General features: G+C 42.5%; 6 protein-coding genes across 12 annotated transcripts; 3 read left to right on the forward strand and 3 right to left on the reverse strand.

Annotated features, from left to right (window-relative positions):
* Positions 1-1,227: 1,227 nt before the first annotated feature.
* On the forward strand, positions 1,228-45,185 carry NMT2 (N-myristoyltransferase 2). 2 transcript variants are annotated; one of them, XM_075211867.1, is made up of 12 exons: positions 1,228-1,392; positions 22,825-22,960; positions 27,761-27,863; positions 32,000-32,118; positions 32,936-33,027; positions 34,840-34,956; positions 35,070-35,240; positions 36,339-36,447; positions 37,619-37,789; positions 39,048-39,215; positions 40,052-40,189; positions 41,688-45,185. In XM_075211867.1, exons 1-12 carry the CDS (start codon positions 1,283-1,285, stop codon positions 41,706-41,708), a joined length of 1,455 nt encoding a protein of 484 aa, XP_075067968.1. In that variant the 5' UTR covers positions 1,228-1,282; the 3' UTR covers positions 41,709-45,185. The 2 variants fall into 2 exon arrangements, with proteins under 2 accessions (XP_075067968.1, XP_075067967.1); XM_075211866.1 differs by having other exon boundaries at positions 1,230-1,392; positions 27,761-27,905.
* Positions 45,186-54,112: 8,927 nt separating this feature from the next.
* RPP38 (ribonuclease P/MRP subunit p38) lies at positions 54,113-67,188 on the reverse strand. Of its 2 annotated transcripts, XM_075211218.1 has the most exons (3): positions 67,080-67,184; positions 55,593-55,679; positions 54,113-55,060 (listed from the first exon to the last, which is right to left on the reverse strand). In XM_075211218.1, the coding sequence occupies exon 3, from the start codon at positions 55,022-55,024 to the stop codon at positions 54,167-54,169; it is 858 nt and encodes a 285-aa protein (XP_075067319.1). In that variant the 5' UTR covers positions 55,025-55,060; positions 55,593-55,679; positions 67,080-67,184; the 3' UTR covers positions 54,113-54,166. The 2 variants fall into 2 exon arrangements, with proteins under 2 accessions (XP_075067319.1, XP_075067318.1); XM_075211217.1 differs by lacking the exon at positions 55,593-55,679 and having other exon boundaries at positions 67,080-67,188.
* A 4,675-nt stretch (positions 67,189-71,863) lies between these two features.
* ACBD7 (acyl-CoA binding domain containing 7) lies at positions 71,864-80,786 on the forward strand. The gene is made up of 4 exons (XM_075211868.1): positions 71,864-71,989; positions 77,434-77,551; positions 79,537-79,599; positions 80,505-80,786. The coding sequence occupies exons 1-4, from the start codon at positions 71,978-71,980 to the stop codon at positions 80,576-80,578; spliced, it is 267 nt and encodes an 88-aa protein (XP_075067969.1). The 5' UTR covers positions 71,864-71,977; the 3' UTR covers positions 80,579-80,786.
* A 6,016-nt stretch (positions 80,787-86,802) lies between these two features.
* On the reverse strand, positions 86,803-99,205 carry OLAH (oleoyl-ACP hydrolase). Its single transcript, XM_075211870.1, has 7 exons — positions 99,003-99,205; positions 97,057-97,187; positions 90,947-91,085; positions 89,901-90,000; positions 89,333-89,502; positions 87,985-88,067; positions 86,803-87,046 (listed from the first exon to the last, which is right to left on the reverse strand). Exons 2-7 carry the CDS (start codon positions 97,184-97,186, stop codon positions 86,904-86,906), a joined length of 765 nt encoding a protein of 254 aa, XP_075067971.1. The 5' UTR covers position 97,187; positions 99,003-99,205; the 3' UTR covers positions 86,803-86,903.
* A 137-nt stretch (positions 99,206-99,342) lies between these two features.
* Positions 99,343-135,096, forward strand: CROT (carnitine O-octanoyltransferase). Of its 3 annotated transcripts, XM_075211872.1 has the most exons (18): positions 99,343-99,487; positions 104,679-104,813; positions 106,479-106,603; positions 114,940-115,121; positions 117,014-117,138; positions 118,416-118,524; positions 119,014-119,107; positions 119,191-119,316; positions 122,355-122,456; positions 124,079-124,162; positions 124,248-124,355; positions 124,917-125,047; positions 126,807-126,930; positions 127,130-127,208; positions 129,107-129,200; positions 130,461-130,580; positions 131,224-131,354; positions 134,855-135,096. In XM_075211872.1, exons 2-17 carry the CDS (start codon positions 104,699-104,701, stop codon positions 131,342-131,344), a joined length of 1,839 nt encoding a protein of 612 aa, XP_075067973.1. In that variant the 5' UTR covers positions 99,343-99,487; positions 104,679-104,698; the 3' UTR covers positions 131,345-131,354; positions 134,855-135,096. The 3 variants fall into 3 exon arrangements, with proteins under 3 accessions (XP_075067973.1, XP_075067972.1, XP_075067974.1); XM_075211871.1 differs by lacking the exon at positions 134,855-135,096 and having other exon boundaries at positions 131,224-134,046; XM_075211873.1 differs by lacking the exons at positions 124,079-124,162; positions 134,855-135,096 and having other exon boundaries at positions 131,224-134,046.
* LOC142158173 (phosphatidylcholine translocator ABCB4-like) lies at positions 133,953-140,848 on the reverse strand. Of its 3 annotated transcripts, XR_012692733.1 has the most exons (5): positions 140,495-140,848; positions 137,234-137,334; positions 136,717-136,857; positions 135,735-135,891; positions 133,953-134,364 (listed from the first exon to the last, which is right to left on the reverse strand). XR_012692733.1 is itself a non-coding variant. In XM_075211874.1 (4 exons), the coding sequence occupies exons 1-4, from the start codon at positions 140,737-140,739 to the stop codon at positions 134,281-134,283; spliced, it is 627 nt and encodes a 208-aa protein (XP_075067975.1). In that variant the 5' UTR covers positions 140,740-140,847; the 3' UTR covers positions 133,953-134,280. The 3 variants fall into 3 exon arrangements, 1 of the variants encoding a protein (XP_075067975.1); XR_012692732.1 differs by lacking the exon at positions 137,234-137,334 and having other exon boundaries at positions 140,329-140,848; XM_075211874.1 differs by lacking the exon at positions 137,234-137,334 and having other exon boundaries at positions 140,495-140,847.
* Positions 140,849-143,437: the final 2,589 nt, after the last annotated feature.

The raw sequence follows: 143,437 nt of genomic DNA on the forward strand, positions 1-143,437 counted from the left end.
TTCTTTGAGATTATTAAAGTATATATACTGTTACCATTTACTAGTAATTTTAATGAGATCTGGCCCTGCTAAGAGGAGTATATGAATATAGAAATGGACATCGCAATTTTGGATGAGTCATTAGCTTAGGTCAGAAGTAGGCAGTTTGTGGAACTACAGGTCTAAGCATGCACTATCTGCCAGAGGTTACGCTGTTATTTCCTTTCTATAGGTTGGTTTTCAGGAACCTATCTTGCCCTTCTGATTGGACGGTCCTAGAGTAATAAGACATTCCAGGTTAATAGGAAGGATTCTAGAGAAATGATAAGAGACATATTGTATAAAATCCAGCTAGAGTACATAAACTTAATCTTGGCCCATTTCCCTAATACTTTTGGGGTTGTCATCAGGTGCGGTGTAGCTGTACCTGCCTTATACTGTCAACATCTTGGAGACATATAGAAATTCATAGAAGCACAAAACTGAAACACCACATTATTCTTACCCTATGCTCTGCTATCCTGGATCACAAAATAAATGTATAAATAAATATAAGAAATTCATTATTCACATTTTATCTGTAGTGAAAGTGAGAATAGTGTTCAATGGGCAAAAACCCATCCTTCAAATCAATCAAACGCTATCCAAAGTGAATGGTTAATGAGGGACTCTTGATTATACAACATATAATGTTGAGCTTATCCTCTCTGTATGTATACTTCACCGTTACCTGATCAGCTGGTTTGCACACCAGTTAGTAGTGGTTTGAGACTTCCTACATGAAAAGAGCACAGTGTCAAAGACAGTGCTAATTCCTATGCTTTATTTTATTTATTGCTTTATTTATTGCTTTATTTATGGTTTGTGCAACATTTAGTTTATGAACATTTTATTTTATTTTTTTGCAATATAATGACTAAATAAATAGTTGCAGATCATCAGCATCATCATCATTTATTTATATAGCGCCACTAATTTCGCAGCGCTGTACATAGAACTCACATCAGATAAAATATTGTATTAATTTTGTACTAATTTAAAATGGTTTTAAACATTTAATTCATTATTAACAGTCATTGTTTTACAAATTGTAATAGTGAAAAGTCCCCTTCCCACCCCACAGTTAATTGTTGATGGCTGCTGGATGAGAGCGCCCTCTTCTGGTGGTAAAGAGCAGAACAACTAACGTCCGCTGGTGAGGGAGATGTCGTGTGCAGTTCTCTCCTGGCCGCCAGGGGGCGCTGCGCCAGTTTCCGCGCTGGCTTGTAGCCCGGCTCAGCCTTCTCTCGGTGTCTCTCTCGTGATGGCGGAGGACAGTGAGTCCGCGGCCAGCCAGCAGAGCCTGGAGCTGGACGATCAGGACACCTGCGGCATAGACGGCGACAACGAGGACGAAGCCGAGCATGCTAAGGGGTGAGGCAGAGCTGGAAGCGGGCGGGGGAGGGGGCTCGTTGCTGGAGGAGGATGGTGCATGCATTGTGTCATGGTGCAGTGTCTGTGCAGCATGCTGGCCACACACGTCACCCAGTGCAGGATAGAGCTGCTTGCTTCATCACAGCAGTCACCCGTGGTGGGCCCCAGAGCTGGCACTCACCCTGCCCAGAGCAGACAGCCATCCTGATGCTTCCTACAAGAGGCACTTGTCCATATGTCCCCCATTCCCCATCAGGAGGGATGTGTCCTGATGCCCCTGCTCCCTTGGTGGTGGATGGCACATGCCCAGATGCCCCCTGCTATGTTGGTCATTGGCACCTGCTCTGATGCCTCTTTCCCTGGGGATGGTTGCCACTTACCCTGCTGCACTCCTTCCCTGGTGGCACTCACTCAACCTAATGCACCCACTACCTGGCGGTGGATGGCACTTGCTCTGTTTCCCCTCACTACATGGTGGTAGATGGCACTTGCCCTGATGCCCCCACTACCTGGCTGTGGTTGGCATTTGCCCTGATGCCCTGCATTTTGAAGGTGGGTGGCATTCACCCTAATGTCATCCTCCCTGATGGCAGATGGCACTCTTCCTGCTGTTTCTCATTCTCTGGGGAAGGTACGTGCCCTGTATAACCCTCACCCATGCAGGAGGCACTCTACCTGTTGTTACACCCCCAGCAGGAGGCACTCTACCTGTTGTTACACCCCCAGCAGGAGGCACTCTACCTGTTGTTTCACACTCCCCCCTCCCTAGTGGAGTCACTCTCCCTGCTTTAAACACCTCACTTGATATACCCTCGCTCTCTGGTTAACCTACCCTTTGCTCTAGTTTGTTTCTGGGAAATGCAGTAACTGTCTACTGATTATATATGTGCAATAACAGTCTGAGATGACAGTTGTGCAGTGAGTGTACACAGTACTATTACTGCTGCAGCCATTGTGTTTCAGTATTTTCTAACACGTCATTAAATGTAAAAGTATATGTGTTAGGCTTTTAATGATAAAGTTGGACATATGTACCTCACTCCATACTTGTAAACATGTATTTTATTGTAGTCGTCACCTGCTACCTAGAATATAAACTGGTAACACATAAAAATTGCCTGGATGGGCTTCGGTCGAGATTTGTACTGTATCGAAAGGTGCACAGACTTATGTGTGCATCCAGCTTTTATTTACTGTATTATGTCCTTTTCAGCACACTCCATGATGAAAGAACGACCAGGCTTATCATGCACAATGTGCAGCTACACACACACACACACACACTGCCCACACACTTTCCTGTACCGAGGTGTCATTTATTGCTTCTATTCTTGCTGTGACAGATGGATTCATGCATCATTATAAAATGCTTTCAGTTATTTTCCATTCAAGAAAAGACAATTGGGGAAAGTTACTGGTTTATGCTGGAATGGTGTAGTTTGTCAAAATCAAGAAATGCCTATTGTGCTCATCAACTCTAGGGGGAATTAAATTAGCCTTGAGGTGTCTCCAGAACAGCCCGTGGGGCACATCACCTCAGTGTTTTGTTTTTTCATATTTCCGTCCCATAGAGATGCAAGGAGAAAAGGAGCCGGAGATTCTGTACCACATTGGCCGACAATGTGCGCAGCCGGACATGGAGACTATGTCCAGTGACCCGTTCGGCTTATTCAATTCCCCCCTTCTGTCCGTCCATATGTACCTAACAGGCCCCTCCCACTAACGTTACATCAGCTTCAGTGTGTTATTTAGTGGAACGTACAACGTAAGTCAAGAACACAATAATAAAACAATTTTGTTTTACTCTCAGTACATCTAGTGTCCCATACATAGATTTTCCTAGAATATTGTCATAAATCCTCCTGCAACATATACACAAATACATTTTTTTTTTCTATTTTCCTTCTCTGCATTGCAGCTATATCTTTATATCATCAGGCACAGTTTATTGTTCTTGCTCTGACATACTGCAGACTACTCTCTGGATATAATGCAGAGGGCACAACATAGCTGTATCCAATCCCAGCACAGTGTAAAGACAACAGCTCTGACTGATAATATAAATGGCTGAAATGCATAAAAGAAAGCAGAAAGGTAAAGCAATGTTATGTGTAAAAGTTTCAGGAAGTCACATATTGGCCAATAAATTAAACTTCTTTGAAAGGAGAAAACCCCTTTGAACGGAGTTAGTGGTACATATCTGTATTGTTGTATTACTGCATTTGGAATCCTGTGAGTAAACATGGGGGGGATTTTAAAGTTTGTTGTAGGGTAACACAAATATATTTATCAACTATAGTCAGACTCTTATATGTAAGAATGCATTTTGTGCCTGGTGATCTCTATTAAACTCATCTGCTTCCTGCATCCTCTCTCCTGCTCCCCCTTTCTCTGCGTATTAGGGGGATCCACTGCAGTTGTGAGAGACGTCATTCACAATTGTGGTCACGGTGCTCAGCACTGATGTGTGGGCTGGTGCATACATACAGCATCTTTCTGTCTGAACATGGGCCTTGCGCGCTGCTTCCCCCAACATCAGCCAGCCTTGTGCTAAATGACAGCATTAGCCCCGGAGCCTGGCTAATGATTCTTTGTGTTTCACTGAGGTGGATGAAGGATAGATCCACTTCTCTCCCATCAAATGCTTTTTAGCTTAGAGATGCCCCCTCCCCAATGAAAGTTTCTAAGAATGCATAAAATAAATTCATATGCATGCAGCAAGTGTAACATTCATTATTTTCTCTACATTAATTGACATGGGAACGTGAGGCGTGCGCACCAGAGATGCTTGTGCTGTTAATGGTTTGTATTTAGGTGTCTCTATTAACCCCATCTCTGCTGCAAGTTTATAGCATGATGATGATGGTCTCCACCATGATACCTGTTAGGACAAATGTTGCTTTAGTGCAGCACTCAAATTACCCCATACTGGAAGAGCTTATATATCATAGGCCTGAATCACCTCCATGCTAGGGCTGGAGGAAGGGGTGACTACCTCTTGAGGTTAAGCTCATAGCTACACTGACATTGTTTCCCAACTCCCAGCCGCTATCCGGAAGGAATGTCCGTCTTCCACACTGGTCCTCGGTAACTCCAGAGTTTGGTGGTTATCGACCATCCACATGGACGTTTCAGATTGGATTTTTCCCTCTAAGTTACCGAAAGATAGAAATGAAGTACATACAAAAATGGATTGTTAAAATATCTTTTTGCAATTTTATTTCCCCCCTTTTAAGGAAAATTAATAGGATAATGTTTAGTGTTGAGCAAAAAATTAATTTCCTATAGGAGAATGCTTAGATTTGATTATATCTGACTTAATATGGATAGCGGCCCCTACAATCTAAAAGATACAGCTGCTCCTGAGACACATCATGGCAGGATGTTCAGTTGTTGGTCCAAGGCTCTTTATACATGGATACGACTTGTGACAGGTATCCAAAATCTTTGGTATTTGTTTTCTTGTTAAATTTGTAGATATAATTTTTTGGGTGGCCTCACAGTTCTGCCAGGCTTAAGTTTTGGTCTCCCAAATTATTTTTATTTTCCATTGAGTGCTTCTCCCCTATAAATGAGGCCTACTGTACATATACATTATTTATTACATTGTAATGACAGACATTGCAAAATGTGGGCAGCATGGTGGCTTAGTGGTTACGACTTCTGCCTCACAGCACTGAGGTCATGAGTTCAATTCCCGACCATGACCTTATCTGTGAGGAGTTTGTATGTTCTTGTGTTTGCGTGGGTTTCCTCCGGGTGCTCCGGTTTCTTTCCACACTCCAAAAACATACTGGTAGGTTAATTGGCTGCTATCAAATTGACCTTAGTCTCTGTCTGTCTATGTGTGTGTGTTTGGGAATTTAGACTGTAAGCTCCAATGGGGCAGGACTGATGTGAGTGAGTTCTCTGTACAGCGCTGCGGAATTAGTGGCGCTATATAAATAGATGATTATGAAATGTGTGGTATAAAGGGGCTTACAACAATAGAAAGACCAATGTTCACGTGTTTTTGATGTCTTAGAAATCACACATTGCAAAAAGGTTTTTGCTCTTTGTAGTTCAAACCCAGAATACGTGTAATCTGACCAGAAGGAACTGGTTAACATGACATTTAATGATGGATACTTAGAGTAAAAAATTATAGGGACAAATGCATGGTAAAGAAGATCAGCACTGGTAAAGACATGTAATTATTGGTGACCAGCCGGTCGTGGATTTACATGTAGTGATGTCCTTAGACTAGTTCTGTAATTTGTGATGTGTAACTTGTTCTCTGATCACCTGTCAGCCACATACGAAGCCCTGAAAGATGCTTCTCCCCCTGATGTACATGGATGGAACTTTTATATAGGATTGTTATCGTGCTGATCAGTTTCCTGATCTGTTCAGATCTACTCTGTCGTACAGTTATTGGAAGCCGGTTCATGAAAGCCATAGAATATCTTGTCTCTCACAACCAATTTGAACTTAAAGCAGGCCAGAATTTGCTAATTGTTGGGGTACATAATGAGCTGTGAAGTTCAAAAGGCCGAGTGAACCATAACTCTTTCCCTCTTTCTCTTTTCTTTGTTTTTCTGACAGTGGTAGTAGCTGCATTTTGCTTTTTCTTTAAAAAAAAGTGGACAACCCTTTATTTAGTTAGGGCCCCCTGTCACATGTAGCACTTTGGTGGCACAGTGTTTTGGACAGAGCCATGATCACACCTCATTTGACAGCGGAAAGGAGTGGTGTCAATATGGTGGACAGGAGTTGGGTGATTGGAACTGGCTGGGCTGGAGGTGTTTTGTGAATGTGGCTTCTGATTGGCTGCATTTACTGTCCTATCAGATGCCTTTTCCATACACCTCTCAGGATATTGGGCTGAATCCAATAATCCCTCTTCTCTGTATGCTGCCTTCTGGGGTGATGGGTACAGCGGGAAGATCTCCACTTGAGTGTAAAGTGACTAATTAAAGAGGCGACCTTTAGACAAGGCGTCTAAGTGTTATGGAAAGTCCATTGTTTGATAAATTTCTGTAATGTTAATAGATATTGGAGATGAAAGTTGGAGTGTTTCTGAAATAAATGTGATACTTTCGCGGCAGGAAGATATATTGTAAGACGCGTCTAAATGCCGCTCACGGTATTGTGTAAAATAACAGGAGTAGTAAAGATCACACTTAGTATTTTTTTTCTCTCTCAGATTTCACTTCTCTGAAAGGCAGTTTCTTGTTATTATTGCTTTTTCTATAATACAGCGGCTGCTTACTATTTCTGGCATGTGGTCTGCACTGTTTCCAGCAAGAGAAGAATATTAAACTTTTTTTTTTTTTAGAGACTTCTGCAAAAATATGAAGTGCTTCTTTCACCACGGGAAACTGTTCTGGCCAGAATACGTCCTGTCCTCCGCAATTATTTTACGTTTTCACAAATAAATAAAAGCTCTGCTTTTCAAGATGAAATTCCACACGTTTATTCATATAAAACTGCAAACTGATGGCAGAGACGTTTCTGGTGGTAAAATAAGCAAATATTAAAGTTGTTGGTAAATATTGATCACACATGGGCCGATCCCGGTACTCCTAGTGAGTGCCGGGCAACAGGATCGGTGTCCAGATTCACCGCACATGTAGTGAGCAGGTTGGAGCTGAGCAGACGGATAACTTCTGACGTGCCTGGAGCCTGTTAATGTACTTAGATGATTGTGCATAAAGGCCAGTGCAGTCACTTTCCAATATGCCCAATATAGTGGTCCAGTTTTACAATATTGGCTGCAACATTGCAGTGTGTGTGATCAGCACAACCTGGAGATTTTAGTTGACTATTTTCTTCAAAGTGAAAAGAGCTCTTACATCCCTTAGACTCCGCATTGACTGTTGCAAATCCTTCCTTACTGGTCCTCCCCCCAATTCAGACTCTCATCCCTACGATCTATTTAACACGCAGCAGCTAGATTATTTTCCTTGCAAATATCCACCTTTGTTCTGCACAAGATCAGCGTCTCTCTTCCACTCTCCTTACTTGCTCTCATTCCCGGTTACAGGACTTTTTACAGGCTGCGCCCACTCTACGGAATTCCCTCCTTTGCACAATAATACTTTACTCTGGTCTACAAACCTTCAAGTGTTCTCTGAAAACCCACCACTTCAGGCAAGTTTATAATATTCCTCAACCACCCTCTTAACCTCCCTAGGTTACCTTATTACCACCGTATCCACAATTCACACAAGACAACAACCCTCTGACCCAAGACCAACATTGATGTGTGACTGCATCATATAGCCCACTAGGCACTCTATAATACTGCATTTTGGCTGGACCAATGTGGAATGTGTGGAACTTGACCTCATATATCAGACTCCCATTGTCCAATAGATTTTAAGCCCTCTTACCTCTCTGTCTGTATGTATTACCACAGTATTATTTTATTACTGTGTTCGTTGCCAATTTTAAAGCGCTACGGAATTTGCTGGCGCTATATATTTAAATAAAGAGGATTCCCTTTCTACCACGATAGAGCTTAACAGGCAGCCACGGCTACTATGAGGGCTTATTCACACAGTCTGTTTTTTTAGAATGTGTATTACAAGTGCTGCTGTCAGGAAATGCTGACCACATGTCTGCAGCTAGTAGCGTGCAGAGTAACTCATTGAGTCCTATGGTCAGCACGGTGGATCAGTGGTTAGCACTTCTTCCTCGCAGCACTGAGGTCATAAGTTCAATTCCCGACCATGGCCTTATCTGTGTGGAGTTTGTATGTTCTCCCCGTGTTTGCGTGGGTTTCCTCTGGGTGCTCCGGTTTCCTCCCACACTCCAAAAACATACTAGCAGATTAATTGGCTGCTATCAATTGTGTATGTTAGGGAATTTAGACTGTGAGCTCCAATGGGGCAGGGACTGATGTGAGTGAGTTCTCTGTACAGCGCTGCGGAATTAGTGGCGCTATATAAATAAATGGTGGTGATGATGATGATATGGTCACTGCGCCATCCCCCATACATCTAGATTAAACCATAAAACCTGACTCCTCTGACCTGGCAGCCTGGTGTCGCTGCGGTTAGTGTTGCTGTCTTACAACGCTGGGATCATAAATTTGTTTCCGACCAGGGGGCCCTATTCGTGTGATGTTTGTCAGATACAAAGATATAAATAAAATAAAAAAAAGGATACTTCCGGTTTAGTCATAATCCAGCAAGTGTGGTTAGTGTACATAGCGCTATAAACGTACTATTTGTCTACATACAATGGTGGTGGCCGTTCTGTGGGCTGCACTGGTAACATTGTATAGAAGTGTAAGGCTGCATATTTATCAAACAGTGACATCAATGCGGTACTTTGTGTATTGTGCTTTAGTTCCTATTGAATTGTTTTCCTATGGTAATTGGCTCAAGACGCAAAATTGCTGCCCACACTGTATAGGGTATCCCAAAATACCCTGAGCTGAAGTTATTAAAATGATACAAGTCGACTTTAAAGGTGCCTGCGCCCTTGTGATGTACACATACAGTATTATCTCACACAAATTGACCATAAATTAAAATTGTTTAGGAAAAATTAACATCAGATATAATCTAAAAAGCTGGACACAAAAAATGATTTAAGCAGATGTGTGTCATTAAGGATAAGCTGTTTACTATGTGCTAGTTTATTGGTGTATTTCGCAGTAGAAAATAAACATATTGTAAAGAGAGGTGTCCGCAGGCTACAGATTAGAAAGCACAGTCGTGTGACAAACAGACCCTTTGTGCACATGCATGTACTGGGAGAATGGATAAACACATGGAAACTGAAGTGAGCTGTAGTCGTGCCTTTATCATGTGTGTGTTTTATTTAAACACATTTTCCAGGTGTTGCACTTTTTCAAATACAAATGATTGCACTGATAGTGTTGTGAAGTGTTAAAAGTTTCTAATGCAGTGATGTGAACAGCACCATTGACTTAATTGCTGTATTTTAACGCACTTTTCATACATTTAAGCTGGGTACACATTACAGAAATTCCAACCAACTTTTTATGCCGATCGATTTTACATGCGATCGATGTTCTGAGCGCTCGGTCCATGGACTGCATACACACTAGCCTTGTTTAGGACGATAAAGGGAAGAGCGGACGTCCCTTTAGCGACTTTTTACAGCCATGTTGTCGTGAGCAATGACTGTAATTTCGTACTCACTGTTGTGGATCGGTCGGCAGTTTATACACACTACACAGCGGAAACGAGATTGGAACGAAAATATTAAACGGTACGACCAACCAAATGAGGCGACAATCGTCCAATTGGGCAGACTTTCGACCATCGTGTCACTGCACACACTGACCCGACTTTTGAACGAGCGGCCGTATGTCGGCTGATTGAGCCGATTATTGGACGAAAACAGTGTAGTGTGTACTCAGCTTAAGTAACATGTGAAGAGCGCATTAGAAGCTCCTAGGTGTGAATGTGAAATTAACATTAGTTTAGATCTGGCGTGTAGCGTATAGGACAGGAAGCTGACTATCTACACTTATTTCACATGCTTTTCAATGTGGTTGTTACATGTGTAAAATCCCCTCTTTCCAAATTGTTATTTGGCGAATCCTCATGAAGGGGTACCCCACCTCCCCCACATGACGCCCATTACCTGTCTCACGGCACAGTATGTAACCTCGCCCCTCCGTGTGGGCCCAGAGTTAAGTACTTGTTGTACATAGCCAGCATTTAGCAAGGAATGTTCTATACACCTATCATCTCCCATCAGTAGAAGTACTATTATGTGTGTCTGTCTTGCTAAGCTATGTGTAAACCTGCGTAATTGTTATATATTTAGATTGCTAGATGTGTGGCAGACATCTAATTCATTTTAAATATATTAAATATATTGGTGTCTTCAAGAAGGAGCTCAACACAAAAGCATCCGAAAAATGAAAAAAATGTATTTAATCAAAAGTTGTTCTAAACAGGTAGAAAATTGAAGTCTGATGTGAATTTTATACATTTGCACCGTGATATTCACCTTCCTGTAAACCTATGTGCACTGGTTTTCAGAGGATATCCTGAGTGCTGGGGGGGAGGGGGAGGGGGGGGGTATATTTACTGAATTGTGGGTTTGAAAAGTGGAGATGTTGCCTATAGCAACCAATCGGATTCTGGTTATTTCTTTAGTACATTCTACAAAATGACAGCTAGAATCTGATTGGTCTGTAAATATACCCCCCAGGAGTGCATCCTTGGGTAGACCACACAAGTCCTCTGGTGGAAAACCTAAGCGATTTGCTGTACACTAATTAAATTAGGTCCAAGAAGTGCAAACTAAGGTCTCTCCGATGTTCTATAAATGGCAACTACTCCTCGGCAGCGATCTTTACTGTGTAGAACGATGTAAGTGAAGCGCGATGGTGAAAATCAGATGTCTATATATTATTTGAAAATATTTTGCTGAGTACAACTACATCACTTTAAATGATTATTAGCACCATAAAAACACCGAAGAGCACAAAGTAGAAACTCTTCATATTTCACAGTTTTAACTCCTGCTGGAAACGTAAAATGTGTCTGAAACGATTATCAGCGTATTGAGCGGAACGTTCCCCCTTTGAGGATGTTGTGTCTCATACACAAAAGTCTGGTCTATAAATGTAATATATCACCTCCTGGAAGGGCCACAAGTAGTAAGACCTGTACAATCTGTGCTGTTGCTGATCAATGCTGTAAGTGATTTACAGGGCAGAGATTGCTGTAGTTCGCCTGTATATCTTTTATTTTTCCACCATCATTACTTTTCATGACAGGGACATACAGTAATACATAATGCTGCATATGGCGAGAATAACGTACACAACGTACAACGGAACTCGCGCCCGCGGGCCAGAGACGCCCGCGGGCCAGAGACGCCCGCGGGCCAGAGACGCCCGCGGGCCAGAGACGCCCGCGGGCCAGAGACGCCCGCGGGCCAGAGACGCCCGCGGGCCAGAGACGCCCGCGGGGAGTACGTATCCCTGAAAGCTTTTTTCTAGTAGAAAATCCTTACATTACCAATAGATTTACTGTAAGTCTAGTTTCTCAACAGAGCCTCTAGTTTTACTGATTTGAGCTGAACGGAGGCGATGGTAGCAGCGTTAGGGTAGGTTGTCTGTTGCACAGGCAGTATTCCATAGGCTGTCAGTAGAGGTACAATCAGATGGAGGTGAGCATGAAACACTTTCTATGGAGCAGTAATGCTGTTAACTATAATTCTTGTAATTCGCAGAACTCGCAGATCTGGGGCACGGGGTTCTGCAGTAATTCAATATTTGTAATTATGTTATTTACAGAGCTGTGTTTGTACTTTCAGCACAATGCAGAGTATTGTAGCGAAAACGTAATTTAGTGTCCACATTTTGGAATAACTTCACCCAGGAATTTTTGCAGTGGACTTTGGATCAGTGTGAAGGGTACATTGCCCGAATGAGACACAGCTAAGCTACAGGTCTTCATGATGTAAAAAGGCACAAACTACATATGTTGCTGCTAAGATTGAAAAGAGTAAAAATTCCTTTATAAAGAAGAGTTCTACCGGCATAAAAGTAATTTCCTTATGTTTGTTGCTTAATTATCCGCCACCGTGAACATGTCTCTCCCCTGGTTTTGTGTGTGTGTGGGGGGGGGGGGGGGGGATGTCTCCCCCCCTGGTTGTGTGTGGGGGGGATGTCTCCCCCCCCTGGTTGTGTGTGGGGGGGATGTCTCCCCCCCCCTGGTTGTGTGTGGGGGGGATGTCTCCCCCCCCCTGGTTGTGTGTGGGGGGGATGTCTCCCCCCCCCTGGTTGTGTGTGGGGGGGATGTCTCCCCCCCCCCCTGGTTGTGTGTGGGGGGGATGTCTCCCCCCCCCTGGTTGTGTGTGGGGGGGATGTCTCCCCCCCTGGTTGTGTGTGGGGGGGATGTCTCCCCCCCCCTGGTTGTGTGTGGGGGGGATGTCTCCCCCCCTGGTTGTGTGCGGGGGGGATGTCTCCCCCCCCTGGTTGTGTGTGAGGGGAAGTCTCCTCCCCCCCCTGGTTGTGTGTGGGGGGGATGTCTCCTCCCCCCCCCTGGTTGTGTGTGTGTGGGGGGGATGTCTCCTCCCCCCCCTGGTTGTGTGTGTGTGGGGGGGATGTCTCCCCCCCCCCCCCTGGTTGTGTGTGTGGGGGGGATGTCTCCCCCCCTGGTTGTGTGTGTGGGGGGGGGATGTCTCCCCCCCCTGGTTGTGTGTGTGGGGGGGGATGTCTCCCCCCCCTGGTTGTGTGTGTGGGGGGGGATGTCTCCCCCCCCTGGTTGTGTGTGTGGGGGGGGATGTCTTCCCCCCCTGGTTGTGTGTGTGGGGGGGGATGTCTTCCCCCCCTGGTTGTGTGTGTGGGGGGGGGATGTCTTCCCCCCCTGGTTGTGTGTGTGTGGGGGGGGGGATGTCTTCCCCCCCCTGGTTGTGTGTGTGAGGGGGGGATGTCTTCCCCCCCCTGGTTGTGTGTGTGAGGGGGGGATGTCTCCCCCCCTGGTTGTGTGTGTAGGGGGGGGGATGTCTCCCCCCCCCTGGTTGTGTGTGTGGGGGGGGGATGTCTCCCCCCCCTGGTTGTGTGTGTGGGGGGGGATGTCTCCCCCCCCCCCTGGTTGTGTGTGTGTGGGGGGGGATGTCTCCCCCCCCCCTGGTTGTGTGTGGGGGGGGGATGTCTCCCCCCCTGGTTGTGTGTGGGGGGGGATGTCTCCCCCCCTGGTTGTGTGTGGGGGGGATGTCTCCCCCCCCCTGGTTGTGTGTGGGGGGGATGTCTCCCCCCCCCTGGTTGTGTGTGGGGGGGATGTCTCCCCCCCCCTGGTTGTGTGTGGGGGGGATGTCTCCCCCCCTGGTTGTGTGCGGGGGGGATGTCTCCCCCCTGGTTGTGTGTGAGGGGAAGTCTCCTCCCCCCCCTGGTTGTGTGTGGGGGGGATGTCTCCCCCCCCCCCCTGGTTGTGTGTGTGTGGGGGGGATGTCTCCCCCCCCTGGTTGTGTGTGTGTGGGGGGGATGTCTCCCCCCCCTGGTTGTGTGTGTGGGGGGGATGTCTCCCCCCCCTGGTTGTGTGTGTGTGGGGGGGGGATGTCTTCCCCCCCTGGTTGTGTGGGGGGGGGATGTCTTCCCCCCCTGGTTGTGTGGGGGGGGGATGTCTTCCCCCCCCTGGTTGTGTGTGTGGGGGGGGGATGTCTTCCCCCCCTGGTTGTGTGTGGGGGGGGGGGGGATGTCTCCCCCCCTGGTTGTGTGTGTGGGGGGGATGTCTCCCCCCCCCCTGGTTGTGTGGGGGGGATGTCTCCCCCCCTGGTTGTGTGTGGGGGGGATGTCTCCCCCCCCCTGGTTGTGTGTGGGGGGGATGTCTCCCCCCCCCTGGTTGTGTGTGGGGGGGATGTCTCCCCCCCCCTGGTTGTGTGTGGGGGGGATGTCTCCCCCCCCCTGGTTGTGTGTGGGGGGGATGTCTCCCCCCCTGGTTGTGTGCGGGGGGGATGTCTCCCCCCCTGGTTGTGTGTGAGGGGAAGTCTCCTCCCCCCCCTGGTTGTGTGTGGGGGGGATGTCTCCTCCCCCCCCTGGTTGTGTGTGTGTGGGGGGGATGTCTCCTCCCCCCCCTGGTTGTGTGTGTGTGGGGGGGATGTCTCCCCCCCCCCCCCCTGGTTGTGTGTGTGGGGGGGATGTCTCCCCCCCTGGTTGTGTGTGTGGGGGGGGATGTCTCCCCCCCCTGGTTGTGTGTGTGGGGGGGGATGTCTCCCCCCCCTGGTTGTGTGTGTGGGGGGGGATGTCTCCCCCCCTGGTTGTGTGTGTGGGGGGGGATGTCTCCCCCCCCTGGTTGTGTGTGTGGGGGGGGATGTCTCCCCCCCCTGGTTGTGTGTGTGGGGGGGGATGTCTCCCCCCCCTGGTTGTGTGTGTGGGGGGGGATGTCTTCCCCCCCTGGTTGTGTGTGTGGGGGGGGATGTCTTCCCCCCCTGGTTGTGTGTGAGGGGAAGTCTCCTCCCCCCCCTGGTTGTGTGTGGGGGGGATGTCTCCTCCCCCCCCCTGGTTGTGTGTGTGTGGGGGGGATGTCTCCTCCCCCCCCTGGTTGTGTGTGTGTGGGGGGGATGTCTCCCCCCCCCCCCCTGGTTGTGTGTGTGGGGGGGATGTCTCCCCCCCTGGTTGTGTGTGTGGGGGGGGATGTCTCCCCCCCCTGGTTGTGTGTGTGGGGGGGGATGTCTCCCCCCCCTGGTTGTGTGTGTGGGGGGGGATGTCTCCCCCCCCTGGTTGTGTGTGTGGGGGGGGATGTCTCCCCCCCCTGGTTGTGTGTGTGGGGGGGGATGTCTTCCCCCCCTGGTTGTGTGTGTGGGGGGGGATGTCTTCCCCCCCTGGTTGTGTGTGTGGGGGGGGGGGATGTCTTCCCCCCCTGGTTGTGTGTGTGTGGGGGGGGGGATGTCTTCCCCCCCCTGGTTGTGTGTGTGAGGGGGGATGTCTTCCCCCCCTGGTTGTGTGTGTGAGGGGGGGATGTCTTCCCCCCCTGGTTGTGTGTGTGAGGGGGGATGTCTTCCCCCCCTGGTTGTGTGTGTGAGGGGGGGATGTCTCCCCCCCTGGTTGTGTGTGTAGGGGGGGGATGTCTCCCCCCCCCCCCCCTGGTTGTGTGTGTAGGGGGGGGATGTCTCCCCCCCCCCCCTGGTTGTGTGTGTGGGGGGGGATGTCTCCCCCCCCTGGTTGTGTGTGTGGGGGGGATGTCTCCCCCCCCTGGTTGTGTGTGTGGGGGGGGATGTCTCCCCCCCCTGGTTGTGTGTGTGGGGGGGGATGTCTCCCCCCCCTGGTTGTGTGTGTGGGGGGGATGTCTTCCCCCCCTGGTTGTGTGTGTGGGGGGGGGGATGTCTTCCCCCCCTGGTTGTGTGTGTGTGGGGGGGGGGATGTCTTCCCCCCCCTGGTTGTGTGTGTGGGGGGGGGGATGTCTTCCCCCCCCTGGTTGTGTGTGTGAGGGGGGGATGTCTTCCCCCCCCTGGTTGTGTGTGTGAGGGGGGGATGTCTCCCCCCCTGGTTGTGTGTGTAGGGGGGGGATGTCTCCCCCCCCCTGGTTGTGTGGGGGGGATGTCTCCCCCCCCTGGTTGTGTGTGTGTGGGGGGGGATGTCTCCCCCCCCCTGGTTGTGTGTGTGGGGGGATGTCTCCCCCCCCTGGTTGTGTGTGTGTGGGGGGGGATGTCTCCCCCCCCCTGGTTGTGTGTGTGGGGGGGGATGTCTCCCCCCCCCCTGGTTGTGTGTGTGGGGGGGGATGTCTCCCCCCCCTGGTTGTGTGTGTGGGGGGGGATGTCTCCCCCCCCCTGGTTGTGTGTGTGGGGGGGGATGTCTCCCCCCCCCCTGGTTGTGTGTGTGGGGGGGGATGTCTCCCCCCCCCTGGTTGTGTGTGTGGGGGGGGATGTCTCCCCCCCCCTGGTTGTGTGTGTGGGGGGGATGTCTCCCCCCCCCCTGGTTGTGTGTGTGGGGGGGATGTCTCCCCCCCCCCCCTGGTTGTGTGTGTGGGGGGGGGATGTCTCCCCCCCCCTGGTTGTGTGTGTGGGGGGGGATGTCTCCCCCCCCCCTGGTTGTGTGTGTGGGGGGGGGATGTCTCCCCCCCCTGGTTGTGTGTGTGTGGGGGGGATGTCTCCCCCCCCTGGTTGTGTGTGTGGGGGGGGATGTCTCCCCCCCCTGGTTGTGTGTGTGTGGGGGGGGGATGTCTTCCCCCCCTGGTTGTGTGGGGGGGGGATGTCTTCCCCCCCTGGTTGTGTGTGTGGGGGGGGATGTCTCCCCCCCCTGGTTGTGTGTGTGGGGGGGGATGTCTCCCCCCCCTGGTTGTGTGTGTGGGGGGGGATGTCTCCCCCCCCTGGTTGTGTGTGTGGGGGGGGGATGTCTTCCCCCCCTGGTTGTGTGTGTGGGGGGGATGTCTTCCCCCCCTGGTTGTGTGTGTGGGGGGGGGGATGTCTTCCCCCCCTGGTTGTGTGTGTGTGGGGGGGGGGGATGTCTTCCCCCCCCTGGTTGTGTGTGTGGGGGGGGGGATGTCTTCCCCCCCCTGGTTGTGTGTGTGAGGGGGGGATGTCTTCCCCCCCCTGGTTGTGTGTGTGAGGGGGGGATGTCTCCCCCCCTGGTTGTGTGTGTAGGGGGGGGATGTCTCCCCCCCCCTGGTTGTGTGGGGGGGATGTCTCCCCCCCCTGGTTGTGTGTGTGGGGGGGGATGTCTCCCCCCCCCCTGGTTGTGTGTGTGGGGGGATGTCTCCCCCCCCTGGTTGTGTGTGTGTGGGGGGGGATGTCTCCCCCCCCCTGGTTGTGTGTGTGGGGGGGGATGTCTCCCCCCCCCCCTGGTTGTGTGTGTGGGGGGGGATGTCTCCCCCCCCTGGTTGTGTGTGTGGGGGGGGATGTCTCCCCCCCCCTGGTTGTGTGTGTGGGGGGGGATGTCTCCCCCCCCCTGGTTGTGTGTGTGGGGGGGGATGTCTCCCCCCCCCTGGTTGTGTGTGTGGGGGGGGATGTCTCCCCCCCCCTGGTTGTGTGTGTGGGGGGGGATGTCTCCCCCCCCTGGTTGTGTGTGTGGGGGGGATGTCTCCCCCCCCCCTGGTTGTGTGTGTGGGGGGGATGTCTCCCCCCCCCCCCTGGTTGTGTGTGTGGGGGGGGATGTCTCCCCCCCCCCTGGTTGTGTGTGTGGGGGGGGGATGTCTCCCCCCCCCCCCTGGTTGTGTGTGTGGGGGGGGATGTCTCCCCCCCCCCCTGGTTGTGTGTGTGGGGGGGGGATGTCTCCCCCCCCTGGTTGTGTGTGTGTGGGGGGGATGTCTCCCCCCCCTGGTTGTGTGTGTGGGGGGGGATGTCTCCCCCCCCTGGTTGTGTGTGTGTGGGGGGGGGATGTCTTCCCCCCCTGGTTGTGTGGGGGGGGGATGTCTTCCCCCCCTGGTTGTGTGTGTGGGGGGGGGGATGTCTTCCCCCCCCTGGTTGTGTGTGTGGGGGGGGGATGTCTTCCCCCCCTGGTTGTGTGTGTGGGGGGGGGGATGTCTCCCCCCCTGGTTGTGTGTGTGGGGGGGGGATGTCTCCCCCCCCCCCCTGGTGGTCCGGGGAACTTCCAGATTCATTCTGTGAATGTAGGAACCACAAGCTGGCTTCTGGAAGTAGATCTTAGGTGATAAGTGCTGCGCACTGCAGGGGTAAGAGGTCTGTTCAGATATGTGGGTAATTTTGTTTGGAAAGCATTTGAAGGATAGACAGACAAAATTAATTCTGTGTAGACTCTAGGGACAACCAGCCTAGATCTCATAACAAATCATTGGAGGGTTTTAGTTCTATAGCTAAATAACAGATTAAGTTGTAGAGTGTATCAAGCTTGTTGATGTGAATTTAGGTTATAGGTCATGTACCATGAGCTATACCCTCATCTTATAAAAGGCATAAGTATATGTTTCTCAATTAGCTTTCTGGCCATGGAAGTTAGGAGTGATTTGTTTCGATAGAGCAAGCACAGCTTAAAATTTTGATTGAGGGTATCTATATGCAAACTAAGCGAAATGCTAGGATTGAGCATTAAAGCCAAATATTTATATTTGGCACTTTTGTCATAATTGCCTAATTTCCTGCCCCAGTGGAGCATATAGTCTAATTTCCCTACCACAGGCACACACCAGGGCTGATTTAGGGTGACGTCTGTTAACCTACCACTATGGCTTTTGGACTGTGGGAGGAAAACAGAGGACCTGCACTTTGTCAGGAGATACTTAAAGAGCTGAAGAACATGTGCAGCTTGGAGATAGGACCAAGGTTATTTGATAGAAACATTCAAATATATTACACGTGTTAATAGAGTGCAGGAAGGTGATATTTTTAAAAAAATGTTTTCTAGAACAAATTGACACACTTTGATATTGGAGGGAAGGAGACTGAGAGGTAACTTCAGGAAGGACTATTTGCAGAAATGGTTCTATGGATCTGTCTCCTAGCAGTTGTGGTGAGCACTCATATGGTAAAAAGATTCAAGAATGCATGGGACAAATATGTGGCTCGGTCTCAAATATTTTACAAAAACACTCACCAACAAGCACTCACATAAAGTACAGTGTAGATGGGCCTTTCTGCTATGAACTTCAGTATTCCTACTGAAGAAACCCACGCATGGGAAGCTCCATGTAGATAGCACCCTGGTCTGATTTAAACCTGAAATAGCAATTGTATCCACTTTTTCACTTTGTTGCACAATATTTATTTATATTTACATGCAAACTTAAGGCCGGTGGTGTACAGACAGTTTGGAGGGTAGCGCTAGATTTCATAGCGCTCAAATCTCTCTTTGTGGACACATTGAAGTGAATAAAGTTCTTCCCCTGTCATTGAGGAGTTATTACGCTCCTAAATCATTGCATATAGCATCTGCAGAGCTTAATGAGACTCATGTGAAGGGATGAGCATTCCCCCATTAACACCAGCTTGTCGGCACAGGCAATCTGAGCACTATGAACTCCGCTTAGTGCATCTAAAGCATTGCTCTATACTTAAAAACCACAATCCCTGTCGCCATAGCAGATAACTCTCCCATTCACTAAAACCCTATAAGATATGTGAACTCAGACAGGAAGAATTGGCATGAAGGGGGTAAGCCAGAAATACATTTCGGGGACCCCCAGAAAGGCGGTCGGCTCAGATGAAACCTCTGTGGATGAGGTAGGTTTGATGTGTAATGGTGTTTGCAGGTGTTGGGGAATTTGAGAACGGGCTCTGCCTCATATTTTGCATTGGGGCTCAAGGACCCTTATCATGCTACTTACTCCCACTCTCTTTCCACTGGCAGTGAAAGCACTTGTGATGGAGACACTTAGGAGATTCAGCAGTGGTAGAAAGATGAGTCCCCCATTATTACAGATTTAGGGTGTTTGTTATTCAACAGATCACAATGGTACATAATGCTATACAGCAGTACAATTTACCACTGTAATTTATAATACCAGGTTTGCTCTGGGAGCCCTGAAGACAGATCGAAACAGTATTAAAATTTTATGTTCTGTCCAATGGGGCTGGAGTCAGAGGTAACAGATTTTTACGACCCTCCGCTTCAGAACTCAACCTTTTAATTGATAGGATCTACAGATTCCCTAAGCCTAAATCAGCTTTAGAGGAGGCCCCCAAGGGAGTCTTGCTTAGGTGCCACATTTTCTTAAATGAAGGAGCAAATCCATAGAGGGTCAAGAACTGCTTCTTTGGCTGAGGGCCCTCTCAGATCTATAGCTATTTGCAGACCTGTCAAGAGCCACATTCTCCTGGTGCGGAGATTCTAGAGATTCCATATTGATGGGGATATCGGACCAGATTGGTGATTTCTCGGAGTGGTCACACACCCGATCTTGTGTGTTCAAAGCCTCCATCTACTATTAGAGATGGAATCTCCCATCTACACTGGAGATATCACCTCCTGCTTCAGCATCATAGATGTGGAAGGCTGGATGCCCATCTACTCTCTATTTTGACCCTGTTGTATAAGTACTGATCTCTTATCTGCTCATGGTACAAGCTCTAGGTCTACTACTTTAGAGCCCTCTTTTAAAGGGTCTTTCCAGTCCTCTTGGTATCTGGACTGAGAAGTGTAATTGGGTTCTGGGCTTATAAATGCCTTTTTTCTATCTATGCTACGTTATCTCTAACCCTGTATTCTCCAAGATTGTTATGTTTATAGATGTTTAATGGCTTTTCTATTTTGTTTGCTAGACAAGTGTCTTGGCTATAACTGTTTGCTCAATAACATTTAACCCCCCGTATATATGGCCAATAGATCACTAATGTGACTTTACCCTATTTCCACTGTTCTTAATCTTGGCCCATTTTACCTACTTTCCTAAAAAGGCACTAATTCTAGCCAGACTTCAATTTAGCTAAAAAAATTGAGATAATGTCCCACAACCCCCCAGGCTCCACCCTAAGGTCTCTTTGTGGGAGTCTGCACTGGGTGATACAAATCTGGTCTTAGACTCTAATGTAAGTGTCAATGTCATTGTTAATGTCATTAAGTAACTCTGTTGATGATATTTTAAACATTTGGTGTCTCCACTTCCCTTCTTCACTTCTGTACCCTCTCAATAACCATCCAATATTGCAATGAGAATATTCAATGATCATCACATTATTGGGAGTAAATGGCTACATGGAGAGCGGAGGGTACACACCATGACCCTTTTAAATGTATTCTCTGCATATACAGATCATGTGAGTATTCTATTCCTTCTCTCCCGGAGCTCAAAACTGCCCCATAATTATGGATGTTAACGGACAATCTCATCATTTGTTTTCCTTTCTGTGCTGTGAACTTGAATCGGCATCTTACTGTAATGCAATTTTATGAATTAGATTTCAAACATGCCTTTGGAGCTGTATGTTTCTATGACTAAGGAGGTCTGTATGCGTCTTCCACAAGCTGCTTTGCAGGAATTCTCATGGTATGGTTTAGGAAAACATTCTTGTTTGCTAAATCCACTCTGTGCAGTTACTTTCGGGATGGGGATTATGTATATTCCTTAGTCGGTAAACGATCCAGTATACTTACAGCATGCAGTATGTCAGGGTGATGCTGTGCTCAATGATATCGCTTCCTGCTACCTGGTATAGAACGTCCCCTTTATTAGATCAGAAAATATTATGAAATAAAATACAATGTAACTTTACATCAGTGGTATGTTTGTGCACACTGTTTCTTTGTGGCTGTATCAATGGTAACATTCAAATTTCTGTATCTGCCATTCAAGAAGTAAAAACACCAGAGAAATTCCTGGTAAACACTATGCAGAAAAAATGTTTTGGGATTATATATGTAGGTATAGCCCTAGAATTATTTAGCCTTTTTATTTGTCTAATATGAATGTATACAAATAATTTTGTTTATAGTTTATCTAGTTGCTACTATCGTAAGTCTGCTAAGAGTTCAGTAGAGAGGCCATTGTTTCTCTTCCCTGCCCTAGTTATGTGCTCCCAGAGTACACCTGTCAATTTTTACTAGGTGAAAGAATACTTTCACAATACTTTTGGGGGTGTGGCCTAGTGGCAAGAGGTATGATGTCATTTAGGGTGTGGCCTAGTCAAACATGTCTCACGTTACTGCATATTGACTGGTTGTGGATATTCTCAGTATCACCTTCCACTTCATCCCACAAAGGGTTGTTTGGATGGAGAATTAGTGCGGCTAATAAATTCATTGTTACAGTTCTTTCGTAGCCTTGAAACCTGCAGCGTTATCTTGCTGTAAAGGCCCCTAAAGTAACTAAAATGGGAGTTTGGTGGTCCTTGATAGAGGGATGTAAGATGTTTTCCTGGAATAATCTTCAGAGGCACACTTGTGATCACTAAGAGCCTTTACTTGACCAATAAGGCATTTGCTGAATAGAAGAACAGGGCTCGATGACTATTCATTTCTTGTTTCAAAGTCTAAAGTTTACAAGTAAATATAGAAAACTTTTAACCAATCTCCACAATAGGATGCAACTGTAAGTTCTGCTTCACTGTGTGTTAGTGCAACGAGAAGTACAAGCCCTTAGATGTGGGCAGTGTACATAGTCCCTGTGGTCGGCCGGGACTGTCCCTTACAGTGATCTGGTTCCTGTGCACTGGCTGTGAACCATCGCTCCGGCACAGCAATGTACATAGAATAACGTACATACAGTAATACTTGGCCCTACTACCTCATTTGTAAACCTAAGTGACAACAGAGAGGATCTTCACACACTGTCCCAGGGTTTTTTCATGCTCTAACATGAGCTTAGATGTCATTGGCAATAAAATTGAAGCTGTAGTTATTTTTCACATGCAAATAAGCTGCACAGATTGATTGTCACTATGTATTGTGCATATTTTTAAGTTAATCTTATGATTTAAATTACATTTGTGGGAGTCATCATTTTTTTTTTTTTTTTTTTTTTTGTAAAACTATCAACACCTCATTTCATTTGCATAGAGTGCCTCTGGCACTAGGAAGGGGTTTCCAGAAAATTAGGAAATGTCAAAAATCAATTCTGTAGTGATCTTCATATTCTTTGATATTTTACTTGCATTGAATCATTGATTCTATCATACACCTCACTTACTCCTAATCATTTTGACTTCTTTTGCCCCCACCCCTTTCATCAGTTTCTTGTAGCTCACTGTACTTATCAATACTGTGTCCGTGTCTCCGTTGTGGGCCAACAAAAGGCTGAATTGTAATAACATCCTTTTCTTCTCCCACAAGGGTGAATACAAAAATGCTGTTTTGGGTAATTTTGTTTCTTAAACATCCCCAAGCAAAGTGACATAAATAATTGCATATGTTTTGATGATCGCTACGTTTCCATATCCGCTCCGAGACTTGTCAGTTTAGAAAACCGAGGAGCGCAAGTTACACACTGGCTGACTGACCTCGTGGAGCCTTTATAGCTTTAATCAGCAAAAGAAATAGAATAAAAATAAGATTTGACTTTCTGTGCACTGTGTCTTTATTACTTGTGTATGTTCACAAAGACTTATTTTCTGTTCTTTCCCCATCAGAAGCCCATGCGGAGATCTCGGAGCTAAAAAGAAAAAGAAGAAACAGAAGCGGAAAAAAGAAAAGCCAAATTCTGGGGGCGCCAAGTCGGATTCGGCGTCTGATTCTCAAGAGATTAGAACACAACACCCTTCAAAAGTACGTTGTTGTTTTTTGTTTTGTTGTTTTAGAGATCTTCTCTACCTTCCAGTTGGACCTAATGTCCCTGAGTGGATAAGGTTCATTTACAGACCACCTGCTTTATAGTCTGCCAAGTGCTTTTCAAGGTGTGCACCCACCTCCCAGTTTTTTTAAAAAAAACACCCCAATTAATAGGATGTGCCTGTTAGGAACCCCTCCAGCCGGTACAACACAACCCGTAGTCTGCTGGTGTTCACTGGAGCCCCTGGTGGTGGGGACAGACTTGGCCACAGACTAACAGAGGGTCGTGAAGTGCGCACCGGCTGGGGAGAACCCAGGAAAGCGGAGTGAAGTCCAGGCAAGGGTCGAGGGCCGGCAACAGACAGCGAATCCAATAGACAAGCCGAGGTCACAGGCACGGTAGCAAGGTCTAAGACACAGGAAAGAAAGGTCAGGGTCACGAGCAAACAGCCAGGGTCCAAAATCCAGGCAAGGGGTCATACACAGGCAATCCAATCCGAATATCCACAGGACAGAACAAGGAGCAGAGCAGGTCAGCAGAACAGGTAACTGAAAGCTATAACCGGCAGGGAGGCTAAGCCCTCCCTGCCTTATATAGTGACATGGGCAAATCATGGGCCTTGACAACGGCCGGGCCCAAGTAACAGGAAATGACGTCCCGGCCTTCTCCATGACGACCAGGACGCTCGTCGGGCCAGGAAATGAGTCACAGCGGTGCCCACGGCCGCCGCGGCTCCTAATAGTGCCCACATTTGCATAATGAAAATTTCACTGCAAAACCCAGCCAATTTAGCTTCATTTATGTCTTCAATTAATTACGAGAGCGAGAGGACACATGCACAGCAAATCACTTATGTTTTCCACTAGTGAACCTGTCCGGTCTACCCAAGGATGCACTCCTGGGGGTATATTTACTAAATTGCGGGTTTGAAATAGTGGAAATGTTGCCTATATAGCATTTATTTAGTACATTCTACAAAATGACAGCTATTTCCTGATTGGTTGCTATAGGCAACATCTCCACATATTCAAACCTGCAGCTTAGTAAATATACCCCCTGGACTCTTACTTGTCACGTTTGAGTATTTGAATGTTTTTATTACATTGGTGGACACATGCCTAGAAATCTGCTTTTCTTCTGACACCAGGTTTATGCCAACTTTAGGCAGGAGGACAGGTCAGTTCCTCTTACCGGAAGAGGAACGCTGTGCGCCCACCAATAACACTGGACCATGCCTCCGGTAGTGCACCAGCTCGTTTCACTAATCCTGTCCTGCAAAACGAGAACTTTTTCCACTTTATTTATCCGCACTTAACAAGGGACGCCTCAATCCACTCAACTCCTTCAATCGGCAAACTTTTGATCCTGCGACAGATGCCGTCATTTGGGTCTGGATATCTTATGGGATTAAAACGGGGTCGGCTGCGCAAAAGTAACCTGTGTCCTCATGAAACGGCATTTGCAAAGTGAATTTGCGCTTTTTCATTCTTGTAAATTAAGCCTTTGTGTCTATAAACCGTGACGTAAGTATGTGTTTAGACAAGACTAGGCAACTCATGGATCTCTAGCTGTTGTGTTATACACAGCAGTGCAAGAAATACACTGGACAGTGGGACTATTCACTATTATGCAGGGACTACTGGGAGGACAAAGCATTCCGTGGTCCCATTCATTTATTACCCAGGTCCCCAGAGGGGGTTCTCAAGGAGCCCCAGCGTGTTTCAGAGTAGAACAGGTAACCTCTAATAGTCCTCTCAGTCCTGTGCTGACCAGCCTGGGAGATTATTATATAATCTAATAAGGCTCCTGATACAGTGATAAGAAGCCCAGGCTGGCTATCTCTGGGATTGGTTATACAGTAATTTATAGGGGTGTCTATGCTGTACCAAAACGATTTATTGTTTTTATCAGCTCCTCCACCCTTAACCTATAATTGGTACTGTCTGTACTGCGCTATAGTGATGATCAGCTCATGACGAAGACCCCACCTTTATTATAACCAGCTCATAGATTAGTTAGCGAATGGCTGGTGGCTCTGTTAGTGATGACTAGTTCTGTTCTGAACAGGACTGGGGCCCTTCAGACCGCCAAGACAGTGGGGCCCTGGGCAACAAATGAATGAGACCCCCCAGAATGGCTTCTTTTTTTCCCGGCACTTTTGTTCTTGCGTAATGTATAATAAGCCTAGAACACCTCTGTCCATTATACTAAAAGGTAAGTTAGTAATGAACAAACACCTTCAATAAATATGTTTTCATTGAATAAATTACACATACCTCTGGCTTTCAAAAAATCTTTATTAGAAGAAATAATTCAACGTAATCCAGCAACGAATTTGCTTTCAACCCACCCAATTCCAAGGAATAAAATCACAAGCTATCCCCTCCCCCCAAACAAAAGTTGATTAAAGCATCCAAGAAGCATTGTATACAACAGAGACAACTTGGGACTTGCATGTTATTGTGAAACTGCACTTTCCAGTATACTTAATGTGCTGGGACTTGTAGTTCTTCAACAAATGGACAGCCACCGTTTGCCCCCTTTTGATGTAGACAATACTGTTTAGACAAAGAAAAGTATTCAGTTTCTAAACTCCTGTTTTCACTTCCTATTTATCAGCGTATTGTTTCCCACTGACCGTTATCATCTAACATAAACAAGGTGGTGTGATGCTAATTGTTGTACCGCATCTGGCTCCATGTGGACGGGGAGATAAGCAGCCGTAAAAAATGAGTATATCAAAGACAGTTGTATTATTAAAGCAGCCTGCAGCTATAGAAAAACAATAGTTAGTGTTGTGTTAAAGACAAAGTGTTTTTACTTATCTTGACAAGTGTCCCTTTAAACACAGGGGACCTGATTCATGTTTGGACATCCGTCCGTCTGCATAGCGCATGTCCAGTGACTAACATTACGCCAATGAATGCAATTCATGTAAAAACGCAAATGACACTACTGCCTAGGACATACAGGGCAGAACGGGGAAGGGCTGGGTAACATAGACTATGTACAGTAAGGACAACGCAGATGGGGCCAGCTCAGGTTCTGTGTTGTACGAACGCTTGTTTTCAGACGTATATTTTGCACCCACTACAGGTCAGGTGTAAGTGCCGACTGATAGTGATGATTGACACGGCATAGTCTTTAAAATGCATTGTATGTACAGTATACTTTGAAATCTTCTTTATGTAATTAATAGAAAATATATAAACAATTATATATGTTCATATAAAGATTATATTTTGATCAAATAAAAGATTTGTGTGTTCTGAAGTGAGCTGTTGTTGTACTTGCGCATGCTGCAGTCTACGTACAGTAAGTACTGCTTGGGCAGAGAATACTTCCAGCCAGAGTCACATCTTCCGATATACTTGGCTATGGTTACGGCCGGAGCTGCGCTCAAGTTTCTTGCTTTATTTAAACGCACACCTGATGTTCGGACATGAATCGGGCCCAGTTACTATAAATAGGTTCAGTTCTAATAAACTCCTGGAACCGTTACACATATAACGTGACTGTAGCCACTAACTCTTTTATAGAACATAACTTCTATTCTAGGTTTCCCTTTACACAACCGCTCTCTATGGTGCAGAATGTGTTTAGTGATAGAAAAGTGTTTCGTACCTTTGCTCTTCCAGCAGTTCCCAGCAGCTGGTTTAGATAGGGCCACTGGGGACAAGATCAGCAAACAATTTATTTGTAAAGAGACCACTGCCCTGGGAAGGGAATGGAGGCCCCTGGGCTAAGGGGGCCTCCATTCCCCCGTGAGGCCCCCCCGTAACCCCCCCCCTGGGATCCGAGCTGCTCTTCCCAAGCCCCCCCCCCCTTCCCCCCTGGTGATCCGAGCCACCCCAAAGGCACTTACCTCCTTCTAATGCTGCTGAGCACTTTCAAGGGCCCCATGGATGCCTGAGGCCCCTGGGCTGTAGCCCAGTTAGCCCTAGGGTTAATCCGGCCCTGATTGTGTGTGTAAAATATCTGTACATTTACAAGGTCAGTGATTTTATTATGCTATATACACATAGTTACATATATACATACATTTACCTTGAGTAAAAAAAAAATCAGCATAAGAATATAATAACTTGGACAACCTTAATATCAGTCCTTAAAAGATGTACCAGTAAGGAGTTGCTTATTAAAATATGTATATGTGTATATATGTATTGTTCTTCTAACCTATGTCTTTATTCTCTAACCTTCCCCCCCCCCCCCCCCCCCCATGGATTCATCTGCTCTGCTCTCCGCTGTCTGTCTGCTCTCCGCTGTCTGTCTGCTCTCCGCTGTCTGTCTGCTCTCCGCTGTCTGTCTGCTCTCCTTCTCTTAACCCCTCCCACTCTAAGGGAAGGAAACAAGAATACCCAAAATATTAGGTAAACGGCTGCATTTACGTAACCTCTATTCAGAAATCTAATGATGGTCTGCAGTGACCCACCTCCCCTCCAGTAATAGTACACACGTTTCACTGAGCTTGGCTCGTGGGTGATCTCTGAAATTACACATGGCGAACCAAGATTCAGTAGAATGCAGCCTATCAACTCGCTAGGAATTGGACATCACTGAGTCACCGCTTTTCCAAATATTTAAGCGATTGTGATTCCTAGTGAACTGGTAGGCTACTTTCTCACAAGTATTGTTTCAGCACATGATGGTTGTCTCGATTGACCGTCAAAAACAGGTGCACTGAAAAACTTTTTTTTTTTTTTTTTTTTTCAGCTGATGATTGATTGAATTTTTCATGCAAAAATGTAAATCGTTAAATCATGTCTTAATTTTGACTACTGTTGTGTCTGCAGAACCCTGCCATTCCGATTCAAAAACTCCAGGATATTCAGAGAGCTATGGAGCTGCTTTCCGCCTGCCAGGGACCAGCGAAGAACCTTGACGAGGCAAGCAAACGTAAATACCAGTTTTGGGATACACAGCCTGTACCGAAACTTAGTAAGTTGGCATTAGGGAACTCCCTGTCTAACCTCTGCTTGTGTTTACCAAGGAGTTTGTCTTTACACCTTTACATAAGTTGAGGACCAAAACTGACACATATGAGCCATATCTCTATAACACATTTTTAGTCTTATCCTAACTTTCCACTGCAGCTCTGTTAAACAGTAAAATATTACCAGGTCAGAGCATTGAGAATGCAGTCATTTGAGCTGTTATGGCATTACTGGCTCTGCCCCATGAATCGACCAATCCACACACTGCATTTCTACAAAACAAGCCTGCCAAACTGTCAGTCACTCTCTGTCTGTTCTGTTAGAGGAGCCTAACGTGTGTAATCTGCTGCAGAGGAGTGAGTGAAAACTCTCCCAGTTATTTTGTGTGTCCTATTTAGTTAAGTAACAAACAGAGATAGATGGAGATATATATATATATATATATCTATCTGTATCCATCTATATCCATCTATGTGCCATATAGTGGCTTCACTTTTGTTGAAGAAATCTAGAGAAAATAATAATTAATATTGGTATCCATCGTTGGCTACTGTAATTATCCAGGGCTCCGAGTTCCTCTGTCATTGCTGTGTGTTGTGGTGCATGAAAGCGTTTTTCTCGACAGCCTTAATGCTATATTTAGATCCTTTCGAGGTTCTTTAAAAGGAAGGAAAATCGTTTTATCCTCTATTTTTCACCTCTCCATTGGGACCCTGTAAGAGCAAATTGCATGCTAATCAAGTGTTTGTTACGTTAAGGGAGTACAAGGTCACTGACAAGGTCAGACAGAAGATGGAACAGGAGATTTCTGACAACACATCGAGATGCTGTAACATGCAGGATCTTGGGGAAATCAAATATGTTATCTTCTAGTTCTATATAACACTATTTTGCATATAGTTTTTATACATTGTGACTTCAGTTTGCTGAACATAAATACAGGCAGAATATACCATGTTTACATGTAGGGTTTGCTGTATTTAAATGTGCGTAGAAAATATTACTTTGTTTTCATGCATCAGTATTGATATTAACTGCCCCATAAATCTGGTTCATGTTTTTGGCTTAGTCCACCTTCTGTCAAATTATCTTCCAGAAAGATGTGTTGAACCTTGGATACAGCCAGCAATAACCCTTTAGTTGTATATGCTAAGAGAGCCACACTCCAGTATATTCCTGTACAGCCTGTGACTGACATACAGTAGGAGGCTAATTTGTTGTGCGCTCTGAACGCCACGTAATTAATATTGACAAACCTCACCTTTTATTTTAGGTTCCAAAGTTGTTGATCAGTACTTTGTAAAAGTTGCTTTAAATACCTTGAAAAGTTGCCTAGCTATGACTTGGAGACCAGATGGTTTGCGTGGAGTTCATTAGCAAAGAGGTCACTTCCAATCTCAGAACACCAGGCAAATACATGTATTCAGTATAGATGCAGAAGGTGGTGATCTTCATGCTAAGCTGGTTCTTTTAACTAGAGAATAATTTAGTAGAGTCACGTTAGGATGTTAAGTCTTGTAAGTGCATCCATACACAATTAGAGATCTCTGACAATTGGTGTTCAGGAAAAAGGTGTTATCATTAGCAACCAATCAATGTTAACTTTCATTTTCCAGATTCCACAAATGTGATTGGTTGCTATAGATAACACATCCTTTGTCCCCCCATAAATGTCACTACTGCATCTTTTTACTGTAGTGAGTACTTTAAGGCATTAGCCCATTTAAGGAAACGATTGCCTGGTTTTCATGTGCTAGTCTAAACTCCTTGTAAACGTTGTAATAAATGTTCCAGCCTTTTACATAGATTCCAGTCTTCTATCCGTGAAGTATTTTACGGTTTGCTAAGAAACTCATTTTGTTCCCTTTAGCTCTTGTTATTTCTAAGAATCGTGTTTGTGTTCTTAATTATTAGAAGATTGTTGAATATTGTGCCTCGGCTGACACTCCCTTTATTCAGTGGTTCTGGATCATATAAAACACATTTGTTATATTTATAATCATCATTTTTCATTTCAACAGCCCAACTTAATTGGCAAGAACAGCTATAGGGACATCTTAAAGACTGATCATCGGTCCTCATTGTCAACAGCAAAGTGCCCCACAAAACTGGCATAATACAGCCTTCATTTTAGCATTTTATTTATTTGAATACTGTACCCATGGTTTTATATACAAGACCCACTAACAACATTCCCACATATATATGTACAAGTTTCATGAGCTTATCAGAACTGAACATAATATTGATAAATATGTTCTTGTTATATATGGGTCTTCCAAGGTCCTGATGCAGGTATTACAACTGTTGTTGTGGCGAAAATTGTACAATTGCCTTGTTAAACACAGTTGTAGTTGCAGTTCACCCAAAGAAAGCTATGGTCTTTGTAGGCACTCCACCAACGTCTCGGTGGCCCAGTGACCAACTGTCCACCTATCTCCACACCACCTAGATGACATCCTTGACTTTGCCCTCGCTACTCACATCCAGTCAGTCTCAGAATCTTGAGGCCTCCACATCTGAAACATCACCAGAATCTGGCACTTTCTTACTGAAAACACAATAAACTCAGATTCACTCCCTCGTTATCTCCTGCCTCGACTGTTGTAACGTCCTCCTAGTTGTCATTATCCTTGTCTATCTGTCCACACTTCAATCCATCCTAAATACTGCTGCAAAACTGATCTTCTTTACTCACCGATCCACATTGGCTGAACCACTTTGCAAATCCCTTCCCTGGCTCCTGATACCCACCACAATTCAACATCCTTACCTTCACCTAGAGAGGCTCGGGTAATGCTGCCTGTCATTCATCTGAACCCTAATCTCGAAATAATCTCACCTCTCTAATCTTACACCTGTCCTACTCTCTCAGCATGACGTCCCATCTACAGCACTTCTCCCTTTACACTACCTACTCATGGAACTACCTCCTTTGACTTATCAAGTTATCTCTCAGCCTCCAAAGCTTTAAACACTACTTGAACACTCACCTGTTCTACTCAACAACCACCTGACATACCCCTGCCCTCACTGCGTTGGGTACAAACACCCTGCTGCTAAGTAAATCAACCGAAGGAGGATGCAGTGTAATGTTCTGAGCCTTCACCTACACCTCCGGGATCTTGTGACAACACTGAGGCATAAAGCACAAGTGAGAAGTCGTCCAATATCTTATTTTTTCTGTCCCAATACCAGTCATGTAATGGGGACTTTTAAATATGTGTTCTAACTGTTATGTATAGTTTAATTTTGGGTCAATTTATTGGCCCTTTCAATAAAAAATGACAAGTAACAGTTTTATAATCTGGCCTTTTAATACTGATTTTGTATTACCTGCTCAACCACCCAGGCTATCCGCAGACAGAGATCTATGTAATCTGCACTATTATATATTATTATACTATATTATATACATTATTTAGGTCCGTGTAGCTTCCACAATTTGTGGCGAACGCACCAGTGCAGAATAGACCTCATACAAGAGGTGACTATCAACAACGCTGAGAAGATCCAGCTGGCATCTAGGTTGTCGGGCTTCTAAATTATCCATAATTTGTCCATCAGCAGAAATGTTCTTCAGACTAAGCTAAAATAGCAGCTACCCACATTGAGGAGCTAAAGGCGGCCCCCCGAGCCTCCAACTGCGGCCCCCCACTCCTTCCTGCTTTGTCAGATTTTTTTTTATAGCTTGTTGATGTTATTGCATATAGGTCTCTTTCTTTGATCAAATGTATTGTTTTAACTTATTACTGAGAATAAGGGTAACGTGCGGTCGTTTTGATGGTTAGATGCTGCCCATGTGGCCCCTGAAGTCTATCAAGTGGCCCATCACTGCTCTAGGCCATGCTGGTGGAATAATACTGTGTGTGTGTGTGTGCATGTGTGCGTGTGTTCATAACACATCCCGTGGTCCTTGGTGCAGGGTAAATTGTTTGAGTTATTCATGTGAAACAATAGAGGAAGTTAGAAATATATCTGGGGATGAAGAGAGTGAAGAATACAGGGTTGGGAGATAAGAGGGTAGAAGCTTTTTCCATTATCAAAATGTCTCTGCATTGTAAACGCATCTATTAATTTCAATACTTTTAATTTTAGACGAAATTATAACCTGCCACGGTCCCATCGAACCCGACAAGGACAACATACGTCAGGAGCCGTATTCTCTGCCTCAGGGCTTCATGTGGGACACTCTAGATCTGAGCAATGCTGAGGTGGTAAGTCGGCCAGCTCTTATTGTACTGTAAATTATACTTAACTTGTAATTATGTATAGGAACAGACCACTTTTATTTATCTGATGGTAATAAAACACACGCCACAGTTGTATATATCACATTAACTTATCCTGCTGGAGAATCCAGCTAACGTTTTACCTTCCCCTCCCCCATAGCTCTGATTTATTCCCTGTAGATCTCGGCAGGCATCCAACACTGGTGTCCGCCCACTGATACATTATTAAAGCCATTCACCAATGGCCACAGAAAGGAGGTGCACTCCTGAGGACCAATCGGGTGCTGTAACGACCGTGATTGTGGCTTCTCATTGGTCCTTTCCAGTCACGCTCCCTTCCATAGCGAGTTCCAGCCAGGGCTATGAGATTAATCAATCTAGGGAGAGGGAAGAGCTATAATGCTCTGCTTTCTCCTCGGGTAGCAGTGCAGCTTGTAACCATTATACAAACATAATGACTACTCTACCCAAATGTGGGAGGTACAGTATTATGATGAAAATGTTTTACCCTAAATGCTGCAGTCTGCATCAACACTGTGGCCGTGGTTCAGTGGGGCTTGGTCATGGCACAAGGGATGGCGTGTCTAGTGCGTTTTTCATTAGTGTCTAGAGACTAGACAGCCTATATCCTCATGAATTTTGGTTCAGCCCACAAAAATGGCCGCCTCCACTGTTTGTATGTGACAATGACACTTTTATTTTACAATACAACTAGTTGGTTGTTCTCTCTCCTATTTACTGCATCTTGTGATATTAATTATTACAGTCATCTGATCTTTCCATTTCTATGTCTAATACCCAGCTAAAAGAACTATATACTTTGCTGAATGAGAATTATGTGGAAGATGACGATAACATGTTCAGATTTGACTATTCCCCAGAGTTCTTACAGTGGTGAGTATCACAGTTCCTTCATCTCAATGGAAAATTTTGGTTTCAAGTATACACACAATATTTTACTATTTGTAAGTCCATTTGAGCCTCTGGGGAGGTATCGTATACATTTTCTTATAGGTAATGTGTTTTCCCTTTAATTAACATACATAAACATAAGTCATAACTTAATCAAGGCTAAGATGTAGACAACACTTCTACATATAAAACTTTATACAATATTTCAAATAGAGGTATACTGTACTTACATTAAATAATATTCAACAGCAAAAAATAAAATCCCAAACAACTCAAATAGTGGCGTGAGGCTGGGGGAAGGGGGTCTGTCAATCTGCACATGTGATAAATGGGTGTCCTTGCACTAATTCCAGGAGAACTCTGGACAAGCCAATTAGACATGGTTGACAGGGTTGACTTACTTTCCTTGGCCAAGGTTTGCTTATCTAGGGCATGGATGGCTCTAGAAGGTTATAATTATTATAGTTGGGTAGGTCTGATTAATGGAACAGTCAGCCATGGAAGCTTTGTTTATAATAGAAGAAGTGCTGAATCTACGTTTCCGGGAATCTGATCCGAGTGGACTCGGCCCTCATATATAATTACTAATAGTGGGGGGAATAATGATTGTTACTCCTTTTGCTTTTACCCTTTTGTACTCTACCTGCTAAGTAACTTGAATATTCTGATATCATTTGCCTGTGGCAGAGATACATTGCTATTTACCCTATTTACATTTTGTAGCTGTTTCCTTTCTTTTGATCGACCGAGGTGAATTTTAAATGCTGTACTGTACAATGCAACCATCACTTTTGATCGCTTAATTAAGTCATGTGAACTTCAAGCAATTAATCACATCTATTAACTATAATGAGAGAAGAAATTAATTTATTCATGCAGTAGTTTTGCTATTGTTTTCTTCGGGACAGTAAATGCTACTTTCACCTGTGAGAATATTTGTCATTTACATCAGTCCCTGTCCCTTTGGAGTCTACAATCTGAATTTCCTAACACAGACTTAGGGTTAATTTTATCAGCAGGTAATTAACCTACTAGTATGTATTTGGGGTGTGAGAGGAAAGCAGAGCACCCGGAGGAAACCCACGCAAACACGGGAAGAACATACAAACTCCACACAGATAAGGCCATGGTCGGGAATCGAACTCATGACCCCAGTGCTGTAAGGCAGAAGTGCTAACCACTAGGCCACCGATCTCATGACTTCTAATACCGGAGACTAATAATTGCCTGTGTAGTTTAGGCCTACAACCATCTGTTGGTGTATTTAGTTTATAAAATATAAAGCAACATGCTCAGGCATTCAGATGTTCACAAATGAAAGAATCAATTCATGTTCCACGTTCCCACCATAAACTTTTGATTGTAACACACAACTAGAGCGTATGTGGAAAATCTGATACACATCCCACTTTATGAATATATTTTGTTTTCATGTCTAAATTTTACAGACGCTATGTGTTGTATTCATAACTTTTGTCTAAAGTTCCCAAAACCTTATTTACAATAAACCCACCTTGTACGTACACGCATGACCCCGTTCAATAACGCTAAGAACACCCGTCTGAGGAACGGTTTTCCCCATAACAGACCTGTTCTTCTTGCTGTCCAAAAAAAGGAATAATTAATACATAAAAATACAATATTGTGATTTTACTCTTTTGGGCAATTTATCTGACAATGACATTTTTTTTAAATCTATAACTTGTACAGTACATAAATAATCTTGGCTATAATGACATTCCTGAGTGATAGGAAGGTGGAAGATAATTTAATGCTGCTGTTTATGTATTACAGGGCGCTGCGTCCCCCTGGCTGGTTATCTCAGTGGCACTGCGGTGTCCGGGTGTCTTCCAACAAGAAGTTAGTGGGCTTTATAAGTGCTGTTCCTGCAACTATCCGTATTTATGACAGGTACTGCACTGTGTAATAACAATATATTATTAATGTGCGTCTGGTATCCAGACAGTCGGTGGCATCATTCAGACAGGGCCGCTACTCATAAATTGTCTGTCTGCTTCTTCCAGTGTAAAGAAGATGGTAGAAATCAATTTCCTTTGCGTGCACAAAAAGCTGCGATCGAAACGCGTGGCTCCAGTGCTCATCCGGGAGATCACCCGGAGAGTGAACCTGGAGGGCATATTCCAGGCTGTTTACACAGCAGGGGTTGTTCTACCAAAGCCTGTCTCTACCTGCAGGTACAGTATATATATATATATATATATCTGTTTAGTGACTTCCTGCACTGTCTCCTGGTATAAAGTGCGGTCTCGGTTTCATTTTCCACTGTAAGCAAAAATATAAACTGTTCTGGCAGTGGCAGTATGAGCTCTATTTGGTGGGCATGAGTCTGAAATCCAGGGCTAGGTATGGTGGTCATAGGACTTGAGGGTTTCAAGCTTTAAATCTGGCTATGTGATGGGCTTGGAACTGGTGGCCCCAATGTATATGGTGTCATTAAGGCTGGGCATCAGTGTTTTGCTGGGAAAAGGGGTAATGGCATGACACTGTGGCAGGAATGATCTGGGCATGAGTAATGGTCAAGAAATTGATGGACATAAGGAGTGTTTGCCAGGCATAAGGCTCTAATGGTGGGCATTGGACAGTGCTTGGCTTGAGGTTGTTAATTGACACAGTTAATTGGGCAGTATGTGGTGGGCATGAAGCTCCATGAACCCTATCATCTATTTACATAGCGCCACTAATTCCGCAGTGCTGTACAGAGAACTCGCTCACATCAGTCCCTGATCTATTGGAGCTTACAGTCTAAATTCCCCAACACACACACACACACACACACACACACACACACACACACTCACACACACGGCTATTGGTCACATTCAGATTGGGAAACGACATAACATTTGATTAAGAAAATGTGAAAAAAATACAGATATTTACATAGTATTATATTGTTTGCCAGCAAATAATCTGAACCACAGAATAGACGTTTATCAACTGTTTTGCTTCAGTCTTTTCAGCTTTTTATTCCTTATAAAGTGCAGTTCTTCAGTCGTCTTCCTTCTGTAATAGACTTTGGTTCACAAATAAACAGGCCTTGGCTCGGCATAAAGCTGCTATGTGCTAAAGAAAAGAGTCGAGGTTTGGCTGTGAATATGTTTCTAAAAGTAGATGTCAAACAAGAGGGGTACTTGGTATGCGAGAGCCACAGTGTGTTTTTCACCGTCGCCCCGGCAGTGTCCGCTCTCCGCTCCTCAACGTTTAACCTCATCGCTGCCGGAAATGTGTGCGCTGAGCGGTGGTAACGCTGAACCTGTTTCCTCCCCCCTCAGGTACTGGCATCGGTCCTTGAATCCTAGAAAACTGGTAGAGGTGAAGTTCTCTCATCTAAGTAGAAATATGACTTTACAAAGGACAATGAAACTATACAGACTGCCTGATGTAAGTAACCAGGAACATTGCTCTGGCCCTGATAACGGGGTTTCTGATACTATAATTTCTTTCCTAAACATGTGAGGAGATTAAAATATTACTCTGCCAGCAAGTTTATAAATTAGTTTAAATGTGTGGCTGCCTTCGCACACAGTGGGGGCAGCCATTTTTCTGGGCTGAAATGACTCCGTGATGTCACTCGTTCTTAGTGCATTGATAGGCTGCTTTCTCTTGATTTATGTATCGATATGCGCCCTCCTACAACCTCTACTATAGACATAGTGTATCCTTCTAGACACTTTCTGTCCTTCTCAGCCCTGTGTTTATAGTTTATATCTTCCAGCAGCGTTGTTTCTTGTCTGTCTGTGTGTGATACACTTGTACCTGGAGATCAGCTTTTGTACAATATCAGAAATGGGCGGAATTTTCAGAGCTGTTCAGAGTAATATTCTCCTGCGGCCTTGACATTTTTTAACGTTTTACTTGTGCAATTAAGTCTACCCCATCCACATCGCACAGCTGAATGAGTTCACAGCCATCGTCTATTCATAGATTATAAATTGTGTGAAATGTGAGTTTACAAAGACACTTCCACTTATGACATTCCACAAAGATTGTATCCACAGAACCTCGCACCTCTGGGAAACAGACGCTTTTCTTGTAGAAAGTTTTCCCACAGTTTCATTATCTATCCAACTTATTTAGTAAAAGTTACAGGAGGGTAATTAACGCCACCTGAAGGGGGAATATCTCACTAATCAGTACATGTGGCTCTTATAATAAAGTTGTAGCCCAAAATGCAAACACAAGCAGGTCCTGTGAGGTCAAAGCACTGACGGTTCTTGGTACAGGTACAAGGTAAACATGATGATTTATTGCAAGAGCCTTTTGATGGCTGATGAAAGCAATTTACTAACAGAGCCACAGTCTATCCAGTACTGTCTGCTGCTCTAATTATAGTATCCTCTAGAGCAGGCTTGTCCAACCTGCGGCTCTCCAGGTGTTGTGAAACTACAAGTCCCAGCATGCCCTTCCAGCTATATCAACTGGTTGTCTACTGGCAAAGCATGCTGGGGCTTGTAGTTTCACAACACCTGGAGGGCCGCAGGTTGGACAGGCCTGCTCTAGAGCTCATAGTGGTATTAATGTGCCATAACTTGCTCCTTTCATCCTTAATAAGGCCACAAAGACTGCCGGGCTAAGGCCAATGGAACGGAAAGACGCTCCCATGGTCCAGCATTTGTTAAATGACTACTTGAGTCAGTTTACCCTGGCTCCGGTCATGGATGAAGAGGAGGTCCTCCATTGGTTCTTACCTCAGGATTGCATCATTGACACCTTTGTCGTAGAGGTAAGTCCGGGTGCACTGGGATGTGGGCTGGAGGGTTGTGAGAGTGCAGACGGGTAGCTCAGTAATGCAGGTGATAGATCATATTACCATTCATATCATAACAGTGTTATGATTCCTTTACTTTGTTCTGTATTTACAAAGATAGGATATTTTCCTGTAATGAAACAGAACCAATGTGGTATTTCTCTCTGTTGTACTGATTGAAATCAATGTGTGGCCGGATTCTCTACAAGAGCCGTATACAGCAGCCAAGTCTCACTCAGTTCTCCCTCACTTATCCTGGCTCAGGCTGTAGACAATGGCATTACTTATTATAGACAGCAGAGTGACATGCTCTGGCAAACTGAGGGAGAGAGGGGACAGCAATGGTTGTACGGCTACTTATAGGACCTCCCCCCCCCCCCCCCCCCACAAAGATGGTTCCCTCAATCTACCACGTAAATCTATGTATAAATTATACATTGTTTATGATTTTGCCCCTTATAAACCCACCATGTTGTTTGATAGCCTGTCCACCAGACTAATACAACTGTTACTGTTAGCAATTGACACCACTTCAGTTGTTGTCATAGGCAGGAGAATGGTCAGGCTGACGCTTTAGCTGTTGTGGGACCACCCAAGCTTAGGGTGGGCATAGCGCTGGAGCCTGGCTGTTATGACCGCAGGAGTCTCTGGGGGAAGTCTGAGGTTGTGCTGTATTGTTGGTACAAATGTTTTGCATGTCATAGTTAATGAGGTTTCTGGAGCGGAGATGGAAACGCAACACAACCCGAGAAAATGGCAGAAGAAATAGTGTGGCTTAGAGATGCGTTGACTTCAATGCTGCATCTCCTGTTGTCCAGGTGGACAGAGGAGATAAGTACAGATGATTTGTTTTTCTTGGCGGCCTTTCAGTTGTGTATAAAACCGCTGTCCACTTAGACATCAGATACGCTACTGCGGTTCATCCATAGTTATACAGCGTTATTTGTGTTCCACTTGGATCCCGTCTACTAGTGTGAACAAATCCTTACACAACGAAGGTTGCTGCTAGCAACAAACTACAATGGAACTTTGCTGCATAGCTGCGTGTACACACGTTTGGTATATATACACGGTACGGCCTAAGGAGTTCTCAGTCCCCCTTTAATGTTGTTTTTGATTGGTATATAAATGAAAGTCTGGACTGCATCAATAAAGGAAGTTTTTAATTTTTAACGTATGTCTATTGCCTGATGAGCATGTTTGCGTTAACATCTGTGTGTCTGTTTTCTCCCAGAGTTCTAATGGTGTATTAACAGACTTCCTCAGTTTTTACACGTTACCCTCCACTGTCATGCACCATCCGGCACATAAAACTCTCAAAGCGGCTTATTCATTCTACAACATCCACACAGAGACTCCGCTGCTGGACCTAATGAACGACGCACTAATTATCGCCAAATTAGTAGGTTACTTTCTCTCCGTTTACAAATAATGAAGATATATTTTGCTTAAAATTCAGTGGAAGGTGAAAATGTTACTGATCCGTAATATAAAACATTAACTCGTATAAATGGGAGAAACCAGAAAAGTTAATGGTACATATATAGTTCTTTAACCTCACATATTGTACCATTATTTTTTTTTTACGATATCACTTGTCTTTTTGCTAAATAAATTACATTTGCCGGAAAAAAACTCCATTTGCTGATCTTTAAATGTACAAATGTAAAAGTATATGAAAGTGATCACCTAATTTCTCCGACCTGCTTCCATCACTTCCTACAGTCTTTGCTGTTTGTTGCTGAAATTATTTCTCCAAAACTGGGTGCAATTTCATATTAGAGGCAATGTTTTACTGCAGTTGGTTCTAAAGCAGGATATGCCTAAGCTACTTCTAGTAGTTTTAAGAACGCAGTCATCAGGGTGGTCTTAGGGAGTGAACATTGAAGGTTTAAGATAGTGGATTTGGGTTCACATATAATCAAATCAACATTAAGATCCCAATTAATTGTTGTGAATTTGTTGTAACTTAAATGACTGCCCTAGAGTGATCCTGGGCACAAACCCTAACATTTTTGGGTATGTTATTTAGTTCATATGTGTAATACATTTTATAAATAAACAGCCGCCTATAGCATCAATCTTAGCTTCCAAGTGACCGATAGACTGATCTTACAGAGGGGATTCAGGAAAGTTCTTTGCTGGATCCTTGATGTCCTCTGTGATCTGTTGAAGCCTTGTTGTGACGAGTTCCCAGCGTTGATCACATTATTCTCTCTTTATTCTGTATCATGGTAGAAAGGATTTGACGTGTTTAATGCTCTCGATCTGATGGAAAACAAAACTTTCTTGGAAAAACTGAAATTTGGCATAGGAGATGGCAACTTGCAATATTACTTGTTCAATTGGAGATGCCCAGCCATGGATTCTGAAAAGGTGAGTGGACCTCGCTGGCACAATAATATCTTTATCTATGGAGCAAACCCTTCCTCATTGGGATCTACAGGTTGTCAACATCTCACCATCTGTTGGTTCAGTATTTTCGGTCTTTTTCTATACCACTGATCCTTCTACTATATCATTCTAGCTTATTGAGGGTTTTTTTTTTGACTAGACATCTAGAACTTTTATAGCCTCCAATCCTGTGTAGATGTCCCCAGTTTTGAACAACCTATAGCCAATCAAACCAACAGAATGTTCAGATTATTTCAGCAGTTGAGGGTTCTGATCCAACTTGCTACTTGTTGGTGTTTGTAAATAAGCGAAGGGCGGCTCATCCTGGTTTCCAAATAAATACGGGCTTCTGACATTGTGCTTGGTCAGAGTTTGCCATCTTCTGTGCACAGTCTGGGAAGTTGGAATGGACCAGGCATTTTATATACAGAAATAAAAGAAAGCACAGTCCAGCGCTCTGAAACAAACAATCTATAAATCACTATGTCAGTATATACATAAGTTGGAGACTTTGTGCACAATACAGCTATATTGGGATAAGCTCACCTGCCTATGTCAAGGCACCTCCTGTAGGAGAGTCCCTAGCAGGTGTAACTCAGGATGTCGCAATTAAAACCTTCTAAACCCTTTATATGTAGAGCCTTATGTATCTGTGATTATGGGCAGCTCGGTACATGCATTAATACACCAAATAGCGGTTTGCTTAGTTGATTGTATTAGACTTAGAGATCCTGGTATATTTATATTCCAAAATCAGTGTTACCAATGTTGTTTCATCGTCATCGTCATCATCATCATCATCATTTATTTATATAGCGCCACTAATTCCACAGCGCTGTACAGAGAACACATTCACATCAGTCCCTGCCCCATTGGAGCTTACAGTCTAAATTCCCTAATATAGACACACACTCACACACAGACACAGACAGACAAAGAGGGAGAGACTAGGGTCAATTTTGATAGCAGCCAATTAACCTACCAGTATGTTTTTGGAGTGTGGGAGGAAACCGGAGCACCAGGAGGAAACCCACGCAAACACAGGGAGAACATACAAACTCCACACAGATAAGGCCATTGTCGGGAATTGAACTCATGTGCTGGGAGGCAGAAGTGCTAACCACTACGCCGCTGTGCTGCAGTTTTCTCTTTATTATTTTTTTTTATGTATTCTTTACTTATAAGTTTCATAATAACCAACAATAATCAATGATAACAGTTCTCAAAGAACCAACAAATCAAATCAGCAACATACGAAACTTTTCCTTGTACATAAGAACATGACACTGGGGGGGAAGGGGGGTGGTGGCAGGACAGATAGGTGCCAAAGAAGGTGATGAGGAATAGAACAGAATGCTTTAGGATGTGCGATTCCAGGGTGACATCTTGGGATAAACGTTACGAGGATAATAATCTTGTACGGTAGTCGGTCGGCTCTTTAAATTCCTCTTTTTATTTAATTTTTTCCTGTACTTTCCAGGTGGGTCTGGTGTTACAGTAATCTCCTCCATACTCGACTGCCAGTCATTCGACACACGCAACGGGAGCTGCTCTTCAGGAACGACAAGCACAAAGTGACGGAAGACAAGGGAACCGGGAGATGTGAAGCAGAGGGTGTATGGAGCAGACTTTACCACCATACAGCGCTGTTGTCGTTTCCCCATGACGCACATGCATTATTTATGGGAATAAAACAAGAAAACCAACAAAACAAAACAAAAAAAAACACAGGAGTAAAGAAAAATAAACTAAAGCACACATTCCTTTTCATCTGGAAAACAATGACCTTTACAAGGACACGATCAATTTATTTGGTCTTTACGTTCCAACCATTTTTTATACAGAGTGAACTGCGGAATGCATGTAAAATAAACTTTGGTATAGCACCGTTGAAAGAGGCGTCAACTACGTGGTTATCAGAAGGGCCAAAAATAAATTACTTTATTGTTACTACTATTGTTGGCCAAATTCCCCAGGTGCCTGCAAGGGGAACATTAGACCTTTCCCTGTTTTTTTCTTTTTTGCTGTAACGTTGGTTTTTCTCACAGGAACAGGCAATGTCATAGTGTCTGGTTCGTAACTGGCAACATGAAAATGTGATATGTGTGACTGAACAATGAATAGAGGCGTGAGCAAACTTGTGTTTTGGTTTATAGAAAGTGTACTGAGAAGGGTGCAGCTGCCTTAACCGTCTGGGATATGCAATTCATAGTGAAATACATGAGGCAGGAAGTGGTGGTAACCGCCAACAGGAAGCTACCACTCGGGGCCTGGCTATTGGCTACCATCCGCTCATGACTCACGCAGGAGTGATAAAACATGCTCAGATCTTTTAATAAAATGTGTCCGTAATTATAAAAAGTGAGAATATTTATCTAATCTGCCTCTGTTATTTAAAGGACTAGTATCCCTACATTTCCAACATGGTGATGATGAAGTGTAACCTTCACAGTGGAGGCAGCCATTTTGTCAGTGTAGCCAGTTCCTTGGGAACAGATCTTGAGGCACAAAGTGAGAGGTGCTCTAGAGTTACCCTTATACCTGGTTAATCCAAAAGAAAGCTCCAATTCTGATTATAAAAGTATTGGTTGCCCCCACACGGTGGAAGCAGCCATTTTGATGACTGACCCAATGGTCGTGAGAATGCATCCTTATCAATTTACTGTGAGCCAGTGACATCACTGAGGTGCTCTATGACTAATATTTATTGACTCTGACTAATATTTGTGAGGCAGTGTCTCCTAGTGAATTGTATAGGACAGGAGCTTTTTAAAGTTGTAATCCAACATCATCTTTTTCTTTTTTTTCTTTTCATTAGTAATATTGTTTATTACTAAGCAGCACGTTTTGTACATTTTATCTTTTTTGTTCGAAAAGTTCTCCTAGCACTCAGTATTTTCTTTTGGGAGAACGGTCTTACAATTAATAGCACTAGCTTTCTGCTGCAACTGTGTAACCTAACCTCTGAGCAAATGCCAGTCGGTCACAGTCTCTTGAGTAGTCACATGAGGGAAGAGGAGGAGTGGTTTGAAAACCTCTCACTACATCAAGAGTCAAATGACTGTGGTTGTCATGGTAATCGCATGACACAGCAATCAAAACTTAAATATAAAATGAACAAAGTGAACTCTCTTCTTACAAGTAACTAGAGTGAATTGTGTTAAAGAAATACCACATTATTAGGGTCTATTGCAGCTTTAATATATTTATTATTTTTAAATCCATCCACTAAACAATCATGCATTGCAAGGTCTACAGTAAACCTGTGGATTAGAAAAGTAGAAAAATGTTACTGTCATTGTACTTAATTTAAAAGTTTTAAGCTGGAGTGTTGCATTACAGATAGAAGTGCAATTTACTTCACAAAATGTTATCTCTATCTGAAAATTCTCCGTTAAAGCTTTGATCCCACAAATGTGTTTATAGTGGTCCTTCAGTGTCAGGCTGTCCAGACAGTTGCTGTTACATCCCAGTATTATGGATTATTGCTGCTCATTTCCAATGCAGTAAAATTGTACGTATTGACCAACATACATTTTAAAGTTCCTCAATGCAGTGTACAATCCCAAATATTAATGATTATATGATAATGGCACAGTCACGTGGCTTCTTTGTATGTCTGTCTACATAGCTACTCAATGAGCTTTTGGACATTTGCGTTTTGTGCAGCCATCTGAAGTATTAATGGTATTAATAATGCCAAACTTTTTAGTGACCGCTAGGTGTGCTGAATTACTGCTTTTACTTTCATCATTCCTTGCTGTAAAACGCTGTAGATTTTTGTTTGTTTGTTTTAGTTTGAAAACTATTTGTATCATCCTCCAAATCTTATAAGCACTAGGAACACATATATACTGTGATGATAAGGAACAACTGCGGCTTAAATATGAGCAACGTTTCCAAGTTTCCAGGAGCATTGATCTTTTCACCAGACAGATCCAACATTTTTTTGGCCAAATGGAACTGAGCTGTTAAAAGGAAAACCAAACCAGTGTTTCAGAGTAAAGACTGGCAAAGTGTCAGAGGGTCTCCAGCCTAAATGGTTTATTTTCTAATGCAAGACTAGTGGGGTGTTTTTGTTATTTATTTTTTAAAGTAATTTGCCGTCCTATGTAACTATTTGTATTTTCTTTGCTCCTTGATCTCCGGCCGTGACTGAGAGTTGATGGAGTTGGTCCACATTACAACCCGGCATTAACATAGAAAGTGCTTTGGGTGTGTCCTCTGTTTATCACCTGGCTATTGATTAAGCTCTGGCCATAGTAGCTATCTGATGCCGGAGCAAATGGAATAGCATGGTGTCCTTACATCAAAGATTGGGTGCCAGGAGGTGACTATCTGCCATTAGGATAGGTAAACCGTTGAATGATAACTTTATTTTTTATGTGTGTTTGACTACGGCTATGGCACTTTTTACGTTACATTTTTTTTTTTATTATTATTTTCTTTTTATCTCCTTGTGTCCTCAGTTTCTAAATGAGCATTGATTAGAATAACATGTAGCCAATCAGATCATGAGAATGCTCACAGCAGCACAGCACATTTCAGGAGATGCGGGTGTTGATCTTGAAAAAAGCCGTGACCTGTCCATACATGTGATCGTGTGAGAACAGGGGGTGGGATGAGGGAATGGAGGTCGAGTGGAAAGAGCAGGGTCTCCCAACAGCACCAAGTACAACTTTTTTTTTTTTTGTTCAATTTTTTTCCCCACAGTTCCATTAGAAAGTAAAATGTTTAGGGTGGAAAACCCTTTGACGTCGTATAATCTCAACTGGGAAACCTACTGTCTGTCCTCCGTGATGAGGTCCCAGGTTGTGTAATAAAAGCTGTTATTGCATATTGTATGATGTCTTTCTTACCACAGTCCTTACGGACATCCTCTAACTTATTTATATTCATGTACAATTTAGAGGAGAACCACCAAAGTATCGTTTTTTTTTCTTTTCTGTTATTAAATTATCTTTGTGAGTTATTTCAAGTTTTAATGATGTTTATTATATTTCTCATTGGGTAGCAGCTTATGATGGAGAGAACCATTCCTCTTCCCTATAATGTATTGTCAATATGATCTCTCCAAGTAGTGACGGGAGGTGTTGTAACAAAGACATAAATGGAAGTGAATCTTGCATGGCCTAGTTCTAGATAATTTTACATCTTAAATCTAGTTTGATAGCTCTGCTTTAACACTTGTCTACATACAGTTTACTAGCAAAATAAGGAAAATATTTAAATAAACAAGACATACAAAGTAGGTGATCTTCTAACTACATTGATTTTCCACTTTTTGAGTAGTGTGGAAATAACACAATTATAATCATCGCGCCCCCCAAGACTTTCCTGTGGTGGACACGGCTCTGGATCCCCCACAAGTTGCATGGATTAGCTGTGATCGGACCTGCTCTGTATTACACATAAGATGAGAGTACTAGGTCAAGGGGAAAAGTATGTACATGGGTAGAGAACTGATTGAAAGAGAAGACAAAGGATAGTTGCAAACTGAACACATTCAGACGGTGATGAAGTTATTATCTATATACCACAGAGATCACTATTAGGCTTCTGCCCCTTTAAATCTATTTATTAATAACCCTGTTGACAGCTTAAATAAAGTGTCTGTATGTGTGGATACTAATCCATGTAGGGTTAGTAACAGAGCAGTATAGTAACTTGCTACAGGAAGAGTTAGGCAAAATGGCAAATTAAATTTAATATAGATAAATGTAGGGTTATTAAACTATGCCATGGTAATAATGATACTTACATATGTGGCCATTTAACATCCTAATAACATTACATAGAGTGGAAACAGGAACATCAAGGTGTCTGGAGAATGATTTGTAGCCTTGAGAGTGTCCATACTTGGCTACAATATGTCTGACATCCTCAGACAGTTATCTGACTTTCTGTTCTCCATGCTCATTGCCGTACACACAGTGACACAGAACTGGAGAATGGGTCTCCATTCAAGTGTGTGTATGTGTATAGGCACCTGTTACTCAGCACAGGCAAGTTACGATCCAAATGGAAGGAGAATCACTTGCTTGAAATCTAATTTCCTACTCCTACTAAAGATACAAATAATTGTGTCCGGCCTACTTCGGAATTGCTGTGTGGAATAAGCTACAACTTGGAACTTTTTTTCTGATTTTATATGGATGCCAAAATATTTTTTTTAATTTCAACAATTTTCTGGCATAAATGGTGCATTGGGAAAAAGCTCAAGATTGTATTCCACAGTTATGGTAATATTGACAGATTGGCATTTTTTTAAAAAAAAACACTACGGATTGCAAAATTTGTGTACATCACAATGTTATTAAATAACATTACACTACACTTCAAGAACTAGTAATGTCATCACTAACAACTGTGTGAGCAGCTTCCTTACACACTAAGTACACATGAAACTAGAATGCATTGGAATTTAGTGTTTATTTGCTGTTTTATTTATTGTCAGGCTGATCTGAACTTACATTTATAATTATAGGTGACAAGTAAATTACATTTGCCCAAATTAGGATAATGGTTCCTGACAGTGCAATTAGCATCCTCACAATATTGAGATGTACCACCAAATTTATCATTAAAGAAAACAATTTTGTTCATGCACATATTGTATATTGTTGTGTATTTATACCACTTTTAATAATTGTATAACACTGTATGGCAGTGGTTCCCAAACTTTTGCAGTTCGCGGCACCCTTAGAGTCTCCATAATTTTTTTAAGGCACCCCTCCAAAATAATTACAGAGCAGTCCTGTTTTAGAAGTAGTTGGGTCAAAAAATTGTAATAAGTATTTAGGTCAGGACAGAAATGCTTATTTAGTTGTATGCAAAAATGCCCCCCACTGCATCCAGACACTCTGCCCTCTCTCACGCTGTACCCCCTCCTCTGCCCTCTGTCACACTGTCTCCCTCCTGTCACGCTGTCCTCCTCCTCTGCCCACTGTACCCCTCCTCTGCCCACTGTACCCCTCCTCTGCCCTCTGTCACGCTGTCCCCCTCCTCTGCCCTCTGTCACGCTGTCCCAGCTCTTCTGCCCTCTGTCACGCTGTCCCAGCTCTTCTGCCCTCTGTCCCTCTCATGCTGTCCCCCTCCTCTGCCCTCTGTCCCCCTCCTCTGCCACGCTGTCCCAGCTCCTCTACCCTCTGCCACGCTGTCCCAGCTCCTCTGTCACGCTGTCCCCCCTCCTCTGCCCTCTGTCAAGCTGTCCCCCCTCCTCTGCCACCTGTCACGCTGTCCCAGCTCCTCTGCCATGCTGTCCCTCTCCTCTGTCCCCCTCCTGTCACTGTCACACTGTTCCTCTCCTGCGTCCCTCTCCTGCGTCCCTCTCCTGTCACACTGTCCCTCTCCTGCCAGGCTGTCATTCTCCTCTGCCCTCTCACACTTTGCCCCCTCTGCCGCACGCCAACCATAAAAAGAACAAACAGAAACACTTACCAATCCGCGCGGTGCCAGGACCCAGCATCCTCCTCTCTCACGCAGCAGCTGTCACTGATATGACAGCTGCATGAGAGAGGAGAATGCTGGGTCCCAGCGCCGCACGGATTGGTAAGTGTTTCTGTTTATTTTTTTATGGCTGGCCCGCGGCACCCCTGGGAGCCGCAGCGCACAGTTTGGTAACCGCCGCTATATGGGATATCTGGTTAAACAACCAGGAAATATGAGGACATTTGTGATACCAATTACAAATGACCAAACCTTTATCTGTGGATCCAGGTTAATTTTATTTCGCACTGAACTGCCTATGACAGTTTATAAAAGATTATAATGTGATATCTTATTTACGCTATTAGATATAAAGTACAAATACAGTGATGATATAAATGTCTACGTAGCAGCATCACAGCTCTCCAGCTCCACCTGCTGGTCTGTGCCAGGTAGTTAATCAAAAGCCAACACACAAAATGTGTTACTCCTTAAGCCTGGAGCAGCAGGTTTGTTGCTATGTCTCAATATGTTTAATTTCTCATCCAGTAACAGTGGTAGGTAACTATGGCCACATCTTGTGTGCTTGCTCTGCGCATGTTCAAAACAGACATTATGCTGATAGAAGCAACTGCCTGCAATTCATGTTTCAACACAAATGACAACTTCCTATGACTTAAAGGGCGAAACGGGGGGAAAGGAGGCGGATAAATGTAGGTAATATACAGTAAGAGCATGTCGGCACAGATGCGGCTGAGTTCAGTTCTGGGCGCTTCTCTTAAGAACGTGGGGATTTTTAGCCGTATCATTTGCCCCAACTACAGGGAAGGTGTAAGACCCGACTGACAGTGATGATTGGCACGGCATAGTCTTTGTATTAAAAACTACAGGAATGTGTGGCACTGACTAGCAGAAAACGTGTATACAAGATAGTCTATAATAGGCATTGTATGTACAGTACGCATTAAGAAAATCTTGATTTATGTATTTGATTTTATTAAAAAAAAAAAAAAAAATCATTGTATGTACAGTACAAAAACCTTGATTTATGTATTTATTTTTTAAAAAAACTTTATTACAAATATTTTTATTAATGGTTCCAGTATTTAGAGATCATTTTATAAAATGATTTTTGCATGCTTTCTTGACTTTATTTTGCACCTATACATGTGCGTATCCTGCACTGTTCTGGCTGGTTAGGGGCAGCATACTTACACCCAGATTCAAAAGGAAACATATTGAGATCCGCTTGTATTTGAAAACGGTTGGAACTACCCTCAAGTTCCGTAATCATTGTTTAAACGTAATTTACGCTCATGTTACGTCCGAAAATTAGTCGTCCTGTATAATTCTAATATTGCTGCTAAGCTTCCCCCCAGTACTGCCTACTGGTATACGCTGTCTCGTATCTCCACTATGCTGTACATATAACACTGCATCATCCTTTAATGCAAAGCTTTGTTCTCTAGACCGAGCATTAGTTTATAGCCTTCATTGGATCTTCCCAATTTTATCACTGTCCTTTTGAATATGTGGTCTCCAAAAGTAAACATATTACTTTAACACTGTATAGTGAAACTAGAAGTCTTCTGCTTCTATACAAGTTGCGCAGCTTTGTGTGCGCAACGTGCCAAACACGATATTTTACCTTAACGGTAAAAATAAATTGGATTTACACCCCTGCATCACAACATGCGACAACTTCTGAAGTGTCCGGTAAATATACATGAATGAATGTTAGAAAGCCCCTTTTTTGTTTAGCTTTTAGGCGGCATGTAAATGTCCATCCCCTGAATAAATCACATAGGGGCAAATTCAATTTGGCCGTGTTATTCTAAGAATAACGCGGGCTGTGTATTATTACCGTTACTACGCTAATAGTGCGCAGTATTACCGTTACTACGCTAATAGTGCCCAGTATTACCGTTACTACGCTAATAGTGCCCAGTATTACCGTTACTACGCTAATAGTGCCCAGTATTACCGTTACTACGCTAATAGTGCCCAGTATTACCGTTACTACGCTAATAGTGCCCAGTATTACCGTTACTACGCTAATAGTGCCCAGTATTACCGTTACTACGCTAATAGTGCCCAGTATTACCGTTACTACGCTAATAGTGCCCAGTATTACAGTCGGTGCAGTAATTTTAACACAGATTTTTGCTCACAGCCCTCAGGGCCGCAAGCAAAAATCAGGGTTAAAATTACAGTATTAACGGTAATACTATTAGCGCCATGTTATTCCTAGAATAACGTGGCCAAATTGAATCGGCCCCATCATCATCATCATTTATTTATATAGCGCCAACATATTCCGTAGCGCTTTACAATTGGGGACAAACGTAATAAACTAATAAACAAACTGGGTAAAACAGACAAAGAGGTGAGAAGGCCCTGCTCGCAAGCTTACAATCTATGGGACAATGGGAGATTGACACATGAGGTTAAGTATACATTTTGCATCTTGGCCCAGCCAGACTGCAAAGGTAGGGTGACTCATAAGCTAAATGATCCTGTCACACAACAATGTTGGTCCGGGGGTAGTTGTCTTGTGTGAAATTGTGTAACAGGCTAAAGGTAGTGAGGTTAAGATGGTGGTTGAGGAATATTATAAGCTTGTCTGAATAGGTAGGTTTTCAGAGAACGCTTGAAAGTTTGTAGAACAGAGGAGAGTCTTATTGTGCGAGGGAGAGAGTTCCATAGAGTGGGTGCAGCCCGAAAAAAGTCCTGTAACCGGGAATGGGAGGATGTAATGAGGGTGGATGAGAGACGCAGATCTTTTGCAGAACGGAGTTGCTGAGTTGGGAGATATTTTGAGACAAGAGAGGAGATGTATGTTGGTGCAGCTTTGTTGATGGCCTTGTAGGTTAGTAAAAGTATTTTATATTGGATTCGGTAGAAGACAGGCAGCCAGTGTAGAGACATACAGAGTGATTCAACAGAGGAATAGCTATTTGCAAGGAAAATCAGTCTTGCCGAAGCATGCAAAATAGATTTTAGGGGTTTGAGTCTGTTTTTGGGAAGACCAGTAAGGAGGGAATTGCAATAGTCAATGCGGGAGATGATTAGTGCATGAATTAAGGTTTTAGCAGTGTCTTGTGTGAGATATGTGCGGATTCTGGAAATGTTCTTTAGATGTATGTAACATGATTTAGATATAGAGTCAATGTGGGGAACAAGGGATAGGCGTGAATCAAGGATTACACCTAGGCAGCGAGCTTGTGGGGTGGGATTTATGGTCATGTTATCAACAGAGATAGAAATGTCAGGTATGCTCTTGTTGGCGGGTGGGAATATTATTAACTCTGTTTTAGAAAGATTAAGTTTGAGTTGACGAGAGGACATCCAAGATGAAATGGCAGAAAGACAGTCAGTTACACGGGACAACACAGATGTCGAGATATCAGGAGAGGATAGATAGATTTGGGTATCATCCGCATAGAGATGATACTGAAAGCCAAAGGAACTTATTAGATTTCCAAGAGAAGCGGTATAGATAGAGAACAGCAGAGGACCTAGCACCGAGCCTTGTGGTACTCCAACTGATAGGGGAAGCGGAGCAGATGTGGCTCCAGAGAAATTAACAGTGAAAGAGCGATTAGAGAGGTAAGATGAGAACCAGGATAGAACTGTGTCTTGAAGACCTAGGGATTGCAGCGTTTGTATGAGAAGAGAGTGGTCAACGGTGTCAAATGCAGCCGAGAGATCAAGGAGAATTAGGAGAGAGTAATGGCGTTCAGTCTTAGCAGTGATCAGATCATTAACAACCTTGGTCAGCGCAGTCTCTGTGGAGTGTTGAGAACGAAAGCCAGACTGAAGAGGATCCAACAGGTTGTTTGCGGAAAGAAAGCGTGTGAGGCGAGTGTAGGCAAGTCTCTCTAGAAGCTTGGAGGGGCAAGGGAGCTGAGAGATGGGACGGTAATTTGAGAGAGAGTTTGGGTCGGAGTTTTGTTTTTTTAGAATAGGAGTAATCACTGCATGCTTGTATAGTGATGGAAAGATGCCAGTAGAGAGTGAGAGATTACAGATTTGAGTTAGAGGTGAAATGAGCACAGAAGACAGGGATCTACCAATTTGCGAGGGAATAGGATCAAGAGGACAGGAGGTAGAGTAGGAAGATAAGAAGAGCGTAGAAATTTCCTCTTCATTTGTGGGGTCAAATGAAGAAAGGGTGTCAGAGGGTAGTGGGAAGGAAATGAGCTGATGGCTTGTTGAGGAGGAGGATACCATTTCTAGTCTGATCTTGTCAATCTTGTCCTTGAAGTAGGAAGCAAGATCCTGAGCACTGATAGTAGATGGAGGGTTCGGGGTGGGAGGATTGAGAAGATGATTAAATGTATTGAAAAGGCGTTTGGGGTTAGAAGCCTGAGCATAGATAAGAGATTGAAAGTATGTTTGTTTTGCAGTGTCCAGAGCATTTCGATAGGAGTGGTAGACAGAAGTATATGTGAAGAAGTCATTAGAGCTTCGAGATTTACGCCAGTGACGTTCTGCTTTACGGGACAGTTTTTGAAGATTTCGTGTTGCTTTGGTGTGCCACGGTTGACATCGAAGTCGACGTGTAGTATGAAGTGTCGCTGGAGCCACTTGATCAAGGGCCGTTGCTAAGGTTAGGTGAAAATGAGGTACTGCCATCTCAGGGGATGAGAATGTAGAGATAGGGGAGAGAAGGTGTTGGAGAGAGGTGGAAAATTGTTGAAGATTAATAGAATTAAGATTTCTACGAGTATGAGGAGGCTTGGTAGAGTTAGACAGTAGAGAGGTTAGAGCAGTGGGGGTGAGAGTGTAGCTGATAAGGTGATGATCCGAGAGGGGGAAGGGTGTATTAATAAAATTAGAAACTGAGCATAGTCTAGAGAAAACAAGATCAAGGCAGTGGCCATCCTTATGAGTAGAGGATACAATCCACTGGGAGAGGTCAAGTGAGGATGTTAGAGAGAGTAGTTTGGAAGCAGCTTTGGAAGGTGGGTTATCAATGGGGATGTTGAAGTCACCCATGATGATGGTGGGGATGTCTGAAGATAAGAAGTGAGGGAGCCATGCAGAGAAATCCTCAATAAATTGTTGGTGTGCTCCAGGGGGACGATAGATCACCGCAACACGTAGGGAGAATGGATTAAAAATGCGAATAGCATGTACTTCAAAAGATGTGAACGTGAGTGATGGGACATTTGGTAGAACTGTGTATGTGCACTGTGGGGAGAGAAGTAGTCCAACCCCACCTCCTTGTCTGCCTTCAGGTCTGGAGGTGTGGGTGAGATGGAGGCCACCATGTGAAAGTGCTGCAGGTGAGGCAGTGTCTGATTGCATGAGCCATGTTTCTGTTATTGCCAGAAGGTTGAGGTTTTTTGAGAGGAAGAGATCATGAACGGAGGTAAGTTTGTTACAAACAGATCGTGCATTCCAAAGGGCACATTTAAAGGACTTGGGAAGAGAGGGTAGACAGGTGATGTGTTTGAGGTTTGCTATAGAACGGTAGTGTTCTGATGTATGTGTGTGTGAGGAGTGTGGGGGACCTGGATTAGGTGATATATCACCAGCTAATAGAAGCAGAGTGAGCGAAAGATAGGCAAGGGGATTGTAAGATGTGTGGCCTTTTATTTTCTGGCGACAGGTGGAGGCTGTACTTGTTAGAGATAATAAATAGGACAACAGTTCATGGGTGTTAAATAGAGGTGAGTGGAGTAATGCAGGTGCAATATGAACAAATTTGTGTGTTGGTGGAGGGGTGAAAGATGACACAGTCCTAAAGATCATGCCATGAAATGAGACTAAGAAAAGCCCATACAGTTCATTGGATGTACAATTATACAACTTATAATATTTTAACAGATAAGTGACCAGGGTATTGTTTGGTCAAAAGATCAAGAAGATTTGTCTCACAGCCCCAATCAAAAGCCGATGGTTTGTGGTCAGTGAGAAGAATCAAGCAAGATGATGTACAACTAAGCACAGACTCAGCGTGGAAGGGAAGAGGAAGGACAGTCGATGGTTTATTATAAAGAAATCTGAGTACTGTTTTTAGGGCGATACATAAGCTGCCAATGTATAGGGAGAGGTTTATAATTTAGTGCAGCTGTAATCATTGGCAGGGAGGGAGGAGAGGGGGCAATATGGTATATTCTGGTACTAGAGGTTGGCAAGCAGTAAACTTCTGCTGTCCGGAGGGGGAGATCAATCACAATATTACAGAGTGCAGTCTGAAGTCAGCCTGTGGCTGCTGGCATTGGGAATTTTACTGCAACTGGATCTGTAACCTTCTTTGGACCAGATGTTACTCCTTTGTAGAGCAGGTGCTTTCTGGTGTGGACACACTACAGGCCAACTCGAATGGGGTGCTATGCTCTCTCCCCACTCTCTCTGGCTGACTATGCTACATTGTATCATTCAATCCCTGAGCTTGTTTTATCATGTGACTTTGGCTCAGTTTTTATTGCATTCAACACAAGTCTCAGTAATTTCACAAATAATAATATAAATAAAATGCTTTATTTACAAAACATTTTTGAAAAACAGGATTGGTTGATTTTACTTTTTATTGACCACTTTCTTTTTTTTAATTTTCCTTTTTTTATTAGGATTAGGAACTATCTTTTTAACTTTGAGGCCCTGTAACTTAATATCACCAGGTTCCTCAGTTTTGGTAAGTTTGCGCTTTCTTGAGATTGTAGCTTCAACATTTTGTGGTTTACAGTCTTCCTCCAAGACAGAGTCCTCTAGTTTCTCTGTTTTCCCACTTGGCAGCCAAGGGACATTTACTGGTGGCACTCGTGGGGTGATCGCTTTCACCTCCTCTAGAAACACATCAGAGCTTTTTCTGAAGCCCAGCGCCAGCACAGACTTCAAGCCAAGGACTGGCGCAATGTTCTCGCTAAGCCGCGGCAGCTGGCATGCTGGGACCTCCCGGCTTGCGCTCAATTCAATTATGTGTTTGGTGATCATCTCTGGCTTTGCAGATTTACAAACTATTACCAGGTAGAGTTCATTTTTTTCCAGTGCTCGGGTGACTTCATTAATCCCTATAGCTAGCTGCTTGCGGAGGTCACGGTGTGTCCATCCTGGCTTTTCAGAGTTTTCCTTTGGAATCTCCTCAGCCTCTTCCTTTGGGATCTCTTCGCCAGAGATTTTCTCCCCGGTGCCAAGTTCTTTGTCTTTTCCATCAGAAGCTTCTTTCGATTTTTTTGTCTTTTTCCCTTTAGATTTTATGTGGATCTCAACCTTTTTCAGTCCAAGTTGCTTGAACTTTTCCATTAAAGTCTGCAGTATGAACTGCATGTCCTCCCCGACCACAGGATTCCAAATCTTCCCATACGGGCTGTTCAGAGAGGTCTTTGCCACAACTGGTTTTTGTTTACGTACAGAACCTTTGGCGACCTTGGCAGCCATGGTGATTACACAGGCTTGCTCTATGCCTCAAATTTTCTGTTTAAAACAAAAAAATATATATTTTATTTGCTTAGGTCAATGTCCAATAAACTAGATTCACAAAAAAAACATAGGTAAAAAGTAAAAAAAAACAACTGTCTTGGTCAACAAACCCCCTTACAGTACAATTGTATTAATCAGATATTTAAAGGCAGGAGCTTCATTTTAGTTCTGTCAGACCATGGGATTCTCTCTGGGGAACACGCCCACCTCCGGTGTTTCCCCAGTTATGGGTGATTCTCCAAACATGACAAGTTGGAGAAATCTAAATATAACGAGCGTTGTTTATGGATGTCAGATAGCAGCTAACGGGACAGAGCAGCAGCTTGTCCAATCAGATTGGCTCTGCTCTCAAGCTGCTTGTATGTGGCCTGGAGAATCATCAGCTATTTATATATCGCCACTAATTCCGTAGCGCTGTACAGAGAACTCACTCGGCTCAGTCCCTGCCCCATTGGAGCTTACAGTCTAAATATCCCAACACACACACAGACTAGTATTAAATTTTGTCAGAAGACAATCAACCTACCATTATGTTTTTGGAGTGTGGGTGGAAATTGGAGCATCCAGATTAATCCCACGCAAACTCCATGCAGATAATGCCCTGGTCGTGAATCTAACGAGAGGAAGACAACGGTGCAGATATGTGTAAACACCTTGATGGGTTTTTTTTTTTTTGGTTTTTTTTTAAACCTATAAATCTCTTTGGCAGGCTATAAGAAGGAACCATTTTATTTAGTTTGTTTCTTCAGGCAATTATTGATTAATAATTCTGCATAGTTGCCATTGTCCTCTAACTACCATTGCAATCACATGGCACATGATGAAGTAAACAGAAAGACTTGGAAACACCCATTTGAGCTCTATCTGTACTATAGAAATCCTCCCCTTGCCCCCCCCCCCCTCTGACTTCACGACATGCTGAGAGTCTGAGTATGTGTGTGTTACTGACAGCCATATTTGTCTGCCTTCCAGAGAGACTTTAAAAAGGAGATAACGATGTGTAGGAGGACAGCCAAGAAAGATGCATATCTAAAACGCACTTAACTTGGTATGAAAGCAAACAAAAACAGCAATATGGGATTGCTAATTCAAGGAGACGCAATAGATAACGACGCTATCGTTATTTCTTCATGCCTTGGCTATAATTCCTGGGGATACACAACAGCAGCAGAAGATGGTAATCACAGCCGCCACTGGTCCAAAATATAGAGCTGGTGTGGAACTAGAGCGCTGACCTGGGGCGTATCCACACAGTGGAGTCAGGATTTGTTATAGGGATTTCCATGCAAGTACAAAGGCCCACGTAAATGCATAGTAAAACCTGAACAGAGCATTAAGAAAAGATCTAATCGTTACTGCTGAAAATAGTTGAGAACCTCCTTCTGGTCATGAAGAGGTTAAAAAACAAATGAAACACTCCCGAAAATTGATCTGCATAACGGCAAATGTATTGTGGCATTCCAAAAACAGACACAGCAAAAAAAAAAAAAAAAAAACATATTAAAGAAAATGAAAAAGGAAGAAAAAGAGCTGACACTCACAGGACTGTATGGTGATCAATTTAGTGAAGAATCAAACATTTCAATGCCATCTCTTTTAAGAGACACAGAGCATAGTGCAAATGAGGATTAGATCTGTGAAAAGCATACCCCTAATCTGTTCCCCTGCACCTCTCAGGTGCTGATGAAATGATTTTGCAGCAGATGCTAAATGAATATCAGGCAGCATAAAAGAAACTCCTAGTAATGTTATATAGCATCACGTATTCCAGTGCTGTGTAAAATGAAATAAAGGAGGAGGGAGGGGGAGAGGGGGCATATTAAAGCAAAAGTAATGTGCTCTATGCGTTTCGCCTTGAAAAAGACTTCACAGGAGGATCTATATTCAGATAAGAAAGACATTAATACCAGGCTGAAGTTACCTTCTTATTCAGACAGTTTCTTATACAGAAAATTTAAATTTTAAAGGATAAGTCACCGATTTCACATTAAATTAACACTATAGAGGGTTCCTTACACAAATTGCAATAGTATTTTGCCTGGCCGAACACTATTTTGAGCATGAAAACAGGTGGCACAGTGGGCACAGAGAGCAATTTGAATAAGTAGCTGTAGTTTTGCAAGGGTTAAATGCCGTTGGGCCACACATTTGATAGAGGGGGGGGGACAACAACAACAAAGGGTGGTCAGTTACATATAAAAACACTTGTCTTTTGCCTGTGAGATTTTACACGTGGAGTGCACGGTGTTTAGTGTCTGTTAGGGGCAAAACCCTTCCCTGTAGTGAGGTGGGGGATAGTATTTTGCATGAGGTTTGGAAAATAAGGGAAATGGAGAGGGGCCAGATGGATGCTGTGAGCTGGGGAAGCATCGGGCAGGGGGTTGAGAGCTCCCTAGGTGGTAGCCAACATCTGGCAGTCTCTCGATTCTCCTCTATCTATTCTGTTCTTGCACCATTAGATTTTGAAGCAATTTTTTTTTAAGTAAGGCTTACATACATTTGAAGTTTGTTTTCATTTCCTAACAGTAAATGGTGCATGGGTGGTATTATATATTGGTGGCAGGGTTGTTGTGATGCAGAGTATTGTGTTAGGGGATGTCATGTTTCTTTGATGTATATAGTTATACACGTTAACCCGTGCATGATACTCATGCATTCTAGTCAAATCAAGCTACTTAAGGTGTTAAAAAGGTTCTGGTCATGCATTTGGCCCATAGCCCAGGCCTCCTCAGGGGAAGAGCGTTACTTCCCGACGTATGCGCCCTTTTTTAACGTGGTTTTGTCCACATGTCACCACCTCATCATTCTTCTCCATCACCTCATCCTTCATTTTCATCGCCACATCTATCCAGATGTCTATCCAGACACAGGGATCTCTCTCAGCGGTCCTGAGTATCACACTCCTCTCACTCTGTCACCCCCGGCAACCACCAACCACTCCCCACTGTCACTTCTCCTTCAAGAAATATATATATTTTTTTTAAATCTTTATAAACACTTTTAACAATTAACAAATTAAATTAACAAATTAAAAACATCTTAGTATACCAAATTTCAGCCCTTTGATTTTTTTTTCCCCACACACACTAATTTAGTAGGTCAGTGTATAACTCCGCCCAGCAGGTGGCGCTGCAGCTTGGTTTTATTTTTTCCACACACACACACACAGACAGACTAACACACGCCACTAGGAAGGCAGGATATATATATATATATATATATATATATATATATATATATATATATATATATATATATATATATATATATATATATATTTAGAACGTGCTGCAGCAGTTTATGTGGACGGATTGTAGGAGAATTGGATGTTATGATAAAATGACGTTTCATTCCCATTGGTCCTTTTTACCCTTTGTTCAAAATAAAATAGACTATGTAAAACATCAAAGTGATATGGGATTTATTTTTGTTGCAATTTTTAGTAAAAACATCAACCCTTGCAAAGCTACAACTACTTATTCAAAATGATGAAAATGCTATCTGTGCCCACTTTGCCACCTGATTTCATGCCCTATTCAATGTTAGGTCAGGCGAAATACTATTGCTATTTGTGTAAGGCCCTCTTTAGTATTAATCTATTGCGAAATCAACCTAATTTAATCTTTTATAAATAAAGTTTTCTGAACATGAATAAGAAGTGAATAAGAAGCTAACTTCAGCCTCATATTCATACTAAATGGTGGACACCATATTGCGCATGCGCAGTAAGGAGAACGCAGTGCGCATACGGCAAAATCGCTGATATAGCCAACTCCTAGGAAGAGAGAATATGTATTAGGCGGCGGTAGGCACTAAACATGCGACCTAATAGCCGGCAGCATTCATTTACATCAAAGAGGAGACAGGGCAGATTGTTTCAGGAATATGGTAGTTCTTCTCAACTACAATTGCGGCGGCCATCTTAAGAATATAGTATAGAATATATATAGAAGTCTGTGGTCATAATCATTATACATAACATGGCATATGCAATGTTTAGAAATGACACATATTGCAGCAATAATAAATACACATATATACACACATATATATTATACCTCAAACATATGGTGATTTAGTATGGGTATATAAATGTTCATTGCATATAACTTATATAGTATGAAACTTATTTTGTACAACCTAGTTAATCAATATAGCAGACTGATGTTATAATATGATAAACAATAATACTCTGAAAAAGAAGTTATTAAAACCCAAAATAAATCAGAAGTATAAATACAAAATATAATGATCGGTAAACCCCCACACCAAAAAAAAAAAAATCTTTAGATAATTATACACACACACCTATACATAAAAACATAACCGATGTGAAATCATTTGACTACAACCTGCCCACCCCCCTACTTCAAATATGAATATAAAGGAGTAATGAATTGTGAGATCATGACATGACATCATAATACCACCTTACTGCTAGGAACACTCAGCACATACACAGGGTCACTACAGAGAGAGACCTGAGGTGTCTGAGAGACTCCCTGCAGAGAGGGACGTGTGGGGTAAGCATGAGACTCGCTACATAGGGATACCTGGGGTGGGGGGGGGGCAGCCTGGGAGACTCAGTAGAGGGATGGACCCAGGGGCCAGCCTGGGAGACTCAGTAGAGGGATGGACCCAGGGGCCAGCCTGGGAGACTCAGTAGAGGGATGGACCCAGGGGCCAGCCTGGGAGACTCAGTAGAGGGATGGACCCAGGGGCCAGCCTGGGAGACTCAGTAGAGGGATGGACCCAGGGGCCAGCCTGGGAGACTCAGTAGAGGGATGGACCCAGGGGCCAGCCTGGGAGACTCAGTAGAGGGATGGACCCAGGGGCCAGCCTGGGAGACTCAGTAGAGGGATGGACCCAGGGGCCAGCCTGGGAGACTCAGTAGAGGGATGGACCCAGGGGCCAGCCTGGGAGACTCAGTAGAGGGATGGACCCAGGGGCCAGCCTGGGAGACTCAGTAGAGGGATGGACCCAGGGGCCAGCCTGGGAGACTCAGTAGAGGGATGGACCCAGGGGCCAGCCTGGGAGACTCAGTAGAGGGATGGACCCAGGGGCCAGCCTGGGAGACTCAGTAGAGGGATGGACCCAGGGGCCAGCCTGGGAGACTCAGTAGAGGGATGGACCCAGGGGCCAGCCTGGGAGACTCAGTAGAGGGATGGACCCAGGGGCCAGCCTGGGAGACTCAGTAGAGGGATGGACCCAGGGGCCAGCCTGGGAGACTCAGTAGAGGGATGGACCCAGGGGCCAGCCTGGGAGACTCAGTAGAGGGATGGACCCAGGGGCCAGCCTGGGAGACTCAGTAGAGGGATGGACCCAGGGGCCAGCCTGGGAGACTCAGTAGAGGGATGGACCCAGGGGCCAGCCTGGGAGACTCAGTAGAGGGATGGACCCAGGGGCCAGCCTGGGAGACTCAGTAGAGGGATGGACCCAGGGGCCAGCCTGGGAGACTCAGTAGAGGGATGGACCCAGGGGCCAGCCTGGGAGACTCAGTAGAGGGATGGACCCAGGGGCCAGCCTGGGAGACTCAGTAGAGGGATGGACCCAGGGGCCAGCCTGGGAGACTCAGTAGAGGGATGGACCCAGGGGCCAGCCTGGGAGACTCAGTAGAGGGATGGACCCAGGGGCCAGCCTGGGAGACTCAGTAGAGGGATGGACCCAGGGGCCAGCCTGGGAGACTCAGTAGAGGGATGGACCCAGGGGCCAGCCTGGGAGACTCAGTAGAGGGATGGACCCAGGGGCCAGCCTGGGAGACTCAGTAGAGGGATGGACCCAGGGGCCAGCCTGGGAGACTCAGTAGAGGGATGGACCCAGGGGCCAGCCTGGGAGACTCAGTAGAGGGATGGACCCAGGGGGGAGCCTGGGAGACTCACTACAGAGATGGACCCAGGGGGGAGCCTGGGAGACTCACTACAGAGATGGACCCAGGGGGGAGCCTGGGAGACTCACTACAGAGATGGACCCAGGGGGGAGCCTGGGAGACTCACTACAGAGATGGACCCAGGGGGGAGCCTGGGAGACTCACTACAGAGATGGACCCAGGGGGGAGCCTGGGAGACTCACTACATAGAGATGGACCCAGGGGGGAGCCTGGGAGACTCACTACATAGAGATGGACCCAGGGGGGAGCCTGGGAGACTCACTACATAGAGATGGACCCAGGGGGGAGCCTGGGAGACTCACTACATAGAGATGGACCCAGGGGGGAGCCTGGGAGACTCACTACATAGAGATGGACCCAGGGGGGAGCCTGGGAGACTCACTACATAGAGATGGACCCAGGGGGGAGCCTGGGAGACTCACTACATAGAGATGGACCCAGGGGGGAGCCTGGGAGACTCACTACATAGAGATGGACCCAGGGGGGAGCCTGGGAGACTCACTACATAGAGATGGACCCAGGGGGGAGCCTGGGAGACTCACTACATAGAGATGGACCCAGGGGGGAGCCTGGGAGACTCACTACATAGAGATGGACCCAGGGGGGAGCCTGGGAGACTCACTACATAGAGATGGACCCAGGGGGGAGCCTGGGAGACTCACTACATAGAGATGGACCCAGGGGGGAGCCTGGGAGACTCACTACATAGAGATGGACCCAGGGGGGAGCCTGGGAGACTCACTACATAGAGATGGACCCAGGGGGGAGCCTGGGAGACTCACTACATAGAGATGGACCCAGGGGGGAGCCTGGGAGACTCACTACATAGAGATGGACCCAGGGGGGAGCCTGGGAGACTCACTACATAGAGATGGACCCAGGGGGGAGCCTGGGAGACTCACTACATAGAGATGGACCCAGGGGGGAGCCTGGGAGACTCACTACATAGAGATGGACCCAGGGGGGAGCCTGGGAGACTCACTACATAGAGATGGACCCAGGGGGGAGCCTGGGAGACTCACTACATAGAGATGGACCCAGGGGGGAGCCTGGGAGACTCACTACATAGAGATGGACCCAGGGGGGAGCCTGGGAGACTCACTACATAGAGATGGACCCAGGGGGGAGCCTGGGAGACTCACTACATAGAGATGGACCCAGGGGGGAGCCTGGGAGACTCACTACATAGAGATGGACCCAGGGGGGAGCCTGGGAGACTCACTACATAGAGATGGACCCAGGGGGGAGCCTGGGAGACTCACTACATAGAGATGGACCCAGGGGGGAGCCTGGGAGACTCACTACATAGAGATGGACCCAGGGGGGAGCCTGGGAGACTCACTACATAGAGATGGACCCAGGGGGGAGCCTGGGAGACTCACTACATAGAGATGGACCCAGGGGGGAGCCTAGGAGACTCACTACATAGATATGGACCCAGGAGGGAGCCTGGGAGACTCACTACATAGATATGGACCCAGGGGGGAGCCTGGGAGACTCACTACATAGATATGGACCCAGGGGGGAGCCTGGGAGACTCACTACATAGATATGGACCCAGGGGGGAGCCTGGGAGACTCACTACATAGAGATGGACCCAGGGGGGAGCCTGGGAGACTCACTACATAGAGATGGACCCAGGGGGGAGCCTGGGAGACTCACTACATAGAGATGGACCCAGGGGGGAGCCTGGGAGACTCACTACATAGAGATGGACCAAGGGGGGAGCCTGGGAGACTCACTACATAGAGATGGACCCAGGGGGGAGCCTGGGAGACTCACTATAGAGAGATGGACAGCAGAGATCGTGGGTGTCCTAGAAGTCAACCTGCATCGTGTCATCATGTACGACCACCCTTGATGTCTGGACTGAACCCGCACAAAGTAGCTTAAAACCCACTACAGAAGGCTGCTACAGTACCAAGAATTTGTCCATATTTAGAACATCTATTTAAATGTAAGTCATAGTAGGAAGATATCTCCGCCAATTCACCCAAACTGTCCATGCATTAATATAACTTCTTGGACACAGCCAGTGACAACACTGTGCACCCTGTGATATACTAGTTGCTGCCACAATCTCTTAAAGCCCAGAGGGAAGGGCAGTCCTCCCAGCCATGGTTCCCCAGAGGTTTCCTCCACAGGGGGTTTTTCCTCTCCTGAGTGCTGGTGGATGACTCTTCGTGAGTCCGGAGGTTGGCAGTTTTGACCCCCTTTGGGGCATGTTCAGGGCAAACTCTTGTCCTTATACTATTTGATATATAATGAATAATTATTAATAAATAATTAATAAGCAACAGTTGGTCTTCTCATTCAAGTATAGTATTAAAAGGTAAGGTCTACCTAAGGGTCTATTATGCCAATTTAACCCCTATGTATTGTCTGATAGTTTGTTAGATACACTAACTAGTGGATTGCATCTGGCAGTTTTCTACCTATGTCTGGGCCACACCACATTTATACTCTACTAAACTTGCTTTCACCCCTCTCTGCAACGGCAGTGCCCTGCTGCACTTTACACTCTACAGTGGTTTTAGACCTACACTTTCTCAGCTTATATAACTGACCAGCAACCCAGGTAAGTTATACAATAAACCAACATGTTGCGGCCCACACCATGTTCCTGTCATACTATAGAGGGTCAATTATATATGCTGACATTTCAGTCTAAATAATCCCTACATCACTTGTAGCTCTCTACAATGGTAACACCCCCAACTGTATAACTAGCACTAGTTAACTTCAAAGGGAAAGAACAAAAAATTAAATAAACACAACAAATGGATGAGACCTCAGACCCAATGCTCTATATTACATAGCAAACCTATTAAGACATAATAAAAAAACAAATATAAGATATAATTTGCAATAAACATATTTGTGTGTTTGAAAATTAAGCCTATTTAGTGCGCATCGAAGACATTAGATGGACATTCCTTACTACTAGAATGCTGTTGAATCTGTTTCTTTTAAATATATTCCCACTAACAGAAGCAATGAGCAAAGAGGAGAGCTGTGAAAAAGAAACCCTGTAATCATACTAGACAATAGGATTTAGCAGTCATGATTAGAAGGGCTCTGTCTAGGTGCCTTGGAACGAGAGTCCCTATGTAGGATTGAAACACTGGTATAAGGACTTCCAGTTTGGGTCCACAGATTTTCAAATCTGAACTGCTTCAATTAGGACCCCAAAATAATGGAACACTGGCATCCAGACACCCAATTAAGTTATGCACACATCAATTACCTGTAAAGCAGGCCTCCAGGTGTTGTGAAACTACAAGCCCCACCATGCTTTGCCAGTAGATAACCTGTTGATAGCTGGAAGGGCATGCTGGGATTTGTAGTTTCACAACATCTGGAGGGCCGCAGGTTGGACAGGCCTGCTGTAAAGACTGGATATTAAATGTTAAATCTCCAGGAATCTCCATCTCACAGGTCAGTGAGCCAAGCCTTCCTGACTCCTCTAAGTCTACCTATTACTGATTCAGAGAGACCAGAAGACCACCAGAGAGGACAAGAGGGCTCTACAAAGTTGCTGATCAACTAAGTTTCTACACTTGAACGTCTGAGTGAGACCTTGGAAAAGGAGCCGAAACACTACATTAGCTGCTGGGCGCACAAACAACAGAAACACGGGGATAGATTGGTGGGGGAAATGTCATATAGGACAAGGTTGCAGTAGTCGAGGTGGGAAATGATGAGAATGGATAAAGGTATTTGTTGTATCTTGGGTAAGAAAAGGACACATATATACATATAGCAAAATTTAGAAGGTGGAGGCAACAGAATAGGGAGAGAGACAAAAGTAGAGCGTGATAGCAAGGCGGCAGGCTTGGGAAACTGAGGAAATTGTGATTGCAAGATGGTGAGGGATCTTTGAGGGGAAAGTTGGGACTTTGGGAGGAAAAAACATACAAAAGAGGTGTACAAAAAGAAAAGCAGAGGACCAAGACCTTGTGGGACCCAGACACATAGTGGGATCAGAGGGGAGGATGTGCCAGAGGTAGAGACGCTGAAGGAAGTTAGAGAAGTAGTGTTGAGAAAGCAGTAGAAAAGTCTAAGAGGATGAGTAGGGAGAAGTGACCCTTAGACTTATAAAGGATAATCTTTTATAGGTGCCAGAGTGTCCCAGGCATAGGAAACATTCTACTAGTTGGAGGGAGGAGGTCAATAAACTATTTTTGAGAAGTTTGGGCTCTTGTTTTTCAGCAATAAGGGTAAATAGCAGTGATAAAATACTGACATTTCCTTAATTAAATTCTGAAACAATGAGCAGAGCCTTCTGTGTGGAGTTTGTATGTTCTCCCCATGACTGAGTGGGTTTCCTCCCACACTCCAAAAACATAGTAGTAGGTTAATTGGCTTCCGACAAAATTAACTCTAGCCTGTGCGTGTTAAGGAATTTAGACTGTAAGCTCCAAAGAGGAGCAGGGACTGATGTGAATTACAAATATTCTCTATACAGCGCTGTGGAATTGGTGGCGCTATATAAATAAATGGTGATGATGTCAATATATCTATGGTAAATTTATGGAGACACCCTACCCAAACCTTACACTGCTCTTTTATGTCAACACATAAAATAATAATAAAATACAAATATTAGGATGAATAAACACAGTAGTTTCATAATTGTCACCATACTATAGATTAATCATCATTTATATAGCATCATCAAATTCTTTAGCGCTTTACAATTGGGGACAAACATTAATAAAAATACTGGGTAATACATACAGAGAGGTAAGAGAACCCTGCTCGCAAGCTTACAATCTATGGGACAATGGGAATTTAAAACACAAGGGCATGTGCTACATCATATTGCACAATGGACCAGCTAGAATGCAAAGGTAAAAGTATTGAGTGGGCTATGTGTGTACCAATGTTGGTCAGAGGGTTGTTGTCTTGTGTTAGCTGTGTAGAGGGTGGTAATAGGGTAACCTGGGGAGATTAAGATGGTGGTTGAGGAATATCATAAGCTTGTCTGAAGAGGTGGGTTTTCAGAGAACGCTTGAAGGTTTGAAGACTAGAGGAAAGTCTTACTGTGCAAAGGAGGGAATTCCACAAAGTGGGTGCAGCCCAACATAAGTCCTGTAACCGAGAATGGGGGGATGTGATGAGAATGGAAGAGACCTAGATCTTGTGCAGAACGGAGGTGTCGAGTTGGTAATTATTTTGAGACAAGTGAGGAGATGTATGTCGGTGCAATTTTGTTGATGGCCTTATATGTTAGTAGAAGAATTTTATATTGGATTCGTTGAAATACAGGTAGCCAATGTAGAGACTGACAGAGTGGCTCAGCAGAGCAAGAACGGTTTGCAAGGAAAATCAATCTAGCCGCTGCGTGCATAATAGATTGTAGGGGTTCAAGTCTGACTTTGGGAAGACCAGTAAGGAGGGAATTGCAATAGTCGCTGCAGGAGATGATGAGTGCATGAAAAGGTTTTTGGCGGTGTCTTGTGCGAGATATGTCCGTATTCTGGAAATGTTCTTTAGGTGTATGCAATATGATTTAGATATAGAGTTGATGTGGGTAAATGATAGTTGTGAGTCAAGGATAACACCTAGGCAGTGAGGTTGCGCAGTGGGATTTATGGTCATGTTATCAACAAAAATAGAAATGTAACTACAGGGGCTTTCCTAAAATACCGGCCAAATGCACTGCACATTTTGTTTAGTTTCAAAAGCATAATCTGCAGGATGATTTATCTTTAGTTACATAGCATCAACATATTGCACAGCTCATTACAGGGAATGTTTACTCATTCACACCAGTCTCTACCTCAGTGAAAATTAAGAGTATAAATTATCTACCATACAGCCATCACTATGATTATTGTGGACATGTCAACCCATCTTTCAGGTCATGTTGAAGGATAGGGTGCCCTATATACTTAGGGAGCAACCCGTGCGGCAAGGTGCATCCATTAGGTGCCTGGAGATTGTATTCCACCTTATGTAGCTATAAAATTAGTGACATATATTATATATATATATATATATATATATATAATCATTACATATAATGATATTTTTGGGCTGCCTGCCCCATGCAGCACCAGTATTCCGCCAATAGCCGCTCTCAGTGTGGACCTCCAGACGGACACTTCGCACTTCACTCACCGATTCCTCCCCGGCGCCAGCTCGCATGGGCTCACTGACGAGAACCACGAGGTTATACATCAACCAATCAGATAACGTCATTTCCTCCCAGCTTCGAGGCTTGAGGTTGGCGTGGAACGCAATAAAATAAAATCCAAAGCAGTTTCTGATTGGCTCTGGTCCGTCAAGTCCCGCCCCCTGTCTCCAGGATGAAGAAGGGGGTTCTGGGAGATGTAGTTTTTACAGAAACCTCTTCTTAGTGACATGAAATGTAATTCGCTGCTGCTCGATGAGCATCCCCTTCTTGTCAGGCCTGGCTTAGGTAACCTGTAACTTTCTATCCAATATGGAAAGAAGCAGCAGCACCGCCGGCTGACCTGGCATGCTGGGACCTGTAGTTCCAGAAAAGCTTTGCAGTCAATAAAATAATATTTGTGGATAAGTGATAACTGTTGTTCCCATTATCTCCTCATGAACAGGCAAATGCTGCTGTTGTCTTTCTCTATACTGCAAGCAGTGAAGTGGTCTATGACATATTAAAGATACTGGGGGGATAGGGGCTTTTTTGATTAGCAATATATGCTTGTGGATATCAGCATAGATTGCATTAATTTATTAGGCCCTAATAAATTAATGCAATCTATGCTGATGTCCACAAGCATACATTTCCCAAACCCAGTCCTCAGGGCTCCCCAACAGTGCAGGTTTTCTGGATCACTTGTGACATAATTAAGACCACCTGTGGATCTGTTACAATGTGTCAGTATTGTAACAGATCCACCTGTGCTCCAGCAAGGAGATATGTAAAACCTGCACTGTTGGGGAGCCCTGAGGACTGGGTTTGGGAAACCCTGTAGGGGTATTCCACCATTTGGAAAGTTTCTTACCAAGGAAGTTTGGGGTCTAAGGTTTTACTGTCAGAGCAATTCAAATCCTGTTCACATTGGAGTAGGGGAGACCGAGTATTTCTGGGTAAAAATCTCTAGTACAGTAGAAGGGGATTTTCCCAAAACAAAGTGATTCTAGTTAAGACATCTGCACCCACTAGCGTGGCAAACTAGGATTTATTCCAAGGGCACATTAAATTAAGAAATATAGGGAAATGTTCTATACTTCTGTTCATTGATCATGGTGTGAAAATAAAGAGATTTAAAAAAGTATCAAACCAGAGTGAGAGGATATTAAGTTATGTTTAAAATGAGCAGACCTCCAAAGTTTTAGTGAATGTAGAGAAACTATTTTATTAACATCACTGGTAGTAAGGAGGAACTGGTCAACAGAGCTGAATCTGATTGGTGGATAGAAGTCGATTTTCTATAGTCACCCACCTTGGGCACAGGTTGGAATAGTGGGCCACCACTAATTGGCTATTGTGTGCTGATCAATATATAAAAGGTAGGAACTGATAAACATTCTAACTTTTTGTGTGCATGCAGTATTCAACTTTTAATCTATGGATGTGTATTACTCCAATTGAAAGCAAATATGCTAGTTGAGATACAGGAATTGAGATGGACTTGAACAAGTATAATAGTCTGATTAGTACCATCATTTTTACGGCTTGGACCTTACCGATCCAATATATTTTTTTAAAGGGACAATTTATTGAATGCAGCCTTAAGCACCCTATACTTTTGTGGAAGTTCCACTTAAAAAGGGAAATCAGTTAGGTTGATGTCTTAGGTTCCAATCTTTCCACTGAAATCCAAATCTGAGTGTTTACTATTTCTTGTTTATTAGTAGGAAATAGAGTAGCCCAAATCATTGACTTATTTTTAGTGCCAACACTGAAGCAAATTGGGACAACAAAGATAAAACAGATAGGATACAAGTAAGAAGATATGTAAGGGATAACATTATGTCATCTGTGCAATAGCAGACCCAAAAATGTTTATCTTCTATTTGGAGGACAATAATTTTGGGTTTTCCTGCTGTATCAGTTGCACTAACAATTCAAGAGCTCAGGCATGAAGATCAGGGAATTAGGGGCAGTCTTGTCTTGTGTCTTTGTAGCAGAGGGTCCCTGGAACTGTGCCGATGAGAGTACAACGCTGGAGCCAGCCAGGAGGTAAAGAAGAAGATTGAACTTACCGAACCTGTGATCCAGCACAGGTAAGTCTATTATCCATGCAGCGTACCCCGGCATTGGTGACACTGAATGAGAATAGATTTGCTGTCAGCCAATTAATGGGCAGGATGTGAGTCAAACACGGCTCACCATCAGCCATTTGAAATTAGTGTCGCAGTGTTGTGTGCACACCATTACAGGAGGCGCAGGGAGAGCAGAGTGACATTGGAGTGTGAAGAGGAAGGACCCACTTCAATCAACAGGAGGAATCAGATGGTGCAGACTAAAGAGATCAGAACCTCTACAATCAAATGGAGTGCCAAATAGGAGAACAGGCACCGTCGGCGGGAAAGACTGGAAGAAGATTAAGTGATAGGGAGAACATCCGGTTCCTGTGTAGAGCAGGTAAGTATGGTTTATATACTGGTAAGCAGTGCCCACTAACACTACTGGTGGGCACTAGGCCTGAGGTGCCTGTCTGCCCCAAATAGAGGCCTGTACCTGGGTCATAATCATAGCTTCTAGGCCACAATATAAAAGTGCCACTGTGCCACCAACATTTCTGGGCATCCATTGGCACCAGGCCAACCATCCTAATCAACACTAGACACCAGAGATTATGCTCCCTGCTGTTAAGCCCCTATTTAAATATATGAGCCCACCAGCATAGATTGTTACTGCCATATTCCAGCCTTGTTGAGCAACTAGATTAGAGTGGGTGAGAGACGGTAACCGGAGATTAGTCAGCTGTGTGGGGAGGGGTTTGTTCTTTTTGCCCTCTTCAGCCACTGATAGATAGAGTAAACTGCAATAACAAGTCTCTGCTGTTTCTTTGTCTTTTCGTGTTTTTTGCAAGTTGTGACTGTAGACAAGGGGTCCCTGTTGTTTCTGTGCGGGACCCTAGGGTAAGTACTGTGGTCCGTTTTTTCTTGTGTGTTTTGTGCTTGTTTTCCGCAAGGCATCGGTGATCGGCATCTACAGATAGGTAGACCTGAGTACGGCGTGATGGTGAGGAATCCCTACAAGGACAATTGGTACAAAACTTCAAGGATAATAGATACACCCCCAAGTGGAGCCCTTCTGCGGATGCCCCAGTGGCTGCATCATAATCAGAAGACCTGTGTGTTGTTTTCCAGGACTTTTACACCCTTCCTGATGAAAATTGGAGCCATCCAAGAGCTAGGAAGTCTAACGTAAGCTAGAGGGTTATCATAGTACACCTTCATTGTGTTAAAGGGTTGTGATATTCCAAAATTGGTTAAAACTAGGTAGAGCCATCATAAATTATCTAATACTTTCTCATTCTCTACTGTAAGAAAACAAAGAACGTCTTTCCACTCGTGAGTTCACAAGCCTACAAACCTTGAGACTTGGCTGCTATAGATGAAGCCCTCAGGGTCATCATTGACCAATCCACCCAGAACCCCAATCACATTCCATCATATACTTAAATTGGCTAAATATGGCGTCAGATTACTCCAGATTGCTGACAGCTTTAAACCATTCGAGACCCAGGGAACTATGAGATTTCAGATCCTTTACCAGTATTTCATCAGATATTTCCTCCACATGTAGTTCTTCTAGGTAATGCCCAGAAAGCTTGGGGGACTGGACATCGGGATAAAAACTATTTACAACTTCAGTGGAGACCCTGAATTTTCAAGTATAATTATTGAGAAAAGAACCTAAAATTGTCATGTATAGTGTTGGGGTTCTAGAAAAACAAACCATTCAAGATTATAAAAGTACAAAACACCATTACAGTTTTGCTGTGCTTTAACCAAGTTTTGCTATGGGGACCGGCAATGCACTCTACCGCCCCCTGCTGTAGAGTTTGGGGGGACTTCAGGTGCTTGAGAGATAACACCTTGGTCCCCAGCTAAGAGTGGTGCTCTGATAGTTGCAGAAACAGTGTATTTTCAAACAGTGGAAGGGAGTCAGGTTGGCAGGTATGTCATAGAACACAGCTGAATATACACAACTATAAACAGTATACAGAACGTCAATTTGCAAAATAGACTCTGCATAAACCAAGGCATTTGTGATCATACTGAAAGACACAAAGACACGTCAGCAGTCTTGTATGTATAAATTAACATAAGGTAAAGCTTACTACCAAAGCTAAAAATGGCACATTATAAATTCATACAGCAGATGCTATGAAATTCACTTTATAAACCAGACACTTTTTGGGGTAAATGATGGCTAATTTCTTATTGGTCAACGTATTAAATCCCAAACGGAGAAAGTTGGAAAGAAGAGAGTTAGAGGGGGATTAGGGTCCAAAAGGACACTTTCTCTCCAAGAGACAGCACATGTAACGTATGCAAGTGACTTACTAATATACAGAGTGGATGCCATTATAAATTTAGGAGTCAAGAAGACAGCTGTTGGAGCTGCATTTACATCACATCCAATAGAGGAACAAATTGGAAATAATGGGGTCTCAGAGGATGGTAGTTTGGGTATTTCTGGTTTTACAGCAGGTTGAAACTTGAAAACATTTTTCCATTGAATACATACTTATAAAAGAACAGCTCTCTGATACAATGTAACTGCATTGCACACAGAGCCACGATGCAACCCTCCCATTTATGAGCCAGCTTGTGGAAGCTGCAAGTCAGCACACCAGCAGTGAAAGTGTTACACCTGCAGCCTCCCTCTAGTGCCAGCTTTTGTAGTCTGCTACAATGGATGATGTCATTTCACAAGACATGGGTGACCAATCAGAGGCTCTGGAGACTGATGGAGTGCTGACCCATATAAAAGCAGACAGCTCAGCTGCAGCCTTGTAGTAAGGGTTGCTGATTGTTGTCTGTGTAACTGCTGAGCTGTGAGTCCTGCACCAACTATGTCTCCCCAGGTATAGAGCCTTTTACTAACGGTTGCTTTCTTCTCATTGTTATATAGTTGTTTATTAAATGGGTAAGTGAAACCCTTCCCTGTTACGATGTTGGGTGGTATTTATTAGTTTGTGTTTTATGCTCTGTTAGCTCCTTTGTTCATCATTCACAGCATCTGTTTGCAGCAACGACATATGCATCCTATGGGAACATGCTGGGTGCAGTTTTATTGCTTTTGTTTTAATGATTGTTCCATGTTCTAATGTGTTGTCATTGTAGTGTGGGTTTGCATAGGAGGCTTCTTGACAACATTGACAATGGTGTTGTGCATGCTGGGAGATGCATTACAGGGGTAATGTCTGAGTAACTATACTTTGGTATTCATTTTTTTTTCTATTTAATGTGTGCTTTCACTGACATGTGACTTATTGGGTTGTACATGCACTTCTGCTCTTACTAATTACACTGCTTTTATGTTTCTGAGTTCATCCTTTGTCTCCTCATATCTGATGGGTACAGTTGTCTGGTGTTTTGTTAATGAAGTAAATAAAATTGCATACACAGTGAGCTGTCTATTCTCCACCCAAAAAAAAAAAACACACAGGGGATGATTTACTGAAAGTTCTAAAAAGCAAGTGTTGCCCATAGCAACCAGATTCTAGCTATCAATTTCTTGCATGTACTAGATAAAAGATGGCTAGAATCTGATTGGTTGCTATATACAATGGCTCCGCTTTTTTTCCTTTTAAGAAGTTTTCGTAAATCTACCCCTAGATACTGTGTAATCAAACAAAAAACCCAAAAGAAAGGGGAAAGAGAAGTAAACCTATGTAATACTGGCTGTAGAGGAAAGTGGGTACAAAGTAATAATTTGGGTGTCTGAGTAGAATCTGGTATTCATGTAATAAAACATATGTATATTTTATTGTTGGCTGTATACTGCAAGCAAACACATTGAATGACTAGCTCAGATTTATGTGTGTGTATAAGAATGTAAAATGTTTACTGCTAAATAACAGTATTGACTCGGGGAGAGAAAAATATTGTGTAAACAGAGTTTAAATTTTAGTTTAAAATGTTTGTTGTCTTAAGATTGTCTTAGTAGGGTACATCTTGGTTGAAGTTTGCATACTAGTTAAATAGAACACAATGCAAATATTTTTTTTATAATGGGTCTTTCTGAATCTCCTATGTTGACCAGCAGCAGGGGATAGAGATTTGCATGTGAATTGATGGGAAATGTTGCTGTGCATCTGCTGATATGCTTGGTGTCAGCACTGCCCAACCCTCCCCATGGGTATGCTTTACCAGCAGTTGCTCCAATCTTTAACACTGGCCACACAAGGGCAGATCCTATCATTCTACCATGGTACTGACCATCACCAGACATGCCATGTACGCCCATAAGCAATCCTATAATTCTTTTTTTCTATTTTCCCAGGCATAGTGAGAACTGGTCAATTATTAATACGGCCACAGATGTGGTCATGTAAGTGGACCCAGTCCATTCTCTACCTTGCTGTCACTGACTGCTAGATCCCAACTCTTAAAGTGGAACACTGGCTGAAAAGAAAATTAATCTGGTGTAGTCTTCTCTTAAAGGACAATGCCACCTATATTGGTGATGTCATTACATAGATCTGTCCCTGTTGCTTGGAGCAGGATGCTGACTCGCTGCAGCTCTGGAGGAATACATCTATTTATAACTCTACCGTAGAGCATTATTGAGCGCTATTGACAGTTCTACAGTGTGCTCAATACTGCAGGGGAAAATGAAGCTAACCAGCTAATTGCTTCAAACGGAAGGGGCACATCCTATTTTCTGTTCATAGGGGGTATATTTATAAAACAAATTGTATATAATTTTTTAAACAAGTTTTGCCAAAAGCTATGGCTGTGTGGAATGTTGAGGACAAGGTGGTGGTCACTATTGGTAACTGTAATGTATTACAGCACCTCTGTTATAATGGCCTGTATATATATACTACTTGCTCTGCTGGAGGTTGGCATTTATAATGCCAACACCTCCAGCAAAGGTGTTCTGATAAAATTACTTTTGTACTGATTGTGACCAGGGATGGAAGAGTGCAGAACCTTATCTAGACATTTAAATGGCTGGGCAAGAAGAACTACCATAACTCTGAACTGCTGCCACAAATATTATCCTGCTCCCCCTTCAGATTTGTTTGGTTGCTTCTCTTCTACGGCCCTGGGACCGTGCATTTGCATAGCAAAATTTGGGTAGTGGTGTGGTAATGCTGTTCTTGCCTGCCAGCCCCCCTGCTTTGCCCTCAATAGAGCAGAATGGGTACCTCATGGGGGGGGGGAATGGGGCCACATCAACTATTCTGCCACTGACTTCAATAAACAGCCATTTTAGAATTAAACTGTTCCAGTTTCGTATAAACCCCCCACTTATTATAAAAAGTCTGGACAAAGCTCTCGTTATGTAATTTTCTTGGCGTTTGGTCTGTACTACAATGTCCAATTTGAGATGTCGGCATGACCTGTCCCAGGCAGCAATGTCACATTAGAAAACATTTGCAGACTGACTATGAATCACATTTACAAATGGCTTCCTCTTTCTTGCATTTTGTGCAAAAATGTTCTATTTTCTCTAAAGGAAACCAAATGCAGACATGGTCATTATTTATTTTATTTTTTTAACTAAACTGGCCGACTGTTTGGACCCCTGCCGACAGTTCCAATTAGATCCAATAGCTTCAGAACTAGAAATGTAAACACAGCAAATTTGTGCATGCATAAGGTCATCGGCTGACCCTGAAGCTGCGTCATATGCATGACTTGGTCATGTGGTGCATGAACGGCTCGATCTGTGTCCAACTAGCCACCTACAGTGACCAGATTAAATATATTGTGTGAAACCGCAGTAAGCACAGCCTAATGCTGGTCGCACGTGATGCAACTTAGACCAAACTAGCCCGAAAAACATCAGTGCATGGAAAATTAACAGTTAAAATCATTTTGCTTCTTCAGCCAGGAAAGTTACAAAACACAATCTGCCAGTGACTGACCTTTGTGTGTAGTCAGAGAGGCTGCATTAATGACAACTGATCGTTCTGCATTCTGGCCAAATGGTCGGGCTGGTCTATGTAAATTCAGGCACTCATCTATCCCACTGTGTGGATACTGGCATTGTTTCCCCAGCTTGTGACTCTCTATAGTTTCTCCCAACTCTTCTTGTCTCACTGTAGATGAGGGTTCTCTCTACTTTCTTCCCATTCCTGGCTCTTGCCACTATGCAGCTTCCCCTTTAAGCATTGCAGATGTAATGGCGACACTTAAAGGGGAAGCCATGTTTCTTCCCACACCTTCCCCAGTGGTTCAGTTGCATTACAGAATACTTTCCTACTCTCCCGGAATGTCTATACTAAGATGGTATTAGCAATCCGACAGACTTGATACTTGTACTGCTGCTGTCCTTGATTATGAAGCCATATTAAATTTGTACCTTAAGGCCCATTATTCTGTATGATGCTGGAACTGGTATAGCTCATACATTGCTAATTCAAACTCCCAGGAAAGCAGACAACGCTCCCATGTGCAGCCTGCTTCCTAGTGAAAGGTGGGGGCATGAGTGCAGCAATTTTCATTGGAAAGTGTCATTTTGGGCACACCCCTGAGGTGCGATGATGCAATTGCAGCTTTGCACTGCAGGGGAGGTGCCAAAATTAGGAGAATCGATGGGTCATGTCCTCCCACTGTTGCCATGTGACCTCTTCTGGGACACACCCTCTTTAACACACATGAATGGGTTTATTCATATTTATAATTTCCTCAAGCTTCAGTAACAGAACACATTGTGTTCTCATTGTCTGGTCTTCCGGAAACCTCCTATTATTGGGTGATAATGTGCTATAAAGACTATACAATTTGTGTAACTGTTTCTCTAATAAAGCTTAAATTCTGGTATATTAAACATGCAGAAATCCTTTAAAATATATTTAAAGGCAAAAGACCCTGTATACTGTGTGTACTATGCCTGATTGGTTGTTTCAATGTATTTGATGCCATTTTGTTCGTGCAGAATACCTTATTTAGCTTGGTGATGTGACTTGTGTATAGCACTTACATTTACAGCCTATTTTGAATGGACTGTATCATTTATACAAATCTGGACACCTCTAATAGAGCTGCCTTGCACATTGCATGATTCACCTACAAAGGCCAGTTTACCTTGTCACGCCCAAAACTCATTAGGCCAGGCCCAGATTTAATTTTTATTCCTCTTGACTCCACCACTTCAACTGTACAATACAAATGTATGTGTTTTACCAGTAAAAAAAAAAAAAAGTTATGCTGCCATCCTAGGTAATGCCCACGTAGCTGTTCCACAAATGCAGTACTTGCCAAGTCCCCTTTAGCTACTCGAAAGTTGGAATCTGGACGGTTGGGGGTATATTTCAGCAGTTACTGCGCAGACATACATCATGCATCTCCGTTAACTGCAATGCAGCATGTGTATTTAGCATGTGCCTAGCTGTAAATGATGTTCAGGCTCTGCTTGGTGGCTGTACCCTGGACCTATCAGAGGCTGTGTAATGAGGCAGCTGGCCTTAAAAATAGAGACCTACAGAATGTAAATTTCCTTTCTGCAAAAGTGTAAACTAGTGGTTGGATGTAATGATTTTATTTCATAGGTAAGTCTGTATTGATACATATGCATGCTTGTGTTAGGGGATTAGTTGGGCTGCTTCAGACAGAAGATGTTTATGCCTAAATCTGTGCTTGAAAGACACAAGCACATCACACAACCGCTCTTACACCTGCACCACTGTGCTGCTTCCTCACTACACCTGCACCACTGTGCTGCTTCCTCACTACACCTGCACCACTGTGCTGCTTCCTCACTACACCTGCACCACTGTGCTGCTTCCTCACTACACCTGCGCCACTGTGCTGCTTCCTCACTACACCTGCGCCACTGTGCTGCTTCCTCACTACACCTGCGCCACTGTGCTGCTTCCTCACTACACCTGCGCCACTGTGCTGCTTCCTCACTACACCTGCGCCACTGTGCTGCTTCCTCACTACACCTGCGCCACTGTGCTGCTTCCTCACTACACCTGCGCCACTGTGCTGCTTCCTCACTACACCTGCGCCACTGTGCTGCTTCCTCACTACACCTGCGCCACTGTGCTGCTTCCTCACTACACCTGCGCCACTGTGCTGCTTCCTCACTACACCTGCGCCACTGTGCTGCTTCCTCACTACACCTGCGCCACTGTGCTGCTTCCTCACTACACCTGCGCCACTGTGCTGCTTCCTCACTACACCTGCGCCACTGTGCTGCTTCCTCACTACACCTGCGCCACTGTGCTGCTTCCTCACTACACCTGCGCCACTGTGCTGCTTCCTCACTACACCTGCGCCACTGTGCTGCGTCCTCACTACACCTGCGCCACTGTGCTGCTTCCTCACTACCTCTATTTACCTTCTCCAGGCAGACTTTGACAAGGCAGCGGAAGATGTAAAGAACTTGAAAACAAAGCCAACTGATGATGAACTGAAGGAGCTGTATGGCCTCTATAAGCAGTCTACTGTCGGAGACATAAATATAGGTATTCTTAGCTTTGTCTCTTCTAATAATGAATGACTAAAATGACTACTGCAAAATGTGAAGTCACCAAAAGACAACAAGATTGTTGCTACAAGATTTTGTTATTTTTTTTTGTATTGTTATAGTGAAGGGCAAAGGTCGTCTACACAAAGTGGAGATAGATATTTTGTGGGCTGAACCAATATGCAACCAATCCATTTTTAGGAACCAGTAACGTTACTAAAGCACTGCCTAGTATTCTTGATAGGTTGCATCCTCATAAATATTAATTCAGATCACAAAATGCCTCCGCTATGTAAGACATCTACTTTTACAACAAATTAGAAGTGGTTTTGATTCATCAAATGAGAAATCTCAAACAATTTCTTTGCTAGGATCACACTTTTTTTTTTTAAATACAAATAATTTTTTAACGAAACTTTTTAATACGACCCTTCTATTAAAATGATGGGCAATTTTATTTTTTTACTTTGCTCATTAATGACTTTATTATATGATTGTATTTTTTTTTTATGAAGATATCTAGTTCAACTAAACTGGCCAATCTTTGTTTTGGAGTCACACTCAGAGCCATCTTGTCAACTCTTAGTTGGGCTATTTACAGAATATGGTCAGATGAATGCATTGTCTTCTGGCTATCACCTGATCACAATACATTGGACTCTTTCAATACTTTTACAGATCTGAGCCAATATGATCCCGCCCCTCTTCCCCCCCCCCCCCCCCCCCTTCCCCCTTCCCCCCATGTAAGGCACAGATCTGATTGAACATTGACCTCTGTAATTTCCTCAGACTGACCAATATATTAGACGAACACAAGAACAAAGCCTAGAATGGGATTTGCATATCTCTGTAGTGTAGTGAACTAAATTGCAAAGTACAATCCCTCTTTGTAACAGTTTCCTTCCTACTTCATTCTACTGTCTTTATACCATGCAGGCCGGACATGACTTGCTGATTGCCCAGGATACAGGGCACCATCACTAGTCTCAGACATAATATAGTAGTCATATACTGTGTGTAAAGCTTAAACTGTTAAAATATTTTTTCATAATTAGGTTTATGAATAAAATGAAAGTAATATAATTTTGCTGCACAACTGGAGTTGCATGTAGCTCTGAGTAATCCGATCACATACTGTAGATATTGTCAAAACATGGCCTGGTGTGGGTACTTGAGGACTTTAATTGGGAAATGCTGCACTAGTTGTACTGCATGTCTTAGTGGTGGCATTAGGGGAGACCCATCCATGTGTTGTCCCCAATTATGATCTCCGCTCCACACTACTTGCACTGGTGGTCCATCTAACAATCCCTATGTACAGCTTGTGAAGGGCTCCTTAGGGAGTAATGATCCCTATTGCAGAGTTCTCCATGAGGCTGAACAACACTGAAGCTGAAAGGACCACACTGTTAAGAGCTGACCAACTATCAAACCTTGTGTAAGCTACATATGTAGTATGTCCATATTTAAAAGAAGAGTTTAAAACTCCTTTAAACTAAAGAGTTTAACAAAAAAAGCTGTAGTGAATATTATCTATTGTGATGATAGAAGGTTTCTACTTAAAATTGTGGTGAAAAATAACAGGATATTGGGAAAGAAAACGCTCCAATGGTAAAAACAGACGTCAAGCAAAATGCTGAGCACACAACATAGCCATCACTCGTGCTTTCTAAAGATGAGATTTAATATACATTTAAATTGTAAAATGTTTGTACAGACTATAATGTATTCTGAAGCTAACCTATTGCTTTAATGGCTACACTAATAAATCTCATCACTGTATACTGATGAGAATTGTCTTTCACGATATGTTGACTAAATGGCAACACAAACATACTGTGTACTACAGTTTCCAGGAATGTAGTGTAGTCTAAATACACATGCTGTCTATTCTTCAGGGCTAACGTATTATGCAGGCAGCTGGGAAATATATCCACACTGTGCTATATTGTACTGCAGATTACAGTATCTTTCCTTCTACAGACTGTCCTGGAATGCTGGATCTGAAAGGCAAGGCCAAATGGGAAGCGTGGAATGTAAAGAAAGGTATTTTATGAATGTAACAATATTTTACTTGGACATTCTATCAAGCCTATGCTGTGCATTTTAGCTAGGAGTTAACTGGGAGTCCAAATAGAATTGGGGCCCAACAGGATGCATGGTGTATTCGGCCATTACCTGTTGATGGGTTAGACTGTTCCCAGCCAAGAGGTACAAGCAGTGGGTGATCTTGGCAGAAGAGGGCATTGCGTACCATTCAAACAGTGTACACTTTATAATAGATGATGGGGGGGGGGGGGGGGGAGATTTGGAAGGAGTTTTATGGGATAAAACTAGGCATTTGCGAGCTATGAGAAACTGAAATGCTTCTGTTAGAGGAATGTACTTGCTGAATAATTAATGATATGTAATGCTCCTTGCTCATCACAATCTTAATGGGTGTACCGTTTGGGTACTTTCCAATAAGGCATTGAGCCATCAATGCACCAAGACCTGAAAAGATCAAAATAGGCTGTTCACAAGCTGAATTGATGGCTCTCAGTTTCTGCAAATCCTGATGTTCTGGGTCCATGGATGTCCAATAGGAGCAAGGAATGAATTGCTTCTCTACCCAGAATTCCTAGGGTGAGGTTTAATCCTTCACTCATTGGTCATGTTGCACAATACTGGTTCTTATAAGCTAGCTAGGAGTTTGTAGATGCCTGTTTATTATAAAGATCTTGCTGCACTTATGGCTTATGGCTCTTACATTTCTAACCCATCTTGTATAACCTTAAGTGTGTGGTTTGGTACAGCCAATTACCGGCACTCTTTCAATGGTGTCCATAAGGAATCTCCAAATTGTCATAATTTCCCTATACATAACAAATGTTCATAAATATCTGAAAAAAAACAAACCTGGTTCTTTGTATGGGCAATGCAATGAACTCTGCTTCCTGTTTGTTTTGCAGGTTTGTCTAAGGAAGATGCGATGAGCACCTATGTGTCTAAAGCCAATGAGCTGATTGAAAAATACGGCAATTAATGTTATGTGATTGACTGTTCTCACTGCTGTTTCCAGGAACTAAAATCAGCGTTGAGTGGAAAGAACAATCCCTACTAATAACTATATACCAGCTCTAGGTTTCTACAATGTTTCAGGTACAGTTAACTTAGGATTGTCTGGTCACAGGAAATAATTCTGTTTTCTACACTTTCCTGCCCTTGCTTATTAAAACTATTTTACAAAATGATGGTGGTTGTAGTCTTCATTACTACAGGTGTGAGGCACCAGTTCCTCCAGTGTGTAGAATGATGCTTTTTAATGAACTGCAGCCTTGGTTCATAGTACATTGACTGTCTAGAACAGGCCTGGCCAACCTGTGGCTCTCCAGGGCTTGTGAAATTACAAGCCCCAGCATATTATGTCGGGATATAGCTAGCCGATAGCTGGCAAGGTATGCTGGGACATCTACTGGCAAAGCATGATGGGGCTTGTAACTTCAACATCTAGAGAGCCACAGGTTAGCCAGGCTTGGTCTAGAATATAGCCACATGTGGCAGCTGTAGTCTGCTAGAGATGTCATGTCCATCTTGTATTAAAGAAGGGTGGAGGAGTTGAGATGCTGGACATCGCAAATCATTAAAAGGCTTACTAATGAAGGTTGACTGGTACATTATAGCAGCAATCCCACATAGAAGGTTTTTTTCTTTTTAAAAATAAAAAGTTAAGTACTGCTTCACTGGCATGTGTCGGTCATCTTTCTTGGCTACTCTCTTACAAGTTCAGTATCTCCTGTTCAAAAGCTCTGGTTTGTGAACAAAAATGGCTGTCAGACAGTCTGACACACAGGCTCATGGCTTTCAGCATGTCATGTGATAGCAGAGGGAAGAGAAGGAGGATGTTAGTGCGGACAGAGCTCAATATGGCGTTCCAAAGTCTCAGCTGCCTACACCATGTGCCATGTTTCTGTGGTTACCATGGAAGTCCAGAATTCAAAATAATTAGTTGCCTGAAGATATGGGGGGGGTGTATTGTGTATATAAACCTTCTTGTAGCTTGCCACATTTGTTTGTCCCCAGATTAAAGCAGCAATTTTGTAAACAAATACCTCTAGAGGTAATGCCCTGGTTACCATTTTCTCACATGGCTCAGACTCCACCCTTATCTTCTATTCCAATCAAAGATTTCCTTTCTTGACCCCTGACAGCTTATCAGGAAAGCTGCTCTGAGCAAGGGCCAAAATGCCATCTTGTATCAGCAGGGTACAGGGAATTGTGGAAGGCAGGACTCTTTTGTGGTGCAATGGGAGTGAAATTCTTAAGATTGCACTCTCATTAACACCCAGATATGTGCAGATTTTTTTTTTCTTGCTAAGAAATAAAAATGAAGAGCTGTTCTAAACCACTAACAAGGTGGTACCAGAATACTGTTGCTTGTGAAACAAATGTGCTGGAGGTAACAGGGTAGAGGGTCAATTCTTCATCTTTGAACCCAGACAAGGTTGGACTGGCCCACCAGGGTAATGTCTGGGTGGGTCCCACTGAATGATGGGCCCTGCCTGCTACTCTAGGGTTGATTGACACACTGGTCTCTCCCCATGCATTGTAGTGACCCACTCCTTCCTTCTATCTCTGCTAACCTCCTCACCTGTGGGGTGTGCACCACATAACATGCACTCCATCCCATGCATGCAGACAGCAGGAAAAGCCAGAGGACTAAGTGTGTGGAGAGGGGGGAGGGTGGTGATTTTAATGTAATTGGGTTAGTGGGAGCTAGTAATTTAATAGCAGGTGAAAACTTGAGTTTTGTTCTTTTCTACTACAAGTTTACACATTACAGAGCCTTACCTCAGGTGCTTTGTGACCTGTTTAATGCACACTACAATACAAATTAAAGATATAGAAAATGTATTTTTATTCCCCCTTGCCATTTGATAAGTGTATATCTACATAACATCACTCTTGACTTGTTTTGTGACACCATTGCTTATTGCACACTGCAAGTCAAACATTATCCACAAAACCAATTAAAATGCTTATTTTTATATTTCTCATTGCTGTTGGAGATAAAAGTACTGTATATAACTTCCCTACAGGACCACTCCTGATGGTGAAGTCTAATGTGTAAAAACAAACCATCCCTATGTAAATAGGATGTGACCTGGCCTCACTCATCACTGCATTATGTTCTGATAACATCATGTATAGTCCTTCGTGTGACAGACTATGGTAGCTCTTCCTAGATTGTTTGAAAGCTGGTATTTATACCCACAATTCTCCTATGTGAGAAACCCCAGAGAAATGGCTTGGATTACGTGGAAAGTATATTTCCATTTGCTGTGTTGTTGGTCCCATGGGTGGAATATGTGAAATGAAAGCTAGTTTTGGTCTGGGTAACGAGATACTTCATGACTACATTAATCCTGGATATCCTTTTAGAGGCTGCTTAATAAGCTGTGCACCTGTTTTAAAGCACAGAATGCTCATACGTGTTCACATTCTGAATTGTAGCCATATAGTGACACATTAAAGGCATTGTTCACTTTAAAAGTTTAAATTCAGCAATAAGCTCATATTTTCTGTCCGAATCCTAAAAAATTTTTTTTTTTTTTTTAAAATACTTACCTTGCGGTCACATCAGCAGTGATCTGGCTCCCTCCCTGGTCCCCTCTTCCGTGCTGTGTTTACAGTGAATGCTGGGCATGATGTCATGCCCAGCATTTACTGCAACCACAGCACGGCAGAGGGCAGAAGAGACTCAGCGGCAAGGAAAAAAGAGAATCGGACTTAAGGTAAGTTAAGGGGGCCTATATATATATATATATATATATATATATTTATATATTTTTTTTTATTTATTTTTTTTAGGGGCCCGGTACACTGCATTGCCCGGGGGCCCATAAAGTTAAGGTGGCCCTGCATAAAATATTTTGTTGCTTCCAGGGAGATGTAAGGCCTAACACAGGCAGTGTTGCCAAGGTGGAAGTGATAGGTTTGGGAGAAGGACTGCATGTAAGAGTGAAAGAGAGGGAGGAAATGAGGATGGCACCCAACATGAAAAATAGGCGAATGTAGTCTTCAATAGTATGTAGGGAGGCTCTGGAGGGAGGGAAGACTGAGTTCTGTTTTGGACATGTTGAGCTCTGAGATATTGTTGGGACATCCACAAGGGTATGGCAGAGAGACGGCTGGAGATGGGAGTTCAGGGAAGGAGAGATTTGCATAGTCCGCACAGAAGCGATACTGGAGACTGACTGTGTAGATTTTAACCCTATTGAGGATAGGAGGAATTTGAAGGTGGCAATGAGGAGGTGGGTGTTGTAAGACTGGGTAGAAATAAGACTATGGGGGGTATTCAATTGATGGTGGGATCGCCGAAAATCCCGTGCTCAAAAAATATTACTGTTAATACGGTAATATCTCGCTGGATTTCAGCTCGCAGCTCCCTGAGCTGCAGGCTGAAATCCAGCGAGTAAATTACCATATTAATGGTTTTCCCGCGCAGGATTACTGTAATAACAGTAATATTTTTTTGAGCAGGATTTTTGGCGATCCCGCCGTCAATTGAATACCCCCCTTTAAAGTAGGATTGTTTAGCAAGAAAACTGTAGGATGAAATTAAAGTGGGGGAAGTCAGCGTGAGGGCAAAACAGGTCTACAAGAAGTGCTGCAGTTGGAATTTGGAGGCCAAGGCTAAGATTTATTGCAGGGGCAACTGAGTCAAGGGCAGAGGTAAGCGTGTGGGTATAAAGGGAGACAGTATGATTGGGGCATACCAGGGCAGTTATTCGAGAGGAGCAATTCATGTATGGAAGAAAAGATGGCAGGGTCAAGGGCATCCAAGAATACACTTGGGGGTAAATATATCAAGCTGAGATATTTCTGGCGGGTTTGAAAAGTGGAGATGTTGCCTATAGCAACAAATCAGATTCTAGCTGTCAATTTGTAGAATGTACTAAATAAATGATAGCTAGAATCTGATTGGCTTTTCAAATCTGCCAGAAATCTCTCAGCTTGATACTTGCCCTCTGGTGTGCATTTATTTAGATGATTAGGCCATAGCCCAAAGATGTATGACCTTGCTCTGCTATCTGGCCACACTGATACTATTGTGTGAGGATTATCAAGAGTAAGACTGAAAGGAGGGTTTTGGGTGGATGCAAGACCTTATTAGACAACAATGTCTTCTGAGAAACATTAACCTCTGCAAGCAGACTTAAATGACCTTTAACAAATGCTAGAAACATTCCTAAACCTAGATTATGCATTCACCTATTTACAATTGAACATATAAAAGGTAAAATAAATTATTTAGACTGACATAGTATTGCTGCCCTTTAATTTCCCTTGTCTAATGTAGGGATTGGTGTTCAATAAACTATACCACATTCAAGGTCAAGTACAAACAAATATTGGCTCAACATTCTATTTTAATATTTAATGCATGAAAAATTCTGATCATGTTTCACTTGTATAATTTGACAGTTGCTAAATCTGTGGTAAGTCAGTAAAGTGTTTACAGCCTAATTATAAGATGTCAGGCATCTTTATCTAGCTTTACGGGTTTAGATGCCTAAAAAAAAAATGACAAGAAATAAACATTATCTACCTAAGGTAATTTAATAATTAAAAACTGAGTACAAATACTGCAGCACCACACACTACAACTAATCCCATATCTCAAAGTGGTTTGTAAAGCTGCTTAGACTCTCAATTTGTATTAAAGTCCTGTGAGGTTTACAGAACAATAACATCTATTATACCGTCTGCGTAGCCAACTAAATCTTTATTTACCATAGTAAACCCAATCAAAGATTGGTCTACTGGAAATGGTGTATCCCATGAATGGATCTTAAACAAGTCACACATAGTAACAGTTGGAAAATGTAGCTCTGCACTATGCACAGCATTTATGAAAACTTGTCACCAATGAGAGCAAGTTGCCCACAAACAATATTTATTTGTAATGTGAGAATTATGGCAGTATAATGTAACCAACCAATGATCAAGCTAATCTAAAAGGATGTTTAAGCAATCACATAATAAAACTTGGATGATCATAAACACAATTCTGTCTTTGTACAGATTGTATATACATTTTATTACTTAGATTGTTCAGTGGATGTGCAAGTTATTTATTTTTTTAAGAAACATGGCACATGCATTTTTTCTTTGATCTCAGATTTTTTTTTTTACCATTGTTGCTACCTGTGTGATACATGACTGATACAAAGAGAGTAGAATCCTCTGAAGGTGGAGTTCCCTTTAACTAAGCTCTTCACTAACCCCTTACTGGAAAATACCGCAACATGTCAGTGCCATTATCCAGCATTGTTGTACCTTGCACGAACATACAAAATTAACAACAATTACCTGATAATTCACCTTTGTCAGGAAGTGTAGGACATTGGACCTGAGCATCTGCCATACTATTGGTAAAGTATAGTTGTTGCTTTGCTATTTGTTAAGCTGTCTAACCCATGTTTTATGCAGGGTGTAGAGAAATGCACCATCTGAGCAGTCACAGGGGTTTAACACATCACATCTTGGGAGCATTTCTACTTTAAGGTTAATTATTCATGGATATAAAATGGCCAAAGATTGATAGATTTTAAAGAAAAAAGTATTGTAATTGCATAAATGAAAAATGGAAACCAAAGGGACTGAAACAATTTGAGAGATTAGCAGAAATGCATTATATGCAACATAACTAAAATGGAATTTTTTTTTTGCCTGTCCACACTCAAACATTTATCAAGGTGCTGGATCCAAACAATATACAGAATTATGCAACGATGTTGTTAATTCAATTGCATCATAAATTTAAATTCTGGTAGGAGGTGACCAAGTTAAGATATATAAATATGAAGATCAAAACAAAGAGTTGTCTAACAAACTTTTTATACCAAGGACAATACAGAGAACAAGGGATCACCACTTGCAAATGGAAGACACACTGTTGTACCATCAGCATAAGAGTTCTTTGCAGTAAGGGTGGTAAAGTTTCTCACCACAATTATGCTTTCCTCCAGGAAATGGTATCCGTAACTATAATTAGTAGAGGACAGTATTGGAGTGTCTATAAATAAATGGTGATGATGGGTGACTGATCCATATCTGGTTGCTATTTTGGTTTCAGAAAGGATGTTTTAATGGCAGTGAGGTTATATTGGCAACTGTCAGTCTCTGTCATGTCTTCTTCTGCATCAACATGATTACAGTTTATGAAGGATTGATGGACCTGTGTCTTCTCTTCCTCCCCCCCCCCCCCCCCCCCCCCCAACGCTACTAATCATGTAACGATGATTCTCCTGTGAATGCTGGGAAACACAGGAGTTCTGGCTGCAGGTTCCCATAGAAGATGAACTTTAAAAATAAGCACACTCTATTGTTTCCAAATATTTGCATATGTATGTCACAAGCAACTTCTCATTTTTAGGATCCTTCAGATAAAAATGTCCCCCTGGTAGCATGTGAATACTGAAATCTCCATTTGTAACGTCCTTCCAGGCTGGTGAGGGAAGAGGAACATAAGCAAAATGGAAAGAGATAAACAAAAAACATAATTAATAACTTTAAAACTACTAAACAAAAAAATGATTTAGTGTAATTGGTTCCTGTTTGAATGACTAGACACGGATAATAAATACTATCTGTTTAGGCTGAGCAAGGCATAGGGCCTCCAAAACTTGGTGCTAAGAAGTGGGAAGCATAATTGGGCTCTATAGAGTTTAGTGTCACATTGTTCATTACCTTCATGCCCAAAATACTTCTGCCCTCTCAAAAAGGTGGCACGGCCAGTGTGGACTCTGACAGCAATTTAAAGATACTAACCTTTAAGAAAAAAAAGCTAAAGGAAAGTCCCAGGTTACAGCCATGACATTATGTTGTGCTGGTCACACATGGTAGATATCAGCAGCAATATTGGCCCAATGTAGTGTCTGTGGCCCCAAATTGATGCATGATAATCAGAGCTGGGTCCTGCTGTGACTCCTTACGAGGATCCCCCTAGGCTTGAGCAAAAGCAGGTTCACTGTGCACAGCCAGCTGGCAGTGTGAGCGCATGGACCAATCTGAAGGTATTGGTCCATGCAGTTGGTACCCCCCCCTTCCATCTGCCTCACCTAATTAACACTGCCAGGCCCCCAGGAAAGGCCCGACCCAGGCACTTTGTACCTCCCTCCCTGTCTTCCAGGCACCCATACTGAGAATCCAGTTGGGCATCTTGGTAAATAAAGTCAGAAGAGGCCTGTGGTTGGTTATCTTCCAACTGCTCTTACCAGGTCTTAAGATATGTTCTTAGCCTGATGCGCTGGATGGCCTGACCCTATCCAATGCGGCCACCCACCTGTGTTTCCAAATTGGACTCTAATCTTAGGATCGCAGCATCAATCTGTACTGCTCAAACCATTTCAAGAGCTTCATTCATTAAGACCACCAATTTCTTACCATCTAAATCATGAGGAGCATCTTCCGTGCCATCGAAACATGTAAGTCCGCAGGACAGGACAGGAGAGACCGGATTCTCGTAGCTGTAGAGTAAAATGTTAATTCTCATAAGCGGATTGAATTGAAGCTTGGGCCATTCATACATTGGGATTTAGTCGCTATAATTGTCCCACTTTTAAATCTTTCACTATTGAAGGCTTCACTTCACCTGCTCACACAAAAGTAAAAACACAAACACATAACAAATGTGGAACCTTGTACATTTATTTGGTGCTCCTCTTCCTTAAAATCAAACTTGGTTTAAAGGCTTGCAGGACATGCTAGAATGTATTGTTCCTCAACAGATGGAGAACCACAGGTTGCCTACCTCTATTTTAAACCCTTTAGCTGGCCACATAAACCTCAGTATTGGAAGAAATCAAGCAAGTGGTCTGATATACCAGCGTTTGTAGACCCAAAACAAGCAGGGTATTTAAAGCAGTTGGATCATTATGGGACATGTAGGTCAAAAGATAACCATTGGATTCTGTGCGGTCATCTTCCAGTGACACCGGAAGTGATGCAGCCGCTCGGCTGGGTACTGAACAGCCGAATCTCATCCAATGTGGCCAACGACAACCAAACTGGACACATTCAGGATTGGCACTTTTAAGGCAAGAATTTCTCTTACCGCTCACCAACCATCTCCCCGTTTTGTATTACTTTACTAATGACCTCCTGGAGGTATATCTACTAAACTGCGGGTTTGAAAAAGTGGAGATGTTGCCTATAGCTACCAATCAGATTCTAGCTGTCATATTGTAGAATGTACTAAATGATTCTGATTGGTTGCTATAGGCAACACCTCCATTTTTCAAACCCGCAGTTTAGTAAATATACCCCCTGGATTCTTATTAATGGGTGGAGATATATTATTGTCTACTGCACAAGTCTACAACAAAAGTTACATGTATGAGACCTGCATTTACCTCCGAATGGGAGTAAAAACTTAGGTGTCAAACGCATTTACATTTCACCGGCATTTGAACTATTGAATGTTTTTAAACACATAAAAACAAAAATCAAGTGAGTATGAGACCCAAAGTTACCTATCAGTCTTGTCGTAACAATCTATTTAAGTTATAGTTGTATATAAAATGGAAAGTTTGTATCACAGTTACTTGATGTGTCCCAAGAAGCACAACCAAAAACACTGGGGCTGAAAAACTAGGATCTTTAACAATTTGAACATTTCCGTCTTTATTAACTGAGGCCCTAAAATCAAGTCTCTGAATTAGGCATTGGTACATACATATCAGTTTCCATAAATGTGATATTTTGAGGAATATTAAACTATACGTTAACTCACACAACGTTCTCAACAACTCTTAGATCAGCTTTAAGCGGTGGGAGGAAGAGCTGCATTGCGTCCTTGTTCTGTAGAATTTCAGCTGGCGTCCCACCCGTTGAAGACATCCACTTCAGAAAATCTTCATCGCTCAAATCAGTTCTTTTTTGAATTGGGTAACGGGATTTTGACTACAAGGTGCAGAAAGAAAGTTACCACAGGAATATTAAATGCAGATTTCTTGAAATAACCACAAAGTCTAATTATCCAGGTCGGGTCTTCACAAGATGAATCCTATTGGCTGTGATAATGCCAACACAACTCTCACAGCCAATAGGAAACTGTAAAGCAGAACCAGTGTTTTGAGTTCAGATAAATTTCTACAACATTCTGCTGATCCGACAGATCTTTGGACTCCGTGTTCCACATGGAACGCAATGCAAGATAATCAATGAGAAAATAGCGCCGTCACTGGCAGAAAAGCATCTATAGTCCAAATGTAAACTGCAAAAAAGGAAGCATTTGTGTGGTGACAATGTAGCAGCTGCTACCACTGAGCAGGCCTTTAGGATGTATACATAGATCTCACATGTGGGGCAGATGCTCCAGACACAAAGAGATGTGCGGGCTCCAGACCATACTTCTCTTTCAACCGAACTGCAGTAGCAAAACTGGTGAAAGATCCAAAACTGCGGGGAAAAAGAAAAGAACATTTTCAGAGGCACAGATCAGGTTTACACAGAAGTAGTTTTACTCTGAGATTTATAAAAAAACTCCCCAATACCATGCACAATGCACAATGCAAACTGAATCTGCAATGAGACTTTGCCATCAATGAAGACATGTAGGCACTTGGTAATTAGTCATACCATCTGCCTGATGAGCTCCCCCAGACAGTGCAGACAACGGGACAATGAGCCTATATTCTTACATTGTTCTGTTTAGCCATCTAGGACTTAAAGAGACAATAGCCACATTTTTAATGTCTATTTGTTGCGTGTGCAGGAAAGTAAATGTGAAAACACACAACAAATAAAATATAGAAAAGGATATGATCAACTTTCTTAACCCGGTCACTTGGTGCTCTTCCAGGCGACGTCTTTCCGCAAAGTACGTGGCTCGTGTTCAGAACAGAACGGGACGTGACTAAGCTAGTGAAACGGAGCAGGCTTGTGATCCATTGATCCCTATAGTGTGCTGTGTGTGTTTCCCACACATATAGCAATTAAATACAAAGCACAAAAGTGACTGCGAGAAAATGAGGTCTCACAACCGTTCTCGCTACACTGTAGCTTGGGGCAACTGGTCCATTTAAAGCAGTTTCACAATGTGCTCCTCAATTAACTCATTAAATATCACACGGTTTCATCTAAAGATAACTGGCTTGAAAGTGGTTAATTCAGTGATAATAGAGAGTTGTTCTATGAAAATCTTTAGGACAAAAAAAAAAATTACATTTGGAATAGTAGGGAAGAAATGAGAAACGGTTTATAAAATAAACATCAGTGGCAGACATGGGCATGACAGATGACGTGGAACCTATTGACTGAAGCTCCGCTTTTTCTGTATGTTTCTGTTTCTTACCAATCCAAGAATGATATGAACTTCTTCAAAATGTATAGAAATTCTATGTACCTGTGGCCAAAAAAAGCAAAAGGCTTTTCCTGCAGCTGCGGCAACAACACTCGAGTAATTTCATCCACTATTTGGTCCATGCTCTGAGCAAACGTCTCTGAAGAACGAGATTCTCTTCCTGGAAGTCTGATCGCGCAAACTGTAAACAAAATAAGTGGAATTATTTCACCAGCAGCTTCCCATGAAAAGTTCTATTATAATTCTATATTTTCTAACAAATGTCATCATTCCAACACTGTACCGCAAATAAACAGAATACTAAAAAGGTTTAAGGGCATTTGCTAGCTTCTGAGGAAATATGGGACCCTGCCTTTTCTTTTTTTAAATACATTTTTCTTTCATTGCAGTTGTCCAGACTTACATGTACTTGTTACAGAATAGATTTTCATTTATTCACTGAAATTTCCATTTCACTGCTAAATATTAAGAGAATGCATAAGTGTTCACATAGAAATTATAAGTAGTTTTTTGTTATTTTATATAGAGTATTCTTCATTAGGTTGAACAGATTGTAATATAAAGGTCAATAATCCTTCTACAATAGGACGGTGGCTTAGTGGTTAGCACTTCTGCCTCATAGCACTTGGCTCAAGAGTTTGATTACAGACGATGGCTTCATCTGCGTGGAGTTTGTATGTTCTCCCCGTGTTTGCGTGGGTTTCCTCCGGGTGCTCCGGTTTCCACCCACACTCCAAAAACATACTAATAGGTTAATTGGCTGATATTAAATTCATCTTAGTCTCTGTCTATCTCCCTCTTTGTCTGTCTGTGTCTGTGTGTGTGTGTCTGTCTATATTAGGGAATTTAGACTGTAAGCGCCAATGGGGCAGGGACTGATGTTTCTGTACAGCGCTGCGGAATTAGTGGCGCTATATAAATAGATGATGATGATGATAATGAAAATGATATATACAAAATTCTATTGAGGACAGTTTTAAAACCTGTTGTACAGGAAAAAAAACATATTGTAATCCATAGCACACAGATGATGTCATTAATCTAGTGTGGTGCAGAAAATAAAGACAAAATGTTTAGTTGCTAAGAGTTACAATAGGGAAACTGAAGCAAAGGAAAAAGCTAAGTATCAAGCATTCTTTAATTGAGTCACAGTGTAACTTTTGAATGCATATTTAATTAAGTTATTGTTTTAAAAAGTTATTTTTCATTTCTTAATGTATTAAGAATGATAATATCGCTTTGCTTAAATAAACGGAGATCAGAAGTGCCTCTAGAGATGTGGAAAGCTCTCATGAAACAACAGTGAATAAGAGACAAGGTCGGTCTCAGGTAGTATGATCCACACTAAGCTCAGCTCGGAATACGCTGGATACCTTAACCTGTTGCTATTAGCTGCAAATGGCACTACAACAGAGGCTGGCATTGTGTCCAGCAGCAGGGTACATTGTGGATGCCATTCACTGTTAAACAGAGGGCTTCTTCTCTGCTGGAGAAATCTGTGATGTGACCAGCACATCAATGATGAACTGAGAATGCCGAGTCCACGACCTTCCTTTGTTCCGTATGCTAATGCCGGGCCTCCAAGCCCGAGCCATTCTGTTCTTTTACCAGCGCGCGCTGTGAAAAGTTTCTCAAGTTTCTTTTCTTCCCCCACAAATACTTTCTGTGGGCACTTGCTGGTCTTGGATGCTGATATAAAGTAACAAAAACAATGACCTCACCAAGGAGCTAAAATCCTGCATCCTGTGTCCAAATACTTTGTACTTGATGTTAAAAAATTCACTATTATGTACAGCGATAAAATATATTCTGGCGTGTTTAAAGGCTTCTAATGCAGAAGCAAACTAGAAATTGCACCAACACGAAGAGATTTCTTTTTCTTTCATTTAAAATGTATAAAGGTTTCCATATACTGGCAGAACATGGAGAACTTTATAATCCCATGCATTGGTCGGTCAGTACAATAGTAAGCAGAAATTTGCTATATTAAATAGGTAGAATTTATAGTTTGACAGACACATATTATAGGAGGAAATGACTTGTGACTGGTGGTCTTCAGGCTGGGTGAAAAAGGGTAAGTTATACAGAGAAATGTGTGATGGTTGGTTCTATGGATGGGATGTGTTATCGACAGACCGATACAGATTGTGAGGGAGGGCTGGTGACCATTGAAAGGGTATTATATAACACTGTATGCACAGCCAGAAGAATGTGATCAACACAAAGCAATTCATTGACCTTGTGACACATCCACCCTTGTAAGATGATGCACAAGTTGTTGGTAATCACTGTGTTTAAGCGTTTCAGGGGTAGTGATATAGGTATGAAAAGCAAGAACAGCAGAAATCAAGGCCCCAAGTAGGTCCAAAGCCGGTTATGTATTGCAGAGTAGAAGTTTTACATTCTCTAAATGACTTTCAGCCTGTTTAGTTAGAGGACCAGATGGTAACCTGCTGAAGATGACGGGTGAAAAGAGCATGATAGACATATTTAGTTAAGCATAAATACTCCAATTATTTTATGTATATTATTCTGCTGTTATACACTTAAAACATTTTATATACAGTACTGTGCACATGTTTTAGGCAGGTGTGGAAAAATAGTGCAAAGCAAGAATGCTTTCAAAACTAAAAGTGTTAATAGTTTATTTTTATCAATTATCAAAATGCAAAGTGAATGAATAGAAGAGAAATCTTAATCAAATCAATATTTGGTGTGACCACCCTTTGCCTTCAAAACAGCATCAATACATCAATTGTAGGTACACTTGGACACAGTTTTTGAAGGAACTTGGCAGGGATGTTGTTCCAAACATCTTGGAGAACTAACTACAGATATTCTGTGGATGTAGGCTTGCTCCAGTCCTTCTGTCTCTTCATGTAATCCCAATGTTGAGATCAGGGCTCGGTGGGGGCCGTATCATCACTTCCAGGACTCCTTGTTCTTCTTTACAATGAAGATACTTCTTAATGACATTGGCTGTATGTTTGGGGTCCTTGTCCTGCTACAGAATAAATTTGGAGCCAATCAGATGCCTGTATTTCTCAGCATTGAGGAAACCATTAAGCAAACTGAACTGCCTCGAAAGTCGATACCATCTTGCCTGGAACCTTCATGCAGAAGTATACCAAAGTAGGTCTGAAAGCCAATAGAGACATTACCAACCTTTGTAAGCTCTGAATCTTGTCCAGTGGCAAGAACACCCTGTTTGCAGGTGTCAAAAAGGAGACCCAAAAATATCATCGATTTGGACTTCTTGAAGTTCAGAATCCAACAATGGGTCTCCAGAGGTTGTATTTTCACCTGGACATGGAACAGAATCACCAATGGTGACTTCGCCACGATGAGATCATCCAGGTAAAGAATGAATGTCACTCCCTTGGATCTCAACAGCACTGCCATGACCGTCATGATCTTAGTGAATACCTGTGGTGCCACAGACAGACCAAAAGGGAATGGCCCTGATATGGTAGTGTAATAACTGAACAGCAAACCTAAGAAGGGACTGATGCCCCTCCAAGATGGAACGTCCTTGATGTCCAGAGCCACCAAGAACTCATTTTGTTCCATGCTGTGAATTACCGACTTCAAGGACTCCCTCTTGAATTTGGGAACCCGCAGCTGGGTGTTGAAATATTTCAGGTTCAGGATCAGTCTGGATGAAGCACCAGGTTTTAGAAACAAAAACAGATTGGAGTAAAATCCCAAACCTCTTTGATGTACTGGTTTAACTACACCTGAGGAAATCAGAGAGTAAAATGGCCTCTTGCTTGGTCTGGCTTGCGGGAAAGCCCTGTGATGAAGAACCGTCTGGGGGATACCTGAGAAGATCTATCATGTATCCCCGATCCACCTCACCCAGGCATCTGTGGTGGACTGAAACAACTCATCTCAGAACAAGAATAGACGGGCTCCCAACACAGCAGTTCCTGGGTGGGCAGAACGTTTGTCACATCGATTGCTTGTCTGCAGACTTGGCTGTTTGAAGCCTAGCAGACCAGGCCAGCAATCAACTGTAAACTACTCCTGGGGTCGGATAATTTTCCTATTGAGCACTAACACTTTGAACTACCAGAGAAGCAAATGGAGCAAAACTGGACACTTTGGGAGAATTAACAGGAAGAAAAGCACTTAATCCCCTGCTTCTGGCAGTGCACAGCCATCAACACTGTGTGCTGCAGAGCTGACTCTAAGAACTGCCGATGCGGCTCCAAACCCATTGGTGTTTAAAATACAATAAATAGCAAAAAGGCTACCAAGCAGCCCTAGTTAACAAACAAGTTCTGCCTCACCGGGCACTTAAACTAAACTGAGGATTGTACAGCAGAGGAAGTCTTAAAGTGCCCGCAAGCCTGGATCCTAGACTATACCCAATGCACTGAATGCCCCCAATTGCTGCTGGAGAAATATGAATTGTGATCTAGTATAGTATAAAAACGACACTGTAGGATAAATATATGGTTTCAATAGAAGGGTTTTGTTTCACCTGTTGATTATACTGCAGCTTTTTTCTGTAATTTTCTTAGCCTGTTATGTGCCATATTTCTGGGCTTCGGGGGGTTCATGCATCTGAATTCCCCCCTACAGTTGTCATTGGTTTGTGCAAAAGAAACAGAATGTCTGCAGAACAAGATCAAACAAAGGAAGCTTTATTTTCTAGATTCAGTGCCATCTGCTGGTCAATAAAATGCTACAAATTCAGGAACATGCCATATTGTCCCGATCTGTGAAATCCCAGAGACACAATTGTATTATGGATGATTTCAATGACAGCCACTGCCCCCAGGAAAAAAAAAAAAAAAAGGAGAAAACGTATAGTTTAGTACTATTTTTAACGATCCTACAAGTGGACACAACATTATAGAGATTCTTGTCCCTTATTCTCAAATCTGGCAGCATGACAGGAGGATCAGAGGAATGAACTGGATGTTGAATAAAGTTTTTACTATTTTAATTTTGATTTTATAACTATGGTTTTATTAAGTAGTCATACTTTGGTGGTTTCCAAGTAATCAATGACGGTAGATTTAGTTGACATAATTGTTGCTAATTACAAAGATCAATATTTTATTTACTCATTCAAATAATTCTCCTCAAAGTAGTGTATGCAGTAATAGCCAAAAATATTAGAACCCTGAACTTGTCTCAACTAACTCACAATTTCCTCTACACATAAGTTTAAATTAACAGTATTTGGTCTCCACAATTTTTTCACTGTTAATATTATAGAACCTTTGCTTTGTATTCTGAATTTAATACTGTATATCTTATTAATTAAAGAAAATTAAAAGAAATGTCATTCACAAAATTATTGACACTCTAGACTTAATATTTGGTAGTACAGCCTTTGCTCAAAATAACTGCAATCAACCAATCTACTAGACTCCAGTTTTCTTGTGCAAACTGATCCAGTTCTCCCACATTTGAAGGCGTCTTCATTCAACTGGTGTTTTCAGATCTCTCCCCATATGTTCTATGGAATTTAGATCAGCACTTATTGCTCCCCATATCAGAACAGTCCATAATATTATCTTAAACCAATCCTGGGTGCTTTTCAAAATGTGTTTGGGGTCATTGTCATGCTCCTTCGACAGAGACGCAACTTTCTGACATTGCGTTCAACAGTGCGCTCCAAAATGGCCAGGTAATTTATAGATTTCACGATGCCGTGCACAAGGTGTTCTTTTCTTTGAAAGCTTAATTTTGCCTTCTGTAAATTTAGGAATAATGGGCTTTATCAAAAAGCTCTAATTTGGTCTCATCTGTCTACAGGACATTCTCCCAGAAGGAGTCTTGGCTTGTTCGGGTGTGTTTTGGCAAACTCCAGTTGGGTTTTCTTATGTCTCTCGCTCAGCAGTGGGGCTATCCTGGGCCTAATACCTAATCCCCTTTCATTGAGTTGGTGATGGATGGTGCGAGCTGAAACATATACAGCACCGCCGCAGACGTTTCTTTGACAGCGCCGCGGGTGCTGTACAGTATCGTTCGCGGAGGGGAGGGGTTTCTGGAGAACCAGAAACCCCCCCTGTGTGCGCCGCTGTCCTTGCTACTCATCCTTCTCTACAATGTAGCAAAAACATATTCTAGTTAAGTTCCACTTTAACGCACAATTAGCTAGCTGTGTCACCACCTACAAGTTATACTGTACAAACCTTCAATAGAGTCATCAAACAGCCGGCCCCACTGTGCGTAATATATTGATCCTCCTCCGGCCCAGGGAAAGCATATTAACCGGGTGATGGCGTTTGGTCGTTTATAGAGACAGTTTACAAGTTTGTCCATCCTTTAAAAAACAATAAGACAGAAATCATTATATATTTCCACAATGAACAAAGGAAAAAAGTAGTATGACAAAAGTAAGGAATTACTATAAAAGCAAAACAATACAGGTTACTTCTAATCTGCAGCTACAGTTTATTTTACTAAATCTGTTTATTAATTCTCACTAGAACTATGGGTATGTTATTTTGCATAAAATATATTATTTCTCTGCAATTGATAGTAAATGTAATCCATAGCTGGCATAATTTGAATAGAATTTACTTTTCTGCTATGCAATACTGTCTAAACACGGTGGGCCTGATTCAGTACAAAAAGTTATTTTGTACCTTGGCAAAATCATGTTGCATTGGAGGGGGGATATAAATTTAAATTGTGGGAAAAGTTTTATCAACATCTTCATTTCCTAGATCAACTTTAAAATTCAGTGTAAAAATAAAGCTATCAAGTATGTGTGCTACATGAAAAAACAGTGAGTATTTAACTTATGTGCAAAATAATAAACTAATTTGCACCCCTTGCATTGTAACATGGTTTTGTCTTGGAGCAAATTTACTCTTTTTTTTGCTTTACTCTCCTTAATGAATCAGGCTCGGTGCATCTGGCTAAAAACCCTCAATATAACCATTGAATATGATCACACACAGTGGTTGAAGTGGACATTTGGAAGTGGTGGTATGGAAAATGTATGTGAATAGCATTTGATAGCTTTACAATTAATTCAGTAGGAGAAGTAGTCGTATGGCATATCACCTTATACCAGCGCACTTAGCCCACGAATTACACATATTTCTTTTGTATTTTGCAGCATACCTACCTTTTTGGCTTTCAAAGCAAGTGCTTAACAGAGAAATTTATTTTAGGATTGAAACACTAAGTTTTGGGGTGTGTGGCCCCTTCTTCAGGTGGAACGTCCCCGACAAGTAGTACTTACACGCTGTAATTAGAGATGCTCACTGACCCCCGTGAACTGGTTTTGGATCTGGATTAGCTTCGTGTTTTGGCAAAACCGCTCGTGGGTTTTGGTTTTGGAATTTTTAGAAAAAAAATCCAAAAATATGCTAAAATCACATAATTTTGCTCTTTTTTTGTTCCTACATTTTTATTAACCTCAATAACACTAATTTCAAGTCATTTGCAGTCAATTTTGACCACCTCACAGATCACAATATTATTTTCATACACTTTCAAACAAAGACTGCAGCGACCTGGCTGGATGCTAAGCGACAGAGCAATGACACAAACACATCTAGGACACATTGGCAGAAAAGAAAAATGGGGATCCGTCCTCCCTCAGTTATGTTGGATCTTAAAAAGGAATCCAATAATCGCGAGATTCTACGATGTAACAATGACAATTTGCCTCGATTTCAAATCGGCACTAGGATCTGCTAAGTTCGGTTCTCGGGGAACCGAGCCTGAGCATCTCTACCTGTAATACATTATTTGTAAGAGAGAATTTCCCTCACTTGCCCATGTGCAGATGTTACACCCTTTCTACTGAGATTATAAGTTGCATCAAATTTCTGTGACTTAGCCTACAGCTCTGTGCTTTTATGGCACAGGTGACTTCTAATACCCATATATCTTACAGTAGGGAGTGTATTATAGAGTATAGCATGTCTTCTTAAAAAGGTATACATTATGAGATTTGTACTATAGGCATACAAAGAAATATAAAGGCAAAAGATACAACTGTCAAGTTATACCCATTGGTAAAATAAAACCAATGTGCACAGTTTATCATTCATTAGCATGCATACACAGCACAACATGACTTCCCAGTAATACCCTTTGATTGCTGCTCAGCTCCCACTACCTTTCCTCAGCTGCTCTTTGGACTCCTGCACACAGCACGTAGTGAGAGGCTGGCCGGGCAAGATAACTACCACCCGCTGTCCATTCCGCTTCTTCTGACGATAACTAATATTAATACATCGTTCCAGCCAGCTCAGGGTGACGTGTAAACGAATGCCCTTTTTATAAATAGGTTAATGTACATTAAATAATTGACTTTACAGGATTCTGCCCATTTCAAAGATGGCCGCATACACAGGCTTTCACTATTGGCTGGGGACCGGTGTTTACGATGACGCACGCAGCAGCCTTACTTGTAAGTAGCCACGCCCAGAGGGAGGGGCTTGTACTTTACGGGACCTTGCTATTGCTCACACACGGCTCTGTTGGTACTAGGTTTGTCCTGCATGGCGTGCCGTAGAGTTTGACAATAAGAGATTATCTAGGGCAGAGGTGAATTATTGCAGCAAGAAGGACAGGACAGATCGTGGCGCTGCACAGAGACAGGTAAGCACAGAACACAGATGTATGTACTGTCCCAGAGTCAGGTAACTGCAGGTGTATGTACTGTCCCAGAGTAAGATGACTGCAGGTGTATGTACTGTCCCAGAGTAAGATGACTACAGGTGTATGTACTGTCCCAGAGTAAGATGACTACAGGTGTATGTACTGTCCCAGAGTAAGATGACTACAGGTGTATGTACTGTCCCAGAGTAAGATGACTACAGGTGTATGTACTGTCCCAGAGTAAGATGACTACAGGTGTATGTGCTGTCCCAGAGTAAGATGACTACAGGTGTATGTGCTGTCCCAGAGTAAGGTGACTGCAGGTGTATGTACTGTCCCAGAGTAAGATGACTACAGGTGTATGTACTGTCCCAGAGTAAGATGACTACAGGTGTATGTACTGTCCCAGAGTAAGATGACTACAGGTGTATGTACTGTCCCAGAGTAAGATGACTACAGGTGTATGTACTGTCCCAGAGTAAGATGACTACAGGTGTATGTACTGTCCCAGAGTAAGATGACTACAGGTGTATGTACTGTCCCAGAGTAAGGTGACTGCAGGTGTATGTACTGTCCCAGAGTAAGGTGACTGCAGGTGTATGTGCTGTCCCAGAGTAAGGTAACTGCAGGTGTATGTGCTGTCCCAGAGTAAGATGACTACAGGTGTATGTACTGTCCCAGAGTAAGGTAACTGCAGGTGTATGTACTGTCCCAGAGTAAGGTAACTGCAGGTGTATGTGCTGTCCCAGAGTAAGGTAACTGCAGGTGTATGTGCTGTCCCAGAGTAAGGTAACTGCAGGTGTGTGTTGTCACAGAGTAAGGAGTAAGGTGGCGCTGCAACTTGGTTTTATTTTTTCCACACACAGACAGGCTATCACACGCCACTAGACATTTATATTATAGACAAGTTAACCCGTGCATGATACTCATGCATTCTAGTCAAATCAAACTACTTAAGGTGTTAAAAAGGTTCTTGTCATGCATTTGGGCCATAGCCCAGGCCTCAACCACCAACCACTCCCCACTGTCATCCCCGGCAACCACCAACCACTCCCAACTGTCACTTCTCCTTCAAGAAATATATATATATATATTTTAAATCCTTATAAACACTTTTAACAATTAACAAATTAAAAACATCTTAGTATACCAAATTTCAGCCCTTTCTGAATTTTTTTTTCCACACACACTAAGAATTTAGTAGGTCAGTGTATAACTCCACCCAGCAGGTGGCGCTGCAGCTTGGTTTTATTTTTTCCACACACACAGACAGACTAACACACGCCACTAGACATTTATATAATATATATATATATATATATATATATATATATATATATATATATATGCAGAAATTATGACAGTGTTGTACAATGTTTCAAAAGAAAGTTAATTATAATATTCAATAAGCGCTCTGTTTGTCTGGGTGGATGAAATGTCATCTTTGTTTTCTCTCCCACAGGCAATGTTGACATCTGGCTTTTTTTTGTCAATTTAAACAAATATATCCTTAATAGAAATATTACAGTTAGTTAAGTCATATTTAGTCTTAAATTAATAGTGACATTTTCCAAGACTCTTAACCTTTTACATAATACTTATCTTAATATTAAGATATTGAACAGAGATTCCAGCCTTTCTGTTATGTTAAGCAGGAGCTGGTTCACAGTTAGAAATTATTTTCCACACCTAGGTGTTTATGTATGACTTATGAGTACCACAAAAGGCTGTGTTTATACAAGTTATATGTACAACTCTATTTTTTTGTTTTACATATAGATTAGGAGTCACAAGTTTCACATGACTCCCAATTGACATTCAAAGTAGCTAGCTTTAACACTGAGACAGATTGTCTAAATGAAAGGTATTTTTGAATCAGTATAGGAATTTATCCTATTCATTATGGGCAAATATAGCGTCATAGTAAAATTACAATGAACTGACGATTAAAGATGGTCATATTGATTTATTAAAAATTTAACTTTAACTCTTGCAATAGATGTCTATAGGTGTCAGAAATTCCCCTCTGCACTAGCTTGATGCTGACTGCTTTTTGCTGGGCAGTGTAAATTGTGGGCTTTATATAAAGTCACACATATGTATTGTATGTAAAATTTGTAGAGCATATATCCTGTATGTTGACTAATATTTTGGAGCTAAATAAATAAAGGCTAATTATAGTTGAGTCTGCACTTTTCCACAGACTGTTTGTAGGCAAAGTATAAAATGGACATATTTGTAAAAGCAAGGCTGTTGCATGGACATTTGTATCTACTCTATCCTCCTTATGCAGCTACGCACACAAGCAGGGGCGGGCTGGGCCGGGGGGCAGGGGGGCATCTGTCCCCTGGGCCGCTCAGTCTGACCCCTGTTCGGGCCGGCCTTCCCCACCCCCCCCTGTGAATGCACGTTTTCCTTAATATTACCTGCGGCCGCATCAACAAACACGCGATGCGGCCACGTCAGCGCACAGGCGGCCGCATCACATGACAGGCGATGCGGCCGCGTCATCAATCATTTAGGGTTGGAAGAGCTAAACTAGCCCCATACTCAATTTGTGTTTTAGAACTGTTTTATTCTTTTAATTTGAGGATTATGGGAAAAACCTGACTTTACACCTAAGTGATTTTTCTTCTTTACTTTTCTTTAAGGATTTTAAATGTGTTAAATGTGCTGGGTAGGGTACAGAAGAGAAAAATAGGGGAGAGGAGGGGGGAGTAATGATGGAAAGGGCCACATCTTCCTTCAAAACAGTAGAAGAAAAAATAGCATTCACATAGCAACTGTGAGACACAGAATTAAATTGATTATTTATTGTTTTTAGTCCAGTTCCTTCAATGTGTGTTCCTCACATATTTCTTTAGTGTTCACCCATCACCGTTTGTCTATGTCCCCCTCCATAGGCTTTCAGCTGGATAGTGGTACTGAAGCAAAAAATCCACCAAGGAGTTTTACACTCCTGTACAGTCATGCAGGTAGCCCCCATTTACTTATTTTGGCCCTCTATCCCTGTTTTAGCTGTCTTACTGTTCCCAGATCCTCATCCAAGCCACATCAGAGCCGTCCCAGTAGGGAGTACAGGGAGAGGCACTTACATGTTTCTGCCAGGTGAAGGCAGACCTCCTGCCTGCTATCAGTGGCACTATTAGGGACACTCCATTCTATGCCATTGCGAGTTGTAGCCCCCTCCAGGGGCTCCCAAGCTGGTAATATTACTCAGTTGTATGTGTTTCCCTTATATGTTAGTTGTACTTTTACTGATTAGTGGGATTGTTGTGAATTGTGCTTTATTTTTCATCAGTTTCCCAGTCCTTTTATTCCCTAGACTCTAATAAGGGGTCTTCTTAGGTCAAGTTACCACACAGACACAACTGAGAGGAAATCAGCCGTAATTGTGCATCAGTAATGTCCTGTCCCTGGGAATCCTCACAAATACTAGAAAATATTCATATTCCTAGATAATGGTGGGGGAAATAAGTATACAAAAGTCTTGTCATATTATAGCTGTGTGCTAAGATTAAGCTTCCCATTTTCTATGTAGCAAAAATTTGCAACATTTTTATTTATTCTTATTTGAAATTAACAGTGTGCTCCCACAGATGATTATCGAGCCTGGTACATCCAGGAGACGGTAGATACCACCCTTGTTCTTATGGTTCTGTATATTTCATAATTCCTGAATTTTACACTTTGCAGTTAAGTCACAAACAAAACACATCACATGCAGGCACACCGCTGAAAAGTAAATGTTTGCGTTTTCTTACCTGAATGAGCGTCATGGAAATGAGTGTTTGTAAATGTTTTATTAACATGTCTTATTAAAGCCAGGCTCTGGACCACAGCCAACTGTTGTCTTATACTTCTCTAGTATTCAGTTCCACTGGTGGTATCAGATATAACTATGTGAGCTATACTCTCCATGGAGAGATCAGCAGTCACTGGATAATAAAGTAAAATTTTATGAGATTTGTTTTAAATGGGGCAACTTTTTCCTGTGTAATAGATCTCTTGGCATAGGAGCATTAGGATAAGCTGAGATATGAAACCCTAGACGAAAACTCTTGACCTTTTTTAGAAACTTTCAGATCCATAGGGATTCCTTTGTCAAAAAAGTGTCCTCCTTACTTGCTTGTTTTTTTGTTTAAACATGTACTTTACCTTTGTGTGCATTTTTGGCTCTATGCCTGTATATGCTTATGTGTCCCAGTCTCCCTGAACTCTGCACCCAGGTTGTGTTGTTAGACAACGTTTATAAACGCAGCAGGTGAGAGTGAGGTATTGAGACAATGATGGTTTTATGTTTTGTAGAGGAGAAGCTTATTTCAGGCAGGGAGTGGAGACATACAGGCAGCAGGTCAGACAGGGGGGAATAGACATCTACAGTTCCTGCCAACATGCCATAGAGAGGAAGACTTGGAAGAGGGTGAGAGGCATGAATGTTGTAATTGGGCGTAGGTGCTACTAACGGGAGAGTCATGCCCACATATGAGGGTATGATTGTTTTAAAGCAGGCTTAGTGCGTGGGGATGACCTAATTGTTTACGGTCTCTCCTATGGTACTAAAGGATCAGGCACATAATTAAACACTTTTGTCTAATTACTTTTCCGAATTATTTCACATAAATCCGAGTATGAAATGAACTACAAAATGACTGTACAGGCCATGGTGAATAAGGCTGGTGCATTAAATCTGTTTCACCACCCACGAATATATTTTCTAAAGGTGTCCCCCTTCCCGTGGCCAGAGCCCCGGGAGTTGGTCTTTGCCGCAGTTTTTGGTTACACCCCTTCCCCAGCAGTGTTTCCCACCCGTGTGAGAAACAGAGAGAGATTGCGGCTTGTGATTGGTTCCCCCACACGCACAGCCCCTCCTCTGCCATTTAAAGTTGATTTGCTGGCAGAAGCTTGGTAAAAAAAAAAACAGGCGGTAGTGGAGCTACAGGTACAGATATTCAGTCTGTAGTTAGATGGTGAATGGTCCGTACATATTGCCTTGGAGAAATGTATGCACGTTGTTGTGATTTGCATGGTTGGCAATAATATGATTCTTTTATAAGCGCAGAAGCCAGTAATGGTGGGAAGAAGTAGTGGTAAAAAAAAACTATCTAAAAGAAATACAACAAAACCTTGCATTGTAAAACATATCTTGAATAATATATAAAATAATATGCTTTATTTCTTTTGGCTGTAGATGACTGGCAGTAAATAACCATGGAGAATCATGTGTTTGAGTCTGTAGAAGAGAAAACCTTTCAGTACCAGGATTCCCTGCCATCGCTTCCTGTTCCTTCCCTTAAAGAGTCTCTGTCTAAGTACTGCGATTCAGGTATGTGCAAGAAATCTGTTGTCTACGTAGAAATGAGGGTACACTTTACAGGTATTTAGGGGGAGAACCCACAAGAAGGTTGTGCTGTCTGACTTTCTTCACAGTAATCATGCTCTTACTTGAAACCCATCCTTGAGTGTGATATACCCTCACTTCTACTCGTACAGATTTTGGCAGGTAGTATGAAGAAAGCCCTCTAAGTAGTTTCCAGCACCCGTTGAGAAGTCTGCATGTGTCTGCACTATTGGTATGCCCTGAGGACTAGTCATTTGTACAAGGAATCTGTTATACCATTCTCCACGTGCTTCCTTACAAACATATTGGATATGACAATATATCTTTTTAGGGTCACTTGTATTTGGGGGAGAGCGGACACAGACTGAGGGAAATCAGACCTGGATTTTTTGATACCCACAAAGCTGGTATTTCTGTGCCATCCTATAACTACTTTTCCCTACGCTGTACCTTTCCATGGCTTCAGCCCCTATTGTATCTTGTGTGCATAAAATAAGTAAAACGAAGAAATACAGAACTCTTTGAGCCCATGGCTAAATATAAAGTAATATACAAGTGTTTTAATCAAAACTCCATCTGGTTTGTCAGATAAACCATATGAAATCGCACACAGTATATTGCATGTCTGTGATATGATCCACTAATCTGTACAGCACATTTTTGATAGCTAGGAGACTGCAAGCAAGCCACTGAGATTTATGAAGCTTTTTAGTTTTATATGTACTATCCTTCCTCTACTTTATTTATATCAGAGTGGTGTAAGAGAAGGTGCCTTAGCAGCATTGTCAAATTATCCGTTCTCAGCAAAATGCTGGGACAGATGGTGTGCGGGACATATTACGATTAGTATAATCTCTTTAGTTATTTCAGGTGTGTATAGTATGAAGCACACAAGCTTTTATACACTGTAAGGGAAGCACTTTGATACCAGAGGTTTTTTTTGCCCCTTCATGACCCATTTTTACCTGTTGTCTGCCAATCTGGCGATTTTACCAAGAAGAACATCTTCCTTATGCTGTCAGTGAGTTCAATGATAACTTTGTGTGCCAGATCTTGTTCCTGACATTATTTGTTATGTGCCCACCAGCCCACAGTATGCTGCGAGTTGGTCAAGATCCACTAATCGCCAGTATGAAGCATGTTTAATAACCAAAAGCAATCAAATAGCGTTTTTTTTATTTTATTAAACTTTTGCAAGTTAGACAAGAAAATGTAATGTCGGGTTGTTTGTAAAGAATCACAGTGATTTTATTTTGTTTTTGTTTTTTTTGTTTTTTTTATAATGCCTTTGTGGTGTTTTACCATATACAATATTGGTTTACACAGAGCAATCATACTGGAAAATAACCACCTCCCACCTACCTGCTTAACATTTTCTTTTGTAGATAATTTGTGTTCCAGAACAAGGGATAGCTTACCCTTGGTGGTTGGGGATAGTTTCTCCTCCTGCCTACGGCCAGCGCTTGCAGTGTTTAAATCCTGTGTATAAATATTATGTTGTGTAAGCAATCATCAGAGTAGAATCTGATTCTAAACTTAATACAATATCTCTTGTTTCTTTATGTTGGTCTGTAAACCATGGACAGAATAATGATGGTGTAACACTGGGTGGCCTGTTCAGTCTTATTTTTTTCTTTTGTCTTTTTGCAGTGAAACCATTTTTAAATGAACAAGAATACGAGAAGACCTGTAGCATTGTGAAAAGTTTTGAAGATGGAATAGGCAAAGAACTGCACCAAAAACTATTAGAAAGGGCAAGAACAAGAAGGAACTGGGTAAATACTGACACTTTTGAAATTATTATTGAGGTATATTGTTTCTAAAATGTTCTGTAACAATTCAAAGGCACTGGTGTTAATTGGATTGTACACCATTGTAAAATCCTGGCTTTTCAGGCACATCTTTCCATATGTACACTTATTCAGCCTAGGGACCACAAGCGATGCTTTCCCATGTACGCAGCTCCTGAATGTACAAGAGAAGCTGCTGATCTGACCCGCGTGTCGCTACTCCCCTCCCGTCAGAGTTGGAGGTAGAGCAGCCTCGGTAAGATCCTGCAGTACTAATGGCTCTCTCCTCTATCGGCTGAGAGAACCGTGGGAGCCTCTGCTATATTACTCCCACCAAAAAGTATACAATGCATTTAATAGAAATGCCCAAAAGACAAGACGCTGGACTCTTCTGAAGTAGCCAGCAATGATTCCAGACCTAAATCCCATAGAACACCTGTGGAGAGATACCGCAACAGCGGCTGGGAGACGGAACCTTCACATCTGGGAGAACTGGAGCGGTTTGCACAAGAAGAGTGGACCAAACTGAAGGTAGAGAGGCGCTAGAAGCTCGTCCATGGATATAGGAAGCGGTTGATTGCAGTTTGACCAAAGGCTGTGGTGTCAAAAATTGTTATACATTCTATTTCTGTTTATATTCTGATTTAAAGGGGTTATTCAATTCAATTTAATAAACAAATGTTCTGTGCTATTAACAAAGAAAGAAATGGGGAGACCAAATACTGTTGTTAATTTCAACTTGTGTTTGGAGGAAACTGAGTTATTTGAAACCAGTGTAAGGATGTCAATATTTTTGGCCATGACTGCAGCTGCTGGAGTGCGGTTGCATTGACGTTAAGGGCTGACTTTTAACTTTTCAGACAGATATTTTGGATTATACTAAGGGAAGCTATTATAATTTTATATTTCTAAACCTTCACAGTTGCTTCTTCGTTTTAGTTTGTGTTCCGTCTAAATGTCTCTTACAAGCCTAATGAATTTACATGAGGTGGATGTAGAAGTTATGCAAGCTGCACAATTAATATTCTTGCTCAACTAGTTCAAATACAGGACTGCAAGATGTAAGATCCTTGTATCCCAGGATCAGTGTTGGATTACCTGGTGTTACAGGCAATCTCCCTCGTCTAAAGACGGATTTACTTACATTGCATGAAGGAAACTGAGAGCTCATATTGAGTGTAAACAATATCGGACCCAGTCTTGTGTATATCTTGAGGAATGATCAACTAACTTAGTGGTTAATGCAGTAACGTAACCTAGAGCAGACCTGGCAACCTGTGACATCTGGAGAGCCACAGGCTGGAGCATGGGGGGAGGTTGGTTTATGAGAAATGTGAACACCTCATATGGAGGTGTGGTTGATAGCACAATCTTCCTGAATCCGTATGGCTGGAGTCACATCACTGTGCTGTGCTGTGCTGTCTGACTTGTTGTTTGCCTTCATTCCCCTTCTCCCATCATGTCACTGCCCTGTCACATGGAATCCTGTTCCCACTAAAATAATTACACACGTGGGCAGGTGACTCCCTCCCACAAGATCAGCACACGTATCTCCTGAAATACTCTGTGCTGGCGGAGGAGCAGAAGGTGAAGATTGATTACAATAAGGTGATCATACTTAATAAAGCAGAGTTATCTGAGAATTCCATAATCGCTACTAAAGCTTTTCTTTGTTTACTTATGTCTGCTACGTGTGTTTTCTCCTTTTGTTATTTTAGCGGCAATCATTTTAATATTTAGTGGCGAATTGAGTAAGATTGGCTGTCTGGAGCATGTTTTATGTAGGACCCAATCAAAGTAGCTGTATAAATTAAGTGTAAAAAGTTCTAATTAATGGGTGTTTGTCTTGAAAGTGAAAACTGCTACGTTTATTAGCAATACCTTACTCAATAAATAGAAGTTGTGCCGTTTAATGTAGCTGATTTCTAAGGTATCAAAACAAACCTAAAATAGTAAATGAAAGTCACATGTAGTATTTTGTTGCTAAGGGCGTGCCGTAGACAACTCCTTGTGGACCTTAAGATACTCCATGTTGGTACATGTCAGATCGGCACAATCGTAAGCACGTCTTATTATAATACTAATATGAGACAAAAATGTAAGAATTGGGAGATAAGAGCGGTACTTTCCTTTTAGTGTTTTGCAGTACAGCAAATTAAAAAAATAAATCCAGATTTGCTATAAATTCTTAAACACACATCTCCTTTGGAATCTGACTACGCAGTTGCTGCTGAATATCTTATTTTGTTTCTTAGGCCACTTTAAAGTAAGCAAGAAAATATAGTTTGGAAATCTTGGTTTTAATCTAGAGATGACGTTTTGTAGCAGCTATAAAATTACATCAGCATCTTTATATTTTTGCCTGGGTGCATTTTTGTATTTTGTACAAAAACAAACATTTGGAAATGCAGATATAAAGCCACAAGAAACCTGTCTGTGCAGTCTCTGCCTTTATACCAGCAGAGATGTGATGTTATCTGATCTACTCTTTGTAGCTGTACACACAGTGCATTTACCTGTTTACCATTTATTGCTATCATGATAGTGGCAGGTTATTAATGTTGTTTCCATGAGACAGTGACAGGTTTCAGAGATGGACTATGAGCAGATTAGGGTATATAGAACATCATGTGCACGGGATAGTCTGTTTGTGATCTTATAAGCCACCTAACCTTTAGTGTTCCATCTAAGGTGATGCAGCATTAGCCCAGTATTCAGTTGCCCTTGAAAGTTTCTGCATATTTAATTAATTTGCAGTTCTTGGGTTACAGGGCCCTACTGTCCATATTCCAATACCTAGCGCACAACCTTTCTATGTTTTAGGAGGAGTATAACCGCTCTTATACTATATAAATAGAATACCAGTAGGAGATGCAAAATAGGAACCTCACATCTAGTTACAGCTTGAGGGTGTAACAGGAGGGGTGCACACATCCCATCTGCTCTTGTTTAGTCATGAGGACAGATCGGCGAGTGCACCATACTGACTAAATGATGGAACAGGTAAGTGCCATAGACAGACTGGAGGTTAAAAATGGATTGACACGAGACAGACGGTTGGGGGCGTCCAAGCTGCCCGCTTCTTAAACGTGCTCCAGCATGTGCTCTTCTGTCGACAGAGATCTACTGCTTTCAACAAACCAAACCCATCTACAAATAACCGGTTGAAAGTAGGAAAGGGTCCTGGTCACAGACATACCAATATTGTGGCCTGAGTCTAGCCCTATTACTGGGCACTATCAGAGTACTGTTTTCCTTCAAAGTTACAAGCCACGTGCCCCATATCTGTCATCCACATATTACTTTTTATATTGAAATTATAATACTCAAAATATATTTCTACTAATCGCTCAGGAACTGAAACTACCTATACTGCATTGGGGATGTAATAAATTTCTTACTTGATCTCTTGACATACTCGGCATGGTTCCACAGGCCCTCTAATCACCTCTACAATCCAGCCTATCCGTCTTCTCATCAGTACAGGAAAGAAAGTGAAGAGAATACATCACGAAGAAGAGAAATCCAGTAAAGAAAGTGTTGATGCAGATGGGTCAGATGGGTGGCTTGGAGGGAAAGTATTAAGGAAGGGAGATTTTAAGTGAGAAGAGAGAGCACCGGGGAGAGGGGCTCTAGGAGGAAGCCATTAAAAGTGTGCACTAGTATCTGTTGATGCAGGGACTTCACCAGCCATCCCAGATATATACAGGTACCAGGACATCCTCTTTAAACCATCCTGGTCCCCCTATCTCACTCTTGCCCCTCTGAATTTATGACTGTTAAGCCTTTGAGTGCCTTGCAGAGCAGCCACGTGATCTCTGTCCTCTGAGGCCTATCATCCGAGGTTCCTTCAGCTGTCGCTGTGGCCTCTGCAGACTGCATCGCTTCAGCCCTTGTAAATCCTTTATTGCCTGACTCTGGATTTTCTACATCCTGAACCCTGCTCCAAAGTTAGCCAGCAGCAGTACTGGCTACACCTGCCGCATGGTCACCACACCATCTTCTGGGCTTCTCAGTCTGTGACTGACCAACTTAACCCTTCATATGACTGGCCTGTCCGTGTATGATCTGAAAATCCCTGGTCCTGTAGCCCAAAATTTACTGCATTCTGTGTGCTTTACCTTCAGCTGCAAAATGGCACTTCAAAGCCACTCTGGCACAAGCTGCATTCTGCTGATCATGTCTGTGAGGTGTACCTTTCCTTTCCTCCTAATTCCCTTTGCCTCAATTATTCTTTTCTTTGTATTCTACTTACCCCAAATTCCTGCCTTTATACCCATTATGCCCTCCTAATTTTAACATCTTCTTATGCCCTCCGCCCTCTTGCACACTCATCCTTATAGGTACAATAAACAGACCCACAAAAATCACTGGGAGAATGATCGTCATTATCTGATTGACTTATTTTCTTTCTTATTACCCTTCCCCCCCCCCCTTTTAGTCTCATAGGTCTTGTCAGTTCCTCCACCCCAATTTTTTTTTATCTTTATGTCAAATGGAAAAATTGCACATTACTTATATATGACAGTGGAGATGTACTCCAAATGCACTTAATATTTTGCAAGCAACTTTTATTGAAACCGGTTAAACAAATTTACAATTCAAGTACACAGCTGCCAGAAATGTAAAAGTATACATTCCACAGCAGGTCACAATAAGAGTGAAGATCAACAGTGAAACTATTGCAAAGCGATATTTGAACCAGTATGTAAAAAGCCTTATTAAAAAAAAAAAAATGGATGGGGGGGAGTAATTGCAGGGATTCAGGTATGTTATTGTCCAGTGGAAAAAAGACTAAGTAATACTACCGTGATGTCTAGGTGAGCGAACATAGATATGAACACTTTAGTTTTTATTGTTTAGAAGAGCAGAAGTATCCTTGAACTCGATCCAGGCTTACCATATTATCATCGTCATCAACATTTATTTATATAGCGCCAGCAAATCCCCTAGCACTTTACAATTGAGAACAGTCTGTATTATAATAATACTGGGTAATACATGCAGACATAGAGGTAAGAGGGCCCTGCTCACACGCTTACAATCTATAAGACAATGGGCATTTGATACACAAGGGTAGGTGCTACATCATATTGCATATTTTTCAGCTAGAATGCAAAGGTAAAACCTATTTAGTGGGCTGTATGCTCAGCCACACAGAAATGTTGGTCATGGGGTTGTTGTCTTGTGTTGGCTATGTAGAGGGTGGTAATAGAGTAACCTAGGGAGATTAAGATGCTGGTTGAGGAATATTATAAGCTTGCCTGAAGAGGTGGGTTTTCAGAGAACGCTTGAAGGTTCTGAAGACTAGAGGAAAGTCTTACTGTGCGAGGGAGTGAATTCCATAAATTGGGTGCAGCCTGAAAAAAGTCCTGTAACCGAGAATGGGAGGAAATGATGAGAGTGGAAGAGAGATGCAGAACGGAGGTGCTGAGTTGGGAGATATTTTGAGACCATATAGCACAATACTCATGAAATGTATCCTCTGAGGGATAGGATCAAGTCATCCATGGTCTCCAGTGAACCAGTGTCACAGCCTTTGCAGCACTGTTAATGTGCTTAAGGATTTTTTTGTATATTGGGCAGTGGGCTTATTGAGTAACCAGAAACTTGAGCAATCTGACACCTTCATTCCCAATTGCATTTTAGATAGAATAACATATAAATTGGTTCACTAGGAGCACCCCTTCCTACTTTACAGTAACACCCTTTACGTCTAATTTCAATTTGGGTGCAGTTCACCTCAATTCATTTTACATAACAAGTGTTTACTTTTTTTTTTTCTGTATTAATTTTTCCATGTTATCTATTATTATTATTATTATTATTATTATTATTATTATTATTATTATTTTTATTTATAGGGCGCCACTAGGTATCCGTAGCGCCGTACAGGGACAGACAGAAACACGATACAGGGTGAGACAGCACAGTACAGTTAACAGAAAGCACAGTAACTCAGAAGCTTAATGAACAGCTAGATTAGAGGTGAGAGCCCCCAGCGGGGTAGAGACAGGGGCCGGAGGACCTCACGGAGGAGACAAGGAGCTGGAGAGCAGAGTTAAGGTGGTGGAGAACAGGAGGAGAGGAGGCCCTGCTCGGAGGAGCGTACAATCTAAGGGGAGGGTAGGACGGACAGAGACACAATGGTAGGAGGAGGGAATTTGGAGAACGGAGGCAGAGACAGAGAGGGGGGGGGGAGAGGAGAATGAAAAGGAGGGAAGTAGGAGGGGGACAGGAGAGGGAGGGGGGTAGGGGGAGACTGGGAGTTATCTCTTATCGCTGCGCAACCTTAATCTAGGCATTGGACCTGAAAGACAGAATTGGCATCCCTCAAATTAAAAGGGCAAATTGATGAGGAGTTTGAGAGTGACACAACTAAGCTCAGACTAGTCATCACCAAATTCTTGTATTTGCGGGTCTAGGGAAAAGATTCTAAATACATACAAAAAGACTAAACAACTCATCAGTGAGAGGATGCTAAAATGTACCAGAAAAGAAGAGGATTAGCTTGGATCTATAAATCTGCCCTTTTGTACCCTGCAAAACTAAGATAACATACAATGGGCAGACACATAACTTTACTGAACCCCTCTTCCAACTCTCTCCTTGATCACCAGCTACCCCATTCATTGTTCAACCGCTTGGCATGCCAAAATAAACACTATACCCAACCTTCAACTGACTTGGTTTACTCCTTATAACGTCATAACTTAGTACTTGGGATTACGAACACATATTACTATAGATTTTCCCTAGTAATGAAATCTATTGAATTTAATATTTTACTTGTTTCAGGTGTGCACCAGACCATGCACAACGAGTGCATATTTGTTCCATTCTAAAATGTGATCCAATCTCAAATGTGATTCTTGAACAATTGTGCCCCCCAGTGTATGTGCCTAAGAATCTCCTTCTACAGCGATCGCAATTTTTGGCTCTTTGAGACACCCTAAATCTTTTTGTTCAGTGTGGACGTCAACACTCTAACATTAAATAATTCATCCATATGTTTTATTTTTTATTTTTTTTTAGATTTTGTATTTAATGAAGCAACATTTACGTACATACATAACCAAGACTAAACACATAGTTCACCCATTCTTTGTAATATTTGTAACCTGCAGATATATCCTTCACCTTTCACTCCACTGTTCAGAATCTTACTCAAGAGTAGACTATAGCACAGTGAAAGGAAACCTTGTGTTTGAAGCACAGAAAGCAAACATAGGAGAGATCATAACATCAGACCATGCTCCCTTTTTCTTACCAATCCGGTTACCCTACTGTGGGGCACTTGCTTGTGAATTCTATCTGATTAAAGCCATTCAGAACACTTCCAGCCATCTCAAACATAAATGGATGGAATATCTAGATGTCAGAGAATTGGGATAATCTAGTCCTCTCTAGGGAGTCCACAAAGGCTGTTATGCTAATAAAAACAGGCCATGGTCAAATATCCATCCCTTCAGGGAAGCAACTACAATATTTATATGTCCAATCCAAGTCACACAGAATCACCAGCTCTTGAAGAGCTTCCTTCTCTCCAGATTTAATTTAGTGCACACAATGTTTTTTATATGGTGGGAGTAGGACAGGGAGACTTGTGGCCACCAAACTTCCCTTTACAAGCCAGCGACGCTTTAAATTTTAGCTGTCAACTCGCCGATTCCCGGCGAGTTGAAAAAAACGGACCTTAATACATTTACCCCCTTGTCTTTGTTTGATTACACCCCTGGTCCTTTTACTGCACTGCAATATATAGTCCCTTATATTCTACTTGGTTCCTGTAAATTGATATTTTTTTTGTTGGTGTTTATGCTTCAATAATTTTTTTTTTTTTTTTTTTCGAAACCTGGATAAACCAGCTACCCTTTTTTGTCAACATTTATTTTTTTTATGACCTGAATATTCTTTGAAATACATATAAGATTTACTATATAGAATGTTTGTATCTGTATAGATAATACATATAAAGTGTTTTGTATTGCACATTGTGAAGTCAATACATAGCTAAGGAGTAACTAGGTTTAAGAGCGCTCACTAATACATAGGATACTATGTATGTACTATACTGAAGGGGGGATTTGAGAACACACGGCAAGAGGACAATGTGCAAGTTATTTGTCTATGCTTTAATTAGAAGTGTTTTTCAATACTTTTGTGTAGGAGCTTTAAAATTAATATGCATTTTTAAATTATTTTTATAATAACTGCTCAGTATTATAGTTAGTATAAGCTTTTCTATAGATGATGATTAGATTGAAGGTAACACAATATGGGGTCCTGGTTTTTGTAAACCGCTTTGTCTTCTCTTTTAGCTGGAAGAATGGTGGCTGAACGCTGCGTATCTTGATGTTCGGATGCCTTCTCAACTCAATGTCAACTTTGGCGGTCCTGGCCCTTACCTGGAGCATTACTGGCCACCCAAACTTGGCACCCAGCTAGAGAGGGGATCCTTAGCAACATGGTACACACTGAAATACTGGGATCTCGTCAGGAGGTGAGCAACAAATAGCAGTTACATTCCTCTGCCATCCCAGGAAGAAATGTAAGATAATAATTGCCCATTCTCCCTACCAATACCCATGTTCTAACGAGTTCACACCCAGAATCAGTAAGTTCAACAGATTTTCCTATGAACATATGGACCGTCTGTATGAGAACATTAACAACATCTTGCTTCAATCTGTTGTGCAAAGTTTTGTATGTTCTCAGAGCTGGGCCAACACGGAAACTAGGCTCACCTAGGTGGTCATCTAGGGAGCTAGAGTTTAGGGGTCACCTAAAACGCTGAATAAAGGACCTAATGTCACTCAGTGTCTTTGGTTTCACGATTTCACGGTGTCCCCCGCTCCCTGAGTGCTGGCTGGGAAGCTGCTGCACCTCCATGTTGGTAATGGGCTGGGACTGTGGAGCTGAGCTGTGATATCACACAAGAGAAAGGAGGTGCTGCTCCGCCCAGCTCCACACAGGGTAAGAAGCTGGCATGTGCCTATGGGGTGTGAGGAGCCCAGTATGGATGTGCTGGTCCTGACTCTGAGCAAGACCAGCCCTTTTTATGTCAGCCTGAATATTGGGAGACAAACACAGTGTAAATAATGAAAATGAAAGTAAACCACATTTATTAGCAGGAATGAAATGTTCCTATTTAGATTCGTGTTGCCTGGGTGCAGGGCTGACTTTACTTTCTTCCTTGGGAATCGGCCAAAGATAGTGACCCGCGTTGTAGCCATGGGAAGGCTGGACACATGGTCTAAGTATATGAACTTGGTTCACATATTGCCAATGGGATTCCATTACAGCAGTGCAATTAGGCCAGGGTGGAGCCCCGGTATTTTTTTTAATGAGTGGAAGGATATAGATCATTTCTTTCTCATTATTACCTTTAAGTGGGTGGGGTGGGGGGGTCTCGTTGTGGTTTGAATAGGATCGTGTTTAGAATTTTCTGTTTCTCCTCATCAGTCCCTTCTCTCCCAATGTTATACTTCTTAAACGCCAATGTTGTATTCCTAGAGGCTTTTGAATCATTAAGTGAGCTACACCCTTCTCTATAAGGAGCTACTCTTCAGCTGGTATAACACCCTTTTTTGATAAGTGGGTGCAGGTTTATACCTGCAATAACACTCGTTCATTCAGTCTTAGAATTATGTATTTACTTATATTCAATATTTTGTATTAAGTCTAGTTTTTACATTTCTTTCCACCCTTTCAGTATTGAGTATAATATGAGGTTAGACGTGCAGTTTACCAAATAATTCTTCATTTTTAGATTTTTCTTGTACCCATGAGCACCCACTTTTATTATTTGTAAGGAATCCTTGTTTCTTGTATTGGTTTTGGGATTATCTCTGTCTCTCACTCAGATTATTTACTACTGTTTTGCATCTGCTCATTTGTTTCAGTCTTTAAATGTTTCTGTTTACCTTTACTGGGCTGTATGACCACCCGAAGAGTGTATTTTCATATCCTGTTTATATGTTAATATTTAAACCATAAACACACAGCCTACTTGTTGAATATCACCCTACCCAGTGGTAGAAGTGGTGGTCTGGAAAATGTAATGGGAATATAAGTGAATGTAATTTAAGTGTTACAGTGAAGACAGTAGGAGAAGTGCCGGTATGACATACCACCGTATACACCCCCACTTCCATCACTGACCCTACCATATCTTTGCTCCTTTTAAATTGAGCCACACCCACCCCTGTCTCCCGCCATGTCTTTCCAGCTTCTATGCCGCATTGTTGTGTCCCTGGAACTTTTCTAATTGGATTACACCACTACAGCTAGGTTATATTGAATAGTATGATGTTAACCATGCTACATTGTTTAATGTAATAACTTGTCACATTGCACCAGGTAGGTACATTATGGTTTGTACCCCTGTTACAGGGAGAAACTGGGCGTACACAGGTCAAGCAACGCACCCCTGGATATGCACCAGTTTCGGAATGTGTTCAACACCTGCAAGATTCCCGGAGTGACCAGAGACTCCATTGCAAATTACTTTAAAACTGGTGAGTAAAACATTGTTGAGGCTTCCAGTGTTAGTACTCACAGGTTGCATTCAACCTTCCGTTAACAATGACATCTTAAAGTGCACCTACCATGTAAAAGTACAAATCTGTAAATAGCAATGGTTTGTACCAGACACTTATTTGTTTCTAGGAAAATTAGTGGAGGAAGAGATGTTGCATAAAGGTGGGTGAACATGTGGGGTGCAGAGGAACTTAAGTTTGAACATACGCAGGCAGATTGTCATTTGACCAGAAATGTGTCGAATTTGGCTCACAGGTGACCAGATTGCTCAAACCGAGTGTCAGTATAAACACGCAATAATTGTACACACCGAGAAATCATAGCAATAATGTCATCTGCTGAGCAAATTTTCTGCCAGCATCGATAAGGTATTGATTGTGATTGTTGGTCATTTTGACCCCACACATAGCAATTTGGAACCAAGTTCATCTCAAATGACCATATTGACTGTCAAGTTTGCTTCATGTATAAGCATCTTAATTAAGGGAGCAGCCATTCACAATGTCTAGGGAAGCAATGGGTCTAAGAAAATAAGCATTTATACTACCATCAGTCTGTTTGTTCTTAGGTCCCTCAAACATGCTGGTTTTCCACATTTCTGCACTAATTAGGGTCCTAAGAGCTCTGCCATAAGAACATTCTTCTATGTCACTGGAATGCACAGCAATTAAAATCCATTATTACATTGGTCATGTTTCATGTTGACAAGCGAATGTTACAGATTGCTGCAGGTTTTTCTGTTCTGTAGGTTGTTTGTTTTTGTTTTTAGTAAAACAGGTCCTGCTAGATTCAGGCTGGAATTACTTTCCTTTTTACAAAAACAATCCCAGCTGAAAGAACATCTCCTATTAGTCACTACCTGGAAAAGTTCTGGCAGAATTGGACTATGACATATCATTATAACAATTTGATCACTTATGAGTAGATTTATTAAAGCTTCTAAAAAGACAAATTGGAGGTGTTGCCCATAGCAACCAATCAGATTCTAGTTGTCATTTATCAAGTACATTCTAGAAAATGAGAGCTAGAATCTGATTGGTTGCTATAAGAAACACCTCCAATTTTCCTTTATAGAAGCTTTTAGTAAATCTGCCCTTTAGACTAAAGCACTGCATCCACCTTCCCACCAGCGGGATGTACTTGCAGCTCTCTGAGGGTGTTTTATGACTGGTTGATTTGTATAGTTTATAAAAAATGAATTTATTAGTCTAGAATGTTACATTTTTTTTGAACTTAATATTTTTTTTTATTTCAGAGAGTGAAGGCAGCTGTCCTACTCACCTCACCGCCATGTGCAGGGGCCGAATCTTCACCTTTGCCGCTGTACATGAAGGCCAGATGCTTTCTCCACCGGAGATATTAAGGTCTTTCCCTTATGTACCATTTCTAGATAAAACAAGAAAAAAGATTTGACAAAGTTCAGTCTAATCTACGTAAATGACTTAACAGATGAAGTAGTCTTTTTTTCTAACGTTTCCACTTAATTAGCAAAGTTGGGTAAATGACCATACTCTAACAATTTAAATAAATGAGGATTAGCTGGTGATGCTGTTATAACTGCACTACGGTGCCTTACAGCGAGTGTGATGGAGTCTAGGCCATCCTTAGGAGAACGTTTAAATCTACACTTTAATTATTACATTGTTACTAAGCTTATTTAATACTGAACAACGTCAAAGAGCATTATGGCTAGTAAATTAAAACACCCACTTGCATCAGACTGACATAAACGATTGCCGGGCTGGTTCCTGAGGCTTACAATAAACTTGTGGTGTTTGCATCATGTTATTATGTAGGTTAAACATTTCCAAACCAGGACTGTTAATTGATTGCAATTATATATCTTCTTTTAGGCAACTCTCACATATTCAAAACAGATGCCAAAGTGACCGGGATGGGATAGGACTGTCTGCTTTAACCACAGAGGAGAGGACACGCTGGGCTCTGGTTGGTTTCTTCTTTCATTTCTTGTAGGTTCCTTCAGAAGATGTTACATTTACCTTCACATCATAACTTTGGTTTTCTTGTAGTCTCGTGACCACCTCATTAGCCTTGACCCAAAGAATTTATCTCATCTGGAGCGGATACAGAGCAGTTTGTTTGTTGTGTCTCTCGATGAAGATAGTCCTCATGGAACGCCTGAAGATTATAGCCAGGTAACCAAGAAAACATTGTCGTCTTCAGCACTGTACGGTGAACCAGGTTAATTGTGGTGTGTGGCCTTCAGAGGTAGTCATTACTAAAGTACTAAATCGTTTGAATTTTAAAGCTTAAGGCTGAAAGGGCTTTTTCACCTGGAAAGTCCCTCAATGCATGAACGGTGGTCCTTCTGCTGGTAGCCCAGCCACCATTCATTCTGAGTGACGAGAAGAGTGCAGGCCTTTCAGTACAGGTGGATTTCACTTGTCCTAGGCCATTTCGTTTGCTAATATGAGTGGTGTGTATTGAATGTGGCACTTAGTTGGATGTTCTGATAAGTCCATGTATGCAGCACCACAAGGGTCCTACCCCCCTCAGTCAGTGCCGAGTTGCTGCTGTTATCATGTACCATCGGGTGGGTGGCACCTATCACGTGAATTCCCACAAATTGCATCCTGGCATTAGATCTTATTCAAATAAATTTGGAATATATCCATTTTTTATGTTTGTGTGTTAATAAAATATCCAAATGGTTTAATTTGCAATTACAACCTCTACAATACATTTAGGGCCTGGTTCATCAAAGCACGTATCTACCGTTTTTTAGCTTATCGTATGCCAAATCGCTCTGCGCGTGCCCGGAACAGGCAGATATGGCCGTTAACGCACTCTTGTTCCGTGCGCTTACAAGCGCTAAGGACACTTACAACAGCCTACAATTTTGGGGATTGAACTGGGCGGGGAAGAGACGTTTTGCCGTAGTCATTGTACAGTAAGAGCGTGCCAAACTCAAGCGCACACAGCCACGTCCGAATCAAGCTCAATGCACGTTATGTTCAGTAGACGTTAACAACGTTCTTATAAATGTGTATCTTGTGCTTTTTTGAATTTGTGAGTGCGCACAACCTAAATACGTGCATAGAATACAGAATGCCAGTTGTGTACAGAATGCGAGCTCTAAGGAAGCAGGCCCTTAGTTGTTTAGCTACTTCCTGAAGCAGTAGGCATCCAATAGATGCCAAGTACCACTAGCAACTGGCAGATAACGTGTGGGCATATGTTGGGCCTATGTTGGGCCTTCTAACTTTTGAGAACCTGCACCAAAAGGTACCTCTAGCAGAGTGTTTCTAACCAATTGAGAATATAAAAACTAGGGTAGGGATTCTATTTATATAGACATTTAGGGCCTGTTCATTAAGAACCGCAAAATTAATGTAATGTGCGTTTTTTTTGTTGATGTTTTTTTTAAACTCACATAAATTGGGCGTACGCTTGTCTGTATTCCTCTACAAGCGGACCTGAACATACGTCACTTGTTGAATAAGGTTAAGGTACGCACTGCACTTGCAGACACAATATACTGCAGAGTATGTCCAATACATATAAGGAATAGAAAGTCCTAGCGGAACGCACAGAAAAAAGAAAATATTCAGTTATTGCCATCTGTTAATAAGTCATTAATAAAAAAAAAAAAAAAAAAAAAAAAAATTCCCTCCATGAACTGCATTAATCAGGATGTTATTAATGTCTTCTGTACATAAAATGCATTTTTACAGGTGCTCCTGGTTGCAAACACATGTTCTAGCAGCATACATAGCGGTCATTACTGTCACTTACACCTGACCTGTAGCTGCTGCAAGTGATGCGTCAGCAGATCTCATACCGTTTTGCCGGAGATGGGACTTCCTTTACTTTGGTCAATAGACTCCTATATTTTGGTATTGCCATTGTCACTTCTCCTGTCAGTCCCAGTGCCTTGTTACATTTTACAGTTCTTCAATACATTACTAGCTGACTTATTACTAATTATAGTGTTTCCTGACAGCCTGTGGATAGACTGTGTGTGATTACTAGAAGCTGTCTTTTAATTACCCGCATTTTATTCACATTTGTAAAGCCGGAGCCTGTGCAGCAACCACAGACAGCGCTACACCCAGTTTCCTGTTCTCCTACCGCATAGATTGTGTCTGTGTCTTTGGATCATCTGATAAACCATTTATACTAGTGACTTAAGGTTCTACACAGAGACATTACTTTACTGCTAATATATAATGATGTGTTAACTATGTATTATCTAATGTGGTCACTATGCAACGTGAGATAATATTTGGACTTTGTACTCATACATTCTAGAACACACCTGTTTGCTTTTTGCCCTATTTCCAATAGGATAATAAATAATTTGAAAATCCTTTGGCATCTTTCCTGTTTGAATAGGTTCATTTTATGAAAAGAACGCCCTGGCCTTCTCACCAGATTATCTTTAAACAATTGCAGGCAGATATACCCGCAGTTTTTCAGGTTGCAACTGCCTGTAATAATTTGACTTTACCTGACCTTAAACGAAATCCCTGACCCTACCTTGTCATTTTTACCATGTGATCACATGACTTTATTGAGGGCAGCCGAACCAGTAGCTCATGTGTCAGGTAGTATGTCCTGCAAAGTGGCCTTTGATTTTTGAAAGCTTACAGAAATGTCCACTATACTTGGGTATTAAAGGTGTGACTTAAATAGGATATACTTTTTGATATAGCCTCATAAGATTAGAAAATAATATATATTTAGAAAAATCAACAACGGAAAAAAGCACAAAAAATCTAGTATAACTTTGAAAAAATCTGTATGTGTGTACGGTATATAAAATATGGCAGATTTTATAATCGACAAAAGCAGTTTTTTTAAAGATATTTTTTTCCTACATAACAGCTGCTTTGTGTATATACAGTTCATTTGTACTAAGTTTATCTCTAGCTCACAAATATTTATTATTTTTAAATGTATCAGCATTTCACTCTCTTACCTCTCTGTTCCATATATTTATAGAATCATTCTGTGCATACTACATGTGTAGGCACAAAGAGAACATCCTGCTTATAGGGTTTTAGTAATGTGGATTATCCTGGTGGTGAGCAAATGTTTTTTTTGTAATGTTTGTATCCTTTTATTTATGTAGAGCAACATCTGTATGGAACTCTGATTGGATGTTGGCCAATAAAATAATTTAATATTAAAATTCCAATTATTACCATTTGCTTTATTATCTGTCCTGCAGATTACAAAGTTGGCCCTTGCCGGAGACCCAACCGTACGCTGGGGGGATAAATCTTACAACTTCATCATATGGCGCAATGGGGTGGTTGGCTCTAATTGTGATGTAAGTGCGGTCCTCACTGTCATGTGCTGGGACCATGTGCTTCATTGTGCACTGATATAGAACCATATGTCAGATATTATGTATGTTTAATCTGTGATGTGAACTGACAGTTTAAAAATTGGACAAATCACCTTGTATATAGTATGTTCATCTTGTATATTACTTCTCTCATGTTTTGCTGTAGATGTTTCTTTGTATTACAACGCAGTCTTTTAAATGCAGTAACTGTTCTAAATTTCCAAAAGACCTGACCAACCCTCATATGATAGATTTTAGAGAAATAGTATACAGTAATCTAGGACCAGGATGCATCTGCACAGATCTAAGGGTATATGATCTTCTGAAACAAAGTGGTCCGTGCTCCCTTATTGCCCCTCTTGGTAAGAAGCAACTGAGTAAATCGCCAGTAAATGCTGCCAGCTGGGGATGCAATGGTTCCTAGAGCCGCCACATGGACAGCAGTGCCATAACCTTGGGACAGACCCTCAGAACATGATGTCTGCATCCTGTTGGAATGTGACACAAGTATTTTATTTAAAAGGGGCTCGGTTTGCGAGTGCTAAGCCTGCGTTACACATTGGCGGTAAAATTCTGATTTAACTTACGTTGCAAACAGCATTTAAACAGTTAGATGTCAGTGTACCAAATGAGACGGTACATATGTGTTTCATCGTGTGGTTAATTTGTATTACTCTGCTGTGTCTTTTTTTTTTTTTTTACACTTCCTACAATTTTATTGTATAAGCTTTGCGTTAACACAGTTGGAAAATAATATTTATACGTATCGGAGAACGTTGAGATGCGGTTAGAAACCATCTACATATTTGTTTACTTGAACTTCCTGGTTTGTCACACGTATAAGAACTGAAAGTGAAAGCATTTGTAAACGCTTATGAAAAACATATTAAATGGACAAAAACGCAGTGCGTTGACTAAAGCGGGATGCAAATATCCTGCAGATCACACGATTCACCACCGTTTGGTCAGATATTGCAAGCTCTCACGATCATATTTAATCGTCCCAAAACACATTGAATCTGTTGATTTTGGTTTTATAAACTTCCTGAAAATCACAATCAACGATGGAATGATGTCGGGCAAATGTGAAGGTGTGTACGAACTCACTACCAGCAGTGTAGGCAGATCTCCATAGAGTTTACAGAGTCATGATCTTTTTTTAGCAGATGCTCATGAAAAATGAATATCACAAATCTGAAATTTAAATCGTAAGTTATGTACACATGAATCAGCATGCTCATCAGGACTTTCAATTGTTGGTGAAATCACATCTGAAGTAAGATTGCATAGGTGTGTACCCAGCTTAGGACTGACTTTATATTTTTAAAACCTATAGATTTAAACTTTGTTATTTCACATAATGGTCCTGCAGAATCTAAAATATCCCATTATCATTTGTCCTTTCCATAAATGTATCCGCCTGATGTGCTACTTCTGCCTTCACATCAAGAGAAGAATAATCTTTCCTGAAAGGGTAACAAGGATGTGCAGCCTTGTCCTCTGGTCCTGATTCTCTCCTCCCTTACCTCTCATGTGGATGAAACTGTTGTTCTGCTCTGTGTGTATCTGGCTGATGTCTGTGCTCATATTCATGTCTGTTCCAGCATGCACCTTATGACGCCATGGTGCTCGTAGCAATGTGTGACTACATTGATCAGAACATCAAAGCTTGTGAGGGGCGTTGGAAGGTACGATGTCATTGACGGGAACGCAGTGAAGCTTTCGTGCTCATTGCACTCCGTGTCTTTATAAGTTTGCCCCTTCTCTTGGCAGGGCTCACCCATAGTTCGGGACCTCCCTCATCCTGAAGAGCTGGTCTTCACTGTGGATCAGAAAATCCTAAATGATATCGCTCTGGCCAAAGCACAGTATCTCACTCAGGTACACACTGCAATTAATAACGTTTGTGGATCTACCTGTGAACTCGGCATTGGTGGCCGTTGACCAGCTCTAAAATCTTTTGGTTATGTTGTAATCTTCCCGCAGGAGAGAAATACTTGCAATTAATTTAATAAAACCATTTTAACTATATAATGTGTTATCATACAGAGCCAAGCAGATGCATAAGAATAAGGCATAACTGTATGATATACATAGAAACTTAGATTATAATAATTCTTAGATTGTGAACTTATTTGGGCTGAGCCACTTACCTTCTGTTTCATGTCATTGTGTGTAATTTATTTCTATCATGATCCGTTATATGTAGAGAACCACATGATATGTTAGTGCTTTATATAGAATGAGAAAGAGGAGTAATATAAGGGGCATGTATGGGTAGAAAGAGGGTAAGTTAGAATAGGTGGGCAGCAGGTTTATGGTCAGAATAGGACTTTCTCTAGGTAATGTTAGTAAATCACATTAGTAGAAATCTGCAGGCACCTATTACTTATCATCTCTCTAATGCAGATTAGATCCTAACATTGTCCGTTCTGCTCGCAGGGTTCTGACTTGCAGGTAGCCAACTATGCCTTTACGTCCTTCGGGAAGACACTGGTAAAGAAGAAGAATCTCCACCCAGACACCTTTGTCCAACTTGCTCTCCAGCTGGCATATTACAAACTTCATGGGCGGTAAGCGTTAAACTGCCTACAAAACTTCAAGGAAATTATTCATATTTTATCAGGCCACTAAATACAAAAATATACATGTTCATATTTGAAGCATGGAAAGAAAATGTAAAGAAAAAAGAAACTATTATCACCCTCGCAGCTTTTAGACCGTGTACAAAGGGGATCTGACCTAGGACAAAAAGCTGAAATGATGATGCAAGAGTCTTCTTGCAGTGACATCACTAGCAACACATGGTTGTATGACTCCATTCATGTTCATGCTGTTGGTGACTAGCAAGTCAATCACACAAGCTCTGGCTTTACACAGCGTCAGAGTTATGCAGGACAAAGAAGATGTGTTTGGGGTTGTGGTTTATTTGGTTTTCATTTTTTTTTGCGCTTTCTAAATTGTAGAACAGAACAAGCAGCTCGCCGGACATATTTTGTAAAGTATTGGCAAATTGGCAGAATTTCAATTTAATTCTGAAATACAAAGGCTTTTATAATCTTTATTAATGACTAAAAGTGGATTTACTTGCTCTTTAAAACTGATAGAGAAGGAACCTTGGATATTGCCGGAGTTCAGACATGAAGGACGCGCAAAACATTCATTCATAAGCCTCTAATAACATTTTATGGTCTCATCTCCCTAAATAAAGAACATAATCTAAACAATGTGCCAGCCTACTTGACTTTTTATGAACTGGTTCTTAACATTTATGTGGATTACAAATAATTTATGTACTCTATATTGAATCCATATCTTTATTTATTACCATCACATCAGTTGCTGATTGTCATTGGTAACAACAAAGGCTTATTTGCATTTTCCATTATTAGTTTATGGTGTATTGTAGTAAAGCAGCGTTGTCCACGATGTTCACGGGAAGGCTGGTGTCATACTAGCTTTTCCGAAAGGACTGTTTTTGCTTTTTGGTTTTGTTTTTGTTTTTGTTTTTCAGCCAACTGACCCTTCTTTCCAAAACAATTTAGTTGTACTCACATTCAGGGGGAGATTCAATTTGGCACCATGTGTCTCCATAACCGTCTACGCCAACACACCGCGCCGATGTTCAGGCTGGAATCTCTGCTCATTTTTTCTCCTGCCCCATAGAGTTTCCTTAATGTAATAGTCGGCAATGAGTGCCAACAATTGAGTTTCCCCCCTCAGTGTCCATTGTGAAACAGTGTTACCTTGTCACACCAGATCACTTCAGCTAACAGAACTCCATACATTGTTTTGACAGCTGCAGACCGCTGAATAGTCTTATTACAGGGAAACACCAGTTGAAATTGAAACTTTCCCCCGTCACATGAGCAATTCAAAGCTATACAAGTATGGTGTGCAGACTTTAGATAGGTAAAGCATGCTAGTGTAACACCGAAACCACGTACCCCTTAGAAATCTGTCTTTAAATCACACGGATAATAAGTGAACACCACATTGTTTTTGATTGAAGATGTAGGGCCACTTATGTCATAGATACATTGTCATTGGCTAGGTCCCATTGACAACATCTTCTTTATGCCAGGAATGATGTCCGCCAAGTAGGCATCGCACCTACAATATACGCCTTGAATTTAGTCTTCTTTTTCTACATATTAATGGATATGCAGCTTTTTAAATATGTCTTGCCACTGAACTTATAATAAGTTTGTCCATCGTTGGCTTTCATACAGATTTCATGTTAGGAACTGAATTGAGAGGTTTTCTTTTAGTAGTGGGATTCCAGCTGTTTAATGGTGTTTTGTTTTGTTTTTTTGTCATTTGTCGGCATAGCCCCGGCTGCTGTTATGAAACGGCCACAACCCGGATGTTCTATCACAGTCGCACAGAGACCATGAGACCTTGCACAATGGAAGCTGTGACCTGGTGCCGCGCCATGCTGGATCCTATTTCCTCTGTACGTGATGGAATCCATTCTACGCCACTTACGTTGTTAGTCTTGTGTCCTTCAGTCCTAAAGAGTCTGCAGAAGTATAATCAAAGCGTAGACGTTGTGTGAGGTTCTGCACGAGTGAGATATGAGTCAGTTTATTTCTTAGGTCTGTTCTTCAAAAAGATCTTTTAAAATACTGTCAAATCTTGTCTCTTGTCTACAGCATGCACAACGGCAGGAATTAATGCTCAAAGCATTTGCAAAGCATAACAAGATGATGAGAGAGTGCCAGAATGGGAAAGGTAAGTAACTAGAAATTAAAGGGGATATCTGTCTTCAGGTATTTTCCCAAACTCCTGTTGACTACTGTTAATTTCTAACCCTGCACACTGTTGTGGTGAGGTGTGTAGCATAGCTCCCAACATGTCTGTCCCCGGCTTCAGAACGGGCGTCGTGACCACGTCACAATGGGGATGTGGCCATGTTGTGCTGGGCTAGTGGTCATGTCCCCACAGGGCTGCCTAGCACTGTAAAACGCTAGGCTACCCATTGGATACCTCCCTTCCCCCAACATTCCCGCCCGCGGGTGGAATGGGATATTGTCCAGTGGAAGGGGAGAGTCGAAAAGTTTAGGTCTGATTTGGATAATGATAGAAATGTGGACAATGCCGACATAATCTGGATAATCCTAAAAGGTTCATACTTTAAGTAACCCCTGTACTAAATTCTCTCCCTTACCAATAATAGTACGGTACCCCAACCATCCACTCTATTTAGCAGGGTCTATTCGCATATATCCCGGACCTTGATCACCTGACACACTGCTCAGTGATCTGCGCTGAAGGAGAGATGTGTCACAGGGGCTGTAACTGACAGCCTTAGAGCTGATGTGTTGGATCTCCCATGATGCACAGAGACATGAGCAGTGGCGGAGGTGATAATACGAGGTTCCAGCTACACGTGAGTGTTAGGACCCTGTTAAATAAATAAAATGGAGGGATCCTGCCAAAGTACTGTTATCGGGAATAGAGAGGATTTAGATTTCTTGCATCGTAATTTTCACTCGGTGTCTCTCTGTGGCATCTCCACAAGTTTAATGGATGGAGACGTGTGGTTAGTAGCTTAATACTTAATTAATGTGGTTGATATTTTTTTTTTTTTATATATATACTATTATAAAATTATGCAGTGAAATGGGTACAAAGAAAGCATCCAGAATAACCCCCCACCCCTCACACTTCTTTCCATTGCCATAACCCAACGGTGCCTAACTTGTTAGGTTATTGCCGACACTGTACAATTCCTGACTTGCAAGATCATTGTGTTATTACAAGTTAACCCGTGCATGATACTCATGCATTCTAGTCAAATCAAGCTACTTAAGGTGTTAAAAAGGTTCTTGTCATGCATTTGGGCCATAGCCCAGGCCTCCTCAGAGGAAGAGCGTTACTTCCCGACGTAAGCGCCCTTTTTTAACGTGGTTTTGTCAACATGTCACCACCTCATCATTCTTCTCCATCACCTCATCCTTCATTTTCATCGCCACATCTATCCAGATGTCTATCCAGACACAGGGATCTCTCTCAGCGGTCCTGAGTATCACACTCCTCTCACTCGGTCACCCCCGGCAACCACCAACCACTCCCCACTGTCACCCCCGGCAACCACCAACCACTCCCCACTGTCACCCCCGGCAACCACCAACCACCACTCCCAACTGTCACTTCTCCTTCAAGAAATATATATATATATTTTTTAAATCTTTATAAACACTTTTAACAATTAACAAATTAAATTAACAAATTAGAAACATCTTAGTATATCAAATTTCAGCCCTTTCTGATTTTTTTTTTCCACACACACTAAGAATTTAGTAGGTCAGTGAAAAACTCCGCCCAGCAGGTGGCGCTGCAGCTTGGTTTTATTTTTTCCACACACACACACACAGACAGACTAACACATGCCACTAAGCATTTATATTATAGATAGGACAGCCCTGACATTTAACCAGTTTAACCATTTAACCAGTTTGTGGCAATGTCATAAATGTTTTAGGATGGTTTTATATTCATGATTATACTGAGGATTATGACAATAGAAACTCCAACTTTAGATACATGAAAAAAGTTTGGGGTCTTACTGCGCCATTGCAAAATTTCTAAATATTACTTTTACTTCTTTTTTTTGTTTAAACTTGCAGGATTTGACCGTCACCTCTTGGGTCTTCTCCTCATTGCAAAAGAGCAAGGAATTGCTGTACCAGAACTATTTACTGACCCAGCTTTCACAAAAAGGTGAATAACTTGTAGTGACATTTTGCGGTTATGTGTTATATATGTTACGGCTGTTAGAATCTCTCTATTTTGACAAAGTGACCTAAGTAATGTTATTAAAGGGTGTAGCAGAAATAGTGTTGTATTTTTCTGGCCTGTATACACAGCATCATATATGACATACTAATAAACACCATACAACCTGTTTTTAACCCCTTATGACAACAGAGTTTGTAATATATTTTACCAGCCTCTGCGTACCTTATAATAATCTCAAAGTTTTGTGCCAGGCCATTATGCCCACCTGTTTAACAATTTATCTCCTCTCAAGTTATTGCCTTCCCAGCTGGCAGTGAGGTAAATAGCTTGTGTTTCTAGAACATAGTGACTGGCAATGATTTCCCAAAGACCTGTATTCTCTTTGAAGTGTTTGCTGAACTATGCGTCTTTACTTAGACCCCATTCCTGTATCTTCCTCCATTACCTCTATCAGAACATGGGACTAGGTAAGCATGCAGTGCTTGTCCACAGGAGTTTCTCCTCCCCTGTCCAGTGCATCAGGCCAGGAACCTTAACAGCCATACCCGACCCAGTACAGTATTGTGGAATGCTGTGTTATTACCTCTGCTGCTATAGGGAAGCCCCAAGTCATAACTTTACCAGGGGACATTCTGATGAATGTGGAATGCTGTGTTATTACCTCTGCTGCCATAGGGAAGCCCCAAGTCATAACTTTACCACAGGATGTTCTTATGAATATGGAATGCTGTGTTATTACATCTGCTGCTATAGGGAAGCCCCAAGTCATAACTTTACCACAGGATGTTCTTATGAAAATGGAATGCTGTGTTATTACCTCTGCTGCTATAGGGAAGCCCCAAGTAATAACTTTACCAGGGGACGTTCTGATGAATGTGGAATGCTGTGTTATTACCTCTGCTGCCATAGGGAAGCCCCAAGTCATAACTTTACCAGGGGACATTCTGATGAATGTGGAATGGTCGGTAATACAATATCATTCTGGAATTTGGGCTTCTGCCATGAGCTTGTCAGAAAATGAATATAAATAAAGCCATGCACTTACCCCAAATGTTTAAGAAAGCAAAATCGTGACAAACTAGTACATTCCCTGACCCACCAACCACGACCACGCTGTGACATAATCCAGATTGTTGTGTAATATTACTAATATTTTCATATATACCTGAATGTATACGTGCTCTAGTTTTAAATCACATGGTCCTTGTTCTTAGTAACCATATCTTCTTGATTTGATCATAGTGGGGGAGGCGGCAATTTTGTTCTTTCCACTAGTCTTGTTGGCTACACGAATGTTCATGGAGGCGTAGTTCCCATGGTACACGATGGATACGGCTTTTTCTACAGAATCCGTGATGACCGGTATGTTTATATCAGTCCGCCTCATGTGCAACTTTTCTTTCATGTGTTACAGAGCCATTAGCCCTCAAATAATGCATTATTAAGTAGTTGATATGTATTCAAAGTTAATTACAAAATTAAGTTTTGGGTGGATTAGAAGTAAAACCTGGGTCCGATATTTTGGCAAGTCTGCAGGTTCCCAGAATCCTTATGCATGGCTGCCTCTAGCTCCGCTCACTCTGACTCGTTGTTGTCGCTGTTGGACAATCGCTACGGAATATGCTGGTGGACCCGATTGTACAGCGCTATGGAATTTGCTGCCGCTATATAAATAAATGATGGTGATCACATCGCCCTGCCTGCTAATACAGACTGGGTTGGCAGGAGCAGGGAGAGTCCTGCAGTTTCTGGCGCACTCTCTCCGCTCCTGATGTCCATCTATAACCTACTGACGGCCGGAGTGAGCATAGCAGTGGCAGGAACTTAATATATTGGGAAACCGACTGCATCGTGTGCATGTTGGAACCCAGGTAAGTAATTCTTATGGGACTGATACACTTTCAAAAAGCTCAGCTTATTCTAATATTTATAGGGATACCAGATATATGAAGTTTTAGGCTGTTTTTATGGAGACCAGTCTCCACTTTCTCATTGTCGTCTTCAGGTTTGTAGCAGCCTGCGTTGCTTGGAAGTCCAGCCCTGAGACTGATGCAGACAAGCTGTTGCGGACAGTGTTCCAGAGCTTCCATGAGATGCTTCAGCTGATGCTCCATGCTCAACTGTAATTGGTGACATGTGCGTGTGGGCTTTTAACTTTCATATTCCACAAACAATGCACAAGGTTCTTAGCACAACGTTTACAATACTTACAGAGCAATATTTGTATGTCGGGGCCTGCTACATGCCTACGGACAGGGCCAGCGTCATTGTTGTCTTTATTTCAAAATGACGATGACGTGATATTAATACAGGAGATGGTGCAGGTGTTCCTAACATAGAGCATGTGCAGGAATCGTAACACTAACACTGGTCTTATCAGCACCCAGATTATCCATTGGGGACGCAGAAACCGGCTCGGGGTCTGAAAATTACACTGTATGCAGCCTATGACCAATGAGTTATTGTGTACATTAATCATCTTTACTACAGGGATACATATAACTTTCACTGCAGCCATGTGTGTCGTTAACTGCCATACTTGCTTCAGAAGTGGGCCTAACTATTCTGGTGCCTGAAAATCGGTGGTGTTCTGAGCCCTTACCCAAACTAAAACAAACCTTTTCCTTGTTGAGGAATGTACTGTGTAAAATAAATATTGTTACTTGGGTGGGGTATTCGATAATAGCAGAGACCTCTGAAAGTGTTTCCAACGTCATTGATGAAACAATTGGACGTTTTTACAAGAATTCTATTGAAAGTCCTCACCTAGGATGTTACCTGATGTTACCGTAGTAGTGGTAATAACGTGCAGCAATTACCGTACGAACGCTAATAGTGCACGAATCCCCCCCAAATGTCTAACATTTTTATAGTTATTATTATCCTCATAATCTTTATTTTCTTTGTAAGATGGGATAATTTGCTACTTTTTATTCTTATTGTATAGTTCTGATCTAGCCTGGGGTGGGGAACATGTAAAAAAAATAGTAAATTAATTAAATGACATTTGGTCTGTAACCTTGGTATTAAGTATATCACATGGCTTGTAATATGTGATCTACAGTATTAAAGGTGGTGTCAAAGAAACACCATCCTAAAGACAAGTTAAAGCAACATTCTTATTTATGACCCCCCCCCCCCCCCCCCCACCTAAATTTACCAACAAGGTAAAATCACAAATTTCTAAAAAAAAATTGTAGCAAGATTTATTTTTTGTATTCCACACTTTTTGCCCTTGAAGTTTACAAGCTGAGGTAGCTGCCTTATGCTTATCATAGGAACTGCCCTCGTTGTTTCCACCGAGCATGAAAAATTAAATTACTTTTGCACTTAGTAAAATATAGAGGACTTAGGAGTTTTTGGGTCTTTTTTTCCGGTTCTTATATTTGAGCCTAGGGTCCTAATGAATATTGATCCAATGCCCCATTATCCCACAATGCAGCTAGCTCTGTCTGTAGCACGAAGCGGAATGCAAACCAAATGCAACATGCATAAAATAATGCAGTGCACACAATGCAATAGCAATGCAAACTCACCTGAGCCAACCTCAGCCATGATGTTGCCATGGAAACACATGCCCTTCTATCACATACATGGAACCATGACGGTTTATCACATACTTTGAGAGCATTTTGAGATTTAAAAAAGAATAAAGATTTTAGTTTGTTTTTAATTGTTACCGATCTGAAAAGATCTGAGCCCCTGTTAATGAACTACAGGCACTGTGAATCATGGGAGTTTGCAGGGGCTCTCACAATTGGTTAAGTACCAGGAATTTTCTGGAATACCGATCGTCGCAGTTCTATGGAGTGAGGTAACATGGCCACTCCTCAAAGTAAAGATGTCCAAAACTATAATGCACATCATCTTATGACAGTGAGCTCTCATATTTTATATTAGTTTGATATTTTAATTTTATATTTTTACCACTTCTGGTAGTTAGTGGACTTTATATAGTCACATTGATTGCATAGTCACATCAGAATAATTTTGGAAATCCTGAACGGTATTTGAATTCTTGGGATTTATTTTGCTCTCACTTTGCTTAATTTTTCTGCTTATTTAGAGTATTTTATTCTATTAACCTAATTGTCTAACATGTACTTGTCACCTATACACTGTGTGGGCAGCCATTTTGTGAACTGAACCGATAACCACTAACTATGCCTACATAGGTGTTTCTGTCACCTTATACATGTTCATGAGAAGGTAGCCAATCAATTCACTTCATGCCAGAAATATCACTGAGGCACTTTTTGTCACTGGTTCCTAGTGAATTGTTCCATTCTAGTGAATATTGGTTCATCGTACAAAATGGCTGCCTTTAATACATGCAGGCGACAAGGGCACTTTATTATTATACTCGATTAACTGAGAACTATTACTGCCAATCAATAATGACAGAACATTCCCTCTGTTTAAGCTAATGAGTGAAGTGTCTAATTGCTGATTATACACACAAACAATCATTTTAACATGTGAAAATCTGTCTACTCAGGTCTTGGAGCTTTTACAACAAGATTAAATGCATGTTGTAAATGAGATATATAACCACTAGATGTCACATGTACTTCACAGAAGATGCCTAGTCGTCCCGTCTTAATTTTAGCAAACGTGTGTGATCACAACGGTCAGATATGAATAGGTTGGGATCACCCAAAAGCCCTTATAGCATCAGATAATCTGCTGCGTGTTCTTCTGATTGAATGTATTTTCATCTGTATGCAACCTCTATGCTGCTTTTTCAGGAGTGGGCCTTATAGGTAATCTAAATGTACTGTTATTAAAATAAAGTTATCATTAAACAATAAAACATTTTAAGAAGAAATTAGTGTTTTTATTATTTATTTTCTTTGTTTTACTGCATTTCACACTGGAAAAGATATCTTTGCCTGTGCAGCTTCAACTGGTTGGGTGCTTTAGAATAACAGTATTTTATGACTGATTCCATAAAACTCAGTTTTTCAGGTGTTTCATCTTTATCTCCTGTTGGGAATCATTGTTGTAAGTGGACTATATAAATCCCATATTATAGTCCAACTCCGTAATCACCAGTCTGTCGCTATAAATTGTCCTGGTTGAGGATTGACCAGGAATAAACAACTCTTTTCAGATTGATAGCTGCATGTGGAGCTGGTGTTTTAGTCTATTGAGGATATAAGAATTGTGTTGATATTGTACATTGTTGTATTGCACTCTTGCCTTTAATATATAATGTATCAGAATGTAATATAGCTATTATTATAATTTATATAGTGCTGATCATATTACGCAGTGCTGTACAGAGAATATACACCCGTTCACGTCAGTCCCTGCCGCTTTGGAGCCAACGGTATAACACACACACACACACACACACACACACTAGGATGCAACCTGTAAATGCATGTTTTTGCAGAATAATTTAATATCTTTAATATCCTCGGTATGAACGCCATATTTTGCAATAAATGTCCTTTGATTAAGTGAAGCCCAAATTGTAACCAAGTTGGACATAGGTCCATTTTTGTGGCATATGGACTTATCTGGAGAGATGTGCGACACAACATACACATGTGAGTAAGCAATATTTCAACATCCTTTTTAATAATCTATAGTATTATATTATATTATAGTATATTCTAATCCATCTATAGTATAAGACTGATGACAGCTGGCTCCATGTTACCTGACACAGCGTGGACCGCAGAAGTACTACCCGGGACGTCTTCTGCGAGGATTATACTATACCACGCTTGTTTACGTTTACGGAAGGGTAAGAGTCCATCTACTCCCTTTTTACTGCGGTGACAGTCGTGGAATGTTTTAAATGTTTTGAAAAGCTTTTTTATGCCTATGTCGGTACACATGGAATAAATTGTTTAATGGTGTTACACTACGGAGTTCCTTCTTCTCTTTTTTATAATCATCAAAACGGAGAGGAATTTGACATGGTGAAGTCGTGATCTCTCCATGAAGAGTACAGGTTATGTTACATGCGTGATACCTTTTTCCTTCTAGTGAGTACATACCCTTAAGGGGTTAAGAAGATCGTGTTTACCACGTGGTGTTTGTATAAACTACATATTACACGGGCATTAGAAGGATATTGATATTTGGACCAACTGGACTGTACAGGCTGTACTATGTTTGTCTTTTTCTTTTATATATTCTTCTGAATGACTGAGAAAAAAAGAGAAAATCTGATCCGTTCCGTGTGAAATCACGTCTCTTGGGATATAGACTTATAAACAGGACGCTCATTGCAATATTAGTGGATTATTGAATATCACCATTAGCGCCGTCTTCCCTTTTATTTGTTTGTATATATAGATATATACTTTTTTTTTTTGCATGCGTTCTGATGGGACTGATACCCATATCTTGAGATCCAATTGGATTTGAATACAGGCGCATGTACGCTCAAGTTCCGTGCTCATTTTAAAAATGCAGCTTGCATGTAGGTTGCGCTCAAAGATGAATCAGGCCTCTGTCTAATATTATACTTAGGAAAATTTCCTTTTCGGGTTTACTTACAGGTTTGCTTCCAGCAGTGCTATAACTGTCTATAAGAGGCTCCTTCTCCAGCAGACAGAATATATGAGCCGCTGACAATTTAGCTTTAGCGTAGTCTGGAGCAAAGGAACTGGTCTGACCCAAAGCCATTGCCCCGAATACAATCGATGAGAACACCCTGAAATAAATTGCAAGTCAACATAAAGTCTACTGACCAACATAAGTTACATTTCTATATACGAGCTAAAGATTACATTGCAATTGTCATATATTGTAGTACAGGTTATATTACATTTGAATGATTGATAAATCCACTGTAAGCTTAACCTTATAGACACGGTATTGTCCCCAATTGTGCTGCTTTATATGAACAGTACGTACGTACGTACGTACGTACGTACGTACATACATACATGTTTTTGTTGTGCAGTAAACCCATAATGCAAAAAATCCTCCATTTATATTAACCAGCATTAAATGAGACACTGGGTACGAAATGTCGACAATGGAAATGTCAGCAGTCACTCTGTTAACACGAAAATGTCAGCAGGCTAAATCCATTCCATTCCGGTGACAACTTCAAAATGTTGACAGTGTGATTGTTGACATTCACAATGCCGACATTAAAAGAGCCATGCCGGTGGCTCTGGCAGCTCTCCATCCGCTGGACCCACAATTAGCACAGGTTTGGATGTGTTTTGGTGTGGGGGTGGGGGGGGAGTAGTTATAAACTTTATTAGTTTTTTTGCTTTTTTTATGACTGTTTTATTCCTGGACGGACCCGTCAGCATTATTCTTTTAACGTCGGCATTGTGACTGTTGACATTGTGAAAGTCGACGACCACAGTGTCGACATTTTGAAGCTTTCACAGGAACTGAAGTGTTGGCATTTAGCTTGACGACATTTTCATGTCAACAGGATAACTGCCGACATTTCCGTTGTTGGAAATATGACCCCATCCCGTTACTTAACACTCGTACAAATAGTTACACAAACACTTACAGAAACACATTATCAAATGTCATGTATTCTTCTTCCACAAGAAAAGCCCCAAACCGAAAACTTCCAGCATAAGCAAAGAACATGATGGCCTGAGACAGCCCATAGGTGAGGCCTTGCATGTGCGCGTTCTTGACTGAATTCCTGAATGACAAACATAATGTAAATAAGTTACTCGCACGTGGATAACACTTGTTACATTATATAAACAGGTAAAACTAAAGACATATAAATAAAAAGAGCTGAAAAACACACTTAAACAGTCTGTGGTCTGAGAGACTGTGTGAGTGTAAATACCACTATATTAAAATAAAGGGAATATAAAGTCATACCAAGTGCTATGAACTCTAGCGCTTTTCTTGCTGGAAAAGTGCTACCATTCTAAGCATTATCTGACAGACCCTAAAGTGATCTTTCACATCCAATGTTTTAAAGTGTCTTTGAATGTGGTCTGCGTTTGGTGTATATAACATTATTGTACATTATAGTATGAAGTCAGTAAGTCTTCCCCTTTTACTACCTGTAGGGTCCCTCCAGTGTTTTCTCATAAATGGCCTCAAATTTCTTCTCTCGGGTTAAGGATACAACTGTACGAATGTTTTCAACAACATCAATGGCAACCTTTGGTGTAAGGCAAGTTTGAGAAAAAAATAAATTAACCCGTTTATTTGACCTGCGGATAAAATGTAAAACACACCAAGGGGTATATTTACTAAAGTGCGGGTTTGAAAAAGTGGGGATGTTGCCTATAGCAACCAATCGGATTATAGCTTTCATTTATTTAGTACTTTCTATAAAATGACAGCTAGAATCTGATTGGTTGCTATAGGCAACATCTCCACTTTTTCAAACCCGCCGTTTAGTAATTCTAGCCCCAATAGTTGCACATGTGGTTTTTGAGCCTATGCTACGGCCACCAGTTTATCTTAAGCTAACATCGAACTGGATGGCGGAAGGATCATCTGTGGTAACAGCACTTTTAATTCCACATACCGTTCAGTAATAACAACCACTTGCTTCACAATGTGTTCAGATTCTCATTCATAAAAATGTATTCTCTGTAATATAATTTTATATACACTTTATACCAGCTGTTTTGGAAAATAGGCCAAGACTGGTGTTGAAGAAGGCAGCAAAGTTAATTGAGTTACACAGAGTTGACAGTATATGTTTAATGCACATAATTTTTAATGTAACATCCCCTCAGGTGTTGTTGTTCACACCTCCGAGTGACTGAGTGTGTGACCTGGCACTAGGACCCAGAGGAGGCACACTGGGAATGTTGCTTAGCAACATCAGGCTGGTATGAGCTGAGGGGATCAGAACCAGGCGGAGAAAGGGAGATCCAGGGACCCAGGACAGAGGGGAGGAGGTCCTAGGAACCCCCTTGTAATCTGGGGGCTGGTCCATCGCCTGCTGGCACTAGGGGCCATAGTACAACATCACAGACAGAATACCAGTGACATGGGGCAGATTACAGGGGTAAATTACCTCAGAAAGTGACAGGATGATATAATGATAGAGAAGCACCAAACAGGGTGTGTCGGTGTGTCTGTCATCGTCCAACTGAGAGATATTACCCCCATAGAGCACGAGAGAGAGATATTACCCTACTCCCCCCCCCCCCTCACAGAGGACGGGAGAGAGATATTACCCCCCTCACAGAGGACGGGAGAGAGATATTACCCCCCTCACAGAGGACGGGAGAGAGATATTACCCCCCGCAGAGGACGGGAGAGAGATATTACCCCCCTCACAGAGGACGGGAGAGAGATATTACCCCCCACAGAGGACGGGAGAGAGATATTACCCCCCTCACAGAGGACGGGAGAGAGATATTACCCCCCTCACAGAGGACGGGAGAGAGATATTACCCCCCTCACAGAGGACGGGAGAGAGATATTACCCCCCTCACAGAGGACGGGATAGAGATATTACCCCCCCCACAGAGGACGGGAGAGAGATATTACCCCCCTCACAGAGGACGGGAGAGAGATATTACCCCCCTCACAGAGGACGGGAGAGAGATATTACCCCCCTCACAGAGGACGGGAGAGAGATATTACCCCCCGCAGAGGACGGGAGAGAGATATTACCCCCCACAGAGGACGGGAGAGAGATATTACCCCCCTCACAGAGGACGGGAGAGAGATGTTACCCCCCGCAGAGAACGGGAGAAAGATATTATTCCCCGCAGAGAACGGGAGAAAGATATTATTCCCCGCAGAGAACGGGAGAGAGATATTACCCCCCGCAGAGAACGGGAGAGAGATATTACCCCCCGCAGAGGACGGGAGAGAGATATTACCCCCCGCAGAGAACGGGAGAAAGATATTATTCCCCGCAGAGAACGGGAGAAAGATATTATTCCCCGCAGAGAACGGGAGAAAGATATTACCCCCCGCAGAGAACGGGAGAAAGATATTATTCCCCGCAGAGCATGGGAGAGAGATATTACCCCCCACAGAGCATGGGAGAGAGATATTACCCCCCGCAGAGAACGGGAGAAAGATATTACCCCCCACAGAGCATGGGAGAGAGATATTACCCCCCACAGAGCATGGGAGAGAGATATTACCCCCCGCAGAGAACGGGAGAAAGATATTATTCCCCGCAGAGCATGGGAGAGAGATATTATTCCCCGCAGAGCATGGGAGAGAGATATTACCCCCCACAGAGCATGGGAGAGAGATATTAACCCCGCAGAGGACAGGAGAGAGATATTACCCCCCACAGAGCATGGGAGAGAGATATTAACCCCGCAGAGGACAGGAGAGAGATATTACCCCCCACAGAGAACGGGAGAGAGATATTACCCCCGCAGAGGACGGGAGAGAGATATTACCCCCCACAGAGAACGGGAGAGAGATATTACCCCCCGCAGAGGACGGGAGAGAGATATTACCCCTGCAGAGCACGGGAGAGAGATTTTACCCCCCACAGAGCATGGGAGAGAGATATTACCCCCACAGAGCACGGGAGAGAGATATTACCCACCGCAGAGCACGTGAGAGAGATGTGGGCCCTGGAGCAGGGAGGCGGGGAGGAGGGAACCAGGGCCCCCAACCATCTGCATTTGCCATGCAGCAGGCCCCATTATCTCTATGCGCCCCGGTGCACTGCACCTGCTGCACCAATAGTAGTTCCACCACTGCAGGAAACCTCTTATATAATGTGGCAAGCCCCAAATTAATCTTTTGCACTAATCTGACCTGATTGGCTTAGTAAACACCCTACACATTTGGATTTTGCAGTTTCTATGTATATTAAACATCTTATCAAACAGATAATTACTGCAATCCATCTTCTTTACATGTTCATTACTAAATACTTAAAAGCAATCCGAAATGGCTAAATCAATCTGATAAACCATGCTTTATCTGAGGTTCTGGTCAAACAGTGGGATACAGGGCTAGCTAAAATAGATTTTTTTTCAGATGTCACAAATATTCTTTTGTTCAAAGAGCAGTACGTAGTTTGGACTTGAATCCCTTTACTCATCTTTGCTATCACTGTTTGTCTTGTGGTTCATCTCTATAGATTCTCCTCAATTTGATGAAGAAAAACATTTACTTGGCTTCGAAATTTATTATTGCATTCCCCCTGTTGACATACCTCTCACCTGTTCTAACCAAAAGTGGCCACTCGCTCAATCATGACCTTTAGTCCTCAGGAAACTGGGACTGCCACACAAAGCCAGATAGTATTTGGTGTAGCAGAGACCACATATAACTGGGTGTTGATTGGTGAGGACCCTTAAATATGTTTGTAAAATACTCACTCAGTCAGCCTTGTATTCAGTTCTCCAGCATCATTGACATCAAACCAACTGATTTCCTGCTTCAGCACCGCATGAAAAAAATTCTGCCTGATCTTCTTAACCTGCCGGCCAGCGGCCAGTGTCCATGGTGAAATCTGAATGTAGGCAGCAAGCAGTGAAATACACCCCAAGCCTGTGTAATAATAGGAGAACCTGAGGAAAGAAAATAAACACTCTTTTATTATCCTCAACGTCTGTCGCTGCATCTCTAACACTACAAGCCTCACTTGTGTGCCAGTCTACAGTCCATCAAGACTTTAACTTTAATGAGTAAAGTTCATTTTACCTTAAAATGTCATAAAATGTCTAATAAATCAAAAAATTTGCCAAATCATTCCGCATAGGAAAGCACTATTCTTTGTATACAGATGTAGGATAAGTACGGTTACTTTTTTTTACCAGTAAAACACAACATATGTGCATTTGAAACCTGTCCATTGAAAATGTCATATTATACAGAGATACTTACCGTTAAATCATTGTCGGACTGGTCCACTGGGACTCCCCACTGACAGAGAGCCCCGTCCCCTACCCTATGTCACAACTCCTCATGACCGCTAACTCTGTCCAAACACTGGTGCGTACGGCACATATGGGTATAATGGAGGGCACGGAGTAGTTGAGGGATGTTTAAACTATGGCCTGGTCATGGCCCCTCAAGCTATGTTGTGGGTCCTCCCTTCTCTGGCTGACCTTCATACCACCACTCCAACACTGCTAGGAAAAATGTATTTATCTTGATATTTGGAACCTCATGCCTTCATAAATTACTCCTGTCTTACCACAAGCTCTTCTGATTCATTTTTGGAGCATTGTCTGTGAGAGGAGGTACTTGGTGATCATGGAGTATTGACATTAAGGCCTATATGAAGAAAAGAGCGACCTCTTCCCACTCTTTCCTCCGTGTTTCCCTTCGAATATCCACTTTCCCTGGTTGTGTGCCAGTGGAGGAGTTGGGGATGAGCGAGGGTGCGCATGCATGGGAATAAGATCAATCATTACTATGATTTGAGGAGAGACACGTTATATGTAACTCAGTATTACATATGGTGCTGCTCTTTTCAAAAAACGGAAACACGTTAGACCAGCAGCAATTATCTATATTACTGTAGCAGAACTCAGTGACTGTAGAAGGAGGAGCTTGGTGATTACACCTGTTTGTAGGACATCATCACCCGCCAGCTGCCCTCTCTTCTCTCCCTGGAGCTTTTTGTATACCAGGTTTCTGAACATCACTTTGCCAAGCCGCCCTTTTTTCCTCAAACACGATTTTATCTTTCAATGAGATTTAATTTACAATGTCCCTTTAAATGTTGTTATGTCTATATCTGTCTATATCTGAACTTCAGGAGGTAAATTCATCAAGCTGCGGGTTTGAAAAAGTAGAGATGGTGCCTATAGCAGCCAATCAGATTCTAGCTGTCATTTCGTGGAATGTACTAAATAAATGATAACTTAAATCTGACTGGTTGCTATAGGCAACAGCTTCACTTTTTCAAACCCGCAGCTTGATAGATTTACCCCAGCTGTGTGCCTGGTTCACTCAGTACTCCTGATTCTATAAATTCATATGATACTATATATACATATGTTGGTTCATTGCTCAAACCATGGAGTATACTTTCCGAATCACTCCCACATATTCCATTACATTGTAACATCTTGCGAGGCTATGTCCTGTACTACAGTCCTGTACTTTAATCAATGTATGCTTTCCCTTTGCATTGTACAGCAGTGCAGAATTTCTTGGACCCTTCTATTTAGGAGGGAATAATAACTTGCATAAGTTCTTGAAATGTGTGAAAACCCTTATGAACTGTTTACTTTAGACAAAAAATATATATTACGTTATTTTTAAAGAATGGATGTTGTAGGGCATAGAGAGGGCTGGATTGGGTGCGGGGGGGGGGGGGCTGCACAACAAACTACAGTGTGGATGAGGGGGAAGAGAGAGCACTGCAGGGGGAGGTGATAGAGGAGAGAGAACTTCACTGTGGAAGGAGAGAACTGAAGGGTGGAGGAGAGAGTCAAATGCAGGAAGTGGGAGGAGAGAGAATGGCAGGAGACGGGAAAGAGAACTTTAGCAGATGAGGGAGAACTGGAGGGGGAGAGAGATCTGCAAGCAGGGCATGAGGGGTGAGAGAGCTACAGATGGGAAGGGATGGAAGAGAGTACTGCAGGTTGAGGGGACGGGGAGGGAGTGCTGCAGGTTAAGGGGACGGGGAGGGAGTGCTGCAGGTTGAGGGGAAGGGGAGGGAGCACTGCAGGTTGAGGGAATGCGGAGGGTTTCTGCAGGTTGAGGGAATGGGAAGAGACTACTGCAGGTTGAGGAAGGAGGAAGAAACAGGATTGAGAACTGTAGGAGCAGCATGATTATGGCAGGGGGAAAAGAGGCGGAGTGAATTGCTAGGGAATAAGGGGGAGAGAGGGCTATAGGATGAGAAGGGTGGAGAGAGAACTGCAGAGGGAAGGAGGATGAAAGAGAACTGTGGGTCGGAGGAAGGGAGAAAGAGAACTGCAGGTGGAAGGAAGGAGAAGAGAGAACTGCAGGTGGGAGGATAGGGGAGAGAGAACTGCAGGTGGGAGGAAGGAGAAGAGAGAACTGCAGGTGGGTGGAAGGAGGAAAGAGAACTAGATGTGGGAGGAGAAAGAGCTGCACGTGGGAGGAAGAAGGAGAGAGAACTGCAGGTGGGAGGAAGGAAGAGAGAGAACTGTAGGTAGGAGGAAGGAGGAGGAGAGAGAACTGGAGGTGGGAGGATAGGGGAGAGAGAACTGCAGGTGGGAAAAGGAGAAGAGATAACTGCAGGTTGGAGGAGAAAGAGCTGCACGTGGGAGGAAGAAGGAGAGAGAACTGCAGGTGGGAGGAAGGAAGAGAGAGAACTGTAGGTGGGAGGAAGGAGGAGA

The sequence above is a fragment of the Mixophyes fleayi genome, chromosome 5 (assembly GCF_038048845.1).
Source record: "Mixophyes fleayi isolate aMixFle1 chromosome 5, aMixFle1.hap1, whole genome shotgun sequence".
NCBI classification, from domain to species: Eukaryota; Metazoa; Chordata; class Amphibia; order Anura; family Limnodynastidae; genus Mixophyes; species Mixophyes fleayi.

Bases quoted from the DNA above. Each gene is read 5' to 3' on its own strand.
- NMT2 (XM_075211866.1), top strand. From the start codon at position 1,283: ATGGCGGAGGACAGTGAGTCCGCGGCCAGCCAGCAGAGCCTGGAGCTG. The intron at 35,241-36,338 runs GTACAGTATATA...CTCCCCCCTCAG, and splicing joins AAGCCTGTCTCTACCTGCAG to GTACTGGCATCGGTCCTTGA. The intron at 37,790-39,047 runs GTAAGTCCGGGT...GTTTTCTCCCAG, and splicing joins TTGACACCTTTGTCGTAGAG to AGTTCTAATGGTGTATTAAC.
- RPP38 (XM_075211217.1), bottom strand. From the start codon at position 55,024: ATGGCTGCCAAGGTCGCCAAAGGTTCTGTACGTAAACAAAAACCAGTT.
- ACBD7 (XM_075211868.1), top strand. The intron at 77,552-79,536 runs GTATTCTTAGCT...TTCCTTCTACAG, and splicing joins TGTCGGAGACATAAATATAG to ACTGTCCTGGAATGCTGGAT. The intron at 79,600-80,504 runs GTATTTTATGAA...TTTGTTTTGCAG, and splicing joins AGCGTGGAATGTAAAGAAAG to GTTTGTCTAAGGAAGATGCG.
- OLAH (XM_075211870.1), bottom strand. From the start codon at position 97,186: ATGGACAAACTTGTAAACTGTCTCTATAAACGACCAAACGCCATCACC. The intron at 91,086-97,056 runs GTTTGTACAGTA...TTTTGTTTACAG, and splicing joins GTTTGATGACTCTATTGAAG to TTTGCGCGATCAGACTTCCA. The intron at 89,503-89,900 runs GTGAGATCTATG...TGCACCTTGTAG, and splicing joins CTGGAGCATCTGCCCCACAT to TCAAAATCCCGTTACCCAAT.
- CROT (XM_075211872.1), top strand. From the start codon at position 104,699: ATGGAGAATCATGTGTTTGAGTCTGTAGAAGAGAAAACCTTTCAGTAC. The intron at 106,604-114,939 runs GTAAATACTGAC...CTTCTCTTTTAG, and splicing joins CAAGAACAAGAAGGAACTGG to CTGGAAGAATGGTGGCTGAA. The intron at 125,048-126,806 runs GTAAGCGTTAAA...TTGTCGGCATAG, and splicing joins TATTACAAACTTCATGGGCG to CCCCGGCTGCTGTTATGAAA.
- LOC142158173 (XM_075211874.1), bottom strand. From the start codon at position 140,739: ATGCAGCGACAGACGTTGAGGATAATAAAAGAGTGTTTATTTTCTTTC. The intron at 136,858-140,494 runs GTGAGTATTTTA...TTTGTCATTCAG, and splicing joins CTGAATACAAGGCTGACTGA to GAATTCAGTCAAGAACGCGC. The intron at 135,892-136,716 runs GTAAGTGTTTGT...AATTTATTTCAG, and splicing joins ACATTTGATAATGTGTTTCT to GGTGTTCTCATCGATTGTAT.